Here is a 110677-nt window from a genome sequence, read left to right on the forward strand (position 1 = left end):
TTTGTTTGAGACTATATTTAATGCTACCCTCAACAAAATGCAAGGTATAAGACAACGGGCTGTAGTCATTCAAACCTGGGACTGATATTGAGAGCAAAGTCCTACGGCAGTGAGATACGATGACACACTGACACAATTAGGTCACGGAGCCTGAGCAGCCGATCTGTGGATCTAGTCTACCCTCAGTCGCTACAAGCATCAGTGAGTAGCATGTCTGGTTCAAAGCTGTTAGAACATTATTTCAGTTACTGCCTGTCCAGTTCATGTAGAAGGATAGCCCGGAGATGCAGGTCTTACATAGTTACCACTTTGGTGAAACCACCAGGTGACCTAGAACATATTCAGGATGAACCTGAGATTCAAACCAGTCATCCTTGGTTTCTGGCACACCCTAGAGACACAACTCGCACATCCAATTCAGGCAACGTTTAAACAAAACGTTCACAACCAATGAAAACAAAAACAGGTTTACCATGATATCAATTAGTTTATCATGAAAATATATCCTCAAGAATGAAGCAAATCATACAATATTTACAGTAATACACACTGTGGTACATATGGTATACTGGACGTATGATACATAATGTACACTCAATGGGGATGAAAGTTTGGCTGAGACTAGAAAGAAGACATAACCAATGTACCTGATGCACTACATGGAATCTGTTTAGCAAAGCTATACAATGTCATCCATACAATGTCATCCATCCTGCTCGTCATCAGGCTTCATAACACTTCTAGTGAAACAAATATTACAACAATTGTTCAGTGACAACGCCTTGCTTCATAACTAAAACAATGTACAATTCAAACACACCTTTGTGAAATGAGGTCAGTTGTAGATGTTTTCAACTGATGTGTTCTGCTTGAGCTGGTTTGTCAAGGAACTTATAATAACACATCTAGTCAAACAACACAAGTAGTACAATTTCTGATGGTCAAAATCATAAAATGAGAGTTTAATCAACTATCTGTCTGTCTGGACCTTCGTTTCTCAGAATGGTTGGTTCCCTTTGGATAAAATGTATTACATATAAATAACGTTCCAAGAAATTACTGATCATATTAATAATGGTTACATATTGCGAGAAAAGCAGTTATTCACAGTGTGTAGTGAGTTCTCTCAATTGCCATGGAAGTTTAGAAGTCAGAGCCCTGTTAGTCCTCCAACATAGTAGCAATATAAGTATGATAAATTGTACCATCAACAGCTTTCAAGTACTATGGTGAAACTTACTGACCCAGTCAGATGCTGCATCATTTTAAACATCCAATCAAATTCCAGCACAAATCAGTACTGCCCTCTGAGCCCTTACAGCATAATTAATAACAGGATTAATACAGAAGAACACAAACTTCAAGGATTTTTCAAGGCTTTCCCCGACCCCAGAAACTAATATCATTACACTTGCTTGTTAATACAGATTCAGGTAAAAAAGATGCAGTGATTACTTGGAAGGGAAAAATCTCTAAAGCTATTAATAGACAGCATACAAATTCTTTTCTTCACCTAACAGATCTCAACAATTTGTTTATTTCAAGCTATGCAAAGATAAATATATTTTTAGGCTATTTACTTGGGAAGATGAATTGGTAGGTGAATTCAAAGAACCATATCCATTTTCAATGCCTTTTCAAAACAGTCCTCAATATTTAAAGCCTATTTATAGTTGTGCTCAGAAAACCCTCAATTTCCACTTTGCTAAAAATTCAAATCTCAGAAAGTACCATCCCAATTCTTTATTTATAGTAATAGGCTAATCTCTGGAAGACTTTTTTTTTAAAAAAACACTTGCATTCAATATAAAACATTCTAACGCCACCTCAGTAATGTGTACACAATGCAGCCATACTGCTGCTGAAAAGATTTCACACATAACCTAAATGTTCTTTAGAAGCACACAAAAATTAAGGAAGAGAATTTATGGATGACATCTCCTTTATATTGAGGAACACAACGTTTCGGAGTATATACTTACTCCTTCATCAGGTAAAGGAACGAGTAAGTATATCCTCCGAAACGTTGGTACTCAAAAAAGAAGTTGACATCCATAAATTCTCTTCCTCAAGTATATCACTTCTAAATGCCATTCAAAGACTTTACACAAAAAGTAGTTTAGAGACTTTGGTCACCGATCACCATGGTAGGGATTAGTGGGGTGGTGAGATTTCTTTTGTTGGAGAACAATTGTATATAATTTTTTCAACTATTTTGTTCCGGTATATTACATTTCTTTTCTCTAAATCCAGCACACCAAAAACCAAGCCCACCCAACGGGTTACACAGATGCTCCCTAAGTAGCGGGGTCCTATGGGTTGTCATCCATACAAGGCTACAAAATAAATGAGGCTGAGGCAAACAAGCATTATCAATACTTCACTGATTAGTATACATATCAATACTTCATGGGCACACACAACCAGTATTCCTCCATCACCCACGAAAACACCCATATGAGGTGCGTTAGTGATGATTGTCTATTTCAGCAACGTAATGAACTGAGCCGCTTTTAACTCATGGAAGTAAATTTTCGTGCAAGAAACTTGCAAGTTCGGAGATGGAAACTGAACACTCATTGGTCTGAGAACTCTCTGGGTACTGTCCCTGGAACCAGGTCATTGTTGGTTTGTTGAATAATCGTAGCAAGTATAGTGCATAACATTGTTTGAGTTCTCAATGGGTCCCTTTTCACTTGAAATAGGCCATTGCAGGAGGACATCACAGAGCAGTCGTACATGTTCATGGAGGATGGAGGAACAGGGTACACAAACCCGCGAAGTACTGGCGATGACAAACAAGTGAAGCATTACAAAGTATTAAAATGATCTAGATCGGTCTCCCTTGATCAGTGCATACTTTGCCATGTGACCACATAAGACTGCACTTTTTCAAGACAGTCTCAAATTCCACTACAAAGTGTCAGCCTTGCTGTTGATGAAGATGATTTGATGCAATAAGGATGATTATCTCAAGATTTAAATATATCGCTGACTAAATATACTCCACTAAAAAAATACATGTTGATTTTGTATCTACAAGTCTGAAAGAACAGCTGAATCATGTCGACTACAAGTAGGAGTGTTATCATGTTAAAGTCAAACTGATTAAGACAGTTAAGACAGGTCCAACTGTATTAAAACTAAGCATTAATCAGGAATAATTTCTTGTGTCCTGGGCCTGTTCCACAAAGCCATTGTAGTGCTAAGATAATCATAACTCCATACCTTAACATAGGCTTAGGATCGTCGTAGCACTAAGATGATCGTAACTCCCATATCTTAACATAGGCTTAAGGTCATCATAGCACTAAGATGATCGTATCTCCCATACCTTAACATAGGCTTAGGATCGTCGTAGCACTAAGATAATCGTAACTCCCATACCTTAACATAGGCTTAGGATCGTCGTAGCACTAAGATGATCCTAACTCCCATACCTTTACATAGGCTTAAGGTCATCGTAGCACTAAGATAATCGTAACTCCCATACCTTAACATAGGCTTAGGATCGTCGTAGCACTAAGACAATGATAACTCCTACACTTTTACATAGACTTAACAACAGTCCTAGCACTATGATCGTCTTGTTGAAAGGAGCCCTGGTTATCCTTCATATAATTTTAAGCACATAAATTAATAATTGCAGTATGACCCATTCAGAATCCAGAATCCTCCCTATAAGGTCAATCATTGGCAGGTGAATATTTTATCGTAAATTGGCTTGTTAATAAAGAGATTTGGTTTCAAGATTCAGAAACCATTAAAAGTATCTGGACAAACAGTTTCTTTTTTTAATGTTTGGATGTTACAACAAAACCCACCTCCACTCAATAGAGAGACTCAAACCTGAAAATGGAGCTAACCCCATCCTTGTAATAACATCCTTAGCAGGGGTATAGAACCTTGGGTAAATAAAGTAACCAAAGACATCCACAATTGTTTGTCTTTGGACCTTTTAGCATCATCACCAAACATTATCAGGAATATTATCATGATATACCCTGTATAATACAACAATTGGTCTTAGATTCTCCTCCCTACTTCAAGCTGCATCAAGAGCAAAAACAAGAGTTTGACAATAACCCACAGCTCAAGCAGTGTATCCACCAGAACTGCATTTTAAGGAAAACTAACATTATCGTAACATATTATTCCACAATGGCCTTAGATAGTTAAACAGTGATCCATTTGTTCATGTGAGTGAGTGAGTGAGTGAATGTGGTTTTACGCCGCTTTTAGCAATATTCCAGCAATATCACGGCGGGGGACACCAGAAATGGGCTTCACACATTGTACCCATGTCGGGAATCGAACCCGGGTCTTCGGCGTGACGAGCGAACGCTTTAACCACTAGGCTACCCGACCGCCCCCATTTGTTCATGTAAATCCAGGACTGTGTGTCTTCTCACAACCACTATACAGTTTACATAAAACCAGGTTGCTGTTTCCATGGGAACACTGATCTTTCGCAAGGCATTGATTCAAACTCTTATTCAATTATTCATTGACTAAATCTACATGTAAATGACATATTAACTGACATATGTGCCAATCAATTTTTAATATATTAACAATACTGACACACAACTAATTGTCAGCCATCATGTATTGAGTCGAACGATAGCATCAACACAAAACACGTCCTGTATAGCAAGCTGATTACACTTCTTGACTCTGTCAAACGGCAAGTGCATTATGTCAATATAACAGGCGATTTACCAACAATTAACCATTATTGTACTATGCTGTACAATGTACAATAATGTGGACATGTCTATATATACAACAATCACTCCATGACAAAAATATTGTTTGCGTCAGTTTACTGTTTACAGTCCTAATTGCAAAAAGCACCTTATAAATAATAAACAGAAAAGGAATGGAAAACAAAAACAGAATTGGGCCCCGTTCCACAAACTTATCTTAACGTTAAGAGAATTGTAACTTATATATACTACTCAAAAGAAGTTGAGGATCACCTGATTCTTTCAAATTACAATAGTTAATCTCTCATGCCATGACAGATTAACATTACCAATATGAAAGAATCGGGTGATCCTTAACTTCTTTTGAGTAGTATACTTTAAGCCATAATAAATAATTAGATTTTCATCCCACTTCTCTACTGGACGCCCTGCATCCAGGGTCTGACATAGTGTGGCTGGTATTGCATTTATGTATAGATTTACTGTATTAAAAAGTTTTTTTCAGCTTTTCAAATCACAACTGATTTCATTGCGTGTCATGTCATCATAAGCAAATATTTGATTAGTTCATCTCAGAGAACAGACCAATCATAACAGAGGTTCTATTTGAATTCCCTCTACCAAAAGGGTGTTATTTGTTTTTTTTACAATTGCTTCAAACTTCTAAGTAAAGACAAGAAGAAAAAGAGAGAAAATGAATGTGACAAACATAGGCGAGGGAGGAAGTTTTGGTCCCAGTAAATCTAAGAAAAACAATATTTTATCTTCTCCAGCATGTACATACAAACATTTACCTGCAACCTTTAAGACAGGTAAGCAGTGTTAAAACTAACATTTTCAGCGCGCTAGTCCTTATAATGAGGACGTAGAGCAAAACCCTTAAAAATTGAACATTTCTACTGGTCCTTATGATACCTTAACTATTGGGCAATTTGGCAAGGACTACAGGACCAGTGCTAGTTTCTAACCTGGGTCTAGTAACATGAGTCACTTGCGAGACACTGCCTTCATTCTGTTATCCATAAAATTGTGTCTATCTTGCCTTCATCTTCTCATGAAAATGTCCTAAATACAAGTAAAGAAAATCGCAATGTTACTTTCCTACGTTACTTGATGAAATACACCTTATACATAATCCTATCAAACATTGATGAGATGTGAATCACATCCCGACAGTTAATAGAGATAGCTTGAATAATTTGATTAAAAATGAATTATGTAAAACAAAAAGCCTCCTGTCTCACATCTGAGAAATGAAGATGAAAATCTAAATTTATTGTGGGCTCAGTTTTGACTTACAAAAGTCTTAGCTCCAAGATCATTGTTGGGAATGATGCCCTTGTCTGTCACGCCTTTAAACACATTGAAAGTCGTCTTCACAACACCGTTAGAAATAGAAGGGGCTCCGTACAGTTCACTGCTTCTATACTCTATTTTGGGGACCCTCTAACGGTTTGATCTGTAACATCAGGGTAATGACAAGAACCTTTCCTTTCATTCTTGATTTGAAACACTGCTAGGTACACACAAAAAGGGTTACCATACTTTCGTCTAAATTCTAGAGAGGTGAAAGGTTACAAAAAGTATTTAGTGACAAAAAAGATGCTTAGACTTGTTTTAGTCAATTGAAAAACTTATTACAAACCTGCGATTATTGAAAACAGCAGAAGGGGTGACAGGTATCTATATATCAATTTGCATTTACAAATACTTACACATGAACACCACATCACATCCACCTCTGTCCCTTGTTCAATGGCAATGGATTCATCCATCACATGTGAAATGTTTTCTGTCCCCAATTGCTGTGATCACAGCAATTCTTAAGGTTTTATGTTAAGCAGGTGAGGCCAAAAACAAATGATTCAGTCGACAAACTGAAATCGGTTGAGACGTGCAGAGTTTTCACGAGTTGACTAAGGAAGAAAGAGTTCTTGCAGGTATTTTTAGCACAAAGGGAAACCTGATCCACGGTAACTTGTAACATCAAAAATATTTTCTTTGAATCACACTGATATATTATTACTGTGTCATAATGTGAAGTCCAAATTATGATCATGATATCCTACAAAACAGATCCATTTAAAATGACCAATCATCCTACCTTCTTAAACATTAAAAATATACTTACAGGGAAACTGAACTGCCAAATTATGAACATACTCCAGTTGCTGGGCGTCTTATTTGATAAGGCAACCCACACAACAAACGGCTCGGCAGGACTGTCTCCTGTCTGTACTAGCAAAGACAAACACACAGAGAGGTTCCAACTGACATTATATGCATCATGTTTGCAAAAACTCTTGCTATTACACAAACTAACACTTCTAGACAAAATCAACACCAACTTGAACTGGGGCTGGAACGATTCACAACCTCATTAAAATCAGATCTTATACATGATTCAATACCTCTCTGATAAGGGAGAAATATTGAAATATCTTCAGCATTCTTTTTGGAGATACAAAACTAACATTAGTCATACTGAATGCTCTCTCGCTCATTCCGAGAATTCAGAAGCCTCTATTCTGATTAGCTGATTAATTCCACCTAGCATGACCTCTTTGCACTTATGGAGGGTTAGTCAAATCGTTATTGAGAGAGTTATTGAAGACTAAAAGATCTGATTTTAACCAGATTGCAATGATACAACTTTGTGGCGATACAATACTTGATAAGGTTATGATACAAAAAGTAGGTGGTCATGATACAATCCATGCTACGATACAAACAGAACTCAACTCAATTTGGTTCTACACACGAGGTGGGTTTTGAATCACTGGACAAAACTTGCCATGACTCTGATTGATGCGAGCCTCACCCCGAGTAAGTGTTTATGGTTAAGCTCTTCTTTTAGCAATATTCCAGCACCAACATGGCGGGGGACACAAGAAATAGGCTAGACACGTTGTACCAATGTGGGGAATCAAACCCTGAGATACAGCGAGACCAAAACATACTTTAACCACAAGACTACCCACTGCCCCTCAGCCCCCATTGAGATAACCGGTTCAATATTCTGAAAAACAATATATTTATTCATTTTCATTATTGCATACCAGTTCACCTAACTCTATAAGCATAATACTTGTATGTTGTACTTTGTACAGATATACACAACCTTATCGTGGCACTAAATATCGCAATGCACCTTCACGAATCGTTCCAACCCTAACAAGTAGATCCTTCCGTGAGTGCCGCCGGGATGGAGAGTCCGGTGTAGGCAGAGGCCGGGTTGGTCAGTCATTCATTCAGTCAGTAGATGCTGCTGCCGCCATGACAGGCAGAGACCCTATATTTTGATGGCAGCATCCAACTAGTCAGGAACACACACAATCAGTCCGTCTTCTTCTCCTTCTTGTCTTTACTGTCCTCGTTGACCTCGTCCTCCGTGTCTGTGTACTCGGTGGGCAGTTCCCCAGGCTTCAAGAGCTTACCAATATACACATACTTTTCTGAAACAGACAAATGTTTGATACGTCATAGAGATATTTGTTCAATGTGAAAATTTCAAAGTTAAGGTGTCTTCGATCCTTGAGATCTGCTATAGCGCTTTAAAGTCAAGTCTTAATAAGTCTTTTATTTTTATGTTAAATACATGCCATTCATCCTAAAGTTTGTTTGTGCCTTCGTTTTTGCGTGGGAGTGAGCAAGCCTGAAGTAATCATTGTAATACAGGTCTTAGATTTTTACAGCTTAACCACATAAACATGGGTTTGGTGCTGCTGACCAACTTAGAAACATAATCATGGCAGATATTTGATTTAAAGACACAATCATATCTTTCTAGCACTCCTAAAGCTCAACACTGTACAGCAAAGAGTGGTACCTAACCAACTGGACCATCTAGAAATTGTGGAAATGACTTTGGTTCTAAAACAACATTATCTAACTGCCAGTAACAAGATGAAACATGATTAGTGTGCAATATGCTGAAATAGTAATGTCTGTTTCACCGACCTGTTGTCATGTTTCCAATATAAATAAGACTTGGCTCCCAGGTCAAAAAACGAACTTAGAGGGACGCATCAATACTCTGAGCAATGTATAAACTATAAAATGTGCCAAACCTATTATTTAACAAAAATGAACAAACGAAAAAAAGAAGGGTCTAATTTTATTTTCATTTTGCTCCAGAGAAAAACCATTGAAAACCAAAACGGCCTTGTTGCAACACAGCATGATTGCCTGACATTCAGCATGTTCAGTCAGTGAACTAGGACAGGAATTAGAATACCAAATAACTTCATTTTCCTACACCATATACACACTGAACACCATTGAGTGAAATAAGTGTACCATTTGCAGTGTGCAGTCATTTGCACAACATATGCATACACACTCACAGCATAACAATGGGACAACACACAGAACCCTATTCATTCAATTTAGGCCGTGTTGTCAGTTTTCGAGTTCAAGGAACGCTGCATACATGTATATACTAAAGGGGGTATACTTCATAGAAACCTGAAATCTAGACTAGTGGCATTTAAACATATTTTGACATCTGCATTTGGTAAGAAATATGCCATCAGTCATAGCTCTGATAAGTTGCATATTTGCATAAAATATGCAAAATAAATCACCTTTTTATCAAACGATATCCCTCGATATACCAAGAAACCGACCCCATTAAAATACCCGGGGTACACAACTGCATAGCAACACTGCATACTAACCCCATGTAGACTGTGACCATATTACTTTACAGATGTATACTTAAATACTGCTGCGAAAAATGCGCAACCTCTGTGTCTTGCTTACATAGATTAATACAGGGATTAATCTAAGATGTGCCCTTGATAGGCAACTTGGGAAAAAATTGATATTTTGTTTAAAATTGGGATTTTTTTAAAGTTCATATTTCCGAAATTTTTAGGGGCATTTATCATTGCATTGTAGCATTATGTTTCTTCCTTTTTGATTCTGTTATCTATCAGTGGAATACAAGCATCAGTACAATACAATATTTACACAAAATAGGAACTTCACATTTGGGAATTTTTACTGGCAATTGCTGCAGACTTAGCCCAAATATCAGCCTCCGGGTAGGTCTAGATAAACCCTGCATTTGTATCGATGTCGTGAGCAGCACATGAAGAGATGTACATTAGAACAAGCATTTGAACTAGAATCATTTCCTGTAGAGTTTAGTGTCATATGGATATTATAAGCAACGCTTACTAGACCGAACAGAATATTACTAGTCTTGGGCTTCAGACGAGTGGCTAAAGTCGCAGACTGGGTGATGGGACATCAAATTAATGATCAGGCCCGTGACTTGACAAATAAAACACATCAGGACACCTGATGCCTCACTTTATTATTAACAGTCACGTCCCGGAGAGCATGGAGGTGATTCTGATGAAGCAACAGCTTGTTGAACATGTCAAAAGGCAATATATAACAATACATCAGTTACCCAGCCACGGTGAACTGTAATTGCTCTTTATTGAAAATAGCCACATTATTCCAAAGAATTTGCACCTTTGTTTCATAGCTTCATGGGGAAAACAATTTCATGGGGTTCATTATAAACATAGTATTATTGAAAAATGCAACCTAATATTTGTCACCTGTGCATGTACAAAACTTCTATATTTTGACAGCCTAACCCTTACTTGTCCACGTAACATTAATCTTTGAACACTCTCAATAGCGCTAAGCTTTATTTACCATACAACATCAATAATCTCTGGGTTACTTGTAATTCATTCATCAAAGATTGGAGATTTTACTTGTTCAGGCTAATTTATGCATGTATGTTTCAACTTTGATACAGTAATGGGACCAGGGAGCAACTTGGTTTTGTCTGGTGAAATAACTTTTCATGTCTCAACATGTACATGTGCAATTAGATTCCTTTCATCAAGCCAGCCTGATACTAGATCAATGTTCCCACTGGCTTTTGAAACTGCCAGTCCTTGTGGACTGGTAACTCTTAAAATTACCAGTCACCCCTAATTTTGGCCTGTCCCAACTTTCAACAAATAAAGAAACGTATGCAAATTATTTGGTTTTAATTCCTTCAACTTCATGTTCAGTGCAAAGATGTCATCTCTGAAGTAATTAGTTTAGATCTATACGGCATTCACAAAAACTTCAGTTACAATTTTCTCATTGTTTTTTAATATTTTGAGACAGAAGTCACTACAAACGGATATTTTAACCTCAAAATCGACACGGAGAACCCCTGATGGTAACAGACAAGCTAACTTTGTTCGAAAAATGTACTTATATGAATATCACCCATGTTTTGTTCAACAACAAAGATGTATAAGGTATGTTATTTGCCTGTCCACAGGGACTGGCAGTCACATGAAATACCGGTCCAAGCCTAATTTTACTGGTAAAAAACTGGTAATTACCGTTAAACTTGAACAGTGTAGATGTGATTGATCACATTACAATTAACACTGATGAAACCACTAACATCATTCTGTTCATGCTCGATGGTAGGATAGATATTTTTCAATAAAACTTTTCAATACTATTCAACAATAGCACAATCAGGGCAGGTGAATAGAGAGAGGCACGTTTGCTTTGACTATGCAGTCATATGTAAGGTTTTGCCATCTTTCAAATTAAGCATGAAAGACAACGGGGCCCACTTGCACAAAGCGATCACAGTGCTACGACTATTGTAAGCCTATGTTAAAGTATGGGAGTTACGATCATCTTAGTGCTAAGATCCCTTTGTACAAGTTGGCCCTGGTCCCTAATTCATAAGACAATACAGAGCATAACCAGGAAACCCTAGAAATCTCCCTGTCAAGGATCTGTACCCTTTGTGATCAGCCTCCCTAAGTTAGAAGTGTAAGCCACAAAATCCAAAGACTCTAAAGAAACAGGCCAACACTGATGTCATCTTCAAGAGAAGTAACAGCATTCAAAACACCCGAAATACCAGGGAAAGCACCATTCAGCCAACAGCAAGAACCATCAGGAGCAGTGAACCACATTCCGTGTTCTTGTGGACAAACTGACATTGGCGAAACATCAAGGCCCCTCGAAACCCAATCAAAGAACATAAAAGCTCAGTCTCCAAAGTTGACTGAAAGTCAGCTCTATCAGACCCTACCCATGATACCCCAGCCACAGCATCCAGTGGGACGAAATCAAGGCCCCTACAACCAGCCCCTACAACCAGCCCCTACAAGACTTTTACCTCAGCAAACTCCAACATCAAAAGGCTCTAACCAGCAATCAACCGTGATCAAGGCTATTACATACCACCTGTGTACCATCAATTCATCAAAGACCCCAATCAGTCAGAATCATAGCAATGTTTCACATTCCTTGACTTTGTGTTTTCTCAGAAAATAGAAAAGTAACAATCTTAAACATGTAAAAACATGGGATTACACTTTCTTAGTAAAGTACAGATTCTAATAAATTTTGTAGTTGAGTCCAACCCGGGATTCTAACACACACTGCCAGAGTGAGGCACCTCATCACCAACACATGAAGACAGTGATCTAACCCACTCAGCCACCGAGGCTTCCACAAAATGAAAATTCAACAACTGGTAGTTTAGATTACATTAGGGCTGTTATGATTCACTCGCCTCTTTGGTGAATCGAACCGTATCAATTTATGAATTGAATTCGTTATTCGTGGCCACTAGAATCGAATATTTATGAATATGCAATCATGTGCATTTACATACCCTGTACCTAAAAATATCAGTAAGAAGATATTATATGCATAGATGTCTTCAAAAGATAACACTCTCATAATATTTAATCATTGTGGTCACTGGTCATTGTCTCATTTGAGCAGATACTAGTACCTGCATAAGTGAAGTATATAAATGTTGAATATAATCAGAGCTCCAGATAAGCTGCGTATCTACGTGAAATACGCATCAGAAATGCAGAAATACACAGTAAAATATAATCCAAGCGTATCAAATACGCAACGAACATTACAGATACGCTACAAAAATAAAACTTGTGCGTATCATCAAAATATTGTGAAGTAACCCTGCGTATTCGATGAGCAAATCAGCAACTTATTTTGAAATTATAAAGGGGCATTCCGTCAACCTTGCCAAACTCCACGATGACAGTTACATCATGATCATTTGCCATCACACTTTCTTGTGGAAGTATCGTGGTATTTTTGAGTCCTCTAAAGCTCTCGAACCCACACGACACCAGTTTGCAGGGACTAGATGAATAGTGTTTTTAAATATTTAACTTAAATACCCACATGTGTAAAAACTAGTGGGTAACAGAAATTTGAATATGCAGGTAGAATTACTGATACCCAATGATTTTAAAATGCATGGGTAAAATACGCACAACACCAAAAGCTTATCTGGAGCTCTGATAATAATAATTAACAAACCATGTTAAATAATTTATGTTGTTTTTGTTTCGCTGAATATAACAAGTAATACATCAGCTGCTGACTTGTTATTACTTAATATTCTTATTCGTAAAACTATATTCATGATACGAATCATATTTGCCTGATGGTATATTCATTGCAGCCCTAGATTACATACCTAATCCAGTATTAGAATCTCTACAGTAATAAGTAAGTGAGATCCCTAAAATAACATCTGCTACATCCCAATCTACACTGCCTCATACCTGTATATATGCTTGTCAACCATATTCCGTACATTCTTCACAAACTTTGAACTTGACAAATTTGAAATTGAGATATATTCTGAATAATTTGATTTTCTTTCTCATGCAAAAAAAACTTAACCCTATTGTCATAACTGGTGTGTTATGATTTATATCCGACCAATATATTAATTCCCTGCATAAATAGTTTTCATTTCTATGTCAAGAACAATCCCGCCATGTTATCCTTTCCGCGCATTTTTATTCCACATTGGCTGCCATGGTCTGTTTGTGATAGTTTTCTGAAAAAAGCTTATGGAATTTATGAGTAATGGTATATGGGACTCATGGGTAATGGAATAAAAAGTACATGCATTTCTATTTTTTTAACTGATAAACATGTTATATTTGGTTCACTAGTTCTTAAAATTCCTGAGAGGTTGTTAGTTGCTCAAACTTAGTTCTATTTAAACACTGAACTGTGTGACATTTGTTAGAAGGTGAGGTGAGGTGAGGTGAAATTGGGTTTAACGTCGCATCCAAGATTATTGCACTTATATAGCTACATGCATGCACGTCTGTGTGTGGCTGCTTGTACGAGTCCGGACTGACGCCAATTTATAGTACTAGCCCACCGAGATACCATGCTGCAGTCTAACATGAATATCCCACTCTGAAACAGTATACTGACTCCGAGCCGACCCGTCTTTGTTTTAGCCCCATAATGCCTAGCGCCAGACAGGGAAACAACAGGTACCATCTTTTAACGTCTTTTGGTATGATGCAGCCAGGGTCGAACCCTGGACCTTCCTTCTCGGGCAGACACTCAACCTCTAGACCACGGAGGCAGTCATTTGTTAGAAGGAGACCGTGCCTATGTGTTGGTTCATCACAAGCAGAAAGCAGCATGACCTAGCTCCGTAATGAGTAGGCTACTATGCTACCGTGCTTATCAAATCCAATATGTAGGGGAGGTAATAACATAGTTGTAAAAGTGAGTGAGTGAGTTTGGCTGTACGCTGCTTTTAGCAATATTCCAGCAACATCACGGCAGGGGACAAAAGAAATGGGCTTCACACATTTTACCTATGTAGGGAATCGAACCCGGGTCATTTGCGTGACAAGCAAACACTTTAACCACTAGACAACCCCACCCCCTCCATGGTGTAAGATGTGAAACAGGGAATGAATTGAACCAATAATGGTTATATTGTTTTAAAAATGCTTTTTTTTATTAAACCATTTTGAATTTTAGGGGAATAAATCATTGTAAATTTAATATGACAAACAAAAGGTTTGTGTTTCTTTTTTTCTTTTTATGTTATCTTATTTCAGTTTGCTTGAACATGTTACAGCAATAATAGATTATGTTTTGAACAAATCTCAAACCCGTTGTGTTGTAACCCATCATACTTTTATTCATAGCAATGTTTCACATTCCTTGATTTTGTGTTTTCTCAGAAAATAGAAAAGTAACAATCTTAAACATGTAAAAACATTAGAAATAGTAATTTTATTGCCAAGAGCAAATCTCAATTCAAAATGCTGCTGAACATTTTTGTATTCTATATTCTAACAGCTCTCACTTATATTTTTACCAAATCAGAAAAAAACTATTATTTTGTTCAAAATTGGTACTTCATTAATGTTTTTTTTCTCTTAATTTCAGAGATATTTTAACTTTGAATATTATCTTTGCATTTGGTACAATAATGTCAATTAAAGTGAAAATCCCTTTCTCTTTTTTATCCTGTTATCCGTGAAATACAAGTAATGAGTTAGTGAGTGAGTTTGGTTTTACGTCGCTTTCAGCCATATTCCAGCAATATCGCAGCAGGGGACACTAGAACCTCAAACATTGAGGGGCCTCAAACATTGTACCCATGTCGGGAATCAAACCCGCCACAAGTCACTGAATCAAGCCATCTGAATCAAGCCATCACACCATAACACATTATAACCATATCATATGAATTGGGAATTTTTCAATTTGGATTTGGAGAATATTTACTGATTTGCTGCAGATATGAGTGTGTGAGTGAGTGAGTCAAAATTTAACGTCGCATCAGCATTATTTCAGCTATATAGTGACACAAACAAGTGCTGCAGATTTGAATATCGGCCTCTGAGCAGGTCTAGAAACATCCATGATCATATTTTTGCAAATCACAATGACATCAATGCATCGTCATATCATGACAAAAACAAAAATTGTAATTAAATTCCTACCAGCTTGAAGATGATTTGTTTCTGAGAATGGTAGGATTGAATTGATCATTGTTGATAAACTATTTCAATAAAATTGGAAAAAAAAATATTCTTTCAACCTTGATCACAAAATCTTTCTTCATCATAATCATGGTGACAAAACACAATAACAAATAAGCATAAGGGTCACAACGATTTTTTTTAAATTGCTGAATAATAATTGCCATGACAATGTGATGCTGTACCTGTAAACTGCATCTCCCATTCACGGACTGAGTCCATCTGCATGCTGTTGAGATCGCTGAGGTCATCGTAGTCATCCCTAAGCGCCTCCTCTCCTAGGGAAAATGTTGCTAGGGCCCGTGATGCATCACGGCCCGCAAAGATTCCATAGGGACCTCCTGAAAACAACACAACTCCTTTTTAGAACATGATAACATGCTATACTGCCATTAACAGTCCAACTGAACTTTACACTACTTGATTGCACAATCAGAGCTCGATATAAGCTGCGTATTTGCGTAAAATATGCATAAATAAACTGACATATGCGGACAAATCAAATCCTAGCGCATCAAATACGCAACAAAAACTATAAATACCCTACTTAAATAATATTAATATTATAACTACTGTATAAAATGATTGCATATATTACTACTGTTCGACTAAAGGATTGTGTATCAGCCGATCGCAAAATTCACTTACAGACAGTTACATTTGGAAAAGATTCTGCAACAAACATACTGGAAGATGCCAATTGAAACGTTTATGTACATGTTGTATCTTAAACAGTTGCTGCTTGGTGATTGAAAAAAAACACCTTTCTTCCAATGCTAGGTTTTGCAAACAAAAATGGCTTCCCAGAGAGGGAACTGCACATAGACACGGATGGGTACACAACGATTCACAGAGTTTTAAATGATTTTCAGGGATTATTACAAAACAGGTTTAAAGCTCAAATACCCAAAAGTCAAGAAACAAGTGGGTAAAAAAAATCTTCTAAAAATTGTGGTGCCCAATCAAAATCAAATTCTTGGGTAAAATACCCAAATAACCAAAAGCTTATCTAGAGCTCTGGGACAATTTTAAAATAAAGCAAGGAAGACTGTGATGACATTGTCGCCAACACAGCCAAGGTGGTATGCATAATTGCTGCAACAGTGAGACCTGTCACAATTCCAACCTGGTTAATTAAACCAGTGATCTTTTAATATATGCATTAGTTGATGATAAATATGCCTACAGTTGCAGTTAACTAATCCATCAAAAGTTGCTACATAAGGATTATTTCAATGAAACAGTCATGACTTCATGATGAGTGAGTGAGTATGATTTTATGCCGCTTTTAACAATATTACAGCAATATCACGGCGGGGGACACCAGAAATGTGCTTCACACATTGTACCCATGTCGAGAATCAAACCCGGGTCTTCAGCATGACAAGCGAACGCTTTAACCACAAGGCTACCCGACCAGCCCCATGACTCCATGATAATGATAGTTACTGTTACATGATCCTGGGGTCCTTGAGGTTTGCTCCTTTAGTCGAGATAGGACTTGAATCGAGATATACAAAAGTCCTGTTAATCTGACATTTTTGGTTGCATATGATTATGTCGGATTAACAAGTATGTTGGATAAATGAAATTAGGTAGTATCAACGTTCGTGATCGAAAATTTGACAACTACACGATAGATAACGATTCAAACATGTTGTAATAAAAAAGGGAAAAAGGAAATATTCATATTGTTAAATTACATTGTTAGCGGAATATGTTTTCTAAACATGCAACCTCTAAAGTTCAACACAATACTACTGTTACAAACTGTATGACTGATTCAAAATACTTTTTAAAGCATAATCTGGAGTGGAAGTTGCCAATTTGAAACTAGTGTCGCAATGCTTAAGAAAGCTGCTTTCTTAGTGGCTAATGTCGACTTCAACAATTTCAGCAATTTGTTGAAAATTAGTTGTGTCGGAGTTAGAGTGCGAGACCTTCGGATTAACAGGTCTTAATAGCACTGATTTAATCGGTTCCCATCATTTGTGTCGGATAAAGTTGCAGGGATGTGAGCAGATTTTCCCGAAAAAAGAGGAAAAGTGTAGGGACCATGGTCTGGGGGCATGCCCCCCCCAGAATTTTTTTTAACATTTGATTTTCATTTTAAGCAATTTTCGTGTAGTTTGGACAACATTCACACCAAGAAATGTAACAAGTCAATGGCAAAAGTCAATAAGTCAAATAAACAAGATGGCAGATGCTATAAAATTTCGAAGTTAAATCAGTACTTTTAAAAAATCGGGCATAGCTTCCGCGCACCTCGCTACCCGCTAGGTCTGGGAGCAATACTGCCATAAACTTCAACCCCCATCCCCCAGACACAAGGACAACTGTCACAAGCGTGCAATGTCTGACCCTTTCCCCATGTTGAAGCATATTGAAAAAAATTTACCTAGTACTTACTTACCTTTTGTTGAAAAAAACAAAACTCCATTGCAAACATAAGGCATTTATACAACATATATCCCCATGTTATGGGTTTTTGGAAGCTGAAGAAACATTCACAGTTTTATCGCTAATCACATGAACAACTGTAAAACATCTCATTCATTTACAAGCTAAAAGACAACTTTATCTTAAAACAAGCCATCATCTGACTCTGAGTATTTACAATTTCTGTGTGACGCCACACCCCACGTTATAGTGCAAGAATTTGTGATAGAAAACGTATGATGTCCGAAAATCTATGCTGCTGAAAGCTCTGATCGAAAACAGGACAATCCGCGACAATTGTCCGGTTTTCGATCATATTTTTCGGAGTGTTTTTTTAAAAATCTTTGATTATATTTTTACGCGGAAGATGATTTTTCCCGAGGACTACTGTTTTAAAAAACGCGATTTTCCGCGTTTCCGTGGAGATTTCACATCCCTGAAGTTGATTGTCTGATTAACGAGACTTGACTGTTTATTTTCAGTGAACATGATCTGACCATGTACCTATGGCACTATATCATGTACATACCCCCCATATCATCAGAGGTATTGCTGGAGAATAAGGTTGCTTTGTGCAACAAGGCCCTGTTGCCATGTCTCTGTGCATGATGAGGCAGACCTCAAGACAATTTATAGTTAAGGCTTTCTTGTTGGAGATGTAACTTGTCATCATGATTAATTGATGAATTGCCTGACTGAATAAGAAAGCTTTGGTAAACAGAGTGAAGATACAGCTAACAATGGACACACTGATGACTTACATGAACATTTAAAGGGGAAGTGCAGAGCTCCAGATAAGCTGCGTATCTGCGTGAAATACGCATCAGAAATGCAGAAATACGCAGTAAAATATAATCCAAGCGTATCAAATACGCAACGAACATTACAGATACGCTACAAAAATAAAACTTGTGCGTATCATCAAAATATTGTGAAGTAACTCTGCGTATTTGATTAGCAAATGAGCAACTTATATTGAAATTATAAGTTGGCATTCCGTCAACCTTGCCAAACTCATCATGATCATTTGCCATCACACTTTCTTGTAGAAGTATGGTGGTATTTTTGAGTCCTCTAAAGCTCTCGAACCCACACGACACCAGTTTGCAGGGACTAGATGAATAGTGTTTTTAAATATTTAACTTAAATACCCACATGTGTAAAAACTAGTGGGTAACAGAAATTTGAATACGCACCTAGAATTACTGATACCCAATGATTTTAAAATGCATGGGTAAAATACCCACAACACCAAAAGCTTATCTGGAGCTCTGGAAGTGTACACGCAAAAATCACTTTATTTCTTTTTCTAAACAAAACGCAATTTTAGAATTAGTTAGTATCTGTGTTTGAAAATATACACTCATTTTTTTTCACAGTGAAAGTAGGAAGCTCACAATAGTACGAAAGTGATATGCCGTTATGAGGCCTTCGTTTTACGAGCAAAATAGGCCTGAGTTATCCCTCTCAGATTATGACGTAATTGGTGCCAATTCAACTGGGTCCCTGTCTATTCTCAACGCAAAAGATATCAAGGACCAGTTTGCGGTAAAACAACATGGTCTACGACACACTCCGGCGCAGTGGTGACTCAGCATAACACAATTCTGGCTGGCATCTGAGATGCTAGAATCACAAAACTGTACCTACACCACGTGAAGCGGCTCTAACAAAGCATGATGACGCCATAATGTTTATCAATTGGCACCAATGACGTCATATTGCAAGGGGCATAAGCCATGGTGTTTTTGTTATGGAAATAGAACACTTGGTAAATGTGAAAAATATAAATCGTTTTAGTGCAAAAAATATGTTAATTAAATATGATGTTTTCATATTTTAGGAATGTTGAGGACAGGGACAGTGAAACTTGCATGGATACTGATGTGGATAAATCATTTACCATGTGTATCAATACCCGTCCTGGAACAAAAGGAACAAAGCTCACGAGTCATGACAAATGGTGAGAGGAGTGCCCTCTCCTGTCACTTCCACACATGTTTTTGTGCATTAAATTTATCAAAATGGCTATTATCATGATTATTTAGATGAGGTTTAATAAGTATAATAATACGGAGACCATACGGATGATCATGATGATTATCAGTTCATTGCATGCTTTCCTCTTATGCTATCATCACAGGACGTTTCTATGTTTAATACTGATTATATCATAGTCACAAGAGAGAAAGTTTTGAGTTAAAGATAAGGATGACAAAGTGCAGGTGTGCAATGAAATAACCGCATCAAAAAGAACTTGAAAATTTTACAATAAAGTGTTTATCTAATAATCACATATATACTGATACTATCTCACACTAAGCAAATCACCTACACACATCTGAGCATCACCAAGGTCAACCCCAAAATAGGTAACACACTACCGGTAAATTCCAGTGCATAGGCAGGCTAGAGGAACAGGCTAGAGGAGCAGTCATGCAAGATGGTCGGGGGGTGGGGGGGCATATAGCGTGTAGTATGGGATAAATATATAAATAAACTAACTGTATTCGACGTAATAAACGCCCAGGGCGCTCTCAAAAATAGAAATGGGGGCTCTTAATAAAATAATATTTTGATGGAAAAAAAACAGAGTTGAAAGATCGTAAATTTCGTGGTTTATGCTGACAGCCTGAAATGTTTACATACAACAGATATATTTTTCCAGGATTTAATTGCCCCTAATTAAGGATGCATATAACACACGAGTGCATATTATACACGAATAAATAAGTCTTACATTGATCAATCAGAAGGGGTGCTAATTGAGACTGTTCACTAACCAATATAATTAGCAAATATCGCCACGGGCGCTTATTACATCGAATACGGTATTGTAAAATTTCCAATTCTTAAACTTATCTCACACTATGCATTTATCCCACCATTGAATGCAGATACCTTTGTCTGTAACAGGCCACAACCATAGACATATATACTGTATACGATTTCACTGAAAGTATCACACCTGAACATCTTAGAAGGACTATGGTACACTTTTCTGTGCAAACTAGCCACTCGCACCTCAGGTTGGGATGCAGTCATTTAAATGCACACATATATCAAAGACATATTCCTGAGTCTCCTACATGCTGTGGTGGATACCATTTTGAAGAGGTCGGGTGAAAACTGAAATGGGGTGTTACTTCGCGTCCAAGATTATTGCACTTATATAGCGACATGCATGCACGTGTGTGTGGCTGCTTGTACCAGTCCAGACTGATGCCAATTTATAGTGCTAGCCCACTGAGATACCATGCCGCAGTTTGACATGGATACCCCACTCAGACACAGTATACTGACTCCGAGCCGACCAGTCCTTGGTTTAGCCCTTTAAAACCGAGCGCCAGACATGGTAACAACAGGTACCATCTTTTAACATCTTTTGATATGACACGGCATGGGATCGAACCCCGGACCGGGGGGACGCTCTACCTCTAGACCACGGAGACGGTCACCATGTTGAGGACCCGACATTTACTCCTTTTCATGTACTAACTATTCAATATTGCAATCTTCATAAGGCAAGGATTGACTTAGCCTGCGATTACGCGATATTCTCGCATTGTTGTCGTAGATATCGCATCAACATTCAATCAGCGCGATTGAAAATCGCAAAGAGCTTTCAATAGTTTTATCTGCATTAACACTCTCATTTTCACCAACAAAAATCTAAAATGTTGCATAGGTTGAATAAATTAATCTACGGTACCTAAAAATGTCAATTCAAAACTTACACGCTTGTTTATTCAATCGACAAATGTTGTTAATCGAAACAGCGATTGGCATACTCGCAACATTGCATGCTACATTTGTATCTCTTAATAATGTGCATATCCGATTCCTATATCACTGCATGGAGCTTTGCATCAGCTGACAATGGCGGAGTGCGAAACATTTTTTTATCCCCGATTGGCAAACAAGTGTTTGTTTTTACAAACTAAACACTTTGGTAGCGCACAAAAATGTTATTCCGTGATCTACAATTCCAAGTCATTAAACATATTTTTTAAAGACTTAAATCCTAGCAGAAATCAAAGACGTTGATCTACATGTATGTGCGTCCGTGCAGAAATCAAGAGAAAAAAAGGCAATCACAGGTAAAGTTTCAAAACACGAGCCAATTTCGATATTGGAATGACAGCAAAACAAAAACTAAATGAATATAAATACAACTCTTTCTCCATATTAATCTACAAATTGCAGATCAGAAACGATCTTAATTTAGATGAGATTCGCCTAGCCAGTGACGGCACCAGTGGAAGAGCTTTCATGAACGTACCCTCGTGCAAGAATTGCCACCGTGCGTGAATTACAAATTTGGAACTATTTCTAATGGCCCAACACGATGCGATACGTTTGCTTCCAAATTCGTCCATAAAAATTGAAAACTGTGACTTAATCATTCAAATGTAACTCTTAAACATTGTGAATGTCAACAGTCTTTTCAACTTCCGATTACTCGCAAACATTTTCTGGCAGCTGCACATGGCAAACATGCCGCCTTCTGTGTGAAATAAATGACTTAATTGTTGCTAATTAAACAAGAGGGTGAACCTGGAGCAATAGTTGTTGAGTAATGAACTGATTAATTGATTAATTAATTGAAAAGTGCATATTGATAAGATTTCATTTGATACGATCAGAGACCCGGCCTATGATATGGTACACACTTCAGACAGAAATAAGACGGCGAAATTGATGAAAGCACTGGAATGTAAATAATATATTTTTTGCCAACAAACTGTAATACCATTCAACAGTCACTATTTCATGTCGTCGCTACTTCATGTCATCACTCTAAATATATTGAATTACGATCTAAACACATATTGTCGAAATTTGATAACTGCAGATTGTTGCATGCCAACGAAATGAACAGCTGATAGTGGTAAACATGCCTCCTAAACGATGTGTAATTGTCCTCGCGAATAATTCCCCATCAAGTCAACAATGAACAGAAATACATAAATATTAATGTAATTTATTCTTAAGTAGAACAGAAATGTAAGTTGAATGTAATTTAATACGAATGATAATATTTTTAAATACATTTATTCCCAGTGGAATAATTAATGTTCGAAAATAGGATATATCTATATAATCTAGTAATATTACTTGCAACATGAACTACATGAGATTGCGGTTTGGCGGCTGTCTTGAACAGCGAGTAACCGGATGTGTTACACGCGAATCATTTTGAGTAACTCGACATAGTCCTTATATAATTATCTACAAATTACCCCAATTTCAAGTCAAATTACGCCCAATAAACGATGTGTTCATGGGTCAAATATGTTACCATTTTGATCTTCGTCCATTTATCTCTAGAAATGTTTCATTTATAAAACTTGAAAAATTCGATAAATATCTAGAAAAAATATATTTTGAAAGCCACCATATTAGGACACATTTGCCGTCATGCACGTTTCGAGTGTATGAAGACAAAGACGAAAGTCTGTAGAGTTTTTTACATAAAATAATCAGTTAACATTTAAAACAATAATATGTTATGATTTTGGAACCTAATTGTTCAGGTAATATGTTATGTATGCAACGGATTAAAGAGGAAATCTGTCGCTGTTCATCGGCTCGAAAACGAGATACGATGTCACTTGTCCCGATGTTCACTTGCAAACAACAAATAATTCTCTTTTCAAAATCATTCTTGACTGACTTTAACGAATGTACCAAATAATAACTTTTTAGAAATGCTTTGAAGGAATGACACAAATATTGTAAAGAAACGGCTCAGGGTTGATTGACACCTGTCAGATCCTTAACAGTTGGGACACCTGGGTGGCCTAATTTTGACTCTCAGACATCGTAATGTTGAACTCAACTGTTGCCTGTAACATAACAATTAAAACCAAATACCATAAAATACTGATTTTCAAAAAGATTTCTTCTGTGGGAAGATCTGTTTGGTTCGACCATATAAGATCTGTGGCTCAGAAAGATCAAGAAGACTATGGCAGCAAATGAGTGAGTGAGTGAGTATAGTTTTACACCGCTTTTAGCAATATTCCAGCAATATCACGGCGGGGGCCACCGGAAATGGACTTCACTCATTGTACCCATGTCAGGAATCGAACCCGGGTCTTCGGCGTGACGAGCAAACGCTTTAACCACTAGGCTACCCGACCGCCCCCTGTGGCAGCAAATGAAAACAATGAGTTTGCCACTAACATGGCTATATCCCCCGCCCCTCTTGCAGAATTTATGACATAATTAAATCTAAACAATCCCTAACCTTTTTCAACCAAGGTGGAACTTGTCAGGGAAATTGTAAAAAAAAGAAGAGTTTGGAACCTAAGTCCATCTTGTTGCCATGGAAACGTAAAAAAAAATTAAAAAATCTAAAATTTCTAAATAGCAAAAGGCACCAGTTCAGCATGTACTTGACAGACCTGCAAAGTTTCATGAAAAAATATTGAACGGTTTATGAGTTATGCTCCGGAAACAAACCCTACCCTCACTGAACCTAAGTCCATCTTGTTGCCATGGAAACGTAAAAAATAAAAATTTCTCAATAGCAAAAGGCACTAGTTCAGCATGTGCTTGACAGACCTGCAAAGTTTCATGAAAAAATATTGAAGAGTTTCTGAGTTCTGCTCCGGAAACGAAACGTGACGGGACGGACGGACGGACGGACAGAGCCCGTTTCTATATCCCCCACCAAATTTGTTGGGCCGGGGATAAAAATAGTTTTCAAATTATTTAATCATTGTCCGTGACTGAATGAATTTTGTAAATAAGCCTTCAAATGGTATATAACTGAATTTAAGTAGCTATATTATATTACTGTCATTACTTGTGACAGTTCACCTGGTTGACTTTCTAGTTTGTGGAGCAGAGATTTACTGAGTTATGTCAACACGTGAAGACAAGTGTTAAAATTTGTTTTATGGTTGATATGAATAAAATTACTTGACAAATATTGACAAGTGTTGCTCTCTTAAATTTCTGAATTTCTGTTGGACTTGTAACTTAATATCTGGGCCAGTAGTTTAAATTTCTTACTGGACCAGTGGGATAGTGTGTAGATAAGACATTTGTCAAACCCTGTTCCTAATTATATGTACTACTACTACATAAAGGGATATAACTTGGGATTCAGTATAATATTGAGATGCAAAAGCATGTACTGTTACCAAATTAGCTATTGTACAATCTGTTCAAAAATTAAATATGTGTCTACTTTACAATAATAATACTTTTGTGTATGTATCAAAATCTGGTACATTGAGGTATATGTCTACAAGCGTGTCTGTCTGTCTGTATATATTGACATGTGTATTGTGTAATACTATGTATATGCGCATGTGTAAGTATGTACATTCATAAGTATCTACACAGGGTTGGAACTTCACACTAGCCTGGGGCTATTACAAATCCCTGCAGGCTAGTTCAAATTTGCCATTGTTTTAACACTGAGGGCATTTAATCTTTACCAGGGCTAGTAAAGTTTTAGAGTTTAGTTCTAGCCCTGGCATAAGTGCATGTGCATGGATACACCGGTTTGGTTATGTGTTTGTATATGTATGTGTGTATTTATTTATTATTAATGTATGACATGTATATTTGTGATTTGTGATACTTGCAAACAGTAGGTTCAGTTATCTAAATATATTATCTTACGTACATTTGGCTCTTATTAATTGTTACATGACCTTGTACTTTTTTAGGGAAAGGTGTTTAAATAGGCTTTAACAGTCCCCTACCCCCTTCTTCCACGCCCATTCCCATTCCGATCCCATTCTTCTTATTGGAAATATATATTTTTTAAATTACATGAATGACCACGTAGCTGCGAAGAACAATTATAAGACTTATAAATCGTCCAGACAATAGGGTGCGGCTGCTTGATATCTCTGTTGACACATCATCAAAGCTATCAAACCACCCGAGGGATTGAAGCATGCTAAGACGAGAAGAGGATCGATCGACAATATCCACCAGAGGATCTTCGAACCAATACCAGGCAGCACATGCCAAAAGCAGCGGTGTCACAGAGATAGTGGGAAGCGAAGGCCGTATCTGACTTCCGCACCCTTCAATAATGGCGGAGAGGGTGCAGTTGCTGTGCAAGGATATGGCAGAGGCGACGGCTTGAGTCTCGTGAGGATTGGATGTGACAGGAGGAGACAATCCAACTAAAGTGTAGGCTGTAGGATGATCGAGGGAAGCTAAAATGAGATCACAGTAAGGGAAACTTCCATTGTGGCCACCGTAGAAAGCTGGATGAAGAGGCTCTTCGGGGACAATTCGACGGAAGAAAACACCATGCGAACGTCCAATGTACCTGGCGGTTCCAAGGTAGACATGGTAGACATGGACCCGGCCGCTTTAGGGATGGACTGTTGATTCAGCCGAGTAAAAACTTTGTCAGTAAGAAAAATATTTGAGATGCCGTCATAGGCCACCGATAGTGCAGGCAGGGCAGGTTCTGGAGGTAGTTTCAGTGTTACAGGAGAGGGGACGGTTAGCTTGGTTGTGTTCTTAGTTTTCTTAGCAGAAGACTTGTGCTTGTCCGGGTCCTTTGATTTTGAACGCCCCTCAATCTCTCTTCTATGGCACTTGTGTAAATACAAATCATCCGTCAGTTGAGCACGGCACTCACAACATAATTTCATTCTTGGTTCTATTTTGTTTGTTTAACGAGAGGGTCAAATGGTAGCCTCAACAATATTGTTTCACTTCAATCAAAACCAGTTTTGTCAACATAATCAAGGTTTGCTGAATGAAACTAGCATTTAACTTGGATAACAGATTTCCCCCACATATCAGCATGATCAGTGTGAGGGACATCCGGGGGTCCTTCAGTGATTTTGCTGGACGTTTTCCGGATTTTATCAATTTTTGAAAGGACATTCTCTTTATATCATTACCAAATTACAAAGATTAGCAACAAGATATATATGGTCACTAACAGTATCATAGCATATGGTACTATGACCCTGTTAGTGACCGTACATATATCTTGCTGTTAATATGTGGATCACAAGCCCCTATGGATCAGTCAATGTCCCAGAAAATGTGAAACCTTATCATATAACATTAGAATTCTGTGTCCCCCTAAATGTTTTATACTTAACATTAGCGCAATGAGCCATTGACTTTCATGCATAGTTTTGAACATTGCACATGGACACCTTCATATAACATGAATATGCCTGGGTAGACCCCTTGTTCATATCAAACTAGTCCCACAGCTAATTTCAGACTATTGAGACATGTACAAGATGTAAAAAAAATAGATTCTGGGAGAAAACAAAAAGTCACTCAATATTTTAACTAGTGTGTATGGAGCTCTTTTTGATGTGATTGTGAAGGGACATATTACCTCTCGAAGTTGCAAGTCACTGACAAAATGTATAAAAAAAATGCTATGACTTGCTAGAAGTCAGTTTGAAAACATTGCAACTCCCATCACAACATCTGAAAGGTTTTACAGATGTGGAGCCATATTGGTTCCATAAAAAAGACTCTTGCTTCCACTAGCATGTTTGTCATTACCAAGTAAGAATGATTTAGATCTACTATGATTTAGGACATCATGTAACTATTTCGAAATGTGAATCTCTTATTAACAACTTATTGATCATTAATATTTCCGAAAAATCAATGATATCAAGAATAACATCAGTAAATTAATATATCTCACTATAATCCGTCTGGCGTAATATTTTTTTCTACGCCTCAATCATTGTACGTGCTGATAAATAACACAATGATCTACAAGTGTCAAACAAACAATGTAAGAGATAGCGAAGGGTAAAAATGATATTTTGTAATAATATTATACTGTACCTGGGCCATAAAATCGTTTTCCTCGAGTGACATCAAACACTTTGCAATTAACAGCGATCAGGATACGTCCATCCTTTGCTTTTCCATCATATTCTCGCAACTGCTCGTGTGTGAAATCTTGCTTTTTCAGGGGTGGAAGTTCAGGTTCCCGAGGCGTCGGTGGGTCATGCTTCCTTCTGCTTGACCAGATTTTGTAAACAAGAAATGAACAAACGCCTACTAAAGCCAGATTCAACGGACTTCCAAATAATTCAGACAAAAATTTGGATAAAAATCCGCTTCCCGCTTCCGAATTTCCTGAGTCCGCCATATTTGTTTAAATTCTGACGTGTTTCATAAAGGTCAAGGTCTCGCGTGCACTTGCCTGATTGAGGGATCTATGGTTCCGAGTGCTTACTGATAGAATATCGTTGAAACGAGCGCTTTCAATTCAATGGAAGCTCTTTCTATGTTTCGATATTTGAAATAAATCGTCTGAGTTCCATATAATAGGCTCATGTGCCCGAAGAGCGGTACACCAGTGATATGTCGCATTCGGACGCCGTACAACAAGAAATACTCCCTCCGCGGGTAATAAAGAATATAGACTTGCTGGGGGCGTTACAGAAACTATTCATGATCACAGCGAGAGGGATATTATGTCTATACATGTGTTTCATGAGACAATTAGTTTCATGAGACAATTAATTCTAAATTGCTATTGTATTCAAATGTAATTTATATGCTCCATCGAGGAACACAATATATCCTTCGTGGTAAAATAGAAATTACCCGTGTGTGTTTAATCCTGTAAAATTCTACATTTTTATACCCATATCTACATTATATTAATTTGCCATTACGGGAAATTTTCCCCATATCTATCATGTCCTGTATTATTCTTATTGTTGATTTTAATTAACTGATTTTAATTTTGATTTCAAAAGGATATGTTGTTTCATGTATACTACTCTAAAGAAGTTAAGGATCACCCGATTCTTTCATAATGGTAAAGTTAATCTGTCATGACATGAGAGATTAACTATAGTAATATGAAAGAATCAGGTGATCCTTAACTTCTTTTGAGTAGTATATAATTCTTTGTTAATTGTCAAGCCCGGGCACAGCTGTTTGGTTAAGGAAGGGTGAAGTTTGTAAGTTACCATACGGGTGCTAGATGAATGCTTTTTTCACATAACCAGTTATATAAATGTCTTACATTATTATTTTTATTTTTTTTAAAGTGTCAGTGTGCACCTCTGCTATTTGTGACAAAATACAAAGAGTGAGTGAATTAAAGAAATGGAAGCACAAAGAGCATACTGCTCAGAAATTGAGTGTCTTTGGGTTTTTTTCCATGGGACAGTGGCCATGACCCTCGGCGATATACGTCATATGTGGGCGGTAGGGTGGCCTACTGGTGAAAGTGTTCGCTTGTCATGCCGAACACCCGGTTTCGATTCCTTACAGTGTGTGAAGCCAGTTTATGGTACCACCCCAGAACCCGTGGTTAGTCACGTGATATATTGTTTAATGACAAAAATGATCTAAAACTCTATGATTACACTACAAGTCACTAATGTTCGCATTTCATTCTGACTATGCACCCATTCTTTCTGACTTTTCATATGGTTGAATAAAGATATAACTTAAGTCAACTTCAGTGTATGCATGACCAGATTGTTAAAATCATGTATCTTATTACGTTTTGCCAGGGCGCTATGGTAAAAAAAAAAATCCCAATCGGACATTTTGAGACATCTCTTGAGACCTACAGTGGGTACCCGCGTCGGGTCGGATAATAGAGGGGTGGGTACCCGGGTAGTAAATGTGGACTCGCCCCAGCCCTAGCTAGAATATTGCTAAAAGTGGCGTAAAACCATATTTAAGATACATTTTAAACATGAATTTGCATTACGGTAATTACTTGAACGAGTCCTACACAGGCCCACTTAAATACGGAACTCTGACAGTTCAGATCAGAAACCTGACGTGAGCTTTTGTGTTGTCAAGTGAAACCTACACTTCAGTGGCATTCAATGTACAGGGGTTTATTTTTAATCTGCTGAGGTATGACCTGTAGGGCATGTTCGGGTTTTTTTAAAGAAATAAACAACGAGCATGAGTCGTTTGTTTCCTATATGAGATATCAACATTATGTATAGCCTCTTAAAGGATGATGATAAAATGTAAAAGCTTTAAAAATATTTATTTCATGCACAGGGGGGTATTTCCCGCATAATCTCACAATCAACACGCCGATCGATTATCTGTACCTATTCTCCCAATACCGATTGTCACATCTTTCCCGGGTTTTTTTTGCCTTTATCTGCGTTGCCCAGCTACGTTGCCCCCCCCCTCTAAAAAATAACGTCGTCCAATATACGGCGTTATCAAATTGCGAGCGCAGGTTCGAATTTCCAGAAATGACGTCATGATAGAACAATATTTTATCGTGAAATAAACCACGCTGTGTTGTTAATTGTTCTTTGCGATTTATCTCGTAGCTAGATCAAGATCGAGGCATGCGTACGAGTTGTTTCACACTGTCATAAATCATTTGGACTGCTTGAATAATTCTCCAAGTGCAAATAATAGGTTTTGAGTGATCAAGCAGAAAGTTTGATACCTTAAAGCTCGTACTAGTCACATATTTTAAGTGTAGTGTAATGCAGTGTACAATTACGAAGTCCCCAAATATAAAATAAAATTAATTTCATACAACCATTAAACATATGTGTAACTCTATATGGAAGACTAACTTTAGCCATGATATACGCAATCTCATTAAAATCAGCCATAGCGAGATCTAAGATTTGATTTTAATGAGAATGGTGGACTTATGGGTAGATTGAATCGGAAATACATGCATTATCAATTTGTTCAAAGTGTATTTTTACCTTGTGGTTTAACGCGGAATGTGTTGCATACATGGATTCTATTTATTAAATATATCAATCATAATTTGAAAGACGGCTTGAATTCCAGCATTATATATATAAGATATTTGCCACAAACACACCAGGGAGACACTTTCTTCGCAGCCACCGCTGGTAAAAAAATGTACGTGCGCTTCAGTAACTATTGAGGAAATAGTGGGTGATTAACGTTCCCGGAATGTTGTACAACTCAACATATCGCAGTACACGCAATATATGGATAACAACTTCTTTCTTTTACAGAATTGGCGACGTTTCTGTAAAGATCCTTATACCGTTGTCAAGCAAGGCTGAATAATGAACATGGTACAGAATATATACACATGGAAATTAGTTAAGCAACCCCCTTATATTCTCAGACCGGGCAACTTTAATGAACTAGTGTTTGAAACGTGTACTGGATTTCCAAACCAAATACATTACCATGAAATAATGTGGTGTGTACGTCGTTTATTTCGGAAGGTCTCCGACCCGGCGTTTATCGGGGCTGGCGTTGTTTTGCACACCAATTGTTTTCCCAATATTGTTTCTTATTACCTACGAGAGCAAACGTGTCGAGGTTCATAAAAATCATATGCGCTCTAGGGTCATATAACCTCTGAGACAACAGTGTATTGTTTCCGTCATCCGGACGGCATTGTTGACGTCATTCGAATCTTATTGTGACGTGAGGTCGGAATGACGTCACACTAGAAACGACGTCATATCTGAAGAATGTTGACGTCATTTAATAAATAGAGAATCTCATCCGAGTGTCTTTTGACTTGTTGTATTTGTAGGTGGACACTGATTCCGTCTCTGTATGTGGACATCTTCGGTAATAAATACACTCGTGCCTAAATACCGGTAATTCCCTCGCCGTCGTTCGGGAAACACCGGAATTTAGACACCCATGTCGTAAACATCGTATGACATGAACACTCTATATATATGTCTCACCCCCATTTCTCTTCGTTCGATTCATTGCGTCGAATTAACCTGACGTTTATTCTAAGATTATCCGTACAGCGCAGGGTTCCCTTCGAAACTGTGTCAACACACCAGCATAGTTCACGATATGTCATTATATAAGCGAAATACTGTGTTACTGTGGTAAACTGTGCAATTGGCATAACGCATTTTGAACTCATTTTTAATTTTTTGGCATAGTCTTCAAAGGCGCCGCTATTCGCAATGTCAGTCACGATAGTCTGAAACCTACGATAGTCAGATGAATCAACGATTCGTCCCGATTTTGTTTCGAGGATTGTGAGTACCATACCGGGCCGTGCTCTTTTGTTTAACCAAATAGTAAACGTAGGAGACCTGCTTCACTTCGGGATTTCCCCACCACAAGCCGTCGCGCCGTGACATTACTGGAATACTGTTTAACGTAGCGTTAAACCCAACTTACTCAATCTTAACAAGTGATAATCGTTTTCATCATTAATATTTTCATCGTTCTGAATACCCCGCGTCAAAGCTTTCGAGGTTGCATGATTAGAAATCACATTCCGACTGTCACTTTCATGATCTGGTAAGCAACGCTCTGATTGGTCGGATGAAAGGTCATTCTAACGTGACTCCTAATGGGATGTCCTCAGATCTTTGTTTAGTGATAGCGAGTACTTAGATCTAATTTTAATGAGATTGATTTTCATCAAAACTCTCATCTGACGCACTCTCCTCGCCAAAGTTGCATGCTTGCAGTTTGCACGTACTGGTCGATTTCAGCGTAGTTGACATGTGCATCTGCAAGACAGCTGCAAGACAGCTGCAGGTGCGGATAGAGAACACATCCGGGAATCCCAAAGGGCAATTACAATATTCATCTATTCTGGTTTCTGTATGATCCGTCCAAAGCGAGGCATTTTCTTTCTTGCACCTGAAAGGTTTGGACTGCTGGTTTGACCAAGTACCTAACAATGGGGTGAGTGTGAGTGACTCTGAGTTGGGTTTAACGCCGCTTTTAACATTACTCCAGTTATATCATTGCGTGTCAGCTTAATGTTGGAGGAAAGCCCGAAGTGATGCAGGTCTCAGACGTTTACCACTTCGGTGAAACCCACGAGCACGGGTATGGTGCTGACAAACCTAGAATCATAATCGGGGCGAATCGGGATTCCAACCCACAATCATAGGTTTCTCGCGTGCCCAGGGGACGCAACTCTGCACAGCGAATCGCGGCGCCTTAGACGACTGGGTACATAACAATGGAAATGAGCGAAAAAGACTTAAGACTAAAGAGAAACACCATGAAATACCACTGTCAGCCAAGTTGAATGGTTTACCATATGTCTGTGTTGTTGTCCTTACCTACATGCAAAATAATTAGCTCAGGGCAAGACATGAAAACCTCCCGTATCATCCTTTTCGACACATTTTAACCTAACTCATACATTTTGATTTTTTGTTGTGAGAAGTCAAAAACAAAAATGTTGACATGATAAAAGTCTAGTTCTCATTGCAATGAACACATCTGGTAAGAATTTCTCCTTAATTTGCTTATTTCGTAAATAGCGTAGACCTTGTGGCCCCCATACAGCCCTCACCCAACCTGTGCCTTTTGCCAGAAACGGGAAACAAGTGTAAACAGACCTATCATTGTCTTGTCATTGCTTCACTCAGCAATATTCAAGCTACATGACGGCGGTCTGTAAATAATCGAGTCTTGACCAGACAATCAAGTGATTGACATCATGATCATTGATCTACACAATTGGGATACGATGACATGCATCAACCAAGTCAGTGAGCCTAACTACCAGATCCCTTTAGACGCCTCTTGCGACAAGCATGGGTTGGTAAAGCCCAATTCTTGCCCCGATCGTCACAGGAATGAGTCAAGAGTCCTGTCAGCTACAATGCATTAACACTCTATCATGAATCCATCAACTTTTCAGCCTGTTTGGAAAGTTCACAATGTATGACTGATATAAAATAGGAGACATACATGGGTGCCTAACCTACAATGTCGCTTCTGCATATAAAGTGTGATCCTGTTAATGAAATATGTTTCTTAAACTGAAGGTTCAATCACAAATTTAATTTTCAAATACGGTAAAACTTGAGTGTTTTTTCAAATACAGCAATCATACAACACACAGTTTTATTCTACTTTTTTTTGTTGCAAAAAGGCCAGTTATAAAACAATATTCTTGTTTCTCAATTATTATTTTTAAACTGACTGGGTAGTGAAGGATCTTAACTTTTATTTAGTGTACCAGATCTGTTTTGTCATGGAATGTCATGGAATGTGGTGGCACGTGTTCCTGTGCACAGCGCACAGGTCACAAATTAGGTGAAGTTAAGCAACGTCGGTCACTGTATGGGCGTTTCGGCAGCTTGGCTTCTGAGAGCTTCTAGGGCTTCAATCCTGCCCCTAACTGATTGGTTGGTTGCTTTGTTGTTTAACGACGCACTCAGCAATATTCCACCTATATGACGGCGGTCTGTAAATAATCGAGCCTGGACCAGACAATCCAGTGATTAATAGCATGAGCATCAATCCACGCAATGGGGATTGATGACATGCATCAAACAAGTCAGCGAGCCTGACCACCCGACCCCGTTAGTCGCCTTTTACGACAAGCATAGTTACGGCAAGCATGGGTTGCTGAAGACCTATTCTACCCCGGAATTTTCACGGGTATGCCCCACACTGAAGCACATGTAAAACATGTGGCGTCTCCTTGGGCAAGTGACTTTGTTCAAAATGTACCTCTATTCACCCAACAGTGAATGGGTACCCGGGAGGATGAGATGGTAAAGTGGTTGTTAACCTTCTAGCGCCTAACAGGCAGCTTGGGTTGTATACTCCCTAGGGAGCTGAGAATGATTCTTGAGTGCACACTAACCCAGTGACCGGGGTAATAATAGCGCTTTGAGCATGACCCCGGAGTGGCGATGAAATATGCGCAATGTAAATGGCATATTAGTATTATGAAAGGACGGACCAAGGGATGGCTCGGTTCCCCTGTAAAGCTCACAGTGTGAATGGCATGGTGTGCGCAAAAAGTCGGAATCTGTTGCAAAAATGATTTGCGAAGAATTTTGTTTCCCAAGAGTCCTTTTAAAAAGAAATATCAAGAACAGGACCATTTTAGTAACAGACGAGTCATGGGGAAAAATAATTACATCAACAAGGCTAACACCATCAGTTGCTACGAGCAATCCGAGGGTTTGTACTAGACTAATATTTAGTCTCTGAAATCTTATATTACACAATATCCTTCTTGACTCTAAAAAATAAAAAAATCCCTATGCTGTGGAATAGAGCTAGCTTGAGCTGGCTAGACTTGCTTTTGTATGCATTTCTAGATTTTCTTTTTTCATAAAATAAATATATTCCATGGTCATGGTGCAGAACTAGGTTTGGACCAAAACAAATAGTTAACACACGTTCTAATTTGCAAACCCCGTTGATTCCGACCTTGCCAGCCAAAGCAACAAGGCACAGCTGCTGTCACCATATATCTGTGCTGCTCCCTATAAACGACTTTGGTCTTGACTTGTAGCTAAAGATCACATAGATGCACTGTCATGGGAAATGACCACAAAAAGAAATATTTCTTTAAAGCGATCTTAGCGCTACGACTATTGTAAGCCTATGTTAAAGTATGGGAGTTACGATCATCTTAGCACTAAGATCGCTTTGTGCAAGTGGGCCCTGGACCCACTGATCCATGTTGGAAGGTCATAACACAAGGTGCTCGCTGTGCCTCAGAGTAACTGGATGTGACAGCATGAGTGACAGGCCATGGGCATATTCTGGGACAGGTTGTATCAAGCAGATGGAAAAATGTGGATGCAGAATCTATACATTTCACATCAGTTGAAGGGTAAAATGTAGGCCATACATAAGTAATTGTTAAGACTTGAAAGAGAAGACAATGGTAGTTACCATGCTCTTCTGTCAAAATGAGCATTTTTTTGTTAGACAAAAACACTTTGCTTGAAGAGATGTAGTTATCCATTCAGAAAACTTTAGTCTGCATAACTTAACACATTACTAAAGAAAAAAGGAAATGTCTGTCAGAAACAGTGAAAACTTGAGTCCTTAACATGGAGCAACTGCTTAGAATACCTTGCTTGTACTGATATATTTTGTCAGCACACACTGAGTGAGTACTGTTTTATGCTTTAGCAATATTCCAGCAATATCACACCAGAAATGGGCTCCACACATTGTACTATTTGGGGAATCAAACCCAGGTCTTCGGCATGACGAGTGAACACTTTAACCACTAGGCTACCCAAGCGCCCCCTAAGCACACACTGGCTATGAAGTTGGTTCCTAATGAGAAGAACTTGTTTCCATGCAGTGTGTGGGTGTTGTTGTCAAGCAACTTAGTGGCACTTGATGTTTATCCAGGGATGCAACATAACCTGAAACTGGACTGAATGGTGACAACATATTGGGGGAGACCCCACTACCAAGCCTGGAGTTCTCCCTCCCATTTGGATTCCCGTCATTAACAAGTGAACCCGAGCCAGCAGCCTGGTGTTAGTTTACAACACTGTTATTTCTGGCTTGTAAATCTTAAGAAGGTCGGCTAGAAACATTGTTTCGTGTATCGGACTTCTGTGTTATGAGCACTCAAACAACATATTTTATCTCTATCATGTTTTATACCTGAAATGGATAGAATTGTAATTTAACTGCCCGCATGTTGCCACTGTAACTTGATAATGTCCTCATATTGCATGACGACGGGCCATTATCCTGTCCGTTGTTGGCTGACATATTGATGTTCAATGGTGATGTCACCTGGTTTGTTAGTTATGAAGTTTCCATATTTGTATAAGTGGGTCAGTGACGATCGTGTGTTGATTGCAGTAAAGGTTCAAAACAGATCTTGTTTATTTTTATTTGATAACAAATTCTATCCATTTTAGCTATAATAACCGTAACACTATTTTTCGGGGCATTATCATTTACAGAAGCCCTCGGTCTTTTCAACTGCCCTTCTTCGTCGGGCAGTTAATGGAAGTCCTCGGGCTTCTGCAAATGATAATGCCCTGAAAAATAGCATTACCCTTAAAGCAAATAGTCCTTGATCCTATTGTAATACGTCGCTGAAAGCCAGGAAAGTGATGCAGGTGTAAGATGTGTACCACTTTGTTGAAGCCAAGAATGATGTGGCTGACAAACAAAGAAACAATATGGGCAAACCAGGATTTTTACGGAAGATCATGGGTCTCAGTGCTCCATGCATATAATTTTAACTATTATGTTGCCTTTTAAGCCCAATGGAACCTGTTTCGTTGGACTATTCTCTAGCATTGACAATTATATTTCCTATAATGACCGAGCAGAGATCATAAAATAGGGATATCTATTTTATGGTCTCTGGCCTGAGGAACACTACTCACTGGACAGCATTGTTTGGCGCCTTTGATGACTTGCCCACCCATAACGGTACGATACTTTTTTCTTAAACATAAAGTTGTATCCAAAAGTGGATAAAATATATAAAGAATTACTATCAGTTTGGATACAATAATGTTGACACAGTAAGTGAAAGCGCTATTGACTTCTATAATAAGGTGTAGATTTAGCACGGCTGTCAACACACAACAATCAGCCTTGAACAACAGAAAATAGTGAAAATAGCAGGGAAGAAAGGAACCAACAAAGTGTTTATTATTTCAAGGTGAGGTGAGGTGAAATTGGGTTTAACGTCGCGTCCAAGATTATTGCACTTATATAGCGACGTGCATGTACGTGTATGTGTTTGTGTGGCTGCTTGTACTAGTGCCGATTTATAGTGCTAGCTCACTGAGATACCATGCCGCAATTTAACATGAATACCCCACTCAGACACAGTATACTGACTCCTAGCCGACCAGTTCTTGTTTGAGCCCTTTAATGCCGAGCGCCAGACAGGGTAACAACAAGTACCATTTTTTAACGTCTTTTGGTATGACGCGGTCGGGGATCGAACCCCGGACCTTCCGCTTTCCGGGCGGACGCTCTACCACTAGACCACGGAGGCGGTTATTATTTCAAGAACATTCACACATTTTCTGACCTCAACAAAGAAGACACCTAAGAAGGGATGGTAATCTGCGACCATGTTTGCAATGGTTCGATCTGGCATAGATATGATGCTTAACGTCTAAATCAAGACAAGTTTAGTGTGCTTGAAAGATGAGCACTACCTGTCACATCAATATTGTAATCATGGCAAAGCAGTTACCATGGAGACTATTCCTGAAGAGGTAGACACAAACCAAGCCCTAATCATGTATAACTAAACCCGTCAACATTTATCAATATTTATGGACACTTTATCCATATCAATATTTGATTTGACTGTGAGCCATGTGCCAGTGTCCACTCCTGCAATAAACACTGACCTATTCTTAAAGTACTGTCAGAATTGTTAGAAAAATGCTTTTCTGGCTTCATTTAATAAATACGAATCATAGGACTATGAAAATAGAATACATCAGAATAACACAAATCTACCTAATCTGGCCTATCCTAACTGGCACTGTGATTAGCCTTAAAGGCCTTTACAGGGGAAATTATGATAAACAGAAAATATTTGTGTGTTGTCATTCATGTAAGAGGTAATTACCTAACACCTGTCCCGAGGTGATGACCTCACACCGCCCGTACATTCTCACAGGTACTCATATCCCCGGAGTTATGGGGTGGTCTCAAAATATTGCTGTTACAATGTCATGTGACCGTGTTGTGCCGCAAGGACATCTGTCCTGTACTTTACTGGTTTCTTATTCAAGCGACCGCCTCCGTGGTCTAGTTGTAGAGCGTCCGCCCGGAGAGCGGAAGGTCCTGGGTTCGATCCCCGGCAGCGTCATATTGATAAATGTTGACGGGTTTACTTATACATGATTAGGGCTTGGTTTGTGTCTACCACTGCAGGAATAGTCTCCATGGTAACTGCTTTGCCATGATGACAATATTGATGTAACAGGTAGTGCTCATCTTTCAAGCACACTAAACTTGTCTTGATTTAGACGTTAAGCATCATATCTATGCCAGATCGAACCATTGCAAACATGGTCGCAGATTACCATCCCTTCTTAGGTGTCTTCTTTGTTGAGGTCAGAAAATGTGTGAATGTTCTTGAAATAATAACCGCCTCCGTGGTCTAGTGGTAGAGCGTCCGCCCGGAAAGCGGAAGGTCCGGGGTTCGATCCCCGACCGCTTCATACCAAAAGACGTTAAAAGATGGCACTTGTTGTTACCCTGTCTGGCGCTCGGCATTAAAGGGCTAAAACAAGGACTGGTCGGCTAGGAGTCAGTATACTGTGTCTGAGTGGGGTATTCATGTTAAACTGCGGCATGGTATCTCAGTGTGCTAGCACTATAAATCGGCATCAGTCCGGACTAGTACAAGAGCCACACAAACACACACGTACATGCACGTCGCTATATAAGTGCAATAATCTTGGAAGCAACGTTAAACCCCATTTCACCTCACCTCTTATTCAGGCAAATTATCTCCATGAGTTGTTTCCTTTCAGATGGTCTGATGTCGACATTGCAAGATGTCAGCTATTCCTGCATGGTCACCTTCAGACAACTCACAGTTGGCGCGACAGTATCTGGTTCCCATACGTTATAATTGGCGTTAACCATGACAATGACGTTGTTCGGATTGGGCAGTAGCTGACGTTCCAACCAGTCTATGAACACCTCACAATTCATTTCCTTATGATAATCACCAGTTTTCTTTTCACCTCGAAAACTAGTCCTCAATAGGCCACAGATCACAGGCTCTGGCATACAAAACAATGACATGATTACCTTTACCTGATGGTGAGTGAGTGAGTTGGGTTTAACGCCGCGTTTAACAGTATTCCAGTTATATCACAGCATGTCAGCTTAATGTAGGGGGAAGACCCGAAGTGATGCAGGCCTCACAACGTTTACCACTTCGGTGAAACCCACAAGTACGGTTATGGAGCTGACAAACCTAGAAACATAATCGGGGCGAACCGGGATTCCAACCCACAATCATAGGTTTCTGGCGTGCCCAAGGGACGTAACTCTGCACAGCGAATCGCGGCGCCTCAGACGACTCTGCCACCCATGCCCCCCTTTACCTGATGGTACCATGGGTGCTTTTATTATCTCACAATAGCCACATGTAGAAAGTGGAATGATTCTTATTCACCCAGGTTTCATCAAGGTAAATGATTCTGAATGCCCCGACTGTGATAATTATGAATGGGGCTGAGATAATGCGACCTATTGGTCAACATGGATTATTTTACCCTGAAAACTTCTCTGTCCTCGACACATGCTGTGTATCGAAATCCCATCTCGTGAAGAGCAATAATCAATTTAGTCCAGAAAACATTAATTGTCTTTAATTTTCTGTTGAATTTTACTACAAGTCGGGGTACCTTCTGCTTATAAGGCTTGTACACTGTACACCTAATCACCCGGGTATCAGAGCTGTCTAACATCCCTTTATGTCCCAGTTTTGTTTTTGAGACGACCCCTACCTTCTTTGTTTAATTTATCACACCACTGACTGAGTTTGGGCAGTTTGGTACTACACCCTATCTCAACTAATAAACGGTTTCCCTCGATCTCTCTCAAGTGAAAAGAACCTGTATACATTTCCTATTACAGACTCCATGCCGTGTACCATGGCTATAACTATACAAGTGTAATGCAACACGCTTCATGGGTGCAGTGTCATTTTTTATTAATAATGTGCACTTTTAGAACTTTTTCCAGATGACTTGGTTTTTTTTTAATAGTGAGTGAGTATGGTTTTACGCTGCTTTTAGCCACATTCCAACAATATCAGGGGGGGGGGGGGGGGGGGCGCACCAGAAATGGGCTTCACACATTGTACCCATGTCGGGACTCGAACCCAGATCTTCGGCGTGACGAGCGAACGCTTTAACCACTAGGCTACCCGACCAGCCCTTTTAGTGAATAAGATGTTTTATGAAGCCTACATTATTGTTATTATTATTACAGAGTCACATGTGCATATTTCTTTAGTCCGTGTCAGACTTCCCTCATTGGACTTAGTTTATTTCTGAACGTGCTGCTTTCATTCGAATTTCTCTCCTCTAAAATTGTCGATAGGACACCTTGTGACTGAAATACTTCAAACCAAGGTTTGTTGATCATTGATACTCGATATTACAATAGTACCACTCTGTGAAAAATTCTATCTTTTAACAGGCAAAAAGCAGTTTACTGGTATTTCTGACAGTTCTTAAATATATACTTCAAACATTCGGCTTCAGTTTGGCAGATCTTGTTCAACAAACATTTTCAGTTCTTTTTTTGTTGTTCTAGTTTATTAAAACAAGGTTTTCTTCATTGACGCTTTCTGGATACAAGTAACACAGAAATGGTTATGGGACAGAAAACACAAGACAGTCATGGTAATTTCTGCATCAAAGAGAAACTTTTCTAGCTCTTATCCCTTAACATGATACATGTATACCGTATTCGACGTGATAAGAGCCCCGCTCTAATAGGCGCCCACGGTGATATTTGCTAATATATTGGCTAGTGAACAATCCCAATTAGCACCCCCTCCGATTGATCAATGTACACAAGACTTATTTATTTGCGTATAATACGCACTCGTGTGTTATATGCACCCTAAATTATGGGCAATTAAATTCTGGATAAATATATCTGTCATATATAAACATTTCAGGCTGTCAGTATAAACCATGAAATTTATCCTTTAACTTTGTTTTTTTTCACCAAAATAATATTCTAATAAGAGCCCCCTATTTCTAATTTTGAGAGCGCCCTGGGTGCTTATTACGTCGAATACGGTATGTGGGAGTCGATGGATCTTTCTGGCCCCAACAGAATCACATCAATGCCATGGTTGAGAATCAGTTCTCTGAATATCTCTACCACAAACTTGGTATATGCTGGATGGTCACAGGACGGCGAGTGGGTGAGTGGGTGAGTATCCAGGAATTAATCTTGGATCCAAACTAAGTGCCCTTGGCAGGCAAATTGGAAAAAATTGTTATTTGTGTTCAAAATTGGGATTCTTTTAAAGGTTTTACTTCCTTATTTACAAGTGATTATTACAGATGCATTAGCAATTGTGCAAGTGAGTATGTAACCATATTGAACGCTTCTATTTAACATATGGTAAGCACAATTTTAGGGGGCTGAACATATAAGTTTGTAGGTAGTAGAATATAATACATATTCCATAAACCTAGCTTTTACAGTCCTGCCTCATTGTCCTTTCAGCTAATAACCTACAACCAAACACAAGACTCTTTAGACCAAAGCCTAGAAGAGTCTGGGGATGATACAATAACAGCGTAGGGTTTATATCCCCACCCTCACACATATCCTCGTGATGCTACAACTCAGACATGTTCAAAAATGACTTAACACAACCTTGTTTACAAATAAATATATTGCATGATAATATACATAATAAACGCAAACAAAACAATGAACATTTTCAGTTGAATATATCAATCAGTATAGACAACATGTGGTCCATTTCTGCATTGAAATCACACAGAACAAACTCTGGCTCACCAAATAAACACATCCAAAAGATCAAATGTTTCACATCACTCTATCAGCCTACATCAAAACACAAAAAACTACCATATTTATCCGTACTCCTAATGTTCTCCTACCATTGCAGAGTGTGACAGAGGTGTACATCCATCAGTGAGTAACTATCAGGTGTGTTTGTCCGATCTGACTTTGAGAGGGGGCCAATTCAACAGCTGGCCCTGTTCCCATTTCAAGCAAAACTGATACAAAAATGGCAGTGACCTGATAGGCTTAAATTGAAATATACATGCATTGTTTGAAAATAATATGAACGTCACAGGATCCTTGTCTTAACCTTAATACTACCATCTAAAGATTGAGGAGTTCTTTGATTCAAGTCCTTTTGGAGCAGGTTTCAAGGTCCCCAAGTCATATCACCACAACTGCTTTGTGAAATGGTACTCAGATATTTTCAACAACAGCAGGCCCGACTGGTGAGTAAATTGTCATGTTTTGACCCTAACCCTGATAAAGAAAGTATTTTTGCTGTTTAAAGAGTGAGTGAGTGAGTGAGTATGGGTTTATGCCGCTTTTAGCAATATTCCAGCAATATCACGGCGGAGGACACCAGAAATGGGCCTCACACATTGTACCCATGTGGGGAATCAAGCCCAGGTATTCGGCAATACGAGCCAACACTTTAACCAATAGGCTACCCTACCCCCTTAAAGAAGTATAGAAATATATGTCCTTTGTCTATAGAATTCCAAACAAACAAGTGGTAATAGGTCACATGTTTGTAACTACCAGCATTGGTGGAACAGATTGGGTTAGTTGTGTCCCTGATAGGGCTGGGACGGGTAACTCGGGTACTCGGGTCGGGTGGTTCCTGAGTAGGACCCGGGTACCCACAGTACTACCGGAACCGTGGTCAGTCACGTGATATATTGTTTAATAGCAAAAGTATCTAGAACTTCCACGTTTGCACTATAAGTGACTAATGTTTGCATTTCTTTCTGACTGTGCACGCATTCCTTCTGACTTTATAAGTTTGAATAGAGATAAAACTTCAGTCAACTACAGTGTATGCATGACCAGATGGTTTTATTTGAGTATCTAAATACAATTTGCCAGGGCTACGGTCAAAATATCCCCAACCTGACATTTGTACCTATCTCTTGAAACCAACAGCGGGTACCCGGTTAGGGTCGGGTAATAGTGGGGTGGGTACCCGGGTAGTAAATTTGGACTTGTCCCAGCCCTAGTCCCTGAGATCATTCATCAGCTTCATGTTAGCTAGGGGCGTCATGACATGCCTACCTCTTGATAAATTTCCACAGTTTTTGCATAAACATTCCCCATGTTCAATAAAGCCAGGCTGACATTAGGTGGTTCCTGTCAACCAGTTTGTGTACTTAACTTCCACAATAGGTTTATTTGGGCTGGTTCTCACAGAATATTCAATCAAATTTAGTGCTGTTTCCTGACAGTGGTCATTGTAAATCTTGTCAATATTTCTTTTTAAATCAATCTGAATCTGAATTACATCATGGTAGGCACATCATGTATTGAATCGTAAGGCGTATCATCATCGGTGAATTATGACACGCCCAGTTGAAACAGAGTCTGTCTTCCCACCGCCAACATCCCTAACTTGAAGCTGTATACTGTGTGTCACAAAGGTCATGGGTCGGTGCATCTACATGCCGTTGTACGCAGGCCCCTCCCCTCCCTGAGGACACACCCAGTTGATGTTCTGGGAGGGGTCCTTGATATCACAAGTCTTGCAGTGGATGCAGTTCTGAGCATTGATCTGGAGCCTTTTGCCGGTGCCATCTTCTGTCTCCACATACTCGTACACCCCTGGAGATAAGAGACTAAGTTTTAACTCATGTTTCTGACTATAGTTACACAAACTCACTCGAGTCAAAGGGTTCATTGTTACAGGGTATTGGAGAAATGTACCTGGGGTACTTTTCTATTCAGGAAACTGCCTACCCTTTGGTACAACAATCTTGTTTGGGGGGTCCATCTTCAGACCAATCAAGCACAATCCATAAATTCTTTAGACAATGAAAAGACTTCTTTGTTAAGATGTTCTATAAATATCCCACTATAGTAATTATTTTATATCTTCAATAGGTTGCATAAATGATCTGCTACCATGGCAACAGAGCTGACATGTACCTCATGGTGAAAGTGGTCATCAACAAGGAAATGTCATTAGACCCTCCTGAAATTTACTTGTCTCCGACTAGCAAACTTAAATTAATTTTGAATCCTGATAATATTATATATAATACACAAAAAGGCAAAGTCCCCCATATACCCTATAATCCTTGCAAATGTATCTAAGTGATTCGGCAGGGAATAATCAGAAACAGGGGCCATAACTCTGCAAAACATAACTTGTTTTATGATATTTTTTAACAGATTTAACTAATCTACCCCTTAACAATATATTCAAAATGTTATCCTTGTAGCCATAGCAGTTTCCCAGAAAAATGTGTCCCATTTAAAGGTACAGTGTCCAATGTCCAAATAATAAGCATACATACAGCATATCTAGAGCAAATGGACAGGACACCAAAACAGTATGCTATACAAGTCAGTTTGTTATAAGGGTGTTTGTTATAATCATAATTTACTGTATACGTAAAAAAACAATGTGTACACTTTGCAGATTTACACACTGTGCACACAGGAATTTACGTTTATATCTCCACATATCGCATTATATATTGAACAAAGTCTAAAATTTGCCCAACTTGCTAGCAGTGGAACCTGAGAACATGACCACGGTAACTAAAGCCTTTGAATATAGATCTCAGTGAGGGAGCAAACATAGATGTTACCTGCAGGACAGAATCTCTGCTCCGGGCCATCAAAGAGGGCAAGATTTCGGTTGACTGGGACCGAGTCGTCCCTGAGTGTGAGGTGGGCAGGCTGGTCATGGTCATGGTTTGTGCCGGTCAAGGCCACTGAGGTCAACAGGTCAAAGCTAACTTCTCCATCAGGTCTGGGGTAGTCGATGGGCGTTGATTCAGCAGCAGGCTTCAGCTGATCGTGGTCCCCTCCTGTGGTGGAAATTACAAGATCATTTCATCTGATTACTCAAAGTAATTGAGTATACTGCCTGGCCAGTCATCTTCTTGTACGAACCCATACAAGTCGGATGGTCTGCACTAGGGCTGGGACAAGTCCAAATTTACTACCCAGGTACCCACCCCTCTATTACCCTACCCTATCCGGGTACCCACTGTAGGTCTCAAGAGGTAGGTACAAACTGTCTAATTGGAATAAGTTCGACCGTAGCTCTGGTAAAATGTGTTTAGATACATGTATGAAACGATCTGGTGTATACCCTGAAGTTGACCAAAGTTATATTTTTATTCAAACATATAAAAGTCAGAAGGAATGGGCGTAGTAGTCAGGAAGAACTGCGGACAATAGTGACTTGTAATTTAAACATAGAGGTTTAGATACTTATTGGCATTAAACAGTATATCACATAACTAACCACAGACCCTGGTAGTCCTGTGAGTACCCGGGTCCTACTTAGTACCCACCCGACCCGAGTACCCGAGTACCCGAGTTACCCGTCCTAGCCCTAGTCTGCACGGACATCATACCGTCCAAAACATGTGACATCATCTGCTTGTCACATAATTGACCCTGTTGACATTTAGAGTTACCATGTAAAACCCACTGATGGTAGTAAGGTAGATCTGATATTGTCTCACAAACATGTTCCGCCACAAATAAGTTTCTGTACTGAACTGGTAATGATGAATCTGTTCCATGTGCCCCTAGCGGGTGTGCAGTATCTCATGAGCTGAACGTTCATGGACAGGCCTCCACCTTCTGTCTAGTGGCGTAAATGGCCATTCAGCTCGTACCATCTGACAATCAGTTGGTGACAGATGTTTTGTTTGTTGTCTAACGCCACACAGTAATATTCCAGCTATAATACGGCAGTCTGTAAATAATCAAATCTGGACCAGACAATCCAGTGATTGACATCAAGAGCATGGATCCATGCAATTGGGATACAATGACATGCATCAACCAAGTCAGCAGGTCTGACTGCCTGATCCCGTTAATCCCCTCTTACAACAAGCACAGCCGCCTCTTACGGCAAGCAGGGGTTGCTGAATACCTATTCTAACCCGGATCTTCACAGGTCTGGTGACAGATGTAACCCATAGTATTCAGAAATACTTAAATAGGGTATTAAATACATCATAGAAATATTTAGAACCATGTCCAAGTTGGGGACGCCAAGCAGTGTGTGGGTGTGGTGAACACACTCCCTGAAATTCAAGGTGAACTAAACACATGATAAGTTGACATGTAAGTTGTCTTACAAAAGGGTGTGATCATCCCCTACACAAACCCACCCTTTGCGACCCTACCTTTGTGTGACAGCGTCCAGGGCTCCTTGCCCCTCAGCATCCAGTGGAAGAGGCCGGTATACAGGATTCCTCCATATAGCCCTAGGGATGTGTTGAATGACGGACGGACGTTACGGACAGCCTTCAGCTCCTTCCAGACCCAGCTGTCCCGGATACGTTCCTCATAACACTTTGGATCTAGACCTGTCACCAACGCGAACCCAAGACATGTGAGATGTAGATTGACAATGGTAGTGTCACAGCAACACTTCAGTAGGTAGGGCTAAAAGCTCTCCAGTTACATCATGGTGTATATGTTTCTGGTGGGTATAACATCTGCTGGTCAGAGGGACTGGCAGCACAAAGAAATTGTGCTAGTCTGATTTTATTTGTTTGTTTGTTGTTTAACGCCACACTCAATAATATTCCAGCCGACAGTGGTTTGTAAATAATCAAGACCAGACAATCCAGTGATTGACATCATGAACATCATTCCACTCAAATGGAATACCATGACATCCAACCATGTCAGCAAGCCTGACCACCCGACCTCGTTAGTCACCTCTTACAACAAGCATAGCTGCCTTCTACTAACAATAATCATATCCTTATAATAAAAGGCGTATTGTTTCCCCAAAAAGTATTTTGAGAGTGTTGTTTGTTTAACATTGATACATTATGGACCATGCATTTGGCCTCTGAGAAGTACTGAGGTAACATTGTTTCACACACAGTCGACTAGCCCAGCTGCTTGTGAACCATGCAGTTGTCAACAGTGTACATTGCTGTATTACGATTTCAATGGGAACATTTCTGCAGTACCCTATACAACAGTGACTTCGTCAGCATTACTGGGCACCTAGCCTCTCTGTCCCACACAGCTCCATGTCCACGAGATACCTACCTACAGTGGGAGAGTTGAGATTCTCATCAAACATGGTGTCGAACACCGACTCAGCTGCCACCATGCCACTCTTCATGGCGTTGTGAGTTCCCTTGATCTTCGGGACGTTCATGAAACCAGGGCTGCAGCCCATCATACAGCCCCCGGGGAATGTGAGCTTAGGCACACTCTGTAACAACAACACTGTGTGTCATAGGCTGTATCTCTAATATCGATCCCTTAAAGAAAGCATATCTAGACTAAAATTACTCTAAATAATTTATCAAAATCTTTCACTCCGATATGATACCACTGTGTTATGATCTGACAAGGCCTCCATAGGATGGCATTTTAGCCAATCAGTGTCAAGGTTAAAAAATTCTCAGTACAAATGAGCAAATATCAGCACATCTAATATTTTTCATATTTGTATCTTGAAAATAAACATAAACAGGCAGTTCCAAATGAAAACATTAAAGGCCAGGCTAACCATGTGTGTTTCAGCAGCCTGGACTCATCTGTGAGTATTACAAGTATACACAGGTGTTTTTAGTGAGTGATTTACCATTTTAAAGTAACCTTAACTGACTGACTGACTGAGTTGGGTTTAATGCCGCTTTTAACAGTATTCCTGTTATATCACGGCATGTCAGCTTGATGTGACGTGATGCAGGTCTCCGAGACGTTTACCACTTCAGTGAAACCCACGAGCATGGGTATGGTGCTTACAAACCTAGAAACATAACCGGGGCACCCGGGATTCAAACCCACAATCATAGGTTTCTGGCGTGCCCAAGGGACGCAACTCTGAATAGCGAATTGCGGCGCCTTAGATGGCTGGGCCACCCGTGCCCCGTAAAGTAACCTTAACAGTATAACAGCCAGTTTGGAACTAGATAAAGTAATACATCTGTGTAATATAAAACCTGACAAAATACAGCATTAAAATAGGTAGCAACTATCACACATTTGCATTCTAGACTTGTCTGAACATTAATAAATATTTATTGTTGAGTGCAGGATTAAATACACCTTTGATTTTCCAGTGTATTACATCATCAGTTTAACAATGTCCCCCTTCGCCACCAAATTTCATTTCAGAAGTGGTGTCTCCATCTTTCTTATCACCAACTTAGTATAGCATCAAAGAAACAGTGATCTAAGTAGTTGATCCCGAACCTGCAGTCCTCCTTCATTGAGAGCCCTGGCGCCATAGCAGATCCTCTTGCCTCCCCGGAACAAGGGCTCCATACTTGGGTGGTGTTTGAACCTCTGGAACTCCCGGAACGGGCTCAGGTATGGGTTTTCATAGTCCAGGCCGATCTGCAGGGTTTGAAATTAACATAAGTTCATTAGTACAAGACTAACATTCACAAAGGAAAAGTGACATTTTCTTGTGGACTACCACTTTTACCATGCAATTTAGATCATTTTTGCAGACTGATGAAAAACAACAGTGAATTTCTCACCCTGATCAATACAACAAATGTAACTCCAGGGGAGGCGATAAATCAACTGTGCAATCCGATACGTATACCGATACCTTGCTCACGATCCGATATGTACCCCAATACTTGCATGTGTTTTTATCTGCGGTGCGTAAGCTTTTTTTTCATACACAGGATGGCCAAATACCTGCCACACTGACGATTTACAGTTGGCTGGACTTTTAAGCCAGACCATCTTGCCATTGTCCTCCATAGTGCAAGTCGACAAACTAAATTGTCATGATTGGATACTGTCCAGCTGCTTAGAACTAGAAGGGAGGTAACTCTATATCAACTGCATTGATACTATTCAGTTACCCAGGTATGTAGCTGAGTGAGTGTGCCAGTGTAAATTATGGCACAATGGATGAAAATATTTACGTTTTCACTTCTAACTAGTGTTTGTTTGGCATTACAGTTACAAAAGCAAAGATTTAAGGCAAGAATAAATATATTTTTTACTTATTGTATCACTGTGATCAATACTTGTGGAATGTCCTAACACAATGTAACTCCCTGCTTGAGTTTTGTGTTCTACAAAACATGAATCTGTATTGGTCTGGTCTTGCATGAAATTACTATGTGATCAAAGTTATTTTAACAAATTTGTACTGTTTTCTGAATCTACAGATCTGCAGGCTATACTGACTGAAGTGAGCAGAACTGATAACTTTACCTGAAATTTGAATTTCCGTTTAATTAATCCATAATCATAGAATGATGTTTATTGTATATACTTTTCTTGCATAACATACTGCACATTGATCTTAGTAGCGAAGTCCTAACTGGAAATGAATGACAATCTATCAGCGTCTTCAGCAACTCTTTTCCACACCATGATCTCCATGACCCTCGTGATATCTGGTGTCGCCCCCTATATGTTATTATTGTTTTCGAACATCCCTCGGGGCTGATGGTACATTGGGTAGGAAGACATCAGTCACACAGGGTAATGCAGGATAGGTATATAAAATAGACATAATACTCTGATTATGGAATACTTTTAACTTATCCTGCATTACATATTGCACTTTATCCGACGGTAGGTGGTGATACCTTCAGTCCGGTGCTAGGATAGCTGTCACACGTCGTGGCATCTCGTAGAGTGTCCCTGTAGGTTGGGCTGGTCTGAGATGGTTAGTCTCCGCTACTCACTCAACAGTGGACAGCTGCAACAGCAGCACATGAGAACAACAAGACATAACTTTTGGTACAGATGACCACTGTGTTGCCTGTGGCAATCAGCAGCTTGGCATTGGTCAGTTGATGAGACCAAAGCTGTACTGCCAGGATGAAGGTTTCCAGTTCCAAGTTGTTGATGTGCCACTGTTTTTGTCCTGGAGACCACATCCCTGAGGCTGTCTGGTCCAAGAAGTGGGCAACCCTTCCATGGAGTGAGGCATTGAGGAACAGTTTATCGGATGCTTTGACCTCCATCAAGGACACGCTGTCTAAGGCATTCGATGGGATTAACCACCAGTCAAGGATTTGGCAAAGGCGGTCTGGCAACATGATCAAAGTCCAGTCTTGCTGCCTCTGTAGATGAGGCACCAGAAACAGTTGAAATGGCCTGATGTTGAGCCTCCCCCTGCCTGTGAGGTTCTGTGCCCTTGAGAGGTGGCCAAGTGGCACTTGCCACTGATGAACGGTTTGAGGGCCATCAATCTGGTGGGAGGCGCATGAGGCCACTGGTGGTATCGAAGTAGCCTCATATGAATGTCAGGCTCTGGGTCGAAGTTAGTTCCGACTTTGCTGAGTTGAGTTACCCACCCTGTGGGTGGAACAGGTGCATCATAAAATCCCGTCCAGAAATGAGTTGTTGTCTCTCAAGGTAGTTCATGAAGCAGATGGTTATGTACGACATGAAGCCAATCCCCCTCAGGTGTAGGTAGGAGACGATCAGCTTCATTATGTGTACAACCGTGGGGCATGGAATGACAAATGGAAGAACAGCTCACTGGTAGTGGTGGTTGTTGAAAACAAATCTCAGGTACTACCAGGTGTAGGGACATGGAGGTAGGCGGATGTCTAGGGAGATGACACAGTCGCCTGGAGTGATGGACAGACATAGCTGCAGAGCATGATCAGCCTGAACCATGGTGGAGACTACATAGCACTGATTGAACACACTCATGTTGTGAATCATGCACACTTTCTCTGAATCTTTCTTTGAGGCAAGGAGCTGGTTGTGATCTCAACTGAACTGCTCGTCATTCATTTCCAGTTAGGACTTTGGTAGTAACAGGAATGTGCAATATGTAATGCAGGATAAGTTAAAAATGTACACATTGGTATTAAAAATGAAGGGGTCCTGTGGCCCTGTGGCCCTTGAGGTCCTCTCCTGTGGAATTCACGGGACCCCTCAATGTTTAGGTTTTAACATCAGGGTAATGACAAGGACATCATGACTTTCATGCTTCATTTCAAACACTGGCTACAATATATCTTATTTGGCTCTTGTCTGGGTGAAGTTTCAAAACAACACTACATGTTTTCCAATTCTGCATTCAACACATTCAGAGAATAACCAACGAGCGACAAGGAATAACAGATCCCCTGTCCCAAGTAAAGGCATGGGGTAAGAATTTGGTGTGGCACTTTCAGCATGCCATGATTCATTCATGAGGGACACATATCCCCGTTATTCTATATATTTCTCTCTGACGGTAAACATAATATTAATGAAATGTCAACACCATGGAGGAACTGCACTGAAGCCAGCCTTTTGTCCAGATGATGTTATGTTAAGCACGTGAAGGCTATAGCACATGTTACACACGTTGCACGCAAAACAATGTTTGTGCATTCAGGGTTCAAAATTAACATAACTCCACGAGTCGCAAACAAGTAATACTCAGGAAGGACAATGGACATATACTTGTGGACTTCCACTTTCACCATTAATCAAATGGCAACACATTTCTTCAGACTAGTGTGAATGATCAGACCACTTGCTGGCCTGCCTCTCTGGAACACGACCTTGGCTTATTGACTGGTTAAATATAACTGCAATAGGTGAAGGAGCGTAGTGTACACAGGACAGGTTGGGTGTTGTGTTGTGTTGTGTTGTGTAACTGCTTGTACTAGTCGGACTGAAGCTGATTTATAGTGCTAGCTCACTGAGATACCATGCCACAGTGTAACATGAATACCCCACTCAGACACAGTATACTGACTCCGAGCCGACCAGTCCTTGAAGGAGCGTAGTGTACACAGGACTTGGAAATGTTGACAATCTTCCTGCCTGTACAGGTCAGGTGTGTTGTATTGTGTTGTGTTGTGTAGCTGCTTGTACTAGTCGAAGGAGCCGATTGACTGAAGCCGATATATAGTGCTAGCCCACTGAGATACCATGCCGCAGTGTAACATGAATACCCCACTCAGACACAGTATACTGACTCCAAGCTGACCAGTCCTTGTTTTAGCCCCTTAATGCGAGCACCAGACAGGGCACCAACAAGCACCATCTTTAACGTCTTTTGGTATGATGCGGTCGGGGATTGGAACCCCAGACCTTCCTCTCTCCAGCTGAGAATCTACCAGTAGACCACGGAGGCGGTCACCTGTACAGGTAGTATGTTATGTTTGTTATCAACTATGCATCAGCAGAAACTTACCACCATGCCCACAACAACCTGCGGTGCTCCCTCCCCCAGATGGTACAGGAACGTCCCTCCGTAGGTGTGTCTGTCCTGAACAAAGGCACATTAGCTTATTGAATAATTGTAGATAAACACAAGCCGCTACAGGCAAAGTACAATAAAACTTGAAAGCATCTTGACCACTTTAGCATGTCTAGTCCTGCGTTAAGCTATATTAAGCAGTCTGTAACTTTAGCTACGGGTACAAACCCTGAATCTGAAAATTATGAATAGACCAGTAAGCTTATTCTAATAATAACATCGAAATCAAATCTATGGAAAATGATTCTTACAGCAAAACTAGTAGATGTAAAAGATTTTGGAATAGACTGGTCAAGTCTTCAAGATATTTAATCCCTGGACCCTCGGCCAACATCACTCACGAATGGCCATCCCACAGTGTGTTCCACCCGACCAGGACGATGTTTCTCTGGCTCTACTTCCCACAATTCCTTCAGGCCGATACCATACGTCTGAGGCTGACAGTCTTTCCGCAGATCAAAATGCTTGTACAGCTGCTTGGCAAGATGTCCGTGACAACCTTCCCCAAACATGGTCACCTTCGCATGCAGCTCCATACCTCGTTCGAATGTTTCCTAGGCAGAAGCGGGGATGGGATGCATGCAAGTTCAATGACGTACTCATAGTGTGGCAGGAAACGCTAACATTTGCTTGTTTGTTTGTCTGCAATATTCCAGCTATATGACAGCGGTATGTAAATAATCGAGTCTGGACCAGACAATCCAGTGATTGACATCATCAGGATACGATGACATGCATCAACCAAGTCAAGACAACCCGGATCCCATTAGTCGCCTCTTAAGCATGTTAAGACTAGCTTAGTTACCTTTTACGGCAAGCATTGGTTGCTGAAGACCTATTCTACCCCAGATCTTCACGCTAACAATGAGTTTCACATGTGCTACCATGCTCGGTACGATCTGAATTTTACAACATTAAAGTTCTGAGTGATGCAATTCCATGGTCACATTAAAAAGTCACATGATACCAGAGATTTGGAAGCCTTTAGGTATCACTCAATGACAACCTTCAAATGACAATGATCATTGTAAAGCCAGGCAACATCATAATCAGCACAAGATGATTAAAACCATCAAATAAGACAAGCATGCCCCATCAACCTTACTTTGGGTGATCCGTCCTTGTAGATGCCGACATCATTTGTGGCAATACCCTTCACACTGCCATCTTCATGAAACAGCACCTGCATGCAAGTACAAGGTATGATGAAATCAACGGTAAAGTTACTGACAACCACATCCTTCTAACAAGCTTCACTTCCTACCAGAAAGTAAGGCTGCACAAATATTCTAAATGTAGTTAAATTTAAATCTCGGTCAACTTCATTTAAAGGGAGGTAACTTCATAGCATTAAGTAAATCATTTTTATCCTTCCGTTTAACTAACTTGGACGGGCTGGGACGTAACTTGACGTAACTTGGGTACTCAGGTCGGGAGGGTACCGAGTAGGACCCGGGTACTCATAGTACTACCCGGACCCGTGGTTAGTCTCATGACATAGAGTTTAATGACAAAGATTATCTAGAACTCCATGGTTTCACTGCAAGTCACTGATGAGACCATTTCTTTCAGACTATGTACCCATCCCTTCTGACTTTTATATGTTTGAAGAAAGATAACTTTCTATCAACTTCAATGTATGCATGACCGGATCACTTTTTATGTGTGGCGAAATACTTTGTGCCAGGGCTCCGGACAAATTATTTCCAATTGAACATTTTGTACCCAACTCTTGCAGCTACAATGGGTCGGGTAATAGAGTTTTGGGTACCCGGGTAGTAAAGTTGGCCCCAAAAGCTAGTATACTGACCTCACTGGCAGCATATCCTGGGTAGATCTCCACCCCCAATTCCTCTGCTTGTTCTCCGAGCCACCTGACCACGTTGCCAAGACGGACGATGTAGTTACCATGGTTATAGATGGTCATTCCTGGAGCAAAAGCACTGCATTTTATGATCACCTGCACATCATGATGGACAACAACAGAGAACATTAAGAACAACATACATTCATCTTTAAATACCATATGGTGTTTATGCAGCTTAGGTTTATCAGCAATATCAAAGCAGGAGACGGTGGCCAGTAATTAGTCAAATCTGGACCAGACAATCCATTGATTGTTATAATGAGCAACAATTTACACTGATGACACGCCATCATTGATTAAGTTGCATCTTGCGACCAGCATAGCTTGCGGGGACCCGTTCTAACCCGGAATCCCCTTGGGGAGACCTGCATAGTTTGCGGGGACCAGTTCTCACCCGGAATCCCCTTGGGGAGACCAGCATAGTTTGCGGGGACCAGTTCTCACCCGGAATCCCCTTGGGTAGACCAGCATAGGCTGCGGGGACCAGTTCTAACCTTGAATACCCATGAGGAGACCAGCATAATTTGCGGGGACCAGTTCTCACCCGGAATCCCCATGGGGAGACCAGCATAGATTGTGGGGGACCAGTTCTAACCCGGAATCCCCATGGGGAGACCAGCATAGGCTGCGGGGACCAGTTCTAACCCGGAATCCCCATGGGGAGACCAGCATAGGCTGCGGGGACCAGTTCTAACCTGGAATCCCCATGAGGAAATCAACATAGATTGTGGGGGACTAGTTCTAACCCGGATTCCCATGAGGAGACCAACATAGGTTGTGGGGGAGTAGTTCTAACCCGGAATCCCCATGAGGAGACCAACATAAGTTGTGTGGGACCAGTTCTAACCCAGAATCCCTAAGGGGAGACCAGCATAGGTTGTGGGCGACCGGTTCTAACCCGGAATCCCCACAAAGGGTCCATTCAATGATGATCCAGACTCACTTGAGTCATATCGCTGAGAAACAGTATGTTGTTTCATTTTATTGCCTTAACTATCAATAGCAAAGTGTTGAAACAAGGTCAGCTACTGATACTATGAAACTATGTATTGCAATCATGCCATGGACAAACGCAATGCATAGATAGATCGATTAGTTGTTACACCCCCAACATACAATAAGCATGAAGGATCCTTGCATCAAAGTATTGTAACTGATCAGTCACAGGAATATTGTTAAAAGCAACTATACTTAAAAAGGACTAATCATTTACTTTGCTATTTGGTTTGGTCAAAAGCAAACCTTGAGATGGAGTTGTCCATTCAGAGAAAATGTTCAAATTTAACAATAATCAGTAGTGCCTCCCAAAGTGCCTCGCCATCTGCTGGCCTCTTGAAAATGTAGATATTTAATTCCAACTACAAAACTTGTTTTTGCACATACTTGGCCAGAGTCACTGAAGTGCACATTAAATCACTTTGCATGGACAGAGTGTCACCATCGTCACATAATGTCTTTCTTTAGGTGAGTTTAAAGTTCTTTGATAACAAAAAGGGCACAAAATGTTTTAAAACCGATCTAAAATGCACTAACTGAATTCCAACACAGAGTTGGGGAAACTGAAACTGAACCCTCGACAATCAGCAGAAACAAAAGGTCACCGTGACTCTCTCAATCTCCATACTTTTACATAGACAGAGCATAGCTATAGCATTGCTGGGTGAAATAAAGCCCAGGACCGAACTCCTGTCTATTATTGATTATATATTATTACCTGGTAATACTGGAATGGGGATGCGCCCCTTCTCTGTGAGGAATGCAAAGGAGTCTTCTGTTACAGGGGTATGGAAGGGGGCCTGAAAATGGCATAACAAATATCTTAATCATAATAAGAGTATATACATACAACATGTATGTGTTTTTAATAGTGATTGGCTGGATATTTTCAGTCAGCATGCAAAGGAATTGACATTCAGGATAATGAAATGTAGTTCATAAAATGATTGATCTAGGCACAGAATTACTCTCCCTCATGACTTTGATATCAACAACCAGTTAAAGAGTGTCTTTTGAAAGAGATTTCAGCATCGATCTGATAGCATGAGGCTAAATCCTAAGACAGGGGGTGTTAACTCACCCCGATCTCAAAGACGTCACTGATAACATGGGTCTTAATCCTATGACGGGTTGTTTAAATGTTAACTCTTCCCCCTCTCAAGGTCATCTAACAGATAGCATGGGTCTAAATCCTATGACAGGTTGTTAACTCACCCCCCTCTCAAGGTCATCTGATAACATGGGTCTAAATCCTATGACGGGTTGTTAAGTTAACTCACCCCCTCTAAAGGTAATCTAACTGATAACATGGGTCTAAATCTTATGATGGGTTGTTAACTCACCCCCCTCTCAAGGTCATCTAACTGATAATATGGGTCTAAATCTTATGATGGGTTGTTAACTCACCCCCTCTAAAGGTCATCTAACTGATAACATGGATCTAAATCTTATGATGGGTTGTTAACTCACCCCCCTCTCAAGGTCATCTAACTGATAACATGGATCTAAATCTTATGACGGGTTGTTAACTCACCCCCCTCTCAAGGTCATCTAACTGATAACATGGGTCTAAATCTTATGACGGGTTGATAACTCACCCCCCTCTCAAGGTCATCTAATTGATAACATGGGTCTAAATCTTATACCGGGTTGTTAACTCACCCCCCCCTCAAGGTCATCTAACTGATAACATGGATCTAAATCTTATAACGGGTTGTTAACTCACCCCCTCTCAAGGTCATCTAACTGATAACATGGGTCTAAATCTTATGACAGGTTGTTAGCTCACCCCCCTCTCAAAGTCATCTAACTGATAACATGGGTCTAAATCTTATGACGGGTTGTTAACTCACAAGGTCATCTAACTGGATCTAAATCTTATGACGGGTTGTTAACTCACCCCCCTCTCAGGGTCATCTGACTGATAACATGGATCTAAATCTTATGACGGGTTGTTAACTCACCCCCCTCTCAAGGTCATCTAACTGATAACATGGATCTAAATCTTATGACGGGTTGTTAACTCACCCCCCTCTCAAGGTCATCTAACTGATAACATGGATCTAAATCTTATGACGGGTTGTTAACTCACCCCCCTCTCAAGGTCATCTAACTGATTACATGGGTCTAAATCTTATGACGGGTTGTTAACTCACCCCCCTCTCAAGGTAGTCTGGAAAGAGTTCACTAATAGCATGGGGCTCCACACAGGCCCCAGACAATATGTGCCCACCTGGAAAAAGGAAAAATTGATTTTTTTCCAGACAGAATTATTTGCAAGCCTAAACTTTGCATTAATTCTAACACTGATTATGACAACAATAGATTTTATCAAAGCATATTTCATTTAAAAATGTTTAATCAAAATGTTCGACTCTTCTTGTAATTGCTTGAGTACTGCTGGCTTTTAATAGTACAAAACTGTATCAAAGAAATAAACTTTTTGATCTGACGAACCAATTTCTGCTGCCTTCTCCACCAAACACACACGGAGTTCCTTCCCCTGCTCGTTGGCCATCTGTTTGAGGCGACAGGCAGCTGACAACCCTGATGGCCCTCCACCCACGATGACAACATCAGCCTCATCTGCGAAGCGCTCCATGTCCACATCTTCAGGGAAAAGGACAGTAATTTTTAGTGAAACGTCAGTATTTTTCAAAAAATGATGAAATAGTGAATTATGTTTCATGCTGCAGTTAGGAACATTCAAACTCTGTAACGGGAGTGGTCTATTATAAATTCTTGGTGAGGAACACAAAGACCGATCCATGCATGAGAAAGAAAGCAAGAGAGAAGTTCTCTACAATCTATATGCTCCAGAATTCAGTCCAAAGATTACAACCCGTGAAGATCGGGGTAGAATAGGTCTTCAGCAACCCATGCTTGCCGTAAAAGGCGACTATGCTTGTCGTAAGCGGCAATTAACAGGATTGGGTGGTCAGGCAAGCTGACTTGGTTAAAGCATGTCATCGTATCACAATTGCGTGGATCGATGCTCATGATATCAATCACTGGATTGTCTGGTCCAGACTCAATTATTTACAGACCGCTGTCATATAGCTGGAATATTGCTGAGTGCGGCGTAAAACAACAAACCAACCAAAGATTACAATCGCATTAGAACGGTTTACAACATATTTACACATAATACATACACATTCAAAGAGCATCGGTGGAGCGACACTCAATCTGCCAGTCATCACATTACAACTACATGTATCAGATACTCATTAAGCATCTTAATATGAGCCCCGAATCACATACGTTTAAATTTCTGCTACTATCATTATATAAAACTAAGAGATGAGTAAAATTCAAAACGTCTTTCATGTCACATCAAATATTTGCCCTCTTAAACTTAAAGCTTAATTAGCATGGAAAGCATATTGAGTTATCAATAGTTAGAGACAAGCTGAGTCCTGATAATAGACTTCCATCTGATGTTGACTGGACTGTCTTGAAACCCAACTCAAGTTGGCAAACCATAAGCTTGCTATCATGATCTTAAAATATGCAAATGATGTCAACTAGCCATGCTAGAAGAAATTACATTTAATCAGCTCCATATATCAATACATGGCCTACTTGCAGTAAAAGCTACTGTCACCTGCAGAGGTTTTTCTCTGTATGAGTCCTTATGTAAACATGGCTGCAAATCAACTGGCACTGTATGATAAATGGGGCAGTTAACTAAGACATGGTATTCCTTCAGTTACCTAGCTGAATGAAACTATGGCTTCAACAATCAGTTCCTCATGACTGTAGGAAACAGGTGTTTGTACAAGGCTGATATCATGTATGTACTTGTATGTGTTGTAAACATGGTTAAGTGAATTTAGAAACAAATAAAGGAAATGTTTTCTCGGACCAGGCAGGTCACTTTAGATCCTGCACGATAGTCATTATTATTGCTTCTAAAAATATATTTGTCAAATTCCCTGCTTCATATGAAATGTATGAAGCATATTATCATGTTATTATAAGAGAACGTTACAAAAATCCAAATTTTGGATAACAAATATTTTTTTCAAAATTTGGCCAACCATAAACATGATAAAAAACTTAGTTGAAAATCCTGGCTATCCCATGTATTTTGCTTGCCAAAAACCCATTTCAAATGCCTAATTCAATTATTATTCCAAATGCATTACATTTACAAAATAAAAACACTCAGATTACAAGTACTTAATGTCATTATTGTACCTATCAGCATGATCAGACAAACCTTTCAGAGACCTCAAAGAAACTCAAAAGTGACCTGCCAAGACCCGAGAAACATTTCCTTGTTTCTATAGCCTTACAACATGTACAATAACATACATGATATCCATCTTGTACATGTCGTGTTGACACTAACACGTTCCTGACAACCATGATAATGAAAACCTGCCACCAGGAATAAGTATGTGGCTGACCTTTCCACCTTGGATCCTTGTCTCGAGGATGGATGGTATAGTGTGTGGTGATGCGAGGTGTTGTCTGTGATGAGTATGCACGACTCTGGTACAAACACTGACGCACAAGACGAGCTGAAATCAACAAGACATGAGTCACACAATAACACTATAGTGAGTGAGTGAGTGAGTTGGGTTTAACGCCACTTTTAACATTATTCCAGTTATATCGCGGCGTGTCAGCTTAATGTGGGAGGAAAGCCCGAAGTGATGCAGGTCTCAGACGTTTACCACTTCGTTGAAACCCACCAGCACGGGTATGGTGCTGACAAACCTAGAAACATAATCGGGGCGAACCGGGATTCGAACCTACAATCAATAACACTAGAACCATGATAAAACTGTAAGCTCCACCATCAATTTTCAATCACAACATCAATTTGAAGAGACATTTCACAGTGGAATGAATACTGTTTCTAGATCAGTGTTCAATACTGTTCAAGGTGTGGGGATTATCTCCTTATTTGGAGCACAATGATAACAGACATCATATAGGTAGGAATTAAATTCCAACATGTCAAAATTTAAGTAGTTTCTGTTGGAATGGTTATCTCAACATGCTCAACTAATAGTAATTTTGGTTGGGATTATCATGATCAGTGGAGTAGTTCCAGTTGCTAATGCTGTCAACTAATGCTGTCTGTGCCATAAAATAATCCAACCTGGCTCTTGGCTGCATCATAATCATTTCATTAGATTTCTAAGTTCAGTTTACCAAACATAATTTTACTAGACTCAGACTTCAGGCTAATGTTGGGAGCACTGTCAAAATCATGTCTCAGGCAAGAGTGCCTGTTCCATTTGTCCACTGATTCCTATCAATAATAGGCTTACTGTGAATGACAGTTTAGGCGATGTTGCAATGTAATTCAAGTAAGTCAGTGCATAGTATTAAAATGCCTTTCATGTATTTAACATGATAAGGATTAAAAAGAAGTCCAACAATACACATTCTGGGGGTAAAGAAGTGAGCCCATGCAATATACATGTATTACTATTAGGGCCAAAGAAGTCACTTCACACAATATTAGAGCTAAAAAAATCTCTGGAAGCAACAATAAGCTATAAGGCAGGTAAATCGACATTAAAATACAGAAATTTAGAAATTGGCACTAGTCCTCTAGTCCTTACCAAACTGCCCAACTGATAAGATATCACGGGGACTAGCAGAAATGTGATATTTTTAAGGGTTTTGCTATATGTTATCATTATAAGGACTAGCTCGTGGACTAAAAATGTTAGTTTCTACTGCTGTAAATATGACCTTCATTGCTCAGGAAGTAGATTTTGCTATTTCCCGCTCAATTTCCTGTGCACATACACAAAATGGCTGTAGGCATCCCGATATTCTAGTAATTAATTAAACTATAGAAGTTGGGATAGACATCAGTTATATAACTTATGTAAGTTATATAAGTTATATAACTTGTGTCAGAGTACACTTGCTACACTAACATACAACAAACAGAAAACCTATTCATGTTGCTAAAGCTTAAAATACACTGGAATGCAGACTTGTGATATCAATGTGACAGTGTACAATGTTTCTAGTGGGTAAGAGATGCAATCACTAAAATTTTAGTGATTGGCAGCAATTATTATCATCCCTTTCAGGCATAATTTGTTATCAGATATTGCAACATTCCGTCATGGTGTATCAGGAAAAGGAAGAGAAATATCCTTCCATCCACCTTCATAAAATCCAAAGGTTCCACAAGACGCTGTACTCTGTCACGTCTACTTGTTATTGTCATTGGACTTTGACCGGAATATTCATACAGTGAAGCACTGTTCGTTACTAGGATTACTGTAAACTCGTAATTTTTAGGATAAAGGTAGTTCAAAAACACGTGTTTTAAGCAATTCAAACTTTTGTCTGTCAGCATTTAACACGTTAATGCCACATACACAAACTGCATCACAGAAAGCGCAAAAGGTTTGTTTACCTGATGCCAAGACACGTCTGTAGCTTGTATAAGACGCCATTGTTATTTTCAGATGCGATGACGGCATGTTGATAAATGCTTAAATGAAAAACTATGTTTTCCTATAAATTATTGAAATTTATACACGAAAACTCTTTTCATAACGAATGTAAAGATGTTCAGTGTTATAACAATATTACGTGTTAAAAGTTGTTGCGATACTGTATGTCGTAAACTGTCAGAGTTTTTTCCCTTGGGCCAACATTTTCATATTAATTTTCATAACTTAGCGGGTTAGTTGATTTGCACGCGTAAAGTATTACTGGTGATGATTTTATCATTATTATTCTATTCTAAACTTATCTACTGAATGTGTTGTTTGTTTTGTGTTAGGTTCAATGACAAGAGTAATGTAGGTACGTGGAGGACTTCTAGGTTTGAAATGTGTGAACGTCCTTATTTGACGTATAAAAAATACACTGCTATGAAACCATTATTATGAAAAGTGTAAAACTTTGTTTACGTTTTAATTGGGGTGGGGGATAGTGGGTTGGGGATCTTTCCGAGTCAGAATATATAATTTTATAAACAGTTTATTCACATAAATGTACTTGTTTCAAATATGAATAGCGCCATTTAGTTTTATTCTTTCATTTACTTGTTACAAAACACATTCAACCGGATAAATATGAGACGAAAAAAGTTAAACTGAATGGTTTTAATGTTAATCTACTCAATCATTAATCCATTTATAAATACATGATAATCACTTCATTTTCATTTAATGTTGCATATTTTAAAAAATGTTTTCTTCTTTTGTTAATCATCAATCACTTTGTACATACTATTTTGATACCCTCCGGGGCGATGGGGTAGCCTTGTGGTTAAAGTGTTCGCTCGTCAGAAGATACGGGTTCGATTCCCCGCAATGGTACAATGTGTGAAGCCCATTTCTGGTATTCCCCGGAACTGAAATACTGGAATATTGCCCAAACGGCGTAAAACTATACTCACTCACTTGATAGACTACTCCTTACAACAAAGTAGTGGTTTTTAAAAATGGGTACTCTACATTGCTGTCGATCGAGTGAACTTAAGAATAAATATCATATATATGTTTTGAAGGGTGCAATGACATGACAAGGGGTTGCTTGCTTTCTGAAATTTAGATATTTTGTTCCACGCGCATTTGCGATATTGAGTTTACACGAATAATAAAGCTAACAGTAATTGTTAAGTAAGGGCAGGTAGATTATATATCATTTAACCCCAAACCCCACTACAAATATCGAAGGAGAAAAAAACTGAAACGAACAAACAAAAAAATAAAAATCGTCATTTGTATTTCATTATGTGTTTTTCATTTCAACAACCGGAATTTTGGAATTGTTTTGGTAAATCTTTTAAAAACATATGCCAACAAAAATTAATAAACATGAAATATGTTTGAATGAATGAATAATCATGGCAATCTCCGTACTGTGATTCAGCCACTCCAGTTCTCCACCATCCAATACCAGACCTTGAGGGCAGCCCGAAGAGATGAAGGTCGCTGACAAGTATGGTGCATACAGACCAAGGATAGATTCAGGACAAATCAGGATTCGAACCCACGATTAGCAGATCCTGTCACGTTTAGGTAACGCAACTCTGTAATGCGGGCCATCAGTACCCCTGACTTTTGTACACATTCATGTGCTCCTTCTCAACTATAGAACTCAATTTCCATTGCTTGTTCTAAAAACACAAAGGCCAGCAATTTTTAACAAATGTTTATTAAAAATATAGTGGCCGTATATGCCGTACATAAATAAAAAACAGATATATGTTCATTTTCACGAGTGCGCCGTGCAATGCCGCTTTTCGTGCGTATATATATTTATTTAATACAAGATGTATTTGTAAACATTTTATGTATGAAAGAATATCGTTTATCACATGTTTGAAAAAATGAAAACTATAATAATATTATATACATATATATACTGCATCTGGAATTGTGCCTCACATACATTTAAAATATAATGAGTATACAATTAAAACTCAGATCAATGTTCGACAAAGTTGGATTATTCAAATATCCTCTCCCTTTCGCTTGCGAAACAATAGTCTCTCTGGAGTCGCTGTTTATGTGACAACATAGGCCTTGTCGGCAGGGAACTTTTTCCCGAAGTTCTTCTCATACTTGTCTGCCTCGCTGGCGTAATACTCTGTTCTGTACATCCAGATGGGAGGACAGCAGGCAGCGGACGGAACGTGGCTCTGGCCGTCGTTGTGGTAGTTGTTGGGGTTTGGCGGCGGGGGAATCAGGTCGTCCAGGAGGAAGGGCATGCTCGGGGGAGCCTGTCCTGGGTCCACATCCACCCATCTGACGAAAGGGTCATCCTCGGGGCCGTTGTAAGGTTCTGAACAAACACAGTCTATTAACATCACATAGATCAAAAGAAATATTTACCTCATAAGCATCACGACGTAGGTGGATCCAGAGGGGGTCTCCCCGTTTGAAAACAAAATGTATGTTGCAGACCGCCCCCACCAAACACACACAAACACGCACGCATGCACACGCACCGGTACACACACACACACACACGGTGTGCCCCGTATATGTTTCTGGGTTTGTCTGGTCCATATACGTGCTGGTGGGTCTCACCAAAGTGGTAAACATCTGAGACCTGCATCACTTCGGGCTTTCTTCCCACATTAAGCTGACACGCCGTGACATAACATAGCAACGTTAAACCCAATTCACTCTCTCACTTACTCACTCATTCGCCTGCCGAAATACAATGAGTAAAAGAGTCGCACTTACCCAGGGATTTCTTGAATTTCTTGATTTCATGTACCGCCATGGCGAGAAAGGTCAGAAATATCATCTTGGTTTGAGGTTCTGGAAAACAACAACAACTTTAGAAAGGTATTTCGTTCTTCAAAGAATAACGAAATAAATAGACCGCCCTATATCCTTTTGGTATTTGTTCTGATGCTAGCATCTTCGATAATGGTCAATAAGACAGTATTTTGTTACACAGATAAAACTCTTATCAAAATATATTCTGACTGAAATATTAATTTCATTTTAACGCTACGTCAATAAATTTCAATTTGACCAAGATGAATATGAAAGCACAGCTAAACAGTTAAGCCAACTGGCTCACAGCAACAAACGCGTCCATAGCTCACCTTTTCCAGATTAAAGGGTTCAGATTTCCCGCTCTGATGTACTTGTATGTCTGACAGCATCGACACCTTCAGCTGGTCTGATTGTTGTGACGTCATAATCAACGTCACATGACTCTACGTATCCACTTGGCCTGGCAGGCACATTGTGACGTCATACAGTAAGTAAAGATCCCTCTCCCGATAGTGTAGAAATTTGTCTGTTTGATTTTATTTGTATAAAAGCGGTCTACAAAAGCCTATATGGAGAAGCTATTTGACGTATATAGCCCTCCATGTGGTCGTGTACACCAAAAGTGGAAGTGTCCGCTACGAAGGGAAAGTTTAAATTTGTCATTCGGTCTAGCACTGTGATACATATACTCAACAACAAAAGTTCTACAGTGGTGCAGACAGCGTCTACGCGGGACGGCCATGCAGTGGGGACAAGTTCTATTCACTGACGAGTCTCGTTTTCACCTCAGCCACAGCGATTGACCGATTCGAGTGTACCGACATCGAGGTGAACGTCAATCATTGTGTCGTGGAAGAAGATCGGTTCGGGGGCGGCAGCGTTATGATATGGGGTGGGATAACAGCAAGACAGAGGACCCGTTTGATAGTGGTAGAGGGAAATCTCAATGGACAGCTCTACCGCGACGAGATCATCGGCCCTGTTGTTCTACCGTTTTTGCGTCGTCATGGCCCAGGCATTACCTTTCAACATGACAACGCCTGGCCTCATATTGCTCGACTTGTTCAGGATTCCCTTCAACAAAACAACGTGAATGTCATCCCCTGGCCGGCTCGCTCCGCTGATCTCTCACCAATCGAGCACATGTAGGATGAGATGGATCGGCGCCTACGACGTCAACCACGTGTTCCACAGACACTCCAGGAACTTCGAAACATGCTCCAGCAGATATGGACAGATATCCCACAGGACCTTGTGCGACGCCTGGTCCATTCCATGAGACGAAGATGTGTTGCTTGCATCGCAACCAGAGGTGGACACACACGCTATTGATTTGTAAATTGACATTTTGGCATGTTCATGTTTTTTGGGTTTTTTTTTTTTATGAAATCACGCATTTTCTGAAGTCAGGATGGCAAATTAAACCATTTGAACACGTACAGGAGTCTTTTATTTGTTGTAAACCGAAATTGTTTCAGAGTTGGTTAAAAACATAACTTTGCATTAAATCTGATTCAATGTCACAGGAACTTTTGTTGTTCAGTATATATCAAATAACATTGAATTGTACCGCATATATTCCATACTGTTAAATGAAATATCGTCACAAACTCCAGTGTCAATTTTCTGCTTCCTTGGTGCAGGAAAGTAAATACAAGACTATTTCTAGATAATGTGGCCTTGGAACTATATGTTGTAATGTGGCAGTAGAGATTTGTTGTTGTAAATGTAGTAGTAGTAATTGTGACAGTAATCAGTGGCAGCAAGTGATTGGTGGGGTAGTAAAATGTCAACTGGTATTTAGAGTTACCGCCCTTTTTTACTGATCATGGCAGACTTGATCATTCGAGAAGCCTCGGTATTGAACCGTTTCTGGAAGGCTGGTTGTACCTACATAAGGGCGAATCGAGTTGACATGTGTTTTATCGACTTGCCAAGTACCTATTTGAAATTAAAAATAGACAAAACATTTCCATAATAAGGGCGAATCGAGTTCTTTTATGACTTGACACGTGTTTTATCGACTTGCTAAGTGCTTATTGGATACCCATTTGAAATTATTTTTTAAAAAAACAAACAACATTTCCATAATCATAAGAAACCTCTACTACAAGCAGAGTTCGAATCCGACTACATCATGAGCGTGTGTTCATGAATCACTATCAAATAGTGATGATACCAGGTGCTCGTGAAAAGTGGGCGTATATGTTGCCTCAACTCTGGCACTCGTCACAAATACATGTAAAGGCAAGCCAATTGTTCACTCAATTTAATTAAAATCAGATCTGGCTACTGCTACACACTGATCTATATTTGTTTAGCTGCAGTGTGAACCAAGATCTGATTTGTTCAGTGAGATTGATTGTATACCTAACAATACCATTTTTCTCACTGAAGCGTAAAATTTGGAAATGTCCTCCACATGTTTGTATCCAGACTAGATATTTTCTCAGCTACAGGTACAAAACGATAAAGGTTGTTTTTCTATTTAGAACTATGAGCCTGAATTCTTTTTAACGAAAAACACCTTGCAACAATATTAATTTTTGTGGCACGCAATTTCATTTTTTGAAGCATAATTTTCAAGAAGCTCTATCTAGCGACAATATATACATTTCGATAAAATCTTGCCTGAATGTCTTGTCTCCACATTTCACATAGATGTTATCAGTGAGGAAGTCCAGCAATTCACATATTGTTTTCTCAGTAACATCCACATGAAATTTTGTAAAACACTGAATTCCTGCCAGCTTCCATTACTTTTCCGGATTCAAGAACAGACACAGGCCTGTTTCAAGCGTTGAAGATATTCGACAGTGACCAATGGATATTGATAACAAACAGTCATGTGGACCAATCATCTGTTATTTATATGATAAAGGCATTTACAAGCATTCAGACAAAATAGGGAAGGCACACCTTATGGATCATCTTTGTTGGAGAAATTTAAGGAACCCGTAATCAACGTCTATTTTCCGTAGTGAAAACGTGAAAACTGTAATGATTTCCTTTAAGGTAATTAAAGATTACTTAATCTTGTAGTGGCGAAGTGACGATTTACATTTTTCACAAATTTTTATAATATCCTCACATCCTTAAGTAATCGGGATTATTTTTTTTATTAAAGTACTACTAATCTTACAACCATTCTTATTGGTTTAACTGGGAGGGGGGGGGGGGGGGGGGGGGGATGTAAACAGAGAACATACCTTTTGATTGTTAGGACTTCTTTTTCACTTCTGATATTCATACGCCAACTCTTGACTTCTCATCCTCAAGAGTCGCCGAAATGACAAGAGTGGGTCACCAATGGAATTGCAGTTTTGTGCATGTAAATGATTTTGTTGTTACACAATTTATTAATTCAAATGCAGTGTCTGTAAGGGCTAGGGGAAACACCATTCACAGCATGGTATAGTGAGAGTGTTTCTGTAAACAGACCAGGGATTATTTGGCCTCATGTTTTGTTTGTTTGTTGTTTAACGCCGCATAAAGCAATATTCATGCTATATAACGGCGGTCTGTAAAAAAAATCGAGTATGGACGAGAAAATCAAATGATTGCCGTCATGAGCATCGATCCACCCAATTGGGATACAATGACATGCATCAACCAAGTCAGCGAGCCTGACCACCCGATCCCGTAGTTGACTTTTACAACAAGCATAGTTGCCTTTTACGGCAAGAATGGGTTGCTGAAGATCTATTCTACCCCGGATCTTCACGGAGTCGCAGACACATTATAAAGACACTGCCTTAATTCTCTGTACGGAATACACGTGTAGGTAACTTGAGAATGCTCTGTCTGTTCTCATTCCCTGTATTGTTTCTGTATTCCCTTCACACATTTCATCTCAACTGAATGGACAGTTTAACGGGTGTAACAGAAAAACCAGAGTGCCATCATGACGGTTACGATTGATTGCGTACAACCAACTAATACCTCAGTGGTTAAATCCCCTCAACATCTTTTGTGGCAGAACACTTCATTCGTAATGTGCAGACTGCGCGGGTTCGAATTCTTCTGCCGACACACGATTTCCATCAAATTGCTAGTAGTGCTGTCATTGTCAAAAGGTCTCTTACTGACAATTGCATGGTTATGCATAACGATTCGAAAAATACGCAAATATGGCGAAACTTCAATTTCGTGTTTGATGTGAAAACTCGACAGAGAGGCATGCACGTACAACTCCGCTGTTTAATGACACGCCAATTGTAACTCTCTGACATGATGCAGTCAAGTGCAGCCATATGATGGATGTATCGGTCTCAAAATAACTAAAAAATTAATTGTGCAGCAATCTAGTCTAACAGCGCCAAGCCAAAAAAAAACTTGTTGCAATCAAGTGCACCCTTACGCTGTTTGCGACACTTCTTAATCTGAATTGATTTGAGTCATGTGACGATGCAAGGGTGTGTGATATCGCCGGATCCCACCGCATTCACTTTGCAACGATCTATTAATCAAGTCCTTCTCATTATTGTAGCGAAATGTCTGATATACACTCTAGAATTCAAGGCGTCTTGGAAATATATTATATATCTAATTCTTATATAAATACACCAGCATGTATAAGACACGTTTCGTGTTAAAGCAAAAGATAGAAAGGCAATCTTAAGCAAACGACAATGCACGTATTTCCCATTCATTCGTAAATGAACACAACGCAACGATGACAAACTCGCTGAGTAACTACTTAGTGCCACGTGAGGTTGATTATGACGTCACAAGCAGCGGGAGGTGTCGATGCTGTCAGACATACAAGTAGATCGGTGCGGGAAATTTGAACCTTATAAACTGGAGTAGGTGAGCGATGGACGCCATCTGTTGCTGTGAGCCAGTTGGTTTAACTGTTTAGCTGTGCTTTCATATTTCCATGTAGTTTCTTGGTCAAATTGAAATTTATTGACGTTGCGTTAAAATGAAATTAATGTTTCAATATATTTTGATAGAGTTTTATCTGTGCAACAATTACCTATTATCGAAGATGCTAGCACTAGAACAACTCTTCAGATCCGCTCACATAGTCCCTCAATAATCTGTCCTTAATGGATGTTTATTGCCATAGTGAAAACTCAATGTTTTAATCTCTTACCCAAATAATGTTTTATGACTGAGTATTTGAGTGCCACGAATCTACTGGATCCTGTACTTTAGTCGACATGGGGTAGTCTTAGTTCCTTAATTATTCTTTCTGTTTGGAGAAATAAATACGTCTTCATAGCTCATTTGTTTTATACTTCAGAGCGTGATTGGTCAAGATGATTCTAATGACCTTTCTCGCCATGGCGTCCCAAGAAGTCAAGAAATTCATGAAGTCTCGTGGTAAGTACTCCACTAAAGTATTGTCACGTGTCCTCTATCTGTCATAGAGCAATCAAATTCTCGATTTTCACGAGAGGGGCATCCTAGTATCTAGCAAATAGTTCCCGCAAAAAACCCAACTCTTTCCATTTCCACTCCTAAGAATCGGCGTAAATCTCTGGGTACATTTAGCTAAGCGATCTTTGTATTAAGTGTATTTGTCGGACCACATCATCAACGTGCTACACGTGACTCAAATGACGACACGTGACAATGAAAGGAAAGGCGAATGTGTGAGACAGAAAAGCAAATCCCAAGACTAAAATCGATTACACAGAAGAAATAAAAATACAGGATGCTAATGAAGTAATTTTTTTTATTTAATTGAATCCATATGGCGTTAATAGCATAATTGCGTTTGTTTTAGAGCCTCACATCGGCCTTGAGGATAACAGTTTCAACAGATGGAGGGATATGGACCCAGAACAGGCTCCCTACCTCCTGGACGACCTGCTCCCACCACTTCAGCACCCCAACAACAACGACAACGAGGACGACGGTCTGTTCACTGCCTACCGCCCTCCCATCTGGATGTACAGAACAGAGTATTACGTCAGTGAGGCAGACAAGGCCTTCGTTGTGACATAAATACAGTACTGGCTCCAGAAAAAAGTAGTGCCGTTTGCGTGTGGTGCACTGGCGTTTAATAATTTTACAATGGAATTTGAAGGTCACAGAACACTGATAACATGCGTATTTAATGTTCAATGCATTTTGATATTTGTTAAAACCAGATTCAGTATTTATAATACTGAATGAATCCGTCATATGATGTTATTTACAACTTTACAATAAGCCATATTGTCCGTCATGAAGCGATAACATATTACAGAATATATTTTTATTTGCTATTTTTTAATGAACATTATTGTTACAAATGGCCTTCTTTGTTTTCCATGTAGTATTCCAAGATACTGTAATCTCTTTTCATTCATACATGTACAGAACGTTTGTTTTAATAAATATCTCTCATGGTTCAGTGAAAGTGTTGCCATAGAAACAAAACTGAGGTCATGTTTATTATGTGTTGCAAGCTTCATTTTTATGTCATCAAATCTCCTTTCCAGATATTAGCGACTGACCTACAGAAGCAATGTTCCAGATTTTGTTCAGTTACTTAATTTTGCCCAGGTGGGATTCTGTGTTAGAACAGGTCTCAAGTGATATAAGCTTGTTGCTTGGTGACTGTTTCTTCCATGTTATCGAACCCTGATGGCATGGGACATTGCTCATTGTATCAATCACTGGTTTGTCTGGTCAACTGGACTAGTACATGACTATGAATGCACAATGCCATATAGAAAGTGGTCAAATGTAACAAATGTTATATTTGGGATAATACTTTCTTAGTAAAGTACAGATTCTCATCCTGATTTGGGTTGAGTCCCGTAATCTTGCACTCTTGTATAACGACATACAAATAACAACACATCATAATCTGTGACAATTCGCAGGATGAACAGGACTTTTACGAGAAAGAGTATACTGATAAATCAATTTACAAAGTCATTAACAATTTCACAATGGTGCATCCCCGTGGTGCCCAGTTCCAATTAACATAAACAAATGGACTCAATGGTAATATCTTTATTTACATGATATATATGATGTATGTACAAAGTCTGCCACATTAACTGACAATGCATCAAACACAGTACTGATGTAGAAAATAACAACCTTGGACATCAGGAAGTACGCAACAGTTAATCAAACTATCAGTTGGATCCATCCATGGCCAAATGACAAATTACCACTGATACTGCATTGCTGCATTGGCAAAAGATCCGTGAAGATCCAGGGTAGAATAGATCTTCAGCAACCCATTCTTGCCGTAAAAGGCAACTATGCTTGTCGTAAAAGGCGACTAATGGGATCGGGTGGTCAGGTTGCTGACTTGGTTGATGCATGTCATCGATCCCAATTGTGTGGATCGATACTCATGATGTCACTCACTGGATTGTCTCGTCCAGACTCCATTATTTACAGACCGCCGTCATATAGCTGGAATATTGCTGAGTGTGACATAAAAAACAAACAAACAAAGCATTGGTAAAGTACAAACAGATATCATGACAAGAAAAAATACTGATGACTGTCCGAAATGCACCTTGTTTGCAGAGACGTGTGGGTAATATACCCAATATGTTGCAAATTCATATCAAACAAAAACAGCTGTACCAATATTTGCGTTAGACTATAGGATCAGAAAGAAGTGTAACCAAGCGATACAAGCAAACAGCTTGAACATCTTATATTGATAGATGCAGTAGTGGCAATGACAAACATTTTCAATATGCTTACCATGTTGAAAATTATGAATCCGTGAGCATGTTGTGACACAATTGCTTGAGACAAATGCATTTTGACAGCTTATAAAAAAATAAAAATTCAGAATAAACAAAAACTGGATAATCAAAGCGATATGGAGAATATATATATATATCATATATATATACAACATATCAATTGTCATTACATACTTTTTCATAATTCCATACTTTAAACTGCATAATGAGCAATAGGTTAATATTGTTCTTATGGCTGCTGTTTAAAATTGAATAAAAATTCTATGAGAATTACTTGACACAATAGCTGGAATATTTGGCCATGTGGTTTAGAGGAGATGTCAAAATGTTACACAACAGATGGACATACAATGCATCACACCATGAGATCACATGTGAAGAGCATTGCAAGACTGTTTAATATCTAAGCCACAACATTTGTATCAAAATGCATAAAGTTCTTAGCTGGAGTAACAGGGACAACAGCATCGTAAGTTAAAAAGTTTGATTTCACAATTCACAGAAGCAACTGAATAATTTATAGATGTTTATAATATATCAAGATGCAGGAACAAGGCTCTAGGTCATCGCTTCTTGAAAGTACAAGGATCTAGGTCATCGCTTCTTGAAGGTACATTGATCCAGGTCACTGTTTCTTGTAGACACACATGGGTCCATAATATCGCTACTTGGTGATACATTGATCCAGAAAATCGTTCCTTGTAGACACATGGATCTAGGTCATCGCTTCTTGAAGGTACATGTGTCTAGGTCATTGCTTCTTGAAGGTACATGTGTCTAGGTCATCGCTTCTTGAAGGTACATGTGTCTAGGTCATTGCTTCTTCAAGGTACATGTGTCTAGGTCATTGCTTCTTGAAGGTACATTGATCTTGGTCACTGCTTCTTGAAGATGAATGGATCCAGGTAACTGTTTCTTGTAGATACGTGTCCAGAAAATCACCTTCTTGAAGATACATGTCCAGGTCATCGCTATCTTGGTTATCGCTTCTTGTAGATACAGGGGTCCAGTTCAATGCTTGAGTTGAGAGGGGCTTCCTTCATTCCACGCACCTTCTTAAAGTGGAACAGGTAGAACATCTTGTTGGAGGTGTCCTGAAATATTATTAAGTTGTCATTGTGAAGTACTTGAATCAACAAAGGACCATTTCTTTGTCACAAAATGCAACAATATCTCAAATGTCAACCCCATAGACCTGATAAACAGGAAATGTGGGATTAAAACCCTGAACCAGCATATTCTGTCATCGCTAAGGCATAGACTGTCTGACTATTGATCAAAATAGCTTCCAACATCAGGGTTTAACCTTGACTACATGGGATCCCCAATAATTAGTTATAAGGGTCCTTGCATGGAATATGAGGGTCCTGTAAAGTAGTGAAATGGTGTTGTGTACTGTACGTTTGGATAATTACTTTAGAGCCTGAATGAATCAATGATCATGTGGACAGTGGCCATGATTGATGGAAGAAATGACAGATGCCCATAACTGCTCCTGTTGCACTGTAGGTACAATGAACATTACTGTGCATCTCTTTGGATGCAGGATGTACCCAATCTCAACATTTGTGCATACAGGATGCACATTTCTGCGTCGCATAAAACCCTGCAACATCAATACTCTCTTGCATCCAATGAGATTTGCAGTGGATATTATTTCCATCTATTATCAAAATCCTGATTATCCTTTAAAATTACCATCCATTCCACATTTTCATCAAAACCATCCCCAAAACCACCATGAGCAAGACCTACCTTGTTGACAATTTCAAATCCAAGTTTTTCAACTTTTGATATGAAAGCACCAACTTTCTGAAAACGACTCTCAACTTCAGCAATCATCATTACGCCCCTGAAACAACAAAACAAACAATATTCAAAATAAGTGAAAGTTGTTTAACTCCACAGTCAGCAAGATTTCAACTATATCATGGCAGCCTGTAAAAAATCAATGTGGACCAGTAAACCAGTTGTTGACTCCATGAGGGTGAAATATCACTGAAGGTGTTATCGTCGGCACAGATACTACAGAAATGTACCCCAGGTACGATTTTGTATACAGAAATGTACCCTAGTCAAAATCAAAATACAGTAGACTACGGCTATAACGAACTCGAGAGGACCACTAATTTTAGTTCATACTAACCGCAGTTCGTTATATGCATACATACAGCATATATACAACAAATGGTCGGGACTAAAAATAAGTTTGTTATATCCGTCAGTTCGTTATAAGCGTGTTCGTTATAAACATAGTTTACTGTACAGAAAAAGTACCTGGTACCCGAAACGGCGGGTGAGTCCATATTCCCCAACATTAAACCAAAACCAGTTCATGTTTAGTTCCAGTTCGCCTGATTAGTATGATTACGAATGTATGCATGCATCGCGAATATTGCCAGATTATTACATTAATGTACGTACGTCACTGTGTGTGATTGTTTCCTATATGATACGCTGGAATGCAGCTTAATTCAAAAGCTTCGCCTGACGAACGCATACTGCCACGTTAAATGTAACGTGGTTTGGCTACAGGAAGTGACGAATACCTAAAGAACCGATTACAAGCATTGCGCCCTTCAACGGAAAGGACTCAACCTAGGGTACGTTTCTGTATTTTGATTTTGGCTAGGGTACATTTCTGTATACAGAAACGTACCTGGAGTATATTTCTGTAGTACCTGAGCCGACAATGACCCCCTTCAGCTCAGGTGACACCTTGTACCCACCAAATCCTCATTAGTCTTCCAACAAGCAGTGGGCAGTGAGACCTATCTCCACAGGGTGTAGACTATTCACAAAAACAAAATGTCACAATCTCATTAAAATCAGATCTTAGTTTTCGCTACTGCAAAACAAAGATCTGAGGACATCCCTTCATGGGTCACTTCAGAATGATCAAAAGATCATTCTGGAATGACTTATAGTTGGCCTAGATTGTATGGATATAATCATAAAACCTGTAACTGTCGTTCGGAATACCCTCTGTTAAATATTTCGAGGTTGCATAGTTAGAAATCACATTCCGACTGTCACTTTCATCATCTGGTAAGCGACGCTCTGATTGGTTGGATGAAAGGTCGCTCTGATGTGACCCGTAATGGGATGTCCTCAGATCTTTGTTTAGCGGTAGCGAAAACTAAGATCTGATTTTAATGAGATTGCAAAATGTCACTGTGCTGTATAACCCATGATAGAGTTGTCAGTTTTAAAGCAACACTTCTTGGTATGATGAAACAAAAGATGAGCTTTCAGTTACAACCTATTATCCAAATCAAAATCTAACATAACTGCAAATATGATTCTTATAGTTTAACTTTCTTTCATCCCTGACTGAACATGCTGAACATAGTAAAAGTCTTACCCTTTTTTGAGAATCCTGTTTGCTTCCAGTAGGTAGTCAACAAGATTTGTGCCCATCAGTGACAGACAGAACACAGCTACATCCACACACCCAGCATCTAGGGGCACCTGCATATACAACATAGTTAGAACCATCAGAGACAGACAGAACACAATTCATCCACACACCCGGCATCTAGGGGCACCTGCATATACAACATAGTTAGAACCATCAGAGACAGACAGAACACAGCTACATCCCCACACCCGGCATCTAGGGGCACCTGCATATACAACATAGTTAGAACCATCAGAGACAGACAGAACACAGCTACATCCCCACACCCGGCATCTAGGGCACTGCATATACAACATAGTTAGAACCATCAGTGACAGACAGAACACAGCTACATCCACACACACGGCATCTAGGGGCACCTGCATATACAACATAGTTAGAACCATCAGTGACAGACAGAACACAGCTACATCCACACACACGGCATCTAGGGGCACCTGCATATACAACATAGTTAGAACCATCAGTGACAGACAGAACACAGCTACATCCACACACACGGCATCTAGGGGCACCTGCATATACATCCACACACCCGGCATCTAGGGGCACCTGCATATACAACATAGTTAGAACCATCAGAGACAGACAGAACACAGCTACATCCACACACCCAGCATCTAGGGGCACCTGCATATACATCCACATACCCGGCATCTAGGGGCACCTGCATATACATCCACACACCCGGCATCTAGGGGCACCTGCATATACATCCACACACCCAGCATCTAGGGGCACCTGCATATACATCCACACACCCAGCATCTAGGGGCACCTGCATATACATCCACACACCCAGCATCTAGGGGCACCTGCATATACATCCACACACTCGGCATCTAGGGGCACCTGCATATACATCCACACACCCGGCATCTAGGGGCACCTGCATATACATCCACACACCCAGCATCTAGGGGCACCTGCATATACATCCACACACTCAGCATCTAGGGGCACCTGCATATACATCCACACACCCAGCATCTAGGGGCACCTGCATATACATCCACACACCTGGCATCTAGGAACACCTGCATATACAACATGTGTTGATATAAACTGTTTACCACATAAAACCACTTACCTTTGACATATCACACGCAGTGACTCTTTCATTGACTGAGACAAGGTCAAAGGAATGAACTTTGACCCCAGAGATACTTTGAGCCAGTCTTGCACTTCCACATCCTAAATCTGCAATGACAGTCTTTGGGGTTCTGAAAAAATACAGTCCAACATTATCATGTTCATAAGCATACTATCTATGGTTGTCTCGCTTGTCTCAGACTTACAGTTAGCGTTGGGAATCAATTGGGAATTTATCATTTATCAGTTTGTTCAAACTTGTTAGTTTCTATTACTTAAAATACTTGATTTGTTGAATATTGATGATCATGATGATAAATATGTGTTCATGTGTAATTGTTCACAGATCAAAAAAATGTTCGAATACCGTATTTTATATATTTTGAATAAATAATATTCAAAGGGGAATCCTGGTTAGAATTGGTCCATAGCAACCTATCCTTGTTGGAACAGGCAACTAAATCGATCGATGATCTTCCTCAGTGATTTAGTTGATTGCGTGCCATCACTCCCTGACAATCTGAAATGCTGCACACATTAATCACTGGATCCCCTGGTCCAGACCTAATTCTATACAACCTGTCGCCATACAGCCAGAGTAAGCTTTTAAGTTTGGTTTAACACCGTTTTGAACAGCATTCCAGTTATTATTACATCAAGGTGAGACAGATTGATGTGGGAAGGGATGCATGTCTCAGACGTTTACCATTTCAGTGAAACCCATTAGTGGGTATGGTGCAGACAAACCTAGAAGCATAAACTGGCGAACCAGGACTCGAACCCATGATCATCATAGGTCTCTGGCGTGCCCAAGGTAGGTAACTCTGCACACAGAATTGTAGCACCTTATTGCTAGAATATTCTGAGTGTGGTGTTAGACAACAAAAAAAAAAAATGTGTGACCTTACTTATGCCTGGCGTTGATCTCGTTGATGATGATGTCCAGTGGATCGATTGGCCACTTGCTGACCTGTGACCTATAACCTTCGTGATATACATGGAAGGCCTCCTCATCATCAGCAAACAGCTGCGCCGCCTCGGTGCCCGTTGTGGTGTACATCTGCTCATTGAGATAGCGGAACCGCGCAGCTGACAGGCGTTCATGCATCCTGTCTGTTAAAGACTTCCCTTGGTTCCTGTCTCTCCTTTTCACTTTCTTCTCGAGGTCCTCCTTCAGAGTGTCCATCTTTTTCTTCTCAGAGGACATAATTTCTTTCAATTTCTTCACATCAAAATTTTCTTTTGGGGGAGTTTTTATTTTCGCGGGACTGCTTGAGGTGTCACTTGTACCGTTTGTAAAACCCTTCTTTTTATTCACCTTCTTAGGTGTTTCTGTAACCTCCACTGATTTTCTCTTTTCTGTTTGTCCATTACCAGAATTTGTTTTCTTCACAGACTGTTTCTTATCAGAGGAAATGATCTCTTTCAATTTCTCCAAATCGAAACTGTGTTTCTTGGGAGTCTTCAACTTCGACACATTCCCAGAAACATCACTCTCAGATTTTGACTTTTTTTTCTGCTTCTTTCCACCACCACTTTTTTCAACAACATTATCTTCTGAATTCTCATCAGTTCTATTTTCACTAAGTGTAGAGACATTCATATTCACTTTTTTATTTTTCACCTGTGGACTTGGACGATCAGAAACCTCTAAATTCTTCTTACGTTTCTTTTTCTTCTTTTTGTCTAAAGATTGTCCACTAACTGGCTTAGTTTCGCCAGTATCACCCATGTTTTTCTTTAACAAAACAAATTGGCCTTTCACATCTGGGTCTGAAGCTACAGCCACACTGCTTGTGCTCCCATCGGTGCTGTCCGATTTTTTACTAGCATCAGCTAGATGTTTGTATTTGTTCTTCTTACATGTCTTCTTCTTATGCTTGTGTCTTCTTTCCTTCCTTGTCAGGGGGGTATCCCCTCCAACTCTACTTTCATCCTGCCCCTGGGTTTCTTGAATGTTTAGCTTCTTAGATGCTGACTCATCATCTTTGTCTTTTTCTCTACTTATTTTTTTCCTTTTTAATTTCTTCTTCTTGTCACCTTGGGAATTTTCAGACTGATCAGGTTTTGCAACATTTTCTTGTGAATTAGGCACATTTTGTTTCTTTTTCTTCTTTTTCTTTTTAGCTTTTCCCTCGCTGCTGATATCCCCAGCACTTTCTGGAGATACTGATATTTTCTTCTTCTTCTTCTTGCTCACTGAATGACTGTCCTTGTGAAGGTTTTGTTTTCCAGATTTTGCTACTACTGGTGTAATGTTTGTATTTCTCTCCTCACTGTTCTTATTTTTCTTTTTCTTCTTCGGCGTAGGACTGGTTTCGTCAGCATGTTTTCTCTTCACGGGAGACTTTGTGTCACTGGTGTTTGACAAGTTTGGATCAGAATGCTTCGACTTCTTTTTCTGAAAATACAAGTGTAATCAAATATGTTTTTTCAGAGCAGATTTCAGTGAATACTGGACCCATTACCGGTAAATATGATAACCCAGGCATAAGATATATACAGTCAAGTCCCATTAATCTGACATTGTTGGTTGCATATGATTATGTCGGATTAACGAGTATGCCAGATAAACAAAATTAGGTAGTACAAACAATCGTGATTGAAAATTAGACAACTACACGATAGATAACGATATGAACACCTAGGAAAAGGAAAAGTGAAATATACATATTGTTGAGTTACATTGTCAGATTTTCTAATCATGCAACCACTAAAGTAACACAAAACTACTGTTAAGGACTGTCTGAGCGATTCAAACTTGACTGATTTTTAAAGCATAGATTTTGTATCCGATTTTAATGAGATTAGGTAATCTAGGCAAGTGATTAATCTGTTTTGTTTATTTAAAGCAGTAATTGTTTATTGTTAAGCAAGTTTATCTCTGCAGCAGTTGAAATATGCAGCTACTCGCTGCGGGGCTGTGTACTTGCGGGCAGATGACCATGGAGTACGCTGATCACTGTGTTGGATTAATGAGACTGATTAATGAGTGATTTCAGCAATTCGTTGCAAATTAGGTGTGTCGGAGTCGGAGTGCGAGACTGTCGGATTAATGGGTCTAAATAGCACTGATTAAATCGGTTCCCATCATTTGTGTCGGATAAAGCCGATTGTCAGATAAACGAGTGTCGGATTAACAAGACTTGACTGTATACAACCATGGGATCCCATTTGCTCAGAAATGTTTGTTTGCTGTGAAACGCTGTACTGGTACTCAGCAATATTCTAGCATTGGGCCAATCACACAGAGACACAGATATATGACAGATATTATGAGCACCGATCAACGCTGTTGGGGTACGATGACATGCATTCAACCACTAAGCCTGCTCAAATTAGTAAGTGTTTCAATGAGTGAATGAGTGAGTGAGTGAGTGAGTGGATGGGTGAGTGAGTGAGTGAGGAAGGATGGCCTTCCAACAATGTACCCATGCAGGGAATTGAACCCAGGCATGACTAGTGAATACTTTAACCACTAGGCTACCCCACTACCTATTGTTCAATCTGAAGCACTGAAGTCACAGTTTGTGATATGTAAATTAATAATATTTCTTACATCAAGTAAGACCTTAACAAGTAGCATTGATGTTGTATAAGTGGACTTTCAGTAAAATGCCCACGGCAAAAGAATCTTTCCTGACATTACTGACCTTATTTCTCGGAGGAGTTGGTGTGACAGGGTCAAACAGAGAAGACGCAAGATGGGCCGCCTCGCCATCCACATTCCAGTCCTCGTTGTCAAACATTGCTGTACTCTGTCCTGTACTCAGCTCTCTCTGTCAGCATGCATCAGTTGGCAGACCTGCAGACGTGAGGGAGTTAGTGAGTGGACGAGTGAGTGAGTGAGTGAGTGACCTGCAGACGTGAGTGAGTTAGTGACCTGCTGAAGTGAGTGAGTGAGTGAGTGACCTGCTGAAGTGAATGAGTGAGTGAGTGAGTGACCTGCTGAAGTGAGTTAGTGACCTGCTGAAGTGAATGAGTGAGTGAGTGAGTGACCTGCTGAAGTGAGTGAGTGACCTGCTGAAGTGAGTGAGTGAGTGACCTGCCGAAGTAAGTGAGTGAGTGATCTGCCGAGTGAGTGAGTGAGTGACCTGCCGAAGTGAGTGAGTGACCTGCTGAAGTGAGTGAGTGAGTGACCTGCCGAAGTAAGTGAGTGAGTGAGTGATCTGCCGAGTGAGTGACCTGTCGAAGTAAGTGAGTGAGTGAGTGAGTGACCTGCCGAAGTGAGTGACCTGCCGAGGTGAGTGAGTGAGTGATCTGCCGAAGTAAGTGAGTGAGTGAGTGAGTGACCTGCCGAAGTGAACGATCTGCCGAGTGAGTGAGTGAGTGACCTGCCGAAGTGAGTGACCTGCCGAAGTGAGTGAGTGAGTGACCTGCCGAAGTGAGTGAGTGAGTGACCTGCCGAAGTGAGTGAGTGAGTGACCTGCTGAAGTGAGTGAGTGAGTGAGTACACATTTAAGCTTAAGCTGCTTTGGCCAATATTCCAGCAATATCACGACAGGTAACACCGGAAATGGACTTTACACATTGTGCCCCTGTATGGAATTGAACCTGGGTCTTCGGCGAGACAAGTGAACGCTTTAACTACTAGGCTACCCCTATACCCACCTACACAAGTAAACAGCCAGCATGACAACAGTGGAATCTGTCAAAATTATAGACCATATCGGATCTCTGTCAACGAAACCTAGACCATTCCAAACCTCTGTCAACAAACAGTCAACACAGGACCAAATGTATGGTCTTCTACTTACTGGCACTGTGTTTTTTTATCATAATAAGGCTTGTATTTGGCCTGTCTGTACTTATCTCAGTGTATGTGCATTTGTTTACAAACAAGAGAAAAGTCTGGTCATGTGATAAGTCTATGCCTGCAGTGTCGCCACTGGAGCAGAAATTCATAATGCGGAATAAGGCAAGCAGAGCTGAATAATCTAGGGGGTAATCAGCTTTTGTTTACAAACTATGCTTCAGAATGGTCAACACCCGGTCCCTTTAAAGCCTTCCAAAGGTCCCGTAGAGTCAAAAATGTAAATTTTCAAGGGTAAAAAGTAAGGCCCAAGAATGGCTCTATTTGTACATTCAAATACACAACAAAAACAAGTCAGTCAACACACCATTTTTCTGAGTTATAGACAATTCTTTTGATGATGTCATCAACCATTAATACAGAAACCATGAATGTAACTTCTATTTAACAGAACGGTTAACAACACTGGCCAAATTCATGACATATCTGATCAAATTTTCAAGAAAAAATACAAATAATATAAAACTAAGGCCTGAAAACGGGTAGCCTGCCAAATTTCAGGCATTTGTCAAGGGGGACATAGATCAGGATTGGCAGTACTAGAAAGTTTGATCAAAATCAATCACTACACACACAATATCTCAATAAAATATGACACATAGAGTCTAGTCGTCGTGGATGCTCCCTGCACAAACTCTGCTTTCTGAGGAAAGCCGGTAGTATGAGATATCTGCCATTAAACAGATCTTAAACATGTTAAACGTTTGAAATGTTTGATAGGCATTACCATGGACCCTAAATATCGTATTAAGTGTCCATGCCATTACTTCGAAGTGGACGGATGTCAAAGTAGACAAAATTTGTGGACAACAACTTCTTTATTCATAAACTGTGTCTACTTTGTCATGTTAACTTGCTGTTGTCCCTTATGCCTTTTATCAACTGGAAATTTTAAAAGTACGTCCAACAATATATTGATAGCATCGTGTACGTGTGACGTAAACTTATAGAATGAATTGAATAGAAGTCAAAGGAAAATGAACAACGAAACTGAAAAATACATGTGACGGTGTGGTCTCCAAACGAAACATCAAAAGCATCCTGCATGTAATAACTGACCAGATTCTACCCAAACGTACCGTTATATTTACAAGCACATGTTTTCACATTTGCACGTTTCAGTGTTTACGATATTTAATTACACACCAATTGCCTCCCTTATGTATAACAAAAAGCGCGAAAATCGAAACACGACTTATTCGAGTTGTTGATCTCATTCCGGATTACAACTCTCACCTACATAAAAACGGAAGTACAACTTCGCCATGTCAATCATAGACCCGATAACCCATTTTGACGAAACCATTATTACACTCGATTATCCATTTTTGCACACATTACAATCGGAAAGCCCTCAAGCTTGAAAGAATGTCAACAATTTGATGATTTCGAGTTTCATGCGATCTACAAAAGCCATGGATAATTTGGAAACGTAAAATATCACCCCAGTGAAGGATTTACAAGCTGGTATCCGTGTGAGCTTAAATAAGACCTCATTCTTACACCGACAGTGAGAATACTCCCGCTTACTCCGGAAACCGCTTCCAAGTTTCCAAGGAGGTCAAGCTTGGGTGTTATTTATTTCGGAAACTTTATTTACCTCAACAAGCAATCATGGATGATATTTTCACGCAAGTGCGAGAAGGCAATGCCTTCCATGTACGAGTATGGCTGGATAACACCGAGAACGATCTGAACCAAGGGTAAGGTTTGGTTTTATAGGCCTAACACACACAGTTCCATGAATCATAATGATAAAGTGTTTGTCGTAGTAATGAATTTATGTACATTATAACATATTGTTACACCCGTAAGCGCCAGTGCAGCAATTGGCACATACAATCTATATCAAACATTGTTAATGGTCTGTTTTATTAGATAGAAGAAGAGCACCTGTTCTATTTATAGCATCAAGTTGTTGAAATGAGCTAAAAACGGATTCTGATTGGCTCAGCTTTTGCAACCAAAAAGGAGATAGAGGCAGGAGTCCATCCCTGTTACTCATTGACTTACTGGTCCTTTAACGGGATGGAGCAGGTTGTTGATACAGGGGTGTGGGGGAAATATAAATAAACATAACTATGTGTACTTCTGGAATATAACTTTCACACTGAACACATACACATATGTGATGCTGAATGTGTGTACTTTAGATTCTCACAGAAACTCTCATCTTTATTATACATATTATATATGTATCTGGTGTTACTGCCATAGGTGAATGGCTTACTTTTTAATTTTATTATCTTTTTTTTTTCCAGAAATATTCATGTTTAAATGAGGATATGAAATTAACTAGCTCGATTAGTCATGTTACCAGACGTTTGAAAGGTAAATCTGTATTCGGAAGCAGCATATTACATGCACAGTTTCAGCCCGAAATACAGAGTAAAGGTAGCACAGATTTGACACATTTTATTTCATGAAAAATTAATGTAGTAAATTTCTAACCATAAATTTGGCCCAGTATGGAAAAGATCCAGATGAGTAAGGTTTTGACAGATTCACTCACCCGCGTTCTGTGTTTTCGAGGCCTTAGAAGTATTTCTCATTATGTATCTAGTAACAATCGCAATACACTAAAATTAAGTCTTACCTTTGAGAACATTTATTTCTGTTACAATTGGATAGTCAAATAACCACATCTTGTCAATTTAATCGTGAAAATGCCTCGCCAAGCGAGACAAGTCAATCAGGTGCCATCTTGTTACCGTCACCTTTTTTCGGCCCCTCCATGACAGTCAAGTTAAAAATAGATCCACAACATGATCAGCCACATGACATTACAGACAGGAAGTTTACAAATAGCAGCAGATATATCATCGGTGCATACAATTGTTGTGGTGCAAAATTATCATCAGGTCAAGTTTGATTAAAATGTGAAAAAGTAAGCTTTGAGGTATGTTTGCATTACTTATTGAATATCTTACCTTGTTAAGCTTAATTTGTAACTTAACTTCAGCGATTAGTTGCGAACACTTTGGCGTCTTAAGTGAGCTGTGAACGTCTACCTTGATTACATCATTAAGCACATGGCTATGTATTGTTAAGGGGCTCGAAAAGAGGTGAGGCTTGAAAACGTGTTAGGTGGGGATTTGGGCAGGGATGGGTAACTCGGGTACCCAGGTTGGGTGGGTACTGAGTAGGACCTGGGTACCCACAGGACTACCCGGACCCGTGGATGTGACGGGAGTAGCGGTCAAACTATTCCGAATCAGACATGTTTTACTTATCTCTTGAGACCTACAGCAGGTACCCGGGTAGGGTCGGGTAATAGGGGAGTGGGTACCCAGGTAGTCAATTTTGACTCACCCCAACCCTAGTGGGGATATACAAAACCTCAAATATGATGCAGTGGTACACAGTTCAGAGATTTGTTGACATGATAAGGGTTTTACCAAATGCAAAATAGTGTGTCCTATACCAATATAAATGGAGAAGGGACAAAATGATGTTCACTGTCACATCCAGGGAGACAAATGTGTAGACCTTGCTTGCAGTAAAATGCGACTATGCTTGCCGTAAAAGGCGACTATGCTTGCCGTAAAAGGTGACTATGCTTGTCGTAAAAGGCGACTAACGGGATCAGGTGGTCAGGCTCGCTGACTTGGTTGATGCATGTCATTGATCCCAATTGCGTGGATCGATGCTCACAATATTAATCACTGGATTGTCTGGTCAAGACTCGATTATTTACAGACCGCCGTCATATAGCTGGAATATTGCTGAGTGTGGCGTTAAACAACAAACAAACCAACCAACGACAAATGTGTATGGCTGCAGGGTTCGAAATTCCAGCATTCCTTGTATGAAGAATGTCATTGGCACAGTTAAAGTAAGATGCCATTGCCAAAATGACGCACTAAGAAATCATACGACACTGCTAATTTTGCTGTATAACGTTTCAGAGATGACCATCGGTTCAGTTTGTTGCACTGGGCAGCACGAGAGGGACGTACCAACATAGTCGACATGCTGATACAGCGAGGTGCTAGGATCAATGCCACCAACATGGGCGACGACACAGCGCTGCATCTGGCAGCTGGACACGGGCACCGGGATGTCGTCGTCATGGTGAGCAAGGGAGATAATGACCAGACATCTGAGTATCACTACAGAGGTCCAGATAAGATGCATATATGTGTAAATACGCAAAATACATCACCTTTACCCAATTAATTTTAAGGTACTTGTGGGGCGGTCAGGTAGCCTAGTGGTTAAAACGTTCGCTCGTCACGCCGAAGAACCGGGTTCGATTCCCGACATGGGTACAATGTGTGAAGCCCATTTCTTGTGTCCTCACCACGATATTGATGGATTATTACTAAAAGCAACGTAAAACCATACTCACTCACTCACTCATTAAGGTATTTGCGGACAAAGTGAGGTGAAATGGGGTTTAATGTCGCATTCAAGATTATCGCTTTGTGTGTGTGTGTGTGTTTGGACAAATGACGTTTTTATAGTCCTAGTCCACTGAGATACCATGGCACAGTTTAACATGAATACCCCACTTAGACACAGTATACTGACTCCGAGCCGACCAGTCCTTGTTTTAGCCCCTTAATGCTGAGCTCCATCTTTGGGTATGACGCAGCCGGGGGTCGAACCTTGATGTTTTAGCTCTTAATGTCGAGCACCAGACAGGGTTACAACAAGTACCATCTTTTAACATCCTTTTCGTATGACGTGTCTGGGGATCAAACCCTCCGCTCTCCAGGCAGATGCTTTACCACTAGACCACGGAGGCTGTCTCTTGTGTACTATAACACATGAAGAATAACAGCACACTGTGTAATTACCCAATGTGTAATCCCAGTCATCCAGTCCCCAAGTGAATACTCATGGCACTACCTTATCATTACCTCAGTCAATGGATCCTTGTGCACTCAAATTTCATTCTCAGCTCCCTGGAAAATATATACAATCTAAGCTGCCTATGAGGCGCTAGAAGTCTAGCAGTCACATTTAAATCTCACCCTACTGGGTACCCATTCACTGCTGGGTGAGCAGAAGCATCCCTCAAACAAAGTCACTTGCCCAAGGAGACATCACATGTGCTTCATTGTGGGGCAGGACTGAAGCCCTAGACACTCTCATCCGACATGTGAAGATCTGGGGAAGAATAGGTCTTCAGCAACCCATGCTTGCCGTAAAAGGCGACTATGCTTGTCGTAAGAGGTGACTAACAGGATCGGGTGGTCAGGCTTGCTGAATTTGTTGTTGCATGTAATTGTATCCCAATTACGTGGATCGCTGCACATGATGTCAAATCACTGGATTGTCTGGTCCAGACTTGATTATTTACAGACCGCCATAGTATAGCTGGAATATTGCTGAGTGCAGCCTTGAACAACAAATAAATAAACAAACAAACAAACAAACATTTGGCTAGAACTGTTGAATCGGCATTAGTGCAGACTAGTACCTGAAGCAACACACACAGACACACTTCCATGCACATCACTATATTAAGGCGATATTAAATCTTCAACATGTTGAAAGCAACATTAAGCCGGATTTCACCTCACCTGGAATAATACTGAAAGTGACATCCAAGTCACTCACTCACTCACTCATTGTTTCAGCTCCTCCACAACAAAGCCAACATCAACGCCATCAATGAACATGGCAACACACCACTGCATTACGCCTGCTTCTGGGGATTTGACCAGATTGCTGAGGTAAGTAATACAAGTCTTAATTACAACTTTTATAGAACAGTAACGGTATGTTGCTGAATAATATATACTCCCCGCCAAAAGAAACTCGAACCATAGAAACATGTAGTGACGTATGTACGTGAAGTAGAGATGTTTCCAATGTGTACCAATGGAATACAAAACTATCAATCAGTCAAGTGTTACCACAGAGTGACTTCCTATTTACCATGATATGCTGCATGCGATTTCCAAACTTTAATGTTAAAAACCCAGTGCTAAGACTCAGTACTTACCATATGAATAATCCCAAATCCTTGTACTTTTGAAGTTCGTCTATAAGTGTGATGTAAGCAGCTGCAATTGTATCCAACAAATATGTCTTTTCTTCTGTCAGGATCTTGTCAACAATGGAGCTCTGGTCAGCATTGCCAACAAATATGATGAAGTCCCACTCGATAAAGCAAAGCCATTTCTGACAAAGATGCTGAAAGGTAGGTTTTCTGACTAACACAGAACCAGCAGTATGGACGTTTCCCTGGTTATGGCCCAGGCCCCCTCCCATCTATTTGGAGGAACTGTTGAAGCAACCCCATGACCATATGTCACTAGATGGGTATACTATAAGTTGTTGCAGGATCTGGAAGGGTACATGAGGATTTATGCGACCTGAGGCAAGGCGTCCTGCTACAATTAATTTATCTTACCGTCATGTTTTAATGTGACATTGTAAAAGAATTAACACAAATTTAAATTGATAGAAAACAGCTGTACGAATCAGCTGAGGTTAACTTGTGCTATGTAACGTAACTTCCATTGACTTTGGGGGAAAAGTATGCAGGAAGCGGGGTTTAAGGGATTTATTCTGCCTCTGAGAAATGTACGTGCAGTCTGCATTGCTCCTGGCAGGGTATAAGAGATTTATTGCCTCACTGAGAAATTTATTCCCCTCCAAGGCGGGTTTACACAGTATTTTATCAAGATGACATGGGCCAATCAGACCTCGTCATTCTGACATGGAGGTATGATAAAGACCTTACTTGTTGAATAGGCTGATACACCACAAGAACAAGGGGACACGTGTTACACATTTCTCATAACACATCCTGAGTTTTTCGGTGAACTATTGTGTGTGACAGTTTGATCTATCTTGTGACTGCCATAAGACTTTCAGCATGGTAACTTGAAGTGCCAACAGGGCCAAATGTGACAAACAAGTGACGTCACACCAAACATTTTCACGTCATGATACTCATACAGGCAGGCCAACTGACTTAATGGGGTTTTACAAGATGGTAACTGGCCAGTCAAACAGCTACATTGTGTAACAAGTAGTGATAAGATCTTTTACTTTTGCTTTTGACCTTGATACAAGGGAGCAAAGCATTTGGTGCAGCACATCTAGGTTCCTTTAAGAAGACCGCCTCCGTGGTCTAGTGGTAGAGCGTCCGCCCGGAGAGCGGAAGGTCCGGAAAGTCCCGGCCGCGTCATACCTAAAGACGTTAAAAGGTGGTACTTCTTGTTACCCTGTCTGGCGCTCGGCATTAATGGGTTAAAGCAAGGACTGGTCGGCTCGGAGTCAGTATACTGTGTCTGAGTGGGGTATTCATGTTAAACTGGGGCATGGTATCTCAGTGGGCTTGCACTACAAATTGGCATCACACACACACACACACACACACACACACACACACACACACACACACACACACACACACACACACACACACACACACACACACACACACACACACACACACACACACACACACACACACACACACACACACACACACACACACACATATCTTGGACGCGACGTTAAACCCAATTTCACCTCACCTCCTTCATCAACATGATTGATTATGTTTCTCGGTTTCTCAGCACCATACCCATGCCTGTGGGTTCCACCAAAGTGGTAAACGTCTAAGACCTGAATCACTCTCGGCAGATCTTCATGCATAAACAAATCAAGATGGATTAAATATTTTAATGAGTTTGTGCTGAAAAGGTGTGTATTTGCACCCCTTACCCCGGCACTTTGTCTTAGTCAGAATCGTACAGACAATTACAGCCAATACATGAAATGAATAAAACATTGTCATTATTGGAAACCTTATTCTCCAGATCGAGCCCTGGCACTGGGCCAGGATCTGAGTAAAATCCCCTTCAAGGACAGGAGCTGGCTGGGCTACAAGACAAGAAGTCGTGAGTAGCTGCTTGCATTATCACGAGGAAATTCACTAAAATATAATGTTTGTATGACCCATTTAATGTACCAATTTAGGGTATTAATATATACAAAACTCACAGTTGCAGGTGCACTGTCTTATGGATTAATGTTTAATTTTTTTTATTAATGCCTATCTTTGTGACTAATCTATACCCACTGACCAAAACAACTTTTGCGTAATAAAATAAAATTTACTGAGTTGTTTGTATTTGTGGTTCAACAGACCCAAGGTATTTGGTTAGCGAAAGTCTAAAAGACATGGAATAAAAAAGTTGTGTGAAGCTCAGTTTGATAAATTCCCACTCTCACACCACTTGCACACACTTCTTGAAATTTAGGCTTTCCCTGTCCTACATCAATGTAAAAGTATAGGAGATTGTCTTGTAACTAAGATTGCATTTTGGAATGGGTCCTAGGGCCCTGGCCCCATTCTACAATGTGATTTTAGCGCTACTACTGTTGTAAATCTATGTGTTATAGTATGAGAGTTACCAACACATTTGCACTGAGATCGCTTAATCAAACGGGACTTTTGTCATTTTGTTCAAGTCTGTTTTTGCATTGTTTAGTGTGTGTGACTTTGTGCTGTTATTGTTGGAGAGTTTGGTACAGCTTGAACAACCCGAATGTGATAATGATCTACACCGTCTCAATCCCCAGGTGACGCCCTCCTGTCCCGCCACCCGGGTATTGACATTGCCCAGTTACAGCTGGTCGGCCATGTTGCCTCCACTCACTCAGGGGAGGTAAGTCAGGATGTGAAATGGGTGAAATGCTGATTATATAGTGCTAGCTCACTGAGATACCATGTTGCAATTTAACATGAATACCCCTCACAGTTTACTGAATCCGAGCCGACCAGTCCTTGTTTTAGCCCCTTAATGCCGAGCTCCAGGCAGGGTAACGACAAATACCATCTTTTAACATCTTTTGGTGTGATGAGGCTGGGGATCGAACCCCGGACCTTCCACTCTCTGGGCTGACGCTACTCTAGACCACGGAGGCGGTCTGTGGGATTGTGAGTCAGATGGATTTAACACTGCAAAAATTGTATTCCAGTTATATCACAATGTGTCAGGTTTTTGTTGGAGGAACACTGCTTTGAACAGTTGTATTCTTGAATACAAACCCTTTGAATATTCCTTGTGTGTTGATTTAGGGCCTGACCATTTCACATTTTTTGTGGGGGAGAGGTGGTGGTGCTAAATTTGGTCCATTAAATGTTTGTTTTATGTTCATAATTTTAATTTTTTTGGCAGAGTAGGTTAAATGTTTGATGTTTGTCTCCAGACATGGCGCGGTAGATGGCAAGATAACGACATTGTTGCCAAGATCCTCAACATTGTAGAGTGTACTCTCAGAAACTCACGGGACTTCCAGGAAGAATTCCCTCGCCTTAGGTGAGTCTTGGCCTGTTCACAGAGAGGCAACAACATTGTCTGATAATTTCGATGGCTACAAAATTATTAGAACCATGATGATCCGGTGTAGAATAGGTCTTTAGCAGCCCATGCTTGCCGTGAAGGGGACTCTGCTTGTCATAAGATGACTAATGGGATTGGGTGGTCAGGTTCGCTGACTTGGTTGATATATGTCATTGTATCCCAATTGTGTAGATCGAGGCTCATGATATCAATCACTGGATTGTCTGGACCAGACTCGATTATCTACAGAAGGCTGTCATATAGTTGTAATATTGCTGAGTACGGTGTTAAAAAACAATGAAAACAAAATTATTGTACTGGTTCAACCTTTGTCTTGGGCACTGCCAACATCAGTCGACCACTTCCCAGCATTCATTGCTGCCAGGGTGGCACTTTGTCACATTGACAAATATAGATAAAAGAGAACTGCACTGACTTGGAAGAGGCATCGCCTGAAAGCCATGTAATACTTATTACTGTAAAGAAACACAATTTTACTCCATTTATGTCAACAGTAACAATATTTGCATGGAAATCGAGGGGGCTCTCCCATACATCTTATTTTAAAGTTGTAAAATTTTGTTGAAGCATTAATAGATTCATGTACTGTAGGAACCCAACTGAAGGGTACCATTACCTTCTATATTTCTGTGACTGATTACTGACTTAGTGCCTCTTCCTGAATTTGTTATGTACAGTTGATATAATGTAATCTCATTGAGATGAGATCTTTTACTCTGATTTGATACCTCTCTGCGTAAAGCTCTGACGGCATTGACATGGGAGGTCATGTCAGGTGAACTTTCTAATCAGCCAATCAGCTTGGAGCTCCTACCTTTTCCGTACAAGTGGGTATTTATGCACCCTGTCTTTTTTACTGCTATGACATTGACACACTAAAGGAAATACCATTGAAGGTTTTTTTGTGTTCTGTGTTGATTTTCTTTTGTAAAAATCAACATGTTCGAATTGTTGTACAGAATCTTCAACAACCCGAATGTGCTGCCGGTGTTGGCGTGTTGCAACCAGCCCCCCAACCTGGTGGTGATCAGCCAGTTCATGCCCTTCGGCTCTCTCTTCAACACACTACACGGGGAGTCAGGTCAGTTTCACCTCCACTGTGGTAGTGTCTTCAGACGTAACGTAAGCCATAGACCCAGGTCATGTATGGAGGGGGGACATGGGTGACCAAATCGTCGAAGGCATCGCAGTTTGCTGTGCAGAGTTGCGACCCACACGCCAGAAACCTGATATTTGTAGGTTTAAATTGCAGTTCATCCGATTATGTTTCTAGGTTTATCACCACCATACCTGTGCTCGTGGGTTTCACCAAGGTGGTAGACTTGCATTACCCAGGGCTTTATCCCACATTAAAATGACATGCTGTGTTATAACGGGAATACTGTTCAAAGCAGCATTAAACCCAACTCACTCGCTCACTTTACAAAGAGAAGTAAAAGTATGAGAATTGACACCTGCATATATCACACTGTAAGTACATACTAGTCCACTAGTCCAACACCAGTCACTAGTCCAGCACCAGTCACCAATGACACAATGGACTCATCATATTCTAGTCAAGGTAATCCAACTGAAATCAAAGTTTAACAAAAAACATATGACAAAATATCAGAAAAGTAAAACAAATATGTTATGAAAAAGCGTATGTCACAGCATGTCATTGTTTTTCTTTTTCAAGCATGACAATATATTCTACACAAACAAAACACGTAATTGGTCTGGTCTGAAAAAAGCTGAATATACAGGAAATTGTCAGGTACTTTAGTGCTGCAGAGACAGAGAGAACAATGTGTATGACAGGCTCAGATATCGTGGGGGGCTAGTAAATTCAGGAAAATGTCAAGAAAGGTCACTGCATTATCAGGTCTCTGATTGCAGGAATTGTGGTGGACCAGAACCAGGCCTTGAGGTTTGCGATCGATATCGCCCGGGGGATGGAGTTTCTGCACTTGATGGAGCCGATGATCCCCAACTTCCTGCTGACCAGCAAACACGTCATGGTAGGATGCCTGTCACCAATACATGGATTTGAACTACAGAGCAGACGTCATTTAGAAATTTGGTTGAATTTGGTGAATTTGTACCCAGTAGTTAATATTTGTTCAGATTGGCAGAAATGTGAGAATTATTTGGGATTTATTCTGTCTTTATGATGGTAACCATGGTAACCAGGTTATCATGTAGAATTTTTTTTTTTTTTTTCAAATATTGTGGAATCTTTTACTTTTACTGTTTACTTTTACTGTTTACTTTTACTTGTAATCATCTGTAACGATAAATATCAATACATGTTTATTTGTTTATTTATGTAAGTTAATATTTGAAGAATTTGGGGTAACATAACCATGGTGATATCCTGTGTATTATACATATTCTTGTGTTGATTATTTGTTCACAGTTTTACAATGTTTTGTTCAATCACTGTTTTCGTCTTCACGTTTGTTTTGTTGTTTTGAGCTTCAGCTTTGTTTTCGCCACACTACAGCTAATGGATTTTCAATTTTAGATCGACGAGGACTTGGCTAAAATTAATGTTGATGATCCCAAATATGCCAGCGAAATAAACGGGGTAAAAGACTTCAGAAGAAGCGCCTGTGCATTGATGTAGCCTATATTGTGTAGCACTAACACTGTGATGCCTTGGAGTGGATGGTTATGTATTTCAGCACGGTATTACAGAATATTTATATGATATGTGCACTCTTTGGTGATCAGATAGTCAGGCTCAAATACAAGACTTGTTTGTTTCTGGTGAACATGATTCAATGATTTTTGTCTCATAGGATTTTAATTATGATAAATTCCTCAGACATTTCTTTTTAATCACTTATTTTATGTAATTTGCTGGCAAAAAACTTTTTCAAATTTGGAATTAAATTAAGTTTCTGAGAACAGCCTAGTTTTTATATCATGGAGTCTAAAGAACTGGAAAAATAACATTTGAAATCAAGCTGAAGTAAACTGAATTCAATTCAACTGAATTACCAATAGACAGTGGAACCTGAATCTGGCAGTGAGGACTCATGGGGAAATCATATAATCTGATGATTCTACTTCTGGAATTTGGATTTGAGTGATTTCTGCGACTTAAAACATGTTATGGTTGATACATTATGATTTCTCTGTAATTTTGCAAAGTAAGCTACTGTTGCATCAGGTTTTCTTGTTATAATGGTCAGAATGGCCAGTGAATTCCTGTCTCAGAATCAACTGCTACAACAATAGCATGAGTTGATCATAATGCTTAATGGCATTGTTAGTCAAGGATGCTTGACTTGTGAAGATTTGTGAAAACAGGATTTATTTGTTTTCCTGTTCAGTATGATAAGAATGACAACACACGATTCATCTTTGATCTATCGAGAAGTTGTTTGGAAGCCAATATTGTGTTGACCATATCGTCAGGATTATTGAGACTTCACTGTCGATTGTTGATGTGTCCAAATCAGTTCTCAGACACTAAACATTCCAACAGTTGTGTGATGAAACCCCTTGTTCCATTTCTTTGGTATCTGTAGATATTGACATGTTACACTGTTCTCGGAAACTGAACTATTCTATGGTCTCTATAACTAGCTATCATATTTATCCAACAATTGTTACACCAGCAATTGCCATGGTTACAACATGCATTGTGGACACTGGAAACAAACAGATCTATACGAGCCAATCATGAATCATTACCTAGGGCTTAACGATGCACCTTACTGATACGATACAGAGCCTGCTTGCACAAAGACATCTTGGTGCTGAGACTGTAAGTGTATATTCCAGTATAGGAGTTATGAAGATGTTTTGGGCATGGGGGGCCCAGTTGTCTAAGGTGCAGCAATTGCTGTGCAGAGTTGCCTCCCTTGTGGGTTTTCCCTGATAATGTTAGGTTGGTTTCGATGTAGGTTCTAACACCGTTTACAAGCAAATGATATACAACACAAGGAGTGGTTGACAAGTATATATACAAGTAGGAGGCAACGTTTATACAGTAGAGTAGATATCAGATGTAGTTAACAGGCTTATCCACTCCAATAAAACTACATATGATATCTACTCTTCTGTATAAACATTGCCTCCTACTTGTATATATACTTGTCAACCATACTCTGTATATCACTTGCTTGATAACGGTGTTAGAACCTACACCGAAACGTCGCTCTTTATTGTAATAAAGAAGTTGTTCATCCATAAATTCTTATCCTTACTTAGTACTCCAACTTCTAAATGCTGATCAAAGAAGTTGATGTTGTTAGGTTTGTCAGCACCATACCCATGCTTGTGGGTTGCATTGAAGTGATAACTGTCTGTGACGTGCATCACTTAGGCTTTCCTCCAACATAAAGCTGACACACTGGTAGAACTGGAATACTGTTCAAAGCAGTGTTAAGCCCAACTCACTCACTCACTATAAGGGTCTTAGCATAAGGACTGCTTTTTGTACAAGTAGGCCTGGACACAATAGTAAGGTGGGCTTTGATACAAGATACAAACCATGAATACGTGACGCATGTCTTGTTAAGCAGACATATTTAATCCTTAATCTTTTTAAATGGAATGAAAAGACACCCAATCAAAATTGATTGAATAAAGTTAAGCCAATTAAAAACAAATTGGCTTGTGAGTTTTTGTACATTCATTACAATGAAATTTTTTATACAATTTTCTTACATTTTAGTGCCCTCCTTAGATGTACTTGTATCATTGTGTATCGATACATAAGCCCACAATGCAATATTTCTATCGCAGTGCACTGAAAATCAAGTGAATCGTTACACCCCTTTCATTACCGTATTCAACGTAAAAAGCGCCCACAGCGATATTTGCTAATATTTTGGCTCGTGAACAATCCCAATCAGCGCCCCTTCCGACTGATCAATGTACACAAGACTTATTTATTCGTGTATAATACATACTTGTGTGTTATATCACCCTTATTATGGGCAATTAAATTCTTGAAAAATATATCTGTCGTATGTAAACATTTCAGGCTGTTAGCATAAACCACAAAATTTACGATCTTTCAAATTAATGTAATATTCAAATAAGCGCCCCCTGTTTCCAATTTTTAGAGCGCCCTGGGTGCTTATTACATTGAATACGGTAACTTTTTTTCAGTGACGTTCGCCACATGTTGAGTTTGTGATTGAAAAAAAGATCACATTTCTCCTCAGCTCATTGTTTAACTATACGGTATTCTATCCCCGGTCGCGTCATACCAAAAGATGTTAAAAGATGGTACTTGTTGTTACCCTGTCTGGCGCTTGGCATTAAGGGGGTAAAACAAGGATAGGTCACCTCGGAGTCAGTATACTGTGTCTGAGTGGGGTATTCATGTTAAACTGCACACACACACACACACACACAGGTGTGCATGCACGTCGCTATATAAGTGCAATAATCTTGGACGCGACGTTAAACCCCATTTCACGTCACCGTCACCTTTGCTAAAATCATCCTGGTTTGACAACTGGACACAATATCTCTGCAAGGAGACAAGTTTGTGTATTGCTTGTTTATGAATGACTTTCTGTCGGTTGAAGTGGTGCAAGGGTACTTAGTTTTGTTTGTTTTGTGAATGTGTTTTAAGCTAATTCTGTTTTTGAGCATGAAACTTTATCTTGATTTGATAAATTTCCCACAATTTAATTATTTGTCTGTAACACTAATCATTTCTTTCTGACCAAGCACGCCGAATTAGAGAATGCAATGAAGGAATCTGTTTTTAAGAGTCATTCACATTATTTTTGTGCTGAACAGCCAGTGGAAACATGAAAATTATTTTGTGTTTTACAAGAAGGGTGCATGCACATTAATACCTTAACATGAATTGACAAAAAGTATATTTAGACACATGGCTTACTTATTTATGGTAGATACATAATTAATTTCAAGTGTAATTTGGCTGTACGTCAGCTGCTGAAAACGTTCACAGTACTAAAGCCAACATGTAGAACTTAACTTAACATCATATCACTGGGACAGAGCTCCAGATAAGCTGCGTATCTGCTTAAAATATGCATCAGAAATGCAGAAATACACAGTAAAATATAATCCAAGCATATCATAAACGCAACGAACATTACAGATAAGCTACAAAAATAAAACTTGTGCATATCATCAAAATATTGTGAAGTAACCCTGCATATTCGATTAGCAAATCAGCAACTTATTTTGAAATTATAAACGGGCAGTCCATCAACCTTGCCAAACTCCACGATGACAGTTACATCACGATCATTTGCCATCACACTTTCTTGTGGAAGTATCGTGGTAATTTTGAGTCCTTATAAAGCTCTCGAACCCACACGACACCAGTTTGCAGGGACTAGATGAATAGTGTTTTTTAATATTTAACTTAAATACCCACATGTGTAAAAACTAGTGGGTAACAGAAATTTGAATACCCAGATAGAATTACTGATACCCAATGATTTTAAAATGCATGGGTAAAATACCCACAACACCATAAGCTTATCTGGAGCTCTGCTGGGATATTGCTAAGACAGCTTTGTAGTTTGGAATGGTAAATGTTTTATTATATCCTTTTCCAATCAAAATCATTGATTTGGGCTAATAAATCGATTAAAAGATAATGGCTTAGTGGATAAATTAAGAAATTCACTTCCAGGAAATTTTTGTGCCCAGTGATGGTCACATTTTATTTGTGATCAGTCATTTATGATCTAATGTACTACAATACTATGAAAGTACAATAACAATATCAAACACTTTAAAAGATATAATTGTGACAGGAGTATGTTTTGTAAGGTTTTGTGGGAAGACAGTTAATTTACACTTTTGACAGGAAATCAAATGCAAAATTGCTAAAAAGCTCTTTTAAAAACCATAAATGCTTTGTTTGATTGAAAATCTTCCTGTAGCGTATTATTATTAAATTATGTATTTATTTAACCACAAATATATTTTGTCAACAACAACATGATAAAAAAAATTTCCCTCATGCCACTTTTGGTATTAATCAACAACCCATGAAAAATATAAATAAATGGCTGCATAATGATTCAATAAACAATTCAACCATTTTCATTCATTCATTTTCCAATCTATTTCATTTTCTAATCTGTTATTATATTCATTGGGATAAGGGTCACTATTTAGTGGTAGTACATTGAGATTCTTGGAAGCTGGGCCTCTTATTCGACAGATCAGATATTCATTTAACATATTCTCTCCATATTGATGGAAATGTGTCTTCATTTTCAGCTATAGAGGTCACACACAAACGTGTAGACACATACCAAGTTTGATGGGAATCGGACACTATATATAGTTGAAATGCTAGCTGCGAATTCCATAACCAAGAAATGCAATGATCAATACCATATTTGATGTAATATGTGCCCTGTGTCCTAAGCAAATTGACAAAGGGGAGGTTATTAAAATCATATACCATATAAGTCAAATTTGTTGTCTAACATCGAAGAAACTAAAGCTTTTTTGACAATAGTAACGAGGAAATGAAATACCCCTTTTCAACTGCTTTCTGTAAAGAATTCTGAAATGTGCATACCGAAATATGGACTGTCATGTTAATGTGGGGGCTTAGTATGGGGAGTTGATAAGATATCTGCTAGTCATGGGTTCGAATCCCAAATTCACCGTCCTTTCTTGGTTCCCCATAATACCTGTGTTCATGGGTTTCACCCAAGTGGTAAACATCTCATAACTTCATCTCGATTTTCTTTTCACATTAAGCTGACATGTGAAATACTGTTCAAAGTAACCTTTATGCCCCACTTGAAACAGAATTTCGATTTAATAACAATATCCTCTTTTAGATAAATGATCATGTTGATGCATGTTTTGGCAGTTCGAAGTTGGTCAGGGGTTCAGAATACATGTATATTTCAAATTCTGATTAAATGCACTGGACATCCACCAGAAAAACATTATATACTGACCAACACCATCAGCATTTCTGGGTAACAGCACTCGCAGCTAGCCAGTGGGATGCAGACCCACCATGAAGGAGGACTAGTGTTTGATGTATGCTTGTGCATGTAGGATGGAACCCTGGACACCCACGCCCAGAAACAAATACTTCAAAAGTGTGGTTTGGGACTTCTGTTTCGACAGTTGAAGTATTTATGACCATGATGAATCAGTCTGTCGTCGCTGTTGTTCAAGCATGCTGAGGGTGGCCCACTGTGTCAAGTGTTCTGTTGTTAAGCTGGGATACTGAGTTTGATTCACGACACAGATGTGTGCAGTTTTTTTAACTTCGTTTTCAACCGCCATTATGCTATATGAAATCAAGTACCGTATTCGACGTAATAAGCGCCCCGGTCTAATAAGCACCCACAGCAATATTTGCTAATATATTGGCTAGTGAACAATCCCAATTAGCACTCCTTCCGATTGATCAATGTACACAAGACTTATTTATTCGTGTATAATACACACTCGTGTGTTATATGCTTTCTTAATTAAGAGCAATTAAATTCTGGGAAAATGTATCTGTCACATATAAACATTTCAGTGTGTCAGCATAAACCACGAAATTTATCTTTCAACTCTCTCTTTTTTTTCACCAAAATAATATTCTAATAAGAGCCCCCTATTTCTAATTTTGAGAGCGCCCTGGGCGCTTATTACGTCAAATATGGTATATGAAAAATTTATGAGTAAATATTGATGGGGTTTATATTCTCCTACAAGATATATATTAGTCCTTGTGCAAGCTTTGCTAACCGAAAAGATTCAGATTGAAACAAATTCTGAACACTCGGAAAGGTTGTCTCCCCTTAACTGCAGCTTGAACCAGTACTAGTGTTGATTCTTTGTGGTGTTACTTTGAATACGAGTCTTCCGTACATTTTATAAAATATTTGTCAAAAGTTTTGTCTTCTGTGGCTGACCAAGGTTCCATCAATGTCAATATTCACACATTTTATTTGTGCACTAAAGATTGTAAATTATGTTTGTGTGGTTAAGTTGTTTGTTGTGGAGAATGAACCGATTTTGGGTTGATACAGATAGTTAGAATGTATACGTAACCATGGTAACACAAGAGGAATGGGTTTGTGAATGGGTTGATGTGTTACTTACAAAGATAGGAATAATATTCATTTGAAGAAGATTATAAGGAACATTTCCACCAGATGGTTGAAAGATCACAGTTAGGTCTTTACGTATGGGAATCCCATTTTAAAACATTTTGATCTCTTTCTTGTTTATGGCCTCCAGTAAAGGTGGTGTAGACTATGAAATATCTCAGATATTGTTGTTTGTGGTTTGTTATCAATTATCATGATCAGTTATAAACATGCATTTAGAATGACCATAAAGAAAATATCAAATACAAAAACACAACAAGAATATTTTACACAACGTTTGGTTTTGAAAGAACATGAAAAAGAAAACCATGATTGTAAACTATGAGGAAATGTAACATAACCGTTATAATCACCAGGTGTTTGTGGCGGTGCATGGGTGGCCCATTTGTTGATTGGCTGGGCGGAGTTTCGTCCTTTAGGCACGCCAGAAACCGACGATCATGAGTTCGAATCCAGGTTCACTCTGATTATGTTTCTAGGTTTGTCAGCACCATACCCGTGCTCGTGGGTTTCACCAAAGTGTTAAAAGGCCTGCATTCCTTCAGGATTCATACCATATGATGCCAGCACTGTGATATAACTGAAATATTGTTCAAAGTGGTGTTCAACCAAACAAACTCATATACTCCAGTGTTAGAATTGGAGCATCAATCACAACTTGTACCTTTTTTTTATTATGCCATTTTCAATTAAGTAAGTATCAATAACTACTGTCAGATTGAATTTTTCATTCTAGTCATCAGCTCAAGTTGACAAAATTTGGTCACATATGTACAAAACAGTATCGGGTATGCTTGAGAGATTGAGATGTTTGGCATAATGTTATGATCATTCTAAAGATGTCCTCCATGTATCCAGTTGTGATACCATCTCTTCCCTTGGTGTGATCAGATTGACGAGGACCTGACGGCCAGGATCAACATGGCAGACTATCGGTTCACCTTCCACGAGCGAGGCAAGGAGTACAACCCGGCCTGGATGGCCCCTGAAGGTAGGTTTGTGTGTCCTGCCCCACCGGTGGCACCCTGTGACTCATTGTATGTTTTTACCCAAATGTTTGCTTGTTTGTTGTTTAACGCCGCACTCAGCAATATTCCAGCTTTAAGACGGCAGGCTGTAAATAATCAGGTCTGGACCAGACAATCCAGTGATTGACATAATGAGCATTGATCCACACAGTTGGGATACGATGACATGCATTAACCAAAACAGCGAGCCTGACCAAGTGAAGGTAGGTGGACAGCGTGATCAGCTTGTCAAACTGGTTCTCAGTTAGAATGTCACCCTAGCAACCTTTGTTTTTGGTGGCTACATAGATCGGAAGGTCAGACTTAGTGACTTTGTTGATTGCATGTCATCGTACCCTGATGACTGGGATGCAAACATTGGCTAAATAGTAATAGCCAATGGTTGCTCTAAGATCAGGTCATGAAATTCCACAAAATTTAAGTCTAGTTCGGCAAGGGTGGAAACTGGACTTTTAAGGTTAATAGCTCCCTTGCCTCAGGAAGATGGTTACCGTTACTTCTTATCACGGGCAAATATTTAGCAGTTATTGGATTTATTGTCCAATCTGTATTACTAAATGGGGATTCCTATTTCTACTAAGCTTAAACATAGGCACAGCATATTTTATCAATACACAGCATATTGTTTCAATACACAGCTATGCTGAAGAAGCCTGCAGAAATTAACATGAAAGCAGCGGACATGTGGAGCTTTGCCATCTTGTTGTGGGAGTTGGAGACTCGGGAGGTGCCGTTTGCGGACCTCACACCTATGGAGATTGGCATGAAGGTAAGTGGCCTTGACATCACACTTATGAAAGTGACCTTGACCTTCAACTCATATGAGTGACCTCGACCTCACTGCAAATATAGTGATATCTAAATAGACAGTTTTTTTGTTCATGCACCGATTGTCTTTAAATGTAATATCCAGTTATGTATAACTGTTTATAATCTCATACCAACTTTGACTGGAATAGGTCCGATAGTTTTTCAGATATTGTAGTAAACGTCGGTACCTTAAATTACCTTCCTGACTATAACTGTCATGGCCGCCTACTGTGTGTTTCCAGGTAGCCCTAGAAGGTCTGCGCATCAAGATCCCTCCAGGAATCTCCAGCCACATGTCTCGCCTCATCAAGATCTGCATGAACGAGGAGGCGGGCAAACGGCCGCGCTACGACATGGTAATCCCTATCCTAGAGAAGATGAAGCAGAGCAGTTAGGTCAGCGTCCACCACAGATAGAAAGCAGGGTCAATCATTGAAAGCACTCTGCGTCTAAAAACTTTAAATCCACCATTGAAGGAACTCCAGAAACTCTTGTCCATAATATTCTCTGGCAAGACAAGGGTGGTTGTGGTCTTCAGGTGGCTCATGTGATCCTCTAGTTACTGGCAAGCAATATCTTTAAGCAAATTGTTGTCAAAATACGTCCGGCTGTCATGGCTATTTCCATTGGGTACAAATATCCTTCTTCTAGTAGCCGCCATGATCCTTACCTTATGGCTACTATGGCCCTGAAACATCTGGCTATCATGGCTACTGTCATTTACTGTGATGGCAAATTGGCTGGCACCTGCTAGCCTGAGCTAGCCTGAGTCTGTTTAATGGTATTTTGAGGATTAGCAAAATTTCAGGCTTGTTTAGGTGTGTCATTTTGTCTTAAATCAGGCTAGTAAATGTTTCTAGGTCAGTTTCCGTCCCTTAAAGAAGTAACTGACTACCTGACTCACCTTTAGGTTTTACAATGACATCCTCTTTTGTCAGGGAGATTTCCATCACTGTGTTCCATTTAACACCCTCAGGGTCACATGGCTTCTTGTCATGGCATTCTGGGATGTCTCACAAACTGTTCATTATTTCTTCAATACTTATTTAAACATTTATCTTGGGTTGCAGCTTTAATTAGTTCTGAGCAATAAAAGTAAGATTGGTACTAATTTCTTAAAATGGGCATTAAAGCGTCTCAGCAAGTGCATCGGACACCGTTCATATTTAACTTTGGGCTGTCAGTCAAACAAGTTATGTGTACCATGGTGTGCCTATTGTTTGATAGTGCTGTATGAATGATAATAATATTGTTTATATTTGTCTTATTCCTACTTTCCAAAATGTAGCTTTGTTGACAATACAAACAGAATGTATCAAATAGATGTTCAATGAAGAGGAAAATAGAAATGGCATTTCCATGTTCTTGTCTGGGAAATATTGACAATGTTTGTGTACATATGGTTAATTCAACCGTTAGATGCAGCAACAATATAGTACAATATGTACATCTGTATATTGTTTGACAGATTCTGTGATCAAACAGTTGTAGAAAATAATATTGTTGATGCTCTATTGTTCCATGAGCTTGGCTGACAGATTAAGAAGCAATATGTTACCTGTTAACATCAGAACTGTGTGTTTTGAATGTCAATCAAACCCATCTCCTCAGATCACTGCAAGTTTGAATTGAGGAAATTTAAGAAGAAAGGACAGTCTATACAAACCTGTTGCCATCTGTCCGAAGATGTAGTAGCCCAGTAGATAGGGTGTTTGCTTGACGGACACAAAGTCTGGGTTCAGTCCTCGAGTAAATAAAATGTGTAAAGTCTACAACTTTCAATACACAACAATGTTAACCTCTGTCACTCAAAATCCTTTGTCTAATATGTAATTTATCAATTATCTCTCTCCGAGTCAAATAATTCATATAACAGTCCATCCAAATTGTTATTTTTGTCAACTTCTGATATTTGTGTTGCAGGATATTTCTGAATAATCTCCCAATGCAGTGATCTTTTCCATGTCATCCTGTCCGATTCTTGGTGCTATTTATTCTGGTTATGCTTGACACATCATTATATTTCATACCATGGCCTGTCTGTCATGAAACTATTCATCCATATTATTTTGCTTTTCATAGCTAGATATTATTTAAGATATATTCAGCTTTGAGTTACGACCTGTTAACATGCTAGTGAATTGTATTCTATGTTATTTATTCAACTGTTTAGTTTGTTGTGTTATCATTTCATCTGATGATCGTACAAAACCGTTCAGTCAAACCAGGCATTGTAGATACATACAAATCAAGTTATACCAAACATATAATATGGAGGCATCAGCCCTCTCAGCTTATTATTCAAAACCTTGTAAACTCATTTTTTCGTTGTAACATTCGAGGGGAGGGGGGGGGGGGCCTTGTGGTTACAACAAAAAGTCTTGGGTGCGATTCCCCACACAGATACGTGTCATGCCCATTTCTGTGTCCCCTGCAGTGATTTTACTAGAAGAGCTGTGTAAAACTCCATTGTTCATTTTTAAGATTATGGTTTTGACAGAATTCTGACTCGTACTTTGGGCTTGTATCGGTTCTCCACCTGTTTCAAACTACAGAAAACTTATATTTTCATTGATTTCCCATGACTTTACAGGGTTCAATTGCAGTCAATTTGCCAAAAGTTTCATCACAATTATATTGGCCGTCTTCCATTGTAATCATTTCATACAGCTTTGTTTTATATATTCCTAAATTACAAAGTGAAAAATGCAATAAATAAAGCTAAGAAATCTCAATTCTCAGCTTCACTTCTCATGAAATTGTTTATCACCAAAATGAACATTCTGACATCAAGGTATAACAAATTTGTTAGCTCTAACCATATTTTCTAAAGCCATTGCCTAAGAACTGATTGTTTAATTTTCTTCAGCCTAGACTGTAATACTGGTCATGGGTTTTTTGTTAAACAAAAACTACTGTGGAGTAAGTCTCGCCTGGCCTGTCTGAGGCACTGTTATTTGTTTGCAGAGTGGCCTCCCTTGGTCATTCCAGGATATGCTGGCGTGGGTTCAAATACAAGATGTTAGTATCATACCAGACATTAAACAGAAACAATATGCCACAACTTAATACTGTATAAATTGGTGTTAAACCAAAATGTTAGATGAAATGTTTTAAAAGAAAAGAACTATAGATATTTAAAGATTTCATTCTTTATTGCTGTTTAACACCATTATATTAGTGAATTAAGACTACTTCTCAAAGCATACTATTTTCAGAATTGTTGATCCTTATTAATGAAAGCATTGGAAAAGATTTGAGCAGGTTCTTGGGCGAGGGTAACTTCATTTTATTAGTTTGAAGTTAGAGCACTTCAAATAACATACTATTTTCAGGATTGTCGATCCTTATTAATGAAAAGATTTGAGCAAGTACTTTGGCGAGGGTTGTTCCACAGATAGTGCCATTACTTCATGGACTTGCAGCTGTATCACTGCCAGCGGCTGTGTATTGTGTACTGTGTATGTGTAAACATAATAAACACGTTCAACTATATTCCAGAGGTTTGTTGTGATCCAAATCATCTTTGCAGAGATCGAATGGCCATGTCGTCAAGCTTCTTCAATTCACTGTGCAGAGTTTCTTCAAAGGATTGCCAGAAACCTTTGATCGTGGATTCGTATCCCTTTTCAGCTTCTTGTATTTGACTAAATAATCGTAAAGTCTTGTATGGGTTCAACAGAAGCACCTCTTCCTGATGCTAGTTGTTGTGAAAACACTACACGTATCTCGTGCACCCTGTTAGGTCATAAGGGGCGGTTGGGTAGCCTAGTGGTTAAAGCGTCCGCTCGTCACCCCGAAGACCAGGGTTCGAATCCCGACATGGGTACAATGTGTGAAGCCCATTTCTGGTGTCCCCCGCCTTGATATTGCCGGAATATTGCTAAAGCGGCGTAAAACCAAACTCACTCACTCACTGTTAGGTAATGTCAAGTCAAGTTGAATAAATAAGTGACACAATCTCACCACTCTTGGCCTGTGTTGTTGAGGATTGTTCTCCACAGCCCTGATTATTATCCACTCCCAAGTTGTGATGGGGAACTGACTGTCATGTTTTGTTTCCAGATCGTAACTCAAAACACCGTTCAATATTCCTTGATGAAACTGGGTATACACATCAGGCATACATTGAACTGGTACCTTTTGCTATTCACGATTGTTTGCATTGGACATTGGTTTGCACCTCAATCTCGCCTTGAAGTTCCAGTGTCCAAGATTATTGCACTAATATAGTGTGTGTGTATGTGTGGGGGGGCTGCTTGTACTTGTCTGGACTGATGCTGATTTATAGTGCTAGCCCACTGAGATACCATGCCGCAGTTTAACATGAATACCCCACTCAGACGCAGTATAATGACTCCGAGATGACCAGTCTTTGTTTAAGCCCCTTAATGCAGAGCACCAGACAGGGTAACAACAAGTACCATCTTTTAACGTCTTTTGGTATGACGCTGCCAGGAATCAAACCCAGGACCTTCTGCTCACCGGGCGGCTGCTTGTACAAGTCAGGACTACTGCTAATGTATAGTGCTAGCCCACTGACATACCATGTCGCACTTTAACATTGATACCTCACTCAGACACAGGCGGTGGGGTAGCCTAGTGGTTAAGGCGTTCGATCGTCACACTGAAAGCCCGGTTTTGATTCCCCGAATGGGTACAATGTGTGAAGCCTATTTCTGGTGTCCCTGCCTTGATATTGCTGGAATATTGCTAAGAGGCATAAAACCACACTCACTCACTCACTCAGACACAGTATACCGACTCCAAACCGACCAGTCCTTGTTTTATCCACATAATGATCAGCACCAAGGCAGGTTCACAAGTTCAATCTTCTTCTGTCTTTTTGCATGATGCGGCCACGGACCGAACCACAGACCTTTCCCTCTCCTTGGCGACACTGTATCCACTAGACCACAGTCTCACAAGCTGAAGGAGGTTACTGGGAGAGACTGAGAATGAGCAAGTCAGCAGGTTGTCAGATAAAGGCCTGTACTGGCTGCTATTACCAGGGCTGTGTATTAGCGAAAACAATTGTACCTGAGTATATTGCGGGGGGCACGGGGGGCACAGGTGGCCCAGTCGTCGCGATTCGCTGTGCTGAGTTGCGTCCCTTGGGCACCCCAGAAACCTATGATTGTGGGTTCGAATCCCGGTTCACCCCGATTATGTTTCTAGGTTTGTCAGCACCATACCCGTGCTCGTGGGTTTCACCGAAGTGGTAAACGTCTGAGACCTGCATCACTTCGGGCTTTCCTCCCACATTAAGCAGACAGGCCGCAATATAACTGGAATAATGTTAAAAGCAGCGTTAAACCCAACTCACTCACTCACTCAGTATATTGCGACACAGGTATCTTGATTGCAATATGAATTGCGATATACAATGTAATATATTTGGAGCTGAAGTATTTCTACATGTCAAGGTAAATATTACTCAGCAAATTTGGCAATCAATTCCGAAAGGAAACATCAATTGTGAATTAAAGGACAATTGATACAAATAACGAAACTTGTTATATATTTGTTATACCCAATATAACAGAACACAAGAATATTGCAATATGTAGACCTCGAAAAGCGTATTGTGTGCCCTTTAATACTGTGCAGGTCGACTGCTGACCATTCCGACGACAGGAGACTACATTCCATCATAATTTGTCCACAAAACAGAAACAGCACGAGGGGTTTCACATAGTTTAATTCCAGGACCAATGGTGCAATGATGATATAGAGTACCACATTATGATGTCAAAGAGAAAACAGCTCTTGAGTATTCAAAGAAAGTGAAATCCAACTTTCTGAAGAAAGAATTGCAGTGTGAAGCTACATTAATAGCAAGGCTAAAACAATCACAATGAAATCTTGCACATGATCATGCTATTCATAATTTCTATGATAAAAATAATTTTGTAAAAAGCGACAAAGACTAAAGAAATCATTTAGAACCATTTTGAAAACAGCATGGACACCAGTTGCCCTGGTTCTCATCTGAAATTCTTTTGCAACAATGGCAAAATAATTTAGGCAAGGTCAGTATTGGCCTTGTTTCTTTCCAACCAAAACTTTAATTACCTTGAAAATTGTTTTCGTATATGACCCACATGATAAGTAACATTTTTTCAACATTTAATGGCCTTGTGGAAAAACAAAACTTCTCCACAAACAAGCTGCAATAAACTGACTAACTCAGCAAACATGAGCTACCATGGGTCTCTGTAATAAGGTAATACTTGAGAATAACACTGAATGAGACACTCAGGATGACAATGGTATGGGATGACACTTTTACACTCACACTTCTACCAAACATTCACAAAACATCAAACTTTTGCAGCTACATTCAAATAGCAATCTCATCAAAATCAGATCTTAGTTCTCGCTATCGCTAAACAAAGATCTGAGGACATCCCATTATGGGTCACGTCAGAACGACCTTTTGCGAATCTTGACCGACCAATGAAATGACTAACAAGAAATCGACATTAGCCAATCAGAAGGCAGCTTTTTCGAGCTTTACGACACTCGGTAGTTTCAAACTGGCGACTACGCCTCGAAACATATTTTGACGTATTCTCGATTAAAATATTTAAAGCTGATAAGAACAACATTCTGGAATGGCTAAAAGATGGCCTAGATTGTAATGGATATAATCATAAAACCCGTAACTGTCGTTCCAAATACCCCGTGTTAAATATTTCGTGGTTGCATGATCTGAAAACACATTCCGACTGTCACTTTCATGATCTGGTAAGCGAAGCTCTGATTGGTTTGATGAAAGGTCGCTCTGACGTGACCCGTAATGGGATGTCCTCAGATCTTTGTTTAGCGATATCGAGAACGAAGATCTGATTTTAATGAGATTGATTCAAATAGTGAAAGTTGGATTGATACTTGATGGTAAAATGAATCTCCATCTTGAAACTATCAATGTCCTCACATGTTCTCTGAATGAGATCTGATCATGAGAGATACAATTCAATAGACTTCAAAATATGTGTTTCCTATTTCAGCCCATGGTAAAATAAGGTAGAAAGGTCATTATATCCTTGTCAATTTTTTTTTCTTTCTTCATATTTACACTTGTGGTATTAATTCAACCATGCCAGGATTGGAGTGCAAGCTAGGATGAAACTTAAGAAAAGTATAATAGGAAACACACACTTTGTGCCTGGAAATCTGGGACTACATTGTGTGAAAGGCTGATTTTCAGAACAGGAGTATGAGTCACACATCATACGCTTAGGCCACACTCATAATATTTTCTGTTTCACAGATTTATTCCAGCTTTTCCACACAAGGTCGGTCAAATTAAAAATAAATAGCTATGTCAATCATTTATTTATTCATTTATTTATTTATATGAAAGTCATTCTGCAGTGTACTTAAAACTGCAGCTGTCTTCTTGAATCACTGATAGTAATGTAGACATGGAATTTAGATATGACATCTCATTTTGTATAAGAGGGTCTATATTACAAGTGGAAGACATAATAAAATAAACACTTTTATGTTTAATTTATTTCTTTTCAGCTGCTTTTCTGTAGGGGCAGTGGGCCCGTGAAACAAAAAATAAGAAATGTGTGGCCTTGTGGAAAAAACACAACAGATTTATCAACATTGACAAACTAGTGGGAACTTTCTGTAGAGGTCAGCATGTCATTGGTGTTAAATCCACCAACACAACAACATGTACTGTGTGGCAGTCTCCCACATACACAATACAGGACAATAGTCACATACTACTGTACACCATGTACCTTCAAAACAAGAATTTCAAGTTTTGTACCAGATCTTCCCACTCCCTCGCACTTCCTCCCTTAATCGGGGATCAAATCAGCCAAGAGGGCCAGAAAAAAATAATTGTTTGTTCTTAGGATTTTTTGTTTAAAACCAAAGACCTAGGATGTTGGTTGGTTGGTTTGTTGTTTAACGCTGCATATGGTTTTGCCATATTTGAAAGTTATTTTACGTATCGTTTTGCATAACCATACAGTTGGTAGTTTGTTTGGGTTTTTGTTGTTGTTTAGTTTAACGTCGCACTCAGCAATATTCCAGCTATAGGACGGCGGTCTGTAAATAATCGAGTCTGGACCAGACAATCCAGTGATTGATATCATGAGCATCGATCCATGCAATTGGGATCGATGACATGCTTCAACCAAGTCAGCGAGCCTGGCCACCCGATCCCGTTAGTCGCCTCTTACGACAAGCATTGTCGCCTTTTACTGCAAGCATGGGTTGCTGAAGACCTATTCTACCTCGAATCTTCAACCTAGGATGTACTACAATCAGGGGGAACTGAGGTTAATTTCCTTAAAACAGAATAGAAGTTGTTTAAAACTGAACTACAAACAAAATGTAATTTAAACAGAGATTTTTTTCCACCATACACATTTTCACATTGGTTTTATAATCTTATCACAATTTGTTTTGATATTTTGTAAGGTAAACTTAAGGTAAAAATGAACTGGTCTGGCCCCAAATGACCATGCCCAAGTCAAACCTTCTCATGACTACAAAACAATTAATAAACATTAGACAGATGACATCTATATTCAAATAAATTCTAACCTCATCCATGACAAAATGTAACATATCACATACTAAAATACTAAACAAGAAAACGTTAGGAATCATGAATATTAGGGCAATATTTGTTTGGAGTGAACACTGAGCACACAATTCA

General features: G+C 39.6%; 6 protein-coding genes across 7 annotated transcripts; 2 read left to right on the plus strand and 4 right to left on the minus strand.

Annotated features, from left to right (window-relative positions):
- Positions 1-498: 498 nt before the first annotated feature.
- Positions 499-28128, minus strand: LOC139449339 (membrane-associated progesterone receptor component 1-like). The gene is made up of 3 exons (XM_071230653.1): positions 27809-28128; positions 15742-15897; positions 499-8164 (listed from the first exon to the last, which is right to left on the minus strand). The coding sequence occupies exons 1-3, from the start codon at positions 28116-28118 to the stop codon at positions 8046-8048; spliced, it is 585 nt and encodes a 194-aa protein (XP_071086754.1). The 5' UTR covers positions 28119-28128; the 3' UTR covers positions 499-8045.
- Positions 28129-42093: 13965 nt separating this feature from the next.
- Positions 42094-61969, minus strand: LOC139449955 (electron transfer flavoprotein-ubiquinone oxidoreductase, mitochondrial-like). The gene is made up of 14 exons (XM_071231569.1): positions 61910-61969; positions 59925-60038; positions 57967-58119; positions 57666-57742; positions 56228-56309; positions 54457-54575; positions 53752-53829; positions 52988-53200; positions 52581-52655; positions 48656-48799; positions 47498-47666; positions 46615-46797; positions 45055-45276; positions 42094-44062 (listed from the first exon to the last, which is right to left on the minus strand). Exons 1-14 carry the CDS (start codon positions 61947-61949, stop codon positions 43899-43901), a joined length of 1833 nt encoding a protein of 610 aa, XP_071087670.1. The 5' UTR covers positions 61950-61969; the 3' UTR covers positions 42094-43898.
- A 2046-nt stretch (positions 61970-64015) lies between these two features.
- Positions 64016-64764, minus strand: LOC139449572 (uncharacterized). Its single transcript, XM_071231026.1, has 2 exons — positions 64701-64764; positions 64016-64293 (listed from the first exon to the last, which is right to left on the minus strand). The coding sequence occupies exons 1-2, from the start codon at positions 64762-64764 to the stop codon at positions 64016-64018; spliced, it is 342 nt and encodes a 113-aa protein (XP_071087127.1).
- Positions 64765-70006: 5242 nt separating this feature from the next.
- LOC139450365 (uncharacterized) lies at positions 70007-70697 on the plus strand. Its single transcript, XM_071232046.1, has 2 exons — positions 70007-70070; positions 70477-70697. Exons 1-2 carry the CDS (start codon positions 70007-70009, stop codon positions 70695-70697), a joined length of 285 nt encoding a protein of 94 aa, XP_071088147.1.
- A 970-nt stretch (positions 70698-71667) lies between these two features.
- LOC139450417 (ribosomal RNA-processing protein 8-like) lies at positions 71668-82869 on the minus strand. Its single transcript, XM_071232108.1, has 7 exons — positions 82821-82869; positions 80582-80733; positions 77837-79329; positions 76927-77059; positions 75780-75886; positions 74171-74267; positions 71668-73509 (listed from the first exon to the last, which is right to left on the minus strand). The coding sequence occupies exons 2-7, from the start codon at positions 80675-80677 to the stop codon at positions 73396-73398; spliced, it is 2040 nt and encodes a 679-aa protein (XP_071088209.1). The 5' UTR covers positions 80678-80733; positions 82821-82869; the 3' UTR covers positions 71668-73395.
- A 215-nt stretch (positions 82870-83084) lies between these two features.
- On the plus strand, positions 83085-104341 carry LOC139449383 (integrin-linked protein kinase homolog pat-4-like). 2 transcript variants are annotated; one of them, XM_071230747.1, is made up of 13 exons: positions 83085-83444; positions 85650-85815; positions 87330-87425; positions 87799-87895; positions 89529-89609; positions 90295-90380; positions 90925-91034; positions 92039-92160; positions 92958-93079; positions 93586-93648; positions 101042-101141; positions 101817-101947; positions 102231-104341. In XM_071230747.1, exons 1-13 carry the CDS (start codon positions 83356-83358, stop codon positions 102381-102383), a joined length of 1416 nt encoding a protein of 471 aa, XP_071086848.1. In that variant the 5' UTR covers positions 83085-83355; the 3' UTR covers positions 102384-104341. The 2 variants fall into 2 exon arrangements, with proteins under 2 accessions (XP_071086848.1, XP_071086846.1); XM_071230745.1 differs by lacking the exons at positions 83085-83444; positions 93586-93648 and having other exon boundaries at positions 85657-85815.
- Positions 104342-110677: the final 6336 nt, after the last annotated feature.

The sequence above is a fragment of the Haliotis cracherodii genome, unplaced genomic scaffold (assembly GCF_022045235.1).
Source record: "Haliotis cracherodii isolate W230 unplaced genomic scaffold, xgHalCrac1.p SCAF_8, whole genome shotgun sequence".
NCBI classification, from domain to species: domain Eukaryota; kingdom Metazoa; phylum Mollusca; class Gastropoda; order Lepetellida; family Haliotidae; genus Haliotis; species Haliotis cracherodii.

Excerpts from the sequence above, each read along its gene's own strand:
- LOC139449383 (XM_071230747.1), top strand. The coding sequence starts at position 83,356 with ATGGATGATATTTTCACGCAAGTGCGAGAAGGCAATGCCTTCCATGTA. Across the intron at positions 85,816-87,329 it reads ACCGGGATGTCGTCGTCATG|CTCCTCCACAACAAAGCCAA; the intron begins GTGAGCAAGGGA and ends TCATTGTTTCAG. Across the intron at positions 87,426-87,798 it reads GATTTGACCAGATTGCTGAG|GATCTTGTCAACAATGGAGC; the intron begins GTAAGTAATACA and ends TTCTTCTGTCAG.
- LOC139449572 (XM_071231026.1), bottom strand. The coding sequence starts at position 64,764 with ATGATATTTCTGACCTTTCTCGCCATGGCGGTACATGAAATCAAGAAA. Across the intron at positions 64,294-64,700 it reads GAAATTCAAGAAATCCCTGG|AACCTTACAACGGCCCCGAG; the intron begins GTAAGTGCGACT and ends GTGTTTGTTCAG.
- LOC139450365 (XM_071232046.1), top strand. The coding sequence starts at position 70,007 with ATGATTCTAATGACCTTTCTCGCCATGGCGTCCCAAGAAGTCAAGAAA. Across the intron at positions 70,071-70,476 it reads GAAATTCATGAAGTCTCGTG|AGCCTCACATCGGCCTTGAG; the intron begins GTAAGTACTCCA and ends CGTTTGTTTTAG.
- LOC139449339 (XM_071230653.1), bottom strand. The coding sequence starts at position 28,118 with ATGGCGGACTCAGGAAATTCGGAAGCGGGAAGCGGATTTTTATCCAAA. Across the intron at positions 15,898-27,808 it reads AAAACGATTTTATGGCCCAG|GAGGTCCCTATGGAATCTTT; the intron begins GTACAGTATAAT and ends TGTTGTTTTCAG. Across the intron at positions 8,165-15,741 it reads ATGGGAGATGCAGTTTACAG|AAAAGTATGTGTATATTGGT; the intron begins GTACAGCATCAC and ends TGTCTGTTTCAG.
- LOC139449955 (XM_071231569.1), bottom strand. The coding sequence starts at position 61,949 with ATGGCGTCTTATACAAGCTACAGACGTGTCTTGGCATCAG. Across the intron at positions 54,576-56,227 it reads CCCCATTCCAGTATTACCAG|GAATGACCATCTATAACCAT; the intron begins GTAATAATATAT and ends CTTTTGCTCCAG. Across the intron at positions 48,800-52,580 it reads AGGTTGTTGTGGGCATGGTG|ATCGGCCTGGACTATGAAAA; the intron begins GTAAGTTTCTGC and ends CAAACCCTGCAG.
- LOC139450417 (XM_071232108.1), bottom strand. The coding sequence starts at position 80,677 with ATGTTTGACAACGAGGACTGGAATGTGGATGGCGAGGCGGCCCATCTT. Across the intron at positions 75,887-76,926 it reads CTGCGTGTGATATGTCAAAG|GTGCCCCTAGATGCTGGGTG; the intron begins GTAAGTGGTTTT and ends TTGTATATGCAG. Across the intron at positions 73,510-74,170 it reads GATTTGAAATTGTCAACAAG|GACACCTCCAACAAGATGTT; the intron begins GTAGGTCTTGCT and ends ATAATATTTCAG.